General features: G+C 40.5%; 4 protein-coding genes across 5 annotated transcripts; 3 read left to right on the top strand and 1 right to left on the bottom strand.

Moving 5' to 3' along the window:
• Positions 1-3,127: 3,127 nt before the first annotated feature.
• Positions 3,128-9,434, top strand: si:dkey-91i10.3 (cytochrome P450; the record flags this gene model as incomplete). The annotated part of the gene is given in 6 exon segments (XM_005940086.3): positions 3,128-3,325; positions 3,842-4,005; positions 5,400-5,566; positions 5,783-5,864; positions 6,005-6,211; positions 7,000-9,434. Coding segments are annotated over 6 exon segments (977 nt in total), but the record flags the coding sequence as incomplete, so codon positions are not given.
• Positions 9,435-12,831: 3,397 nt separating this feature from the next.
• Positions 12,832-38,020, top strand: slc15a2 (solute carrier family 15 member 2). Of its 2 annotated transcripts, XM_005940084.3 has the most exons (23): positions 12,836-12,957; positions 13,048-13,134; positions 14,677-14,764; positions 15,943-16,084; positions 16,481-16,573; positions 16,941-17,040; positions 17,468-17,558; positions 17,640-17,717; positions 18,671-18,753; positions 18,930-19,013; positions 19,119-19,208; positions 22,951-22,995; positions 23,282-23,317; positions 25,897-25,985; positions 29,441-29,522; positions 29,865-29,990; positions 30,456-30,617; positions 33,283-33,329; positions 33,481-33,588; positions 33,868-33,967; positions 34,046-34,189; positions 35,441-35,545; positions 36,278-38,020. In XM_005940084.3, the coding sequence occupies exons 2-23, from the start codon at positions 13,126-13,128 to the stop codon at positions 36,482-36,484; spliced, it is 2,109 nt and encodes a 702-aa protein (XP_005940146.1). In that variant the 5' UTR covers positions 12,836-12,957; positions 13,048-13,125; the 3' UTR covers positions 36,485-38,020. The 2 variants fall into 2 exon arrangements, with proteins under 2 accessions (XP_005940145.1, XP_005940146.1); XM_005940083.3 differs by having other exon boundaries at positions 12,832-13,134.
• Positions 38,021-38,148: 128 nt separating this feature from the next.
• Positions 38,149-54,949, bottom strand: hspbap1 (hspb associated protein 1). Its single transcript, XM_005940085.2, has 8 exons — positions 54,801-54,949; positions 52,850-53,063; positions 50,722-50,912; positions 49,068-49,204; positions 46,831-47,002; positions 45,015-45,098; positions 44,501-44,611; positions 38,149-39,533 (listed from the first exon to the last, which is right to left on the bottom strand). Exons 2-8 carry the CDS (start codon positions 53,046-53,048, stop codon positions 38,949-38,951), a joined length of 1,479 nt encoding a protein of 492 aa, XP_005940147.1. The 5' UTR covers positions 53,049-53,063; positions 54,801-54,949; the 3' UTR covers positions 38,149-38,948.
• An 81-nt stretch (positions 54,950-55,030) lies between these two features.
• Positions 55,031-100,218, top strand: slc49a4 (solute carrier family 49 member 4). The gene is made up of 9 exons (XM_042227665.1): positions 55,031-55,439; positions 59,365-59,458; positions 65,996-66,267; positions 66,972-67,101; positions 71,889-71,997; positions 77,124-77,191; positions 84,785-84,912; positions 86,800-86,982; positions 97,357-100,218. Exons 1-9 carry the CDS (start codon positions 55,145-55,147, stop codon positions 97,470-97,472), a joined length of 1,395 nt encoding a protein of 464 aa, XP_042083599.1. The 5' UTR covers positions 55,031-55,144; the 3' UTR covers positions 97,473-100,218.
• The last annotated feature ends 14,997 nt before the right edge of the window (positions 100,219-115,215 follow it).

The raw sequence follows: 115,215 nt of genomic DNA, 5'->3' as shown, positions 1-115,215 counted from the left end.
TGTACAACTTTCAACACATTCCCCCTCTGGGACACCTACTGTACCTGTGTGCCAGGTTTCATCCAGATTTACTGTAGAATTCCTCAGAAATTAAATGGAAACTTTATTCAATCTAATTCCGCCAATACACTACAATTTTGTCAATTTTCAAAAATTCATTAAAAATCATCCTGAGTAGTTGAATGTCCAACTTTCAACAGATTCCTTCTCTGGGACACCTACTGTACCTGTGTGCAGGTTTCATCTCAATCTGCTGCATCAAAATTAAAGGGACATTTATATGCAATTCAATACAGCCAATACACTACAATTATGGAAATTTCAAAAATTCATTAAAAATCATCCATAATAGTTGAGGTCCAACTTTCAACACTTTCTTACTCTGGGCGTCCTACCGTACCTCTGGGCCAAGTTACATCTCAATTCACTGTAATCTTTATCAAAAATTGAAAGAACAATTATATGTCAATGCTGGATGTGTGTCCTTTCAAAGTGACACTAAATAACAGAACTCAGGCACTTAGTGCAGCTGCCGTACCCTACTGTGATGCAACAAGTTAGTAGGCTCTCAATGGGCGAGTGAGCTGTATTGCAAATGTTGCAATACAGCTCAAGAAACTACCTGGTACCAGACCCACCTGGCCTTTTTGACGGCCACGTCTGGCCCATGTACCTGAAACATAAGAAGAGAGCATTCTGGCGTAGCTCTGCCGCTGTTCTAGGTGACTCAGCACCGAGTGGAGGGTGATGGCATCTTCTGTGAATCTGTTTGCACGGTATGCAAACTGGTGGGGGTCGAATTCTGGGGGGAGGTAATCCTTGGTGTGCTGAAGGACTAGTCTCTCAAAGCATTTCATGATTACCGGTGTGAGGGCCACAGGGCAATAATAGTTCAGGCTGGTGATGGGAGACTTCTTTGGTACTGGGATGATTGTGGCTGATTTTAGACAGGATGGGATGGCTGCTTCATCCAGTGAGAGGTTGAAGATTCTGGTGGAGATGAGGGTGAGCTGGTGGGCACATGGTCTTAGCACTTTACCACGTATTCCGTCTGGACCGGCCGCCTTCCTGGGGTTCACTGCTAGGAACACACATCTGACATCGTGCTCCGTTACAGTGAATGGAGCGGTGCAGGAACCAGGTGAGGATGAGGATGGGAGCAGGGCTGAGGCAGATGAATGCTGCTGTTGTGGTGTTTCAAAGCGGGCGAAGAAGCTGTTTATTTCCTCTGCTAGCTGCACACTCAGGTTTTCTGTTTTCACAGTTCTGCCTCTGTGGTTTATGATGTCTTTATTCTGCATCACAAGCTCTTAAGTAGTATCCATACCAAAACAGGATGACTTAAGGATAACATACATAAGGAACAAAGACAACCTGAGGGAATAAATACAACAGAGGTGAAAACGCAATCAGCAAACTAAGAATCAAGTGGCAGGTCCAAGAAATGAGCGCTCACACTCAGTTTTACTGAGTACAGCCGAGTTTAATTATGCTTGCTATCAGAGTCAGAAAGGAGGCTAAAGCAGGGTTTGCTTTGCTGAGTGACTGACAAGTGGCTAATGGTCAATGGGCCTCATTCACAAATATTAGTGTGGAAACATTTTTAATTGGTGCAAAAAATGAGTTTTGCATGCAAATTTACTGTAGCATTTATAAAATACGAGTATCAGTCTATTTTGTTCTCACCACCGTGCATATATAAATCAGAATCATTCGGGACCAGCTCACAATATCCATACACGGAGATGATTTATCTGAATTTCAGCAGTGGGATAACATCTCCACACCCCTTCTGGTTGTCTGTCTATACATGACCACCCCCGGCACTACAAGTTGTTTGTTCTTGTTTTCGTGCCCCTCCCTCCCTTTTAAATCCATTCACCATTCATTAGTACGTGGAGATCTGCCCGGCCCAGGAGCCTCGGCCAGTCCCCTCTGAGACCTTCCCCACACCGCAGCCTCAATTCATACTCAAGCCATCTGCCATTATCTGCTAGAAATGCAGTCAAACCTAAAATGAGGATGTGGTCCAAGCTAGTGAATTGCATTTTATCAGTGCCTCCAGTAATCTATATAAAGAAACACATTTGCTGTCAGGTGAAGTAGAAAACGTGGTTACTGAGATGAGGTGGAAGCCAGATAAGGTGCAGCTTTCTAAAGTGTTTCCACAGGAGTGACCATCTTTCAGTCATTTCAGCTGAGACAAGAAAAATGTGGAATCAAAGTTGATATGAAAAGATTGGCAAACAACAAGAAAGGAAGGAAGAAAACAGGTGGAGGACAAGGATCATGTGACCTGTCAGCCCCAGATGAGAGAACAATAAAAGCCAGATTATCCAGCATTCATGGGATAGTGCCAAAAACCTATTCTATGAGTGACATTCAGCAATGACCGAAGTCATTTGTAATGAAAGATAAGAACATTTAAGATACAATAAGATGAGATAAGGGACAGTGGAATATGTTTAAATGTTTTCTTTATATTTATTTATTTTTATTGCATTTCTGAGCATTTACCATATTGTGAAAACTGTAAATAATGACCAAAATTTGATAGCAGAATAATATTAATAATTAGTAGCAGCAGCAGCAGCAGTAGTAGCAGTAGTAGTGTTAATTGTAAATACTTGTGTTTATATTCCTAAGTAAGCCAGGCTGTCGTTTGTTTGTATGCATGGTCAGAGGGACTGTACAGAAAAATTCAGGTATGAAATATGAACAAATCTGTGTGCGAAACATTTATACACACAATTAATGTGCAGACATGCGCGTATGCAGCAGGAAATGAGGCTCAAATAAGTTTATTAGTCTATCAGGTTTATCAGGTTTTTTCTTTTAACTAAATAAAAAGCTGGTGAAAAGTATGTGTAAGAAAACAAATAGAAAAACCACAAACAAAACAAAATCTTTTCCAAGGAAAGCAAATAATGAATGACAAGATGCCGAGATCAGCAGCTCCAAAGGTCACAGAACAGGGATCAGCGAGAGCGACCCTGGACACATTTCAGTGGTCTGTGCTGTTTGCAGGAAGGTTTTTCTATTGTATGCATGTGCTGTCAAATTGATGTTGTTTTGTCAAGTTGCACTGAGCTCTTTTGACAAACTATCGTTTTGTTTTTAAACACAGGAATATGCTCAGTGCTTTTTGAAACCCGTATGGGCTGCATGAGTGAGGTGATCCCCGAGAAAACCCAAAAGTTCATTGTCTCCGTGGGGGAAATGTTCCATCTCTCCCAAGTCGTCATCCTCTTCCCACAGTTCCTCTGGCCCTACCTGCAGTCCTGGAAAAGGTTTGTCGCAGCCTGGGATCATCTCTTCAAAGTTGGTGAGCAACATTAATTTTTAACCAGTAAATAAAAATGTGGTGTGTTGGTAAATTCACTGCTGAATATTTATCTGCTTTCTGCCATTATGTGATTTCTAAAACCACTTTGAAACATTTTTTCTGTTTTAGTGCAAAAAAACCAAACACCTTTCAGGCTTTTCGTTAAATATTCACGATTTAAAATTGAAAAGACTTTTCTAGTTGTCAGAAATCTGTAGGATTTAATTCATGGAAACATTACCTACTCCCGATTCCATACTGGTTGTGGATCACCAAGGTTAGTTCAGTTCAGGGTTCATGGACATTTTCAAGTAGCACTATCAGCTAATTTCAAGGTCAGCACACACAACACACACAAAGAGACAAAGTCCACCCTACATGTGGCATTTCACACAATCAGTGTGCTAACAAGATCCCTAACTGTGTCTCTCTTTCCCCATCTAGTGGGCAAACATGTCTTCTCACAGTCTTTTTCTTTTAATTTCACATGAGATAAGATGATGTTGTCTCTCGTAGCTGAAGAACTGGTGAATAAGAAAATTGAGGAGATCCAGGAGAATGTCCACCTGGACAAAGACGTGGAGGGAGCGTATCTCACACACCTCCTGCTCAGTGAACAGATGAACAGCACAGAGATCCTGGGCAGCATCACTGAACTCCTCCTGGCAGGAGTAGACACAGTGAGTAATAACTACACCGCTCTGTCATTCCCAATTCCCAAAATAAATTTGTTTGCATTAAAGTGTCTCCCATTATTCGTTTAGGCTTCCAGGTTTCCATCTTCCCAGAGCCACTTAATAAGAAACAAAAGAAAATGTTAGTTTTCCTTTATATAAAAACATCCCACTGCCACTCACCCTAGATAGAGACGCAGTTATTGGGAAACAGTTTTACTTCTTCTATTCTACTTCTAATTTCTGTTTCTACTATTGCTGACAGTGAAGCTGCTAACATGTTGGTTAATTTAAGTTTCTTTTTCTCTCTTTTCAGTTCCACCTTTTTGCTTTTTGCTTTTGTTTGTTCCTCTTTACTAAACACTTCTTTCACATTAACTCTGTTCTACAAGGTGCACGAGTGCACAGGGAAGGTAGGGGAGGGTCCAGCGATGTGACCAGAATTGATTGGGCATTGTATTGTCAGTAATGAAAATGAACAAATAGGCTGCTGTGCACAATGCACGGTGCACAGCAGCCCTTCAAGCCAGCCTGTATAGTTATATTGACAAAGAAAAAGAAAACTATACTGACCTAATTGTGGCGGCCCATCAGGCAGATTACCAGTCCAACTTTGGAGTATAGCTCTCAGCTACAAGTTAAGAGATAATTTTTGAACATATTAAAAGTCTTCTTAAAGTCAAAGAATGCATATAAAAACAAGAAGTTGAAGTTGACTTAGAAAACCAGTTGTGCTTTTCCACACGGAGGCTGATTTTCTCTAAATAGACTCTACTATACAGAATGAAGCCTTAATTCAGCATACAGTTTATAGACTACTCACTGGGCTGATTCCTCTGTAACTACTGGTTTTGAAACACACTGTACAATGCTGTCATGTCAATATGTACCAAAGTCTCCGAGGAATGTTCCTGGTATGTTGTTGAATCTGTGCGACAAATAATTAAGCCAGTCGTGAAGGATAAAACCAGCAAGGTGTACCTAGTGAAGTGGTCAATGAGTGTACGAGTTTTGGCATTCCAGAATAGTAATTTTAAATTTGATTAACTTGAGAAGTGGCCCATGAGAGTATAAGCAATTATTTTTAAAGATCATTGGTCGCATGCTTGTCTACGGATTTACTTAAAGCAGCATTTCATCCACTTAAATATGAAATAGCTTTGTCCTGGATTGGAAATCTTCAGTAATATAAATGAGGTGTTCTTGTCTCAGATGCTGCAGATGAGTAATCGTCATGTAAAAACATGAAAGGTATGCCATTCCTTAATCAATGCGGTGAAGTTTTCTGGAAGATATTTCTCAACCCAAAGATCAACCTCCCTGAAAGTCAAACACAAATGGAACATGTCGAAACATTACATAAAACAGAACATTACACTCTGTGTTTCTCTGATTTGCAGACCTCCAACACTATCTCCTGGTCTCTGTACCATTTGGCGAGGGAGCCAGAGATCCAAGAACAGCTGTACCAGGAAGTTATAAGCATTTGCCCTGGGGACAAGGTGCCAAACAGTGATGACATAGCTCAGATGCCGTACCTGAAGGCCATCATCAGAGAGACACTGCGGTAGGAGGGGAATCTTTTTATTAATAAGATAATAACCAAGGTGAAATGAAACGCTTATCTGCTCCTAAACATGGAAGTTAAAGAAATAAAACCACTTAAAAGAATACTTCACCATTTATAGACTTACATGTTTGTAAGGGGTGAGATAGCAAAGAGTTGCATTTACTGAACAAATGGAAACTGTGTTGATGCCTTTCTGCGTTTTGTGGTCGCCAGCCTGTATCCAGTTGTGCCAGGAAACGCCCGCGTCACTGTTGAAAATGAGATTGTGGTGGGGAATCATCTCTTCCCAAAAAAGGTAAGATGCACGTTAAGCACACCTGGCCTCTTACTAGTAAATAAATGCAGTCTTGTCTATACAGCGCCATCTGAAATCAGTTGGGGTTGTTGGGGTTCAGTCATAGCACAATAGCAAACGTCATGGGTTTCCTCTCTTAGACGCTGTTCCACCTGTGCCACTACGCCGTGTCCTATGATGAGAATATTTTCCCCAACCCTCACACCTTCCTGCCGGAGCGCTGGCTCCGAGGAGGGGAGGATAAGTCCAAGCAGCACCCGTTCGGGTCAGTACCATTTGGTTTTGGGATCCGGGCATGTCTAGGTCGGCGGGTGGCTGAACTTGAGATGTATCTCCTCCTCTCCAGGGTAAGAACATCTGTTCCTAATGCTAATGATGCTCCGTGCTTGCTTATAAAGAAGCAACTTTTGCCAACACAGCAGTGTACTTTGGCTTTGAGTTGAGCATGCAAAGCTACTGTGTCAAGTCTTGCCCAGGCAGCAGAGTGGATAGTGATAAAAGCTACTAGATTAAACATCTAATCCAAAAACAGTTTGCATGTTTTGACAAACTGTAACTTGCACTTTAAGTTCTTAAAATATAACTTTAAGTGCAAAATTGGAAAAGGTAATGGATAAGATTTGGAAGGAGTGCTGTGAATTAATACTTTGCTTTATGTGAGTTGCTGAACAAGTTATTATAAAAACTCAACAGTAGCTTGATGCTTACAACTTTAAAGACTTAGAAGCTAAGGTCAGGTTATTATTCCACTGCATATTATGTTAAAGGATCCATACAACTTTATACCTATAAGACTGCAAGACTGAAATATGCAAACAAACAGGGTCAAAACATTGTGCCGTTGCTTTTTTAAATTTCCTGGAAATCGGTTGTTCTTTAGCTTCATTCAGGGAGCAGTATTAACCTAAAGTAACTTCTCGGCCCATTCAAAGCTGTTTACTCTTTTGTCGGCCTGGGCATGCACATGAATACAAACCACTCATCAGGCTCTTTGACCTGAGTCATCCAAAATACACAGTAGTCAATTGGCAAGCAGCTGGTAATCAGTGAGTTTAAAATTTCTGCTCACATAAATAAATGTCAATTCCATGTTTTTCTTTTTAAAGAGTACTCTTTCTTTTTTGTGTGTTTGAAGTTGATAAAGCACTATGAGGTGAAGCCTGATCCTGCTGGAAAACCAGTGAAGCCAATCACCAGAACTCTGCTTTGCCCTGCTACACCAATCAACCTACAGTTTCTGGGCAGACAAGTTAAGCAGGCAGAGCCAAGAGCAAAGTTAGCAGGTTCTCCGTGAGCTGTTTTTCTATTCAAAGTCTTCATTTCACTAACCACTTGTTTATGTGGAGTTTTATTTCATGAAAACTGGATTTATGTTGTACAGTATATAATGGAGACACACATACATCTTCCTCCACTGCTTACCAATTTAACAAGATAAACTGGATCACATTCAAACATACCTGCCTGGCAACCCTCTACATTGACATCTTCACCCTTCTGCACTCCTTCGTGACTGAAGAATTGTAAAATATTACTATTAGTATTACTATAGTTAGATAAATATCTACTATATTATAAAAAAAACGATATACTATTGGCTGAAAATGACAAGCAGTGGAGGAATTTTTCAAACCATTTAATTGGGAAAAGGAAGCAATAAAACACTATGGAAACACGTTATTAAAGAAAAAACTGTATTAGTGGAAAATTGTGCATAAAGTATAAAAACTGAGATAATTATTCTGAAGAAAATTATTTCTCATCAACGTTAAATTGATTAAAATTACTTCTATATATGTTTAAGGGTGACCTAATTTTAAATACTTTATATTGTGTTTAATGTCCAGCTCCATTCACAAAATATCTTAATTATGAGTTTGTAGTAGCTGTCCAGTGAGGAAGCTGTTCATGACCACAGAAACAAAAGTCTACGTCTTTATTTTGCACATTTAGCATTCAGCAAAAGCAGAATTAAAAGGATTGAGCAATGTGTGACATGGTTAACTGTCAATATCTACAGGGTGATTTCAAATATGAATGAAAAAAGAACGTGGAGTGTTGGCAAAACAGCTGGTTAAACATTTAGACATTCTCATAGATGCTAATCTGAAAGTGCTGGCTGACCTGGTCAACTAGCCTGTTTTTATTAGACTGGACATGTTCAGAGAAATCGTCACAGCTTTCCTTGTTAATGTACTAAAGAAGTTATTAAAAACTTTTTCATGCTCTTCTTTACATCACATATGTTAACCAAGGGTGTTTAGCAAGAGGGAACTTCTCTGTTATGATGCTAAATCACTGAAGCTGGTTTGCTTGGTAATGCAGACCATAACTGATCTCAGAGCAGTAAAAGCTGAGCTAGCGGCAGCTTGCCTGTCATGCTAGTCTGCCATCGGTTTACTGGCAGACCAGTGGTTTGTCCACAATGCACATGTGCAAACCACAAGAAAAAAGGTTTCTGGCCTCTCAGCTTGCCCAGCTTTAGTCATTGGTAACAGGAGATGGACACACCCTCAGGGACTGACAAAGCTGTAGTCTCCTAGGAGACTGAAATAAGCACATCTTTCAGTGACAATGTTACCAGTGGTCACAAGATGGCAGTAACGTAAAGCCACACATCAAGTGAAAGAGAAGGAGCTTTATAGCAGTGCTGTCTGAGGTGAAAGGAGACAAATCACTTTACTTTGGTGTGTTTTACTTTTTGTGTATGTTCAGACTTGACAACACACTCACAAATACACGCACACACAAGCAGTATGTAATCTTGCTTTAATTAAGGAACATGTCTGTCAATGCAAGTGAAGGACTTTGAATGCACATGCAGTACTTGTGTGTGGATGTGGAGGTTTGGTGTGAGTTCATTTATGTAGAAATTGGGGACCTATATCAGCTCACACACCAGTTAATTTGGGACTACTGTCCCCAGTTAGATTTGAGGCACATAAAATATTTGTATTTAGGGTGGGGTTTTTCTGTGTTGCATTGTGTATGTGTGTGTGGTAGTTCTGAATGTTAATGTGCATGGTTATCTGTCTCTCTGTGTTAGCCAGAGTTGCATAAACGGAAGGAAATTAATAGGTGGATATCCCATCAATGATCATGTCTGAAAATAAATCTATACTGCACAGGTTTTTAAAGGCATTTTAACATAAAGTAAACTTTCTTCAGGAAATCTATCATTTTAAGTTTAAATTTTGGTTTTATTGCTGATTGTTGGAAAGTTTTAATGTTTACTAGTATGTACTGTCGTAGACCAATGCTGCCCTCTTGTGGTCTGTTTTGTCCTTGAAAACATTTTTCATTCACGCCTTACTCATTTTCTTTCTTTGCAGAGACAATAGATTTTTTTTTAAGCTTCTTTAATGTGTCACTGTCCAGACATAGCTTTTATAGTCACAATAAAATGATCAGGTGGCCAGTGAGCAAGCAAATGTTTAGCTGTGTTCTGGTGACTTGTTTGAACAGCCATGTGATTGTTATTACCACTTCTATTAGCTGTTCGAAAAATGTTAATCCTACACTTACAAGTCATGACCCTCAAAGTGATTAATAAATCCCTACATGTCAAAAGGTTGTGATTGTTTGGATTCTTTTATAATCTGTTTAATGCTGTATGTTCAACTAGAAAAAAGTCTCTTTTCCCCAGAGAGCTTTGTGGGCCATAACACCTGTAAGGTGCTCAGATCCTGTGGGCTGCAAGCCCAAGAAGAAGAAAAAGAAGAAGACAAATCCTTTTATTGTTAATATGTGCGTAACAAAATTTTGTTCGGTAGCTTTTGGCACAGAAGGAGAACTCCCTTTTACATACATAAATATACTGTTCATACATATGCAGATACACTATAAGACAAGTGAAACCACACTATCCATGTGTGCAGGTGTGCAGAAATAATATGTGCAAAAAGTCACAGAATTGGATTTCACAGCTCTGGGGAATGAAGCTGTCTCTCAGGCTGGTGGTACGTTTTCATGTTCCTATACAACTTTCCTGAAGGAAGCACGTCTGGCCCTGTTTTTGGGATCTGTCTAGCGTACACCGAGTCCAGATGTGGAAGTGGATTTCCCATAATCCCTTGTGGTGTTTTCATCACCCAGGCCAAGGGTCATACTAAGACAGATGATACTTTCTTTTGTGGCTCTGTAGAAGTTCATGAGCAGCAGCTGAGAAGAGAGTTTGTTCCGTTTTAGCTTCCTGAGGAAGAAGAGCCTTTGCTGGGCACATCACACCCAGAAACTTGATGTTGTCCACACGCTCTACTGCCTCTCCGTGTATGAGGAGAGGACCGTGTTTTGTCTTGCCGGACCGCCTGCAATCCACAATGACCTCCTTGGTGTTGCTGCTGTTAAGCACAAGGTTGTTGTCTAAGCACCACTGTGTCAGTTATTGGACACTCCTCCACTTTGGTCTGAATTGTGCAAAGGACATTGTTTGCACAAATCAGAAATCTTTTGGTTCGTTCAGATTCAGCTTTGGAAAAAGAAGCCATGTTGCCATGTCCTTTTTAAAGAGAAAAGGCTTTCTTCTGGCAACCCAACGAAACAACACCATTCTTTTTAAGACGATATTTCAGTTAGAAAAAACACTGTTTTACAACAGTTATTTTTTTGCCCAAATCTTGGCACCGGTAACTTGTTACCCTAGATACTTCTAAACTTCTGGCTACTACACTGGTTGTCATTAATGCCAGCACAGTGTTGGCCAGTGGTGGTTTTGGACTGATGTTCAAACAGCCGGAGATGACATCTACTGTTTCCTTAAGTCTCATCTCTCAAGGTTTGGCATGTTGCATGGGATGTTATACCAGTGGTTCTCAAACCAGAAGAATATTAATAGAAAATATTAATAGAAAATCCAAATAAACATTTGTTTAAAGTAAGTATATAATATATATATGGCATCATAAAGCTCTTATTCATTTATTTCCTCCCTCTCCGAAAAATAATTCTGGTCAACTTTATGTTTTATGTTTTTTCTCCTGGTTATCTGTGCCCCACCTATGATTTCAGGCTAATTTGTCTGTTTTGTTGTTTGCAGTTTTTGACCAGTGTTATAAATGGTGGATCCAGGCAAAGTAATGTAAAAATAATAATTTTTAAAAAAAAGAAGAAAAAAACTTTTGGAATGAGTAAAGCATATCCTACTTGAAAGCAATCGAAATTGGCTTTGTATGTAACGCACTTTCAGTAATTTCAAACAATGGCACTGCAAAGATTTTAAGTTATTTCTGTATCTGTGAGTTTTAAAATCATGTGTGTTTTCTAAAAGTCCAAGCACATTTTTTAAGTATTAATTTGTTTTTGTTTTTTTAACAATCTTTTAATGAAAATGGATAAAGTGAACTCCAACTGTGGCGTCTTTAAACCACTTTTTAATCTTGTGCTGTCTTGCTCATGTTTAAATTTAGCAGACTTAAACAATTGTGAAGATTGGAAAAAAATCTGCGTATAGTGGTGGTGACCATTAGACCACGTTAAAACCACACATGTGCTCACAGGAGCAGCAGCATTTGTGTCACTTCAGAAGACATAACTAACGTAGCCCACATTAATATATTATACAAATATACAAATACAAAAATACACCACTATACAAAGTTCACTAACATCTAATGTTTTACACTATGTGGACATCCTTTTTGCTCCCAAATGGGATACAGGTCCCCACAGTGTGACAGTGTAAAAGTATATATGTGTAAAATGTCTGTGAAGGTTCTCAGTCATCCAGGTCATCGTAGTCAAAGGAGCTTGCAAAGAAAAGCGTCTGGACTTCTTTAAGTTACTTGAAGACGTTTCACCTCTCATCCGAGAAGCTTCTTCAGTTCTAAGGTCAAATGGTGGAGAGTCCCAGATATAAACCTAGTGGGAGTTTCCCCCCACAGAGGGACAAAAGGACCCCCTGATGATCCTCTAATCGCCTGAGCCAAGGTGTGAAACTGGGTGTGGGTCCCAATCAGCCAGAGTTTCGGGTGAGTTCATTGTGAAACCTGGCCCCACCTTATCATGCGAATTCCTGAGGTCAGATGGCCCAGGATGTGAGTGGGCGTTAAGGCGTCTGGGAAGGAATCTTAAAACTGGATTATAGATGGCAGAGAGTTGGTGTCGTAAACCCCCGCCTCTGTTCAAAGATGGTCGCTCACAGTGGACATAGATGCTTCTTTCACTCCTCTTTCAAACCATCTGTCCTCTCTGTCCAAAATGTGAACACTGGCATCCTCGAAAGAGTGTCCTTTATCCTTAAGATGCAGATGGACTGCTGAGTCTTGTCCTGTGGAGGTGGCTCTTCTGTGTTGTGCCATGCGCTTGTGAAGTGGCTGTTTGGTCTCTCCAATGTAGAGGCCCTAATTGGGCGTTCTTAAAGTCAGCAAAGAGGCACAGAAAAGAAGATCAGACACCAGCGAGGGAGGATAAGAAAGACAGACGCAACAACATCGTCATCCCCTATGTAGCCGGTGTATCAGAAAAACTCAGGAGAGTTTTCTCCAAGCATGACATCCCGGTGCATTTCAGACCCAGCAACACGCTCAGACAAAAACTGGTTCACCCGAAAGACAAAACGCCAAAACACAGACTTAACAATGTGGTGTACGCTGTACAGTGCAGCGAGGAATGCCCAGACACTTTGTGGGGACATGATCGTGGATGAAACAACAACTGCAATTCCTTTGACATCATGCATTCTCTAGACTTATAGGTTTACCTTTACTATGATTGAATGTCTAAGCCTAACCCTAAAACCCATCCCTCAAACAGCAACTAACTAACACGTGTACTTGGGACACACGTCCACCACCACCGCTGATATTACTCAGGGTGAATAAAAAAGAAATAAATGATACACTCGAAGTCATCCAACCAGAGATATGCGCTTTGACCCGCACATCCATCCCACAGTCAGGTCTGCGGCTGAGTGCAACAACGACTCTATTGTACCAGTAGATCCCGCTTCACTGCAACTTGCGGACCTCCTCCCCTCCCCCCCAAAAAAGGGAGTGAAAGGCGTTGTAAATATACGCATATATAAACACTCATCTGCTACCTCCTTTTTAATATTTCACAAAATACCGAAGTACGGAGGCTCGCTGCTTTTCCTGAGGTGACAAGTCCAGTGTTCTGTGGTGGAATATTAACTTTGAGTGTGCTTTAAGAGTGTAAGTGTCCGAGGTTTTTGCATCTGTGCCTTCAGAGAGCGGAACGGAGTGGGACGGACTTGGATGACAGTGCTGCCGTAAAGATCCCAAACTCTCTCATCTAAAACGACAACATGGGAAAGGTAAACGTGCTGTTTTGTGATGTTTTGCGGATCATGCGCTGAGTTGCTCAGTTAGTTTTGTTGTGCATCTCTGATTTTTACCACGCAAAGATGCGTAGTAAAAGAAAAGAAAACAAAAAAAGAAAAACAAGAAAAGTTGTACGCGGGTTGGAACGCGTGCAAATTCCACGTCTGTGGAAATAAAACACGCAAAGATGTGTTGTTGACGTGTATGCGAAGCATGCAGAAGTGGGCTAAGGAGACAGAGGGAAGTCTGCTTTGAGACCAAGCTCTCACTGAAGCTCTATGCTAAATTATTATTGGTAAGATGATGCAACAGGCACCCCCTCCCCTCTAAAAGTAAACCCACACTAATTGCTGCTTGGAGAAAGCTGGTGCCACATGTGGCCTGAGCGATTATGTTTTTGGAGGTAGCAAATCCAATAAAGGATCATTTTTAATATGCTTACTGTACAGATTTGTTTAATCTCCAGGGGTATCATGCAGAAAATGGACAATATCTACCACGCTTTGATTTTCCTCAGTTGTAGAAAACTGTTGATACAGCGAGGTAAAATTATATATCAGAGGCAAATTGAATGGACATGTTTTCATGCCTTGATTAATTGAAATTAAATGACACCAAAACTGACATGGGGATGGGAGTAAATGTGTTCGCTGTACATTTGGTAAACAAACCCTTAAATTAAGTCTTGGCAATAAAAAAAAGAAACATTACCAAGTAGGGAGGCACAAGTCTAACTACTCCTAGTCAGTGTTTATCTGCTTGTATACACTGGAGTGACTGTGACTCACTGACTGCCTAAAGCTCACTGAATGAGGCCATGGACCTATGATGATGATGATGTTGATGATGATTAAAGCACTGACCTCATATTAATTACATCCAGCTCCAGATCAGTGAGCACATCATTACCAGTAAAATTCTACAGAAGCCTCCATTTTTAGCAGCCGGTTGTGCAAAGTGTTTTACTGCTTGTAGACAGTTTGTATAGAGCTGTAAGTACATGAATCATATACCTTTACATACCAGGGCTACAGCTGATGTGAATGATACGACCTGACAGATGGCCTAAATTGTCAAAATGCACTAAAGCAGCAGCGTAAAGTTGCAGATCATTGTTAATCAAAACATCCCACACGGTGTTTAGTTGAATACTAAACATCCACTCCACAAAAATCCACTCAGAACTCAAGCGATGGATATTTTTCTTCATTTTAACTGAGCCTGGTCTCATTAAAGCTTTAAACCTATAAAACTTCTATTTCTGCGTAATGATTAACTTCGGTATCTTGTGAGATTGACTAACAGGAAGAATCTATCAGCTACATTCCTCTCTTTTCATGTCAGAGTATTCTCTGTCAGAGAATAAAACTATTCACTGAACCTGCCAGTTATTGTTTATATTTGACGAAGGTGGGGGAAAAAGATTAGATAGTGGATTCTGGATGTGCTTTACTTCAGTGTGATTGTTTGGAGAAAATGTGTACTCTTTAAAAAGTGTTGAACTTTGTTCTGTTAATACATTTTGCTTCTTTTAGAAAATTTTTGGGACCAATTACCCAGTCAGCATCTGCTTCATAGTGGTGAATGAATTCTGCGAACGCTTCTCCTACTATGGCATGAAAGGTATGCAAATAAATGCCTGGGCAATGTTACAGTGCAAATCTATATAAAGCCTAAATAAAAGCAAGGTTTTCTAGATTCACAGAGTACTTTTAGCTTGCTACATTACAGATTATGAGTATTATTGGGGCAATATAATAGAGAGGCAACAAATAAGATCTCTCTTGTTCCCTCACACAACCTCACTTATCTCCACAAGTGACAGATTTACTTCAGCCGGATCACACACAAACACACATGTAAATACACCACGCAATTTCCTGCAGGTTTAAGCTGATGCACTGTGTCCACAGTTTCAGCTACTGAAATTTCTCCTCAATCCAAGTGAATTTAAGACTCGGGGGTTTTATTTAATTATACTGTTTCTAAAATGTGAGAGAATATTAAAAAAAATAGACCCCAAATATCTAATTTATTTCAGTCATTAGTAAAAATACCAACGGTATTAATTTTACTAATGAATAAAAGAAGAGAGATCGCATCAGAGAGGTAAGTGGTTTGAAAATAATGGATTACTGATATTCTGTAACCATCAGAATAACCAAGTTGTTTTGGATTTATTCTGGTGGCCTCTACGGTAATTTAAGAGCTACAAGCTAACACAACTGCAGTCTGCCAGGAAATGCCATCTGCTGACGGAGATCAAGAGATGTAGTTGAGTGCTCGGGAAAAGCTAGGACGTCTGTTTTGAATGAAGATGTTGCTTAGTTAACAGTGTGAGTTTTGCAGCACACAAGGTTCATCTTGAACTTTCCCAAGCGACTCTCGTGTCTGTTATGGCTTATTTATTAAGAAAATGTCCCACAGCTTTTTGGTTTTAGGTTAAAATGCCTTAGCTTACCTGAATGACAAACTCAAACCCAGAATGTTTACTTGTGGATCTTCTAAGCTTAAATGTAAGCACAGTGGGTGTCACCGATTACATTATTTAATGTGATGGTTTAACCAGCTTAAAAAAAAATATCTTATAACGGAATATAATCATGTGGTATTGTTGAATTCATGAACTGCGGAGGATTCGCTGAAAGGATTCTGAGTGCAATAATACTTTTAGAATATGACAGTTCATGTTGAAGGCTTAATTACGATGTATTGTGGTGTTTAGGTGTGGGCTTGGGCTTCTCCATCCTGTGAGCTGATTCACAGCTTATGCTTGCTCGTGTGTGTGTGTGTGATCACAGCATTGCTGACACTCTATTTCCTCACCTACCTGAAATGGGACAAGGACCTCTCCACTGCTGTCTACCATGCTTTCAGCGGCCTCTGCTACTTCACACCCATACTGGGAGCTTTCATTGCTGACTCCTGGCTCGGAAAATACAAGTGAGTCTCTCAGCTGTAAATGCACTAAAGTGTGGATCCAAGCAAATAACAAAAATACATTGTGCAAACTGTGTTCATGTTATGTGGATACTTTCTAAGCTTCTGCCACTGGAAAAAACAAACATTTGTTGCCATCGATAAGTCAAAGATTTGGGTTTTTATCTCAAAACGTCTCACTTCATAGCTCGAAATCTTGACTTATAGCTAGCAAAAAAAGTATTTTTCAGTGGTGGAAACAGGCACATTTTATGCGTGTGCAGTATTTCATCATCTCCTTTTAAGCTGCTAGCTTTGCCTGACGTTGCCTGCTACTGGAGATGAATCATTCTGAGCACACATAGAGATTTTGAAGAAGGCCTGAATGCCCTGTACATAATCACAGCTTGCTCCCCACAGGACCATCATCTACCTGTCCATTGTATATGTGATCGGCCATGTGGTCAAGTCGGTTGGAGCCATTCCCACCGTGGGAAGCACCGAATTGCACATGTGAGTTGTCACGAGCTAATTCTATCACTCTGCACAATCACAGCCCAGCACTGTTAGAAGAGGAAGAGGTGAGGAGGTGTAATAATTAATAATCCTTATTGCACTGAAGGAATTTGAGCATTGGTTTCAAAAGTTTTGAATCAGGATAAAATTATTTTTTTGGTCCATGAACGTCATGTCACTGATAAACTGATGCCCATCACAGTTCCCAATGCCATACAGTTTCCCATAGTTTTCACTCAGTGATTCTTTGAGTGCCATTCATCCAATCTCTTCTTTCTTTTCAGCACTGTACTGTCATTAATATACACTGTGTTGTAGTTTGAATCAGCAGTTTGTTTGTGTTTTGTGTCCGTGTGTCCTACAGTGCTCTGTCCATGTCAGGTCTGATACTCATAGCTTTGGGCACCGGAGGGATCAAACCCTGCGTGGCGGCGTTCGGAGGTGACCAGTTTGACGAGGAACATGTAAGCCTTCTTTAGTTTGTGGACGTATTTGTATTATTTTTATTGGTACACCAAGGAAACAAGGTTATCAGAAACCAATCCCAGCTATCTGATAACTTTTATATAACGCCTTTTTTTGAGGCGCGGCTTAGTGATAACTACCTGCCCATCATCAAACATTAGGTACTGAGCCACACATACTTCTCAGAAGTTATCTGTGGCATGTAGGAATTGGCAGTTGCTCGCTAACTGCTTTGTTACTGTGTAAAAATAATACTTTAAACTGCAGTGCTAGATTTACTCTGTGTTATTGGTGTCCAAACAGTGTTTAGGACATATCTGAAAACTCATCTGAAGGCTTATATACTCTTTAACACAACAGTGGTCATGTGGAGTTGTTGTAGCAATGTTAAACTCAGTAAGTGATTATGTTTTTGATCCCTTCTAGACCACAGAGAGGCAGAAGTTCTTCTCTATTTTCTACATGTCAATCAATGCTGGCAGCTTCCTGTCGACTATTATTACACCCATATTGAGAGGTGAGCACATAGTCGTAGTTTTACATGTTACATTATATCCAGTGAGGTCCACTGTGTTAATAACACACACCACTCCTGCAGGTGACGTGAAGTGTTTTGGTGGAGACTGTTATGCTTTGGCCTTTGGGGTTCCTGCAGCCCTGATGGTTGTGGCTTTAGGTGAGTTTTCACCTCAACATTTACAGAGTTTTCTCCAAGTGCTTTTCAAACAGAGCAAGGGATTTTTCAACATAACATTTCTAACTTGACAGTTTTCTTTGGGAAGCATACATTATTTCTGTTTGTGCACAATAACAGAATTATTTCAGGGGAAAAAAAATACAAAACACGGTCAGCTCCCTGAAAAACTGACCTTTTTATTTGAGCCATAGCACAAACCTCTGCTGTGGCAAGAAAATCTTGTAAAATCAAGTCCCTACATTGTCCACAGTTTTTTTTTTTAGCCCTTTCTGCTGTTTTTGAAATGCTTTAATCAACTTTTTCACAAACTCAGTATTTAGGCATGAAAATAGTGCTACTAATAGGGACTGAACTCACATGTTGTCCTTCTTCGATTAGAATCTTCAGTTCCATGTTTTTAGCAACGTGTTGCTAAATGCAGTAAGTGTGCTTATGATATCCGATGCTGCAAACGTTGACCTATTTTCAAACCTGCCAGTCGCATTTCGAGATCTGAGCTTTATTCCAGGCTGTGATCAGCATGCTGAGCTTGCGTTTTCACGAGCCGGCCTTACACTTGATCAAGACCCATCCACATTTGTCCTGACAGTCAGTTGTCTCTGCCTCTCGGTCCCCGTCACCCCTGATCCTTATGGGATTCATGCTTAACTGAACCCTCGCTTTGAAAACAAACTGTGATTTAATTCTTGAGAGGTCACAGACAGATCGCAGTGAGGGTGAAGCAGAGGAGGAGCTTTAGTGCTAAAAGCCTGAAGCACGTTTACAACATGCTAGGTTTTATTACCCCAAAGCCTTCATTAGCAGCTGTGAGAGGACAAACCATCCTTAAATAGGTACTCAGTATTATTTTGGTTCTTCTGACATTAAGGCAATCACTCGCTGTGATCTTCACTCAAACAAGTCCAGTCTGACTCTTCATTTATCGCACACAGTTGTCTTCATTGCTGGCAGCAGTCTGTATAAGAGAACTCCTCCCCAGGGAAACGTCCTTTGGGAAGTCTGCAATTGCATCGGGGTGAGTAATCCCATACTTCTTCCTCGACTTATCTGAGAGCTGAAGTGCAAGCACATTGATTTACTGCTTTTTACTGCCAAGAATCATTAAGAAAGATATGAATTTCACACTTCGGGGTTTCTGTCTCTGTTGTACACACTCCATTTTCATTCCAATTATTTACCTTTGGCCTACAGTTTGCACTTAAAAATCGTTGGAACAAATCAAAACATGACCCACCGAAAAAGCACTGGTTGGACTGGGCTGAGGAGAAGTACTCGGTAACGTCAGCGAACTCCTTCTATTAATTCATTGACGCGTAGAAGTTTTTTAAAAGTCATCTAACCAGTGTGTGTTTGTTTGCGCGCGTGTGTTTTATTTTACAGATGCGTCTGATTCAGGAGATAAAGATGGTTTTGCGAGTTCTGGTGCTCTACATCCCCCTCCCAATGTTCTGGGCTCTCTTTGATCAGCAGGTGAGACAAAATAATAAATAATAATAAACTTAACTTGTAAAACAGAGTTACTTTTACATAATGCAATAACAAGTCATAATCCAAAATCAAAAAGACAACTACACACAAATAAAATAACCGAAAACAGAAGACATTAAACCTTAACAGTGTGAATATTATGACAGGTAAGATAAATAAATACATTTATAAGAATGAATGAATTTATTTACCGATTTAAAAGTAGTTGCTGGAGAAATCCACAGCTCTAACACAAACTGTCCTTCTGTAATGAGCGTGCAGGAACAGATAAAATGTGTCTGAGGTGCGAGTAAATCTGTGATGTAGGTGTTGTGAACCACTTTTGCGGCCCCGAATGCAAGACTCAGGACACAGGAAATAAAGTCAAAAATCATCTTTTAATGCTGCAAGTTCAATGAAATAAACAGAATCCAAAATATTACAGAATAGGACAATAAAATCTGAATGCCAGATATGTGAACAATGCAATTAAGGACAAGAGGAGTCTGAGACAACATATAAACAAGACAGTAAGGGGAGAGGGAACAGGTGGGGAAATAGCCAAAACTTTCAAAGTGAAGTAAAACCAAATACATGTTTCTGTGCCTGTGAAGGCAACTGTTGGTACCTACAATAATATAGATGAAACCCCAACAACCAGACGAACAAAGCACTTGGCAACAGTGGGAAGGAAAAACTCCCTTTTATATGGAAGAGACCTCCGGCTGAATCAGTTTCAGAGAGGCGCAGGCGTGTGGAGCTGAGGGGAGTGAGACACAAGGCTAGACACAGAGTATTGAAATAAAAAACGGAAGTCACTAAACAAGTAACCACTATCAAGACGGGCTTATCAAGACACAAAAGGATACGTCGAAGGCTAGATTACGCAAGAGATCAGAATATAAAACAGTACTACATACCAACACACCTTCAATGACATTACTAAAAGCTTAAAAACTACAGTCCAAAAATGCAAAACCTTGGGTTTAAAAGCCAGAACCATGACAGTAGGTAGCAGCAAGACCATGGAAGACTTTAAAACAGGGGTGGAGAACTCCAGGTCTCAAGGGCCGGTGTCCTGCAGGTTTTAGATCTCACCCTGGGTCAACACACTGGGTCACATGATTAGTTCATTACCAGGGGCCTGTTCTTCGTACTGCGCTAAGTGAGTTAGCTGGATGAGATTGTTGACGATTTCGCGTGATCCTGGATCGTTCGGTTCCCCGAAGCCCATCCGGGACTTGCTGTCATAGCAACAGAGCCGTAAGCGTAAACCTGCTGGGAGCAGGTTTACTTTATGTAAACAGGATTAGATCGCGGCCACGCAGGTATGTCCGCGTCATTTATACGAAAGCAACAGCGATATTCCACCACTGTTTCACCATAAATAAATAACATCAATGTAACTAAAGACTAATGCAGCACCTGATCCATTTATTGATTTCACACAGATACATACAGGTCATTTCCTAAAAAAGGGAAATGTACTATTAACATTCTATTACATGTATGTGATTATTACAGATGTAATTCATATTTCAGAGTAGCAATTGCAAATTACTTCGTGTAATCAAGATGAGAGACCACGGCTATAAAAGCGAAGGTGGATTTGGGAAGCCTGTCGCAGCCATGTCCTGCGGAAGGTGCAAGATTGATAAGGAGAGTTTTCAGAATTCAGCGTATATTGCGGGACAGACAGGATCCTTTAGCTCAGCGCGACAGTGTGCTCATAGAGAGATATCGATTTTCCCGTGAGGGTATTATTTACTTAACCAACTTGTTGACGAGGGGGTGCAGGACCACCACCTGTCTTTTTTTGCTCTGCCCTTTTCTTGGTTGCTGTTATAAACAAACAGATTATTTCAGGGTCTCTTTCCAAGAGACTAAAAGCAATATAAGTGATAAATATTACCATTCTGTAGAATATTCCTATATTTCACTTTTACCTGTTCCCATGTTCTAGTGGGTCCTGTTGTGGCTCTAATGTGAAAGGGGATATAATATAACATATTATAATATAATGTAATATAATATTGGATAATATAGTGTAATATAATAAATCTACCCTACCGCCTACTGGTGTTGGCCAGAGGGGCCGATGGCGCGATATGGCAGCCTGCTTCTGTCAGTCTGCCCCAGGGCAGCTGTGGCTACAACCGTAGCTGCCTCCACCATGTGTGATGAGAACTGAATAGTGGCATTGTAAAGCGCTTTGGGTGCCTTGAAAGCGCTATATCAATCCACTCCATTATTATTGTTCTTATTAAATTACTTACGAGTTTAATTTGTCAGCAACTTTCTGCCAGCCCTCTCTCCTTGCTTTTGCAGCCTTTGCAGTGTTCCCTTGCGTTTTAATTAAACTCTGAAACTCCTGAAATCCCTCACTCAAGAGTTCTTGCTCTGCTGCCGAAAAATACCGAGCCGAGCGCGCTCCGTCGACATTTTCGCCGACCAATCAGAGGGTTGCCGATCAATGTTTCTACTATCGATGCGTAGCCCCTTTTACGACACCCAGTGATGTCACATTACTGCGTCCAGCTGTACTAATCGTCAACAGCAGGTGTGTTCGGGGAACCGGATTAGCGCGCTCACGGTTAGCGCGATGGTTTGGTCTTGGATGTTTCATTTGATCTTGGATGTAGTGAGCGACGTACGAAGCACAGGGCCCTGGTCTCTGGAGAACATCAAGACATGTTGATGTCATTCAGGCATTTAAATCAGCTGTGATGAATCAGGTAGCCAGTGAATCGTAGTGAGGCTGGCAGTGATGCAGTGTTTTGTTTTTGATTTTGTTAGTCTGAACTCATGTGTTTTGAATGAGATTGAGAGGGGAGAGTGATTTTTGGTTGGGAAAAAGACATATGAACCTTCACAATGAGCTGCTCTCCATTATGTATCCAAACCCCATACTTTATACACCATGTACTAAAGTTAAATGCCCAATGAAAATAAGCTCTAGGAATGTGATTAGCACATCAGTTCAATTCGGTTTTATTTATATATCGACGAATCACAACAACAGTCACCTGCATTGTAAGGTAAAGAGCCTACAATAATAAAAAGAAACCCCCCACCAATAAGACAACTCCCTGTGAAGGAGCACTTGGTGACAGTGGAAAGGAAAACCTCCCTTTTAACAGGAAGAACCCTCTGGCTCAGGGAGACTATCTACCGTGACCGGTTGGGGATGAGGGGAAGAAGACAGGACAAAAAAAACCACACTGTGGAAGAGAGCCAATCATTAATAATAACTTATGATTAAATATTCTTAAGTATTATTTAAATAGTGTTCCACTGTTGTGCTCAGGCCTTTATTTCCAGTTTAAGCAACATTTACAGTCACAGCTTTTACTTACTTTTTAATCAAAAAGAAAAACTTGCCTCAGTTCCCTTCCTACTTGGACAGACTGCATTCTGTGTCAGCACAAGATCAAGGTCTTGTGGCGAAACTTTCTTGCAAAATCCCATAAGTGTCTGTTATGTTCTCCTCTGACCAACAGTCAACACAACCATCTGATTATAGAAAAACCTCAAAGCCACATTCAACATTCCTGTTTCTCCTTCCTCCTGTATCCGTTTCTTCCTGTAATTTGACTGATTTAAAACTGATTCCTTAGAGGACATGTCAGAAATACACTATCCCTTTATTATTATTATTATTGTCCCTTCCAGGGAAAATGAGGAAATCCCATCTGCTGTGCCCTAAACAAATTTGACAGTAACAGATGTCTTTTCTTTATTGCAGGGTTCCCGCTGGACACTTCAAGCCACGAGGATGAACCTGGCTTTTGTAAGACCTTACTTACGTGAAGTAATGGTGTCAAGATGTTAAAAAGCTGATGCTGTATTTTCACATTGTTATCAGTGGGCTGGTTTAGATTAGCATCTGATATCACAAACAGTCTTTAGAAGAGAGCTTTTCTTTGTTAGGGTGTTGCTGCAATTTATCATTTTATTCTAGTAAATAACATTGTTTATGGCTCGTTATCAAGTCAAAAAATCATCAACTCATCAAGTTTAGATTTATAAAGATAAAGTTTAAGTGTCTCTCCTGTCTTTGTCTTCTTTTATTATAGGGAAACTCCTTCGCTATTAAGCCTGACCAAATGCAGGTATGTGCAGCTTATTTGGCTCTTGCTGGGATGCAAATTGTGCGCAGTCTCTGCTAATCTAAAAAAGCAATAAAGAACGGCAGAAAGTCCAGAGAAAAGCAGAAAATGATTGTGATGGATGCAGATTTCTTAGCATATACTTGTAACAGTACTGATATATGTGTATGTATATGACCCAAAGTAGTTTTCCAATGGTTTAGCAAGCGAACACACTGTGGTTCAATGCTAATTTTTACCTTTGGAAATGGGTTAAGTTAAATTTACTGTATATTGCAAGGATTCAGTATTTTATTTATCACTGGGTAAATTGTAAACTGCTGACAACTGTTAAACATGCTTTTCTGGCTGATCAGCATATTTGAATTTCAGTAAGAATGATAGATATTTTAATGTATTGTGGCTTTTTAAAAACATTTCATGGTGCTTTATGCAGTCCCCTGAAAAACTAAGTACACCCTTACAGTTTCTATAGATATTAAGAGGGTAAACAGCAGCCAGGTGCTGCTAATCAAATGCACTTAATTCATCATGAACAAGTGTGAACACTTCTATGGAAGCAGAAGTGTTGGCAGTTTGCTGCTCTGGAGCTCTGTTAACACAATACCACAGCCTTCCCAGGAGTGGAAAATCCAAGAGCTACATTTCCGACTCTGTTTGCATGGAGTCTGTTAGCATGCTAGTTAGCATGCTAGATGCTAAAGTTCATCACAGTGCTGGCTTGTTTGTAAGGGTGGCCAGGAAAATGGCAACATGACTTAGGTTTGCAAAGTTGTATCTGGAGAAAACTCAAGAACAATGGAGCAATGTCCTTTGGATAGTGGAAGTAATGCATAGCTCCATGTTTGGTGAAGATTTAAAAAAGGGACAAACACTTCATTCGAACTATGTTGATGGTGGGGTGATGATTTTGGCTTGTTTTCCAGCCACAGGACTTGGACACCTTGCAGTCACTGAGTCAGCCATGAACTCCTGTGTATACCAAAGTATTCCAGAGTGAAATATGAGGCCATCACCCTAACAGCTAAAGCTTTGCCCAAAATGGCCCATGTAACAGCACAATGACCCCAAGCACAGCAGAATGACTGAAAAAGAAAAGAATCAATGTGTTGAAATGGTCCCGTCAACCCAATTGAAATGACTGTGGTGGAACCTTAAATGAGAGTTGTGCAAAAAATAATGCCCACAAACCTCAATAAATGGAAACAACACTGTAAAGAAGAGTCCTCCAAAATTCACCCACAATGTTGTGTTAATGATGAGAGGCTGATAAAGTACAGAAAACCATTACTAAAGGTGGTTCTGCATACTACTGAATCATGGGGTGGACTTAGCTTTTCTCAGGACTTCATAGAGAGCTGTAAAAACTTTTTTTTCACATGAATGTATGTGATTAGTGTCTCCTCCTCTTTTTTGTTTGTGGCAGTTTATCATGTCATAGTTACAGTCACAGTTTTTTCCTGCTAAGAAAAGCAGTAAAAGATGGTGACATGTTAATCTGCACTTGACCATTGGTCATGGCCTTCATTGCAGCCTTTATGGTCACTGGATAAATGCCAGACTCAATTTTTTTCTATTTATTTATTTAAAAGGGACAACACCGTTTGACATATTTCCAATACAGAGCACGAAATTGATGTGCTGCATTTAGAGTTTATAGCTCGTCCCTTATCCACTGAACTGGAATTTCTATCCATTAGTTTCAGAATTTGGTTGTATAAAGGTGTCAGATGCTTAAATATAGTCGGTGGTGCTTAGGCAATATGAAAAATTAGAAAATATCATCTAATGGATAAATAAACGAGCTGCTGAAATGGGCGTGTGGTGTTGAAGTTCATAGTCAAAATTTATGGTTGAAAGTGATTGTAGTTTTCATTGCTAAAACATTAGTAGTTTAAACTACAAACTAGTTACAAAAACTTGCATAAAGTTAAAAGCCACACTGTCATTACAGTCAAAAATAAACCAAAGCCATCAGGAAAAATTAAAATGTTTCTTTTTATCTCCAGTGTCAGCAGGCACTGTGGATGTCATGAGTGAGGCTTACCATGTGAGCCTTGCATTGCAGCTTCACTTATGCCAGTAAAGAGCATTACACAACTTGACTATAAAGTGTTAATGGTTACCGTGTTTTTAAGCTTTACGATTTAAAGACTAAGCATAAAAAAGAGCTTCATGTTGTTCTGATATAAACAACCCGAGACTCTCTCCCTCGTAGTCTCTGTTAGGTTTCAAAGCCAGTGTGCTTGAATACAGCACCATAATTGATGGAGTGTCCTGCACAGCTGTTATATATTTCTAATGCAGAACCTACCAGCTAATCTAAGGCACAGATTTTAAACATCCAGTGAAAAGAAGCATCTCTCAAGTCCCCTCACTAATGAAGACCAATGTTTGACTAGGCTGTGATGAGGCTATTTTCATGAAAACACTTTTATGGTTCTTCTTCACTGCCATCTCTTTACAAGCAATACCGAATCAGGATCTCTCTCTTTATTGACGCAACATTTATGATTTTATGGACTCTACAGAGCTTTTATAGAGTCGTTAAAAGACTAATTTTCCTCCCCCTTGTTGTCTAGATGTTGAATGCTCTGCTGATTCTTGTCTTTGTGCCTATCTTTGACCTCATCATATATCCGCTCGTTAGACTCTGCGGACTCAAGATCACGTGAGTAGTGGATTTTTTTGGCTTTGTTTTGTACTGCCACCTTTAATTTCATTCAGGATCATCTTGTAATCTCGTAAAATGGAAAAAATGAAGCATGTGATTCCACATATATTTCCCAGGATTATGCCTTAGAAAAGAAAGTTAACGATTGAGGGAAGTGTCTGGTATTCATTTACAAATGAATGTTTAATGAATGTTAAACATTTACTTTTAAACCCGACTCCAAAGTACTTCTCACAGTGTAAATATGAATTTCCATACTTGTTTCTCAGGTAGGGAAATTCACAGGGTCCAGAGAGTGCTAGTCAAAGCCATCTTTATTCATTCGACACGCATCACACCACAACTTCTCGACCCTCTCCAAACCCTGATTCCTCGTGTTTTAACATGGGGAATTGAGGATGCCACGCAGGTGCATCCGCCCTCCCTGCACGGCACCGCACACCACGCCCCACCACATTACGTTTTTGGTCGCATTAGCATTAGAGCTGGGCGATATGAGATTTTTTCATATCACGATATGTTTTTTTCATTTCAGGCGATAACGATATCTATCACGATATAAGCCAAATAACTATATTTGTAAGATTTAAATGTGCCGTTGCTCACAAGTAAAATGTGAAATAATCAGCAGCTTGTTTTTATTTAAATATTTATTTCCCATAATAAGTTCAACAGGGTAGATGTACTTAAGGAACATGAGACTTTTTCAGATAAATAAAGGCAAATATTGCAAACTACACAAAAGGCAGCCGCTAAAGCGTTTAAGTTTCAAAATAGAACAAACGAAACAGACTAAATTGTCAATTCCACTTAGAAACAAAATATTAATTCTAAAAATAAATCTTAGTTTGTTTTACAGAAGAACAGACAAAACTGACTAACTTTTGTCAATATCAAATAAACTGAGAACTAAAAGGAAATTCTCAATCTCTCCTTGTTGTATAGCTAGCTTTTCAAACAGTTTTAACAGTTACTTTAGTCTGACAAAAGCCGAATGACGAATTAGCGCTTCCAGTCAGAGACTGAGGCTACGTCCACACGTACACGGGTATTTTTGAAAACGGAGATTTTCCGTTTTCGTTTTAAAAAATAATCCCGTCCACACATAAAGGCAGAAATGAAGGAAAACGCTGCTATGAACATGCCAAAGCAGCAGGTGGCGCTAGATTCCTAACCGTGCAGAAATGTTGGCCAATCAGAAGTCTAGAAGCCTCGGTGGGAAAAAGTAAACAAAGCTGGGCATAGAAGCAGAACCGAGTCGTATGTGTGGAGGGACAGTAACTGTGTGTATATGTAAGCATTTAAACACTGCAGAGAGTAGAATTAACAGTAACAGTATTGTAGAAATTCATTTCACCGAAACAATAACGTGGCAGCACGGTGGCACGGTGGTTAGCACTGTTGCCGCACAGCAAGAAGGTCCTGAGTTCAATTCCACCATCAGGCCGGGGTCTTTCTGTGTGGAGTTTGCATGTTCTCCCCGTGTTTGCGTGGGTTCTCTCCGGGTACTCCGGCTTCCTCCCACCGTCCAAAGACATGCAGCTTGTGGGGATAGGTTAATTGATTAATCCAAATTGTCACTAGGTGTGAATGTGAGTGTGAATGGTTGTCTGTCCCTGTGTGTTGGCCCTGCGACAGACTGGCGACCTGTCCAGGGTGTACCCTGCCTCTCGCCCTATGACAGCTGGGATAGGCTCCAGCGCCCCCCGCGACCCTGAAAAGGATAAGCGGAAGCGAATGGATGGATGGATGGATGGATGATGGAAACAATAACGTGGCGCACAGTGTGACGCATGCACCAGTTTATTGTATTTCCAGACTTGCTTTCGGCACAATTTACAGTGCACGCTACTCTGTTTTTTGTCAGACTTGAAATAGCCGAAATACCTTCACACTACGGAACTTCTATGGCTCTTCCGTTCGACAATCTCTCCGGCATTGGAACCATCATCTGTTTTCTCTTCGGTCACGCTCGGTTGATTTTTCTAGTCGGCACACGCTGCTTCCCAAACAAACACACGTGCGGCTTGGCACTTGTGCTGTACGTAACAAGTCACGCGACGTGACGCTGCGGCTGTGATTGGTTCGGCTCTGCGCTACTTAATTTGGATTGGCTGACCTTTTTTTTTTTTTTTTTAAGAGGACAAGAGCGGCGAGGTCTATCGCGATAGCTTAATTTCTCTATCGAGTAAAAGTTATATCGCGATACATATCGTTATCGTTCTATCGCCCAGCTCTAATATTGTGTAATATTACTATTGTGTGTGTAGAACTCTATTTTGAATGATTTCTGATAAATCTTTGTAAGCGTATAGAGTGAGGTCATATTAACAATTCATTAAAATTTGACTTATATCGACCAACGTCTTCAAGGTCAACTATTAGTTAAAAACTGACACAAAAACCTTATAACCTGTAAGTATAAAGAGATGGTGGTTCTAGTGAAATGTGTAATGTCGACATATAGAAAGTACTGCAAAAGGATTTAAAATATCAAGTAACATTTGACCTCTGGCCTCTCCTTCAAGATTATTAGGTTGATTTGAAAAAAACATAATAACGCTGTATAGAGCAATTTAAAACTGTGTTTCTTACCGCCATCCAGCCTATCCAAGCTGCCATAGGCCATCGTTTGTACTAACAACATATAGGCATATATATAACTGTTCCCACAAAGTTGGCAGCATTAAACTGTCCAAAATGTCTCAGTATGCTGAGGCATTAAGAGTTCCCTTTACTGGAACTAAGGGGTGAAGCCCAGCTGCTGAACAACAACCCCACACCATAATCCTCCCTCCTTGGAGTCAGACAAGTACTGTTCTCCTGGTAAGAGCCAAACTCAGAGTTGTCCATCGGATTGCCAGATGGAGATGTGTGATTCGTGATTCGAGATCACGTCTCCACTGCTCCAAAGTCCAGTGGCGGCATGCTTTACACCAATGCATCCAATCCGATATTTTTTTGTCGTGCAAAGCTGAGAAAGAAATTCAAGCTCACACATCAGTAAAAGCATTTTGCATGATCCATATACAGACACAAGAAAATAGAAATGCTTGGCAAAAACAGGATAATGTGAACATTTTAGGCTTCCCAAAGTTTCCCAAATCATATTCTTAGTGGACCAATTTTCTTTTTAGGAGATCCTGACTTTCTGGAGTTTGCACCCAAGTGACGTAACGCTTCTGAGAGTATCCCAACAATCAGATGATCCCCAATGAGCAAGGAGTTGGTGACAATAGGAAACAAGAACTCCCTTTTAACATTAGGACCAGACTTAGGGATGCACAGCCATAACAAGGAAATAATGCGACAGAAAGTTTGTCAGGGAGGACACTGGTGTGGAAATAACCCTTCTGATAAAATGATAAAGGCACGCTTTCAGAATATTTTAAAAAGCAGTGAAAAACAGGTAAAGGTATTAACTGTTGGGCACCAACTCTCTCTGTTTTCAGACCTCTGAGGAAAATGGCCATGGGAATGGTGTTTGCAGCCCTGGCCTTCGGAGCAGCCACTCTGGTGGAGGTGAACGTTGTGGTACGTATGAGCAGCAATCATAGTGATTGCATCTTGCTACAGAAAAGCACTCACACTCGGCAAAACCCTTACTGCTCATGTTTCCAGGAAAACCTGAATGTGTACAGTTCAGATGTATAATCATAATGGTAGCTTGCAGTTTTAAAGTTTGGATGCCAAAACTTAACAGTATCTTTTTGCTGATATTAAGTACATTTGCTTTTTCTAGCATACCCACCTGAATCTTATACTTTAACTGTTTTGTTGTTGATTTTATCTCATAGTGATTGTCTGACTGGTCAAAAAGTGTTTTCGCTGATATTTTTCCATCACTGTGCTCTGATTTGCTTTTCTCTCTAATAGAAAACTGTGGTGAATCCTGCACCTGCAGGGAAGTGTCTCTTGCAGGTTGTCAACCTTGCTAAAGATGATGTCAGTCTGAAGGCTCCTGGCACCGATCTGTTTCTACAGTCTATCAAGTACCTTGAGGTAAGAAGAGTGCAGGTGGCTAAACTTTTCATAATTTTCACTGTGGCTCAAGGCGAATAGAATTAAAAACTACATTTCCCTGTCGTTCACATGTACAGTGGATTTTTCTTTGCATAATTGTCAGGAGTGTAGGCTGACCATTTTTCAGAGATCCACGTATGTATGAGTGTATGTGTTCTCCAGGTTTCTTACCCCTTTAACTTTGGCCTGCTGCAATTAGAAGTGTGTGTACCTTTTGAAAAAGCAGACATGTACGAAATAATAAATAAACAGAATTCAACTAGTAATACATGTAAGAAGAGATAAGACAAAACTAAAACTCAGTGTGCCGTTAACAGTGAAAATGCTATTTTAACTTTGATTGAGCTGTTCTACAGAAACAAGAGATTTCATAACTTCATTCTGGCAAATGAGTAAGTTTATAATTCAATTTTCTAAAAACATTAACTCTCTGGCTTCTCTCAGGACCCTCCTGGTTATGAGACTGTTCCACTGTCCAACGGGGAGCTGAATCTTGAAGTCACTGTAGTCAATGGAGGAAACTTTTCGGCTACCCAGAAGGTTGAAGAGAAAAAGGCCTACAGTGTCATCATTTACCCCGACGCTACTGGAATCACCTACACATTAGTGAGTGTTCCTACGAGCTGTTACCACATCTTCACTTTTTTTCCCAACACTGTTGACTATTGAGAATTAAATAAGCAATGAGTACAGTTTGGTTTTAAAAGTATTTTTAAAAATCGACATGAGGTCAGCGCTCTGATCCAGAAAGCAGGTTCAACAAACTCTGAGTCTGATCATAAACTCTGTGTTGGGAAACCGAGTTTCCTGTTCCAGTTAAATCAACTCAACTGTGAGTCAAGCATGTGCGTGTGTAGCGAGAGAAAGGCGTCATCAACGGAACTCTGATTCCATGATTCACCATGGCAACGATACAGAGCAGAGCCTACAATTTAACATAGTTGGTCGAGAAATATGAATGAGCGTCACTGTGGACGAGAGAGGAGAAAAGATCCTGTCATCATTTCCCAACTTGAATTTTCTTAACATTTAAATTTTAAATTGAATTATTCGTGTCAATGGCTGGAAGGGCGGTTTGTTTGAGGAGCGGACAGAAAAGCAGACGACCGAGAGACAGGATGACAGGATTTAACAAAAAGCAAGCGTTTGTTCAGGCTGATAACTAAACACAAAAGCAAAAGGCAGAGGCGAACAGAGGCAAAAACTAAACGTTAAGTTGAACTGGAAAAACTAAAACTACGCATGAAAACCATAACACGAACATAAGGATGAGGATGAAGAAAAACCAACACTTGAGAAACATGAAATCCATAGACATGACGGAAAGAAAGCAAACGACCTGACAATGAACAAAGGCAGACAGAGGACTTAAATACACAGGCGGGTAATGAGGGAAGCAGAAACACAGCTGACACAAATGAACATGACACCACAGGGGAAGCAAAACTAGACACACTGAACATGGAGCACAAGACCTTCAAAATAAAACAGGAAACATGACTTAAACACCTGGACCAGACAACATGGAAACAAACGTAAGTAAACATACAGTCAATGCTATAAATGAATTAATACTAAATAATAGAAAACTAAAACATACCAACACAAAGAATTCACAGAAAATCCATAATCTCAAAAATGCTGGGTCATAGACCGAGCCCCCTGACGATTTAGCTATAACGTAAGTGGGACAAGCTGTCATCTGCAGCAGGCAGTTTAATTAAAAATGAATCATGGACCTTTGATAATAGGACAACCTATTTTGATCATTTGCAGTGGAAAAGATGTCGAGGTTCAAATTCAAATTTTTAGACGTTTTAAAAAGTTGTTCATTATCGTTTAATGACTGTATTTCAGCGTGTGTGCACATTTAACATGTTGTCAGAACACGTTCAAGTTCTCTGAAACTCTGTAAACTACTCTTAGTCCCACTGCACAATCTGAAAGCCATTTACGGCTCATCTTTACAATCTTGACATCATCTCCAACACGATGCCAATGTTGTCATACATTTTTCCATCAGTGTGACAGATTACAACACAACAGCAAATGATTCTTCAGTGACGAGTGTTTTTTGTGACTAAACCATCTTATTTTTTTTTTAAACAGTTATTACCACAGGAATGGACGTGAAATATTTAACTGGACATTTCAGGGAACTGGCGAACACATAGACATTTATGCATTTCCATACGTGCTATAATATCAGCTGTCGGTCAGCTGGTTCAGGTGCAACAGAAGAGGAAGAGTCAGAGAGAAATGATCCATTTAAATGAAATCTCTTTATGGAAGAGAAACCCCAGAGTTGCCATCATCTTGTGGTTGTGGAGTTAGACGTGTCTGCTTGATCACATTAAATAAACACACTAAGCAGACAAGTCCGCTTAGCAGTTTGGTGCACCTGGTTCACACTGAGGTCAGTTAGTAAAGAAAGGCAAAAATACAAATGCAGAAATTCAGATTAAGCTGTTTTATTGTGGGACTCGGTAACAGGAGATTAATACATCGGCACCATAGGTACATCATAACCACAGATCATTCTAAAACCCTACGCAGAACAGAATAAATCTTTATTGTCACTTTTACAAGAACAATGATAGACAGTTAGGCTAGGTAGATTTTTATATTAAAATTCATATTTTATTTATTAAAATTCCATTAGAATAAGTTAAAGAGGTAGTGCAAATTGAGTAAGATGGTTGCAATATAATAAATATGGTTTATAAACACAGTGGAAATGTTAACAGCACAGTTAACCTTCAATTAAGGGCATCTTTGACAGCCTGTGGGTAGAAACTTTTATTGAGTCGGGGGGGGGGGTGAATCTGCATGCCAATAATAATCACATTAACGTCAGAATAAGGAATTATATTATTAATAGCCTAAGTGTAAGGAATCACAGATGTCCGCAATTTCCTGGAGATTGCAAAAACTTGAAATTCTCAAGCGAAAATTTACAAAGAAGTGGAATATGTTTGAATAAAAACAAAAGCAAAAAGAGCGACCCAGGATTTGTTTCCATCATGGCTGCCACAACCACAAGCCAATGAACACATAATGCACCAGCACTCAGTGGTTAGGTCGTTGGCTCTACAAAGATTCACCACAGAAGTCTAAATCAGCTGTAATAAGCTGAAGGATTACACAGACTCTCTATGAACGCTAATCTGCATTAATATTTATACAAGTTTCTAAAGAATTCCCTTGAGTCTAAATTGAAAATATGGCATAAATTACAAATAGCAGATGTTGATGTTTTTTAATCTTTCAGGTAGAAGATCACATAACAAAAAACGAAGAAGGGAATCCATTATTGAGGTAAAACCTTTTTTACCTCGAGGCTGTTGCTAAGCTTTTGTGCTTAAGCTGTAAAGCATCTGAATCTGCTTGTTCCCCTGCTGCTTTAAAATATAGGTCAACCTGGAATAATGAGGTTTGCTCACGAGTTCTCCTGGTTCATATTTAACAGGTTCCTCAACACACAGCCGGAGGCCTTAAACGTAACGGTGGGAGATAATAATTTCTACATGTCCTCCGGGTACAATGTGACTCATAACAAGACCGTGCAGCGGGGCGAGTAAGTTGGATTTTTGGGAAGTGGTGGTCAAAACTGGAAGGAAAAGCCCTAATGCCAAATATCTGCTAAGCTTTTCCCAACCTCACAAAAAAGCAAAAACAAGAGACATCACTTTTTTCATAATTCCATGTCCAAAGAGATCATAATGTTGAAGCTGTGATTTTTTCTGTTTTGTTTAAAGCAACAAACAGTGTTAATATCAACGTATATCTTGTTAGTTAAATCATGCTGTTTGATTTTTTTCCTCTAATTCACGTAACTCTTCTGCCCTCTGGACAGATACACTGATGTCTCCTGCATTTCAAACTCAGGAAAGACCTCTAAACTTAACCTGGGCCTGCTGGACTTTGGCGCGTGTTACACTGTCATTCTCACAGAGGTCAGGATGCTTTCTAACAACTTCATTTAGTCATCACAGATCATAGCAGTTTTACAGCCCTTCTGTGTCCCTTCTCAGGAGGCGGGTAAAATTGTGCCTCACAAGATCGAGGATGTGAAAGCCAACAATGTGCACATTGCCTATCAGATCCCACAGTACATCCTCATCACTGCTGGAGAGGTCATGTTCTCCATCACTGGCCTGGAGTTCTCCTACTCACAGGTGATGTGATACACACTACCTATCAGGATTACCAGTACTCATTCCACTGAAAATCTTTGTTTGGAATATTAAACACTGAAAGCTTTTTGGCTTCAAAGAAAAAGGTTTTCAAGGACAGTAGCTTCCAACCAGGAAAATTCTCCAAACTGGAATACATCTGGTTGGAAAAAAGGGAAAGTTGTCTTACAACACTTTTGTCCATATTAGCAAACACAGGAAGCTTTATACTTATACTTAGCTTTAAACTGTAGCACTTAGATGTATTAGCCCAGTACTGGTCCGTGAGTCGTTTGGTACCAGGCCGTGAGAGTTGAGGTTCGGGTGTGAAATGTATGGTTTTCAGGGTTTTTATCGGTTTTAAGCGTTATTTTGTTATCGTTTTTGTCGTTTGCTTGGTTTTTCTGGGTTGTTTCACATGCGTTATGAATAAATCTTCTTTTTCGGTACCGGTACTAGTTTTATTTTGTTGTATTTATCTGCGACACCTTAAAGGCCGGTCCGTGAAAATATTGTCGGACATAAACCGGTCCGTGGCGCAAAAAAGGTAGGGGACCGCTGTATTAGCCCACTGCCCAGTCTATGCCACAGCTGCCTTAAAAAATTATTTTTGTAACTATCAGCGCGGTTAATTTATGTTTCTGTAAGGGTTAATCCACCAGTATACACAGACTTCAAATTTACTGCTGACTTCTCTGTGTGCCAGCTCAGTTTTAGGGTATAAAAATGTGAATTCAGTTGAAAAAGGTTTTTTAAACCAATGTTTTTGACCGATTTTGGAAATATTTGTGGTTTCATGACAGGCGGGCTAATAAAATTTGTTAAGCAATTTGAATAGAAATTATTACTGAAGCAGAGTATGATGATGTAAAGCATTTAGCTACCTTTTTATTCCAATGTAATGGCCATAAAGCTGACATCCACTAGCTTGCTGTGTGTCAGAGGAATGCTGCGTTTCAGAGCAACCTGTGACATTAAAGACTGATAAACAAGACACAGGTTTTTAGAAGAGCTGTTTATTAAAGATCCCATGAAATTGGAATTTTCTGTAGAAATACTTAGAAAACGGTGCGTTTACTATTAAAATTTTAATCCACTGAATGTTGCCCAAGGAAGTGATTTCCCCTCCAGATCTGTTTCTGTCATATTATTAAGATGTTAAATTCCTACTTCACGAATCAATGAAATATGTGTACAGTCCCAGGGCTGCCAGCTGTCTTTATTTCTTTAACCCTGCATCTGTCTTACCCCCAGGCTCCAGCCAACATGAAGTCAGTGCTGCAGGCTGGCTGGCTGCTCACGGTGGCATTTGGCAATGTGATAGTGCTGATTGTGGCAGAAGGGGCAGGACTGGAACAGGTATGACTCTTGAAGGGCATTGTGGGAAACATTTAAACTCTTACACAAAAAAGAAAGAAAGGTTTTTAATCACCGGCCACTTCATTTGATTCAACTACTCAGCAATCGAGCATCTAATCAGCTAATTGTAGCAACTCAGCTGCAACCGGCAACATGCACCTAATAAAGTGGCCGGAGAGTGTATAAACCCTAACTACTGAAAATTACATCTTAACGTGTTAATAACTGGTAAGGATCGTTATTGTAATTCAGTGAGACACATAGAACAAAATTTGTTGTGTCTGTTGAATGAAAGAAAGCTGCATCGCACACCGGCCTAATAGATGATGTCATAAAGCAATATACTTAAGAGATAAAAACACTGAAACGCTTTAAAGTAACAGAAATATAATAAAAGCCATAAAAACAGACTCTAATGGACAAAAAGAAAGATTAGAAGTGCTATGTACAAAAGTTTCATTATTGCAATGTATCATAAAGTAGAAATAAACCAAAGCTACCTGTGCACTGTAACAAGGTTTAATGGAGAGATAAGGATGAACTTGGGGTATCTTATAATCCACTGGAGCGTGTTTCTCACCTCTTTTATCCCACAATGTGTGTACCAAAAATCGCCAGCTTAAATAAAACGTACTTCAGCAACTAAACGGTTCTGTGTCTTGGTGAGCAACAAATGAACTGAATCGGTCACGAGCGCGTGCAGCGAACACTAAACTCTCTCTGTTATCTCAGTGGATAGAGTTCTTGCTGTTTGCCTGCCTGCTGTTGGGCGTCTGCATCATCTTCTCCGTCATGGCCCACTTCTACACCTACGTTGACCCCGAAGAAATGGAGAAGCTTTACCTGGAAAACTCAGTGAGGGAGGAAGACGACAGTGACTTCAAGAAGAAAAACAACGAGATAGAACTGAACAAAACGGGGAAGAGCACCAAAATGTAATACCACGACATTAGTCACACCTCATTATACGTTTGGCTGCTTTGTGCTTTATAAAGGTATTATTTTAGTGAAAATGAAACTCTAAGATGTGATTGTTGGAGATTTCTTGTGGTTTTAAAGTGTAGGACTCGTGACATCATTTAACATATGTTGTGAAAAACTCCCGTTTCAAACTTTATAACCTTACAAGGAAAGGACTTCCTGAATCAAACTTAAAATATGAAATAATGTTCGAGGAAGACAAAATAGTCATTTCTGCAAAATGATCAATAGTGTTATTAAAGCATGTTAATACTACACTGTATATATTTGTTGCATATTAACCCCATGTCAGAATGCTGTTCATGATAATCACAAGCTGTGCAAATATTGGACAGAAAGCATTCAGTTCGCTTTGTGTGCCTTTATCACAATGTTTGATTTCCAGAAAACAAAGCTCATCATTACTAAACGTCTGATGTGATATGATCTCTAATTACAAGGGTATTTCTGCCTGTTTGTACCTGAACAACTAAACAAAACGGAGTTTCTCAAACAGGTTTCAAGGGTCTGCATGTAGTGCAGCCAGTGTCTGAAACAATCTTTCAGTAGTCGTGGATACAAGTACACAAATTTACAAGTTTGTCCCTCTAGAGCTGTTTTTTTTTCTTTGAAGAAACAAAAAAAGTCACATTAGCCACTTGAATTTTAAAAAAGTTCCAGTCTGGTTGTTTGGATCTTAGAAAGCAGCTGTTTCATTACAGAACCTCAACCACTGGGTAGATTTCAGTCCTGATTTATCAGCTTTTGACTGTAACTCATAACTGCTTCAGAAGTCTATACAAGGGAAAATAGAAGGATTGTATTGACACGTGTCACATGTAGCGCTAATGGTTTTCCCCTTTTACTCACACATAGTTAGGTTTAGACTTTTAACATTGATTAAATGACTTTCACATATTCGATGCTTGAATCCTCTTTTGTTCTTGGATTGGCTCCCTTTGCAACCACAGACACAGTTTTAACGTACACATGCAAACCTAGACGGATTCATCAGGGGTACCTGGGGTTCAGCATCTTGCCCACAGGCACGTCAACAGCTGCAGGAGCTGGGGAGCGAACAAGTAACCTTCTAAATAGGAGACAATCTAAGCAGCTGTGAAAGGAAAGCTTTCTGAGGGCCTGGGTCAGAAAGCAGTGAGGAGCGTAAGGGATCCATACAGGAGCTGAACAAGTAATCTATTGAAAAAGTCCACTTTTATTCATTCAAAAAGTCTTATTTATGCCACCTGGAAAAAAAAGAAGTCTTTTTTGCATTCATTTGTACCACTTGTAGTCCTTGTATCCACCTGTGAATGATTTCCCTGTAAAGGTTTCTGCTTTGCTGACGTTGAAGTTTAAAATTGTGCAGAAACATCCAGCTTTGTTTTTGCATACATAATGATTTCTTTTACTGTTTATAGGCAGAAAAATCACAGATATGAAAAAAAAAGTAAAAATTATGAAAGAATTTCTTGCTACTGTTCATGCTGCTCATTGGGACACGTCATCATCACAGAGCCATCTTTGCAAATCAACAAGTGTGCTGTTAAAAAACAAAAAGAAGTATGATGCAAAGTGCTGTATGTGTGATTTTTTCAAACCTGCAGAAACTGATGTTTTTTGCCTGTGGTTTGTTTTTTGACAATATGTGATGTTTTTTATTCAGGGAAAAGTATAACTTTGATTTTTCCTCTAAAGTTCTGTAAATAAACTTGTTTTGTGATGTTTGAAGTTTTAATGCAGATTAAAACTTGTATTCTTGTCAATCGTTTACTCCCGTTTATCATAACTGCAACAATTTTGACAAAAACTCTTTGACCAAGTTTAGATGTGTAAAATGTCCCCACGTAGGACAAACCAAGTACAGGGAATTCAATTAGGCAAAGTGGGTATATTACATTTATTATCCGCACACATACAGCAGACTATTCAAACATTTCATTTATCACTTCTTACACAGCTTTCATCAATCACAAAACTATTACAAGGAGTCCTTTGTGGCTGCTCAATGATGATTCCCCCCTTACTAACTGACATTGTGAAACATTGTTTTCTGCACAATGTTTGTATCCCTGGAATATTATCTTGAATTATTTGATTGTTTAACATACTAAATTGATTCCAGTGGCCATTTTTCCTAGTTTGGAAGAACCAAAAAGGATCAGCATGTGCAGGAAAACAAAACAAGGATATGTTAGACTGTCACTTGCAGCACTAGAATGACTTTTGGCTGTGATTTCCTGCATCTGTGGTTCACGTCAAGAAGGTCAAGAGTGACAAATGAGAGAAGAAATAAAAGTCGGGCCTCTTACTTAATGATGCCAAAACATGACTCGTAGCTTGGAGGGCCAATTTCTGGGTAAAAAAAACTTAATAAATAATCGTGGCTCACAAACCCCATGTTCATGTTGCATCTGATAAGTGAATATCAAAACTAGGATGATCAGGTGGTCGTGTCACTTCCTGTATGCTTTTCTAGAAGCAGCTCAGTGACACGGGTGATGATGTCTGGATGCACCAGGCAGTCTAACAAGTCGTTAGTGGTTATTGTTGTATGCGTTGATGCCTTATAATCCTCTGACAGGTTCTTTGATGTCCCATCTGCACAGTCACATTCTCTACACCGAGTTGAACCAGCGTTACATCCATGTGTTCTCTGATCGAGTCTGACAGCAGCTGCAAACTTGGTTGTCTGTGCTGGATCGGAGCTGACAGCGCAGTCCTCTTGAGATCTGACTGCACCGTTGCTGGAAGAGTTGACCTCTACATCTTCGGGGGTCGTCCTCCTCAGTTCTTGCTGACAGCGTACAGAGATGAGATGTGGTCCGTAGGGAATACTGAAGGGTGCACAATTCCTAACCCGATCACTATTTTTCTTGATTTGCCCACCCGAGTCCCGCTTGACTCGACAGGTGTCTCGCAACTCTGGGCTCAGTTTGCTGTGGCAGGAACTCCTTTGTTTCTGAGCCCAAGCTCTCGCCGCCAGGTTCAGATACTGCATATTTTCATTATGGGATGTTACTTCTTCCTATAAAAACAAAACAAAAATGGAGAGAAAGCTGGAGACAGCTGCCAAGAGATAAACAGTGTGTACAGCCTTTAAGATTACAAAATGAACAGCCTGAATTTTAATTGAGCGCAATCTGCTAAACAGATTCAGGCAAAGCAATAAAGAAAAAAAAATAAAATCAATGCATGCCTGGAATGACACTTAGATGGTCTAATAAAAGTGCATTATAAATCCCTTTAATGCTTACAAGGTTCTCCAAACAAGAACTGCCATTAGAATCATTTACAAGAAGCTGTACTCAAATTAATATTCAACTCACAGAGGCTTTAGAGTTTGTTTAATATGTTTAATACGTTGTATATTTCCAGAAAAAGCCCATCTTGCAGAGGCGGTTAATTTGCTTATACATTTTGGGGAAACCTTTGTACATAGATTTTTATTAATGTGCTGGGAAGTAATTGTGTTGTTTTTCGGTGTCGTTTGTTTGCAACTCAGCAAGATTATACAAAATCTACCAGGCAGAACCTGGAGAGCAGTCTTCCCACTACATTTCTCAGAGTGCACTTCTACTTCTTTACTTCTGTAGGAACAAACCAGCCACACTGGACATGCAACCAACACAAACAAAGAGGAGACAACTGACTCCAGGATGCCTTTGATCAATCAGGCAGAGTGCCACACATCAGCTCTCCTTCAAGACAAAGGGTCAGGGAAGTGTGAGGCCAAGGAGGCCTGGCAATCGAACCACATGCATTACAGCTCACACCAAAGCCATTTCTGCAAGATTAGACCAACTAAATGGCAGCAACTGACTGGAACCCCATGGCCCACTACATCCACTGTAATCTCCATATCTACAAAGGAATTAGCATTTATCATTTAAAGCCTTATGAAGAAGAATCTGTATAATTTTCACTAAACCTGCCTCCAGGAATTCTACCTGGCCTAAAGCATTAAAAGAACATTAACAGGCAATTAACCCCCTTTCCTGGAAATCAGATGCAACACAAATGTGGTGGGAGCTCCTCAAAGAACCATGACTTTTCCCACACAAGAGGCATTTCTTCACCTAGGTCTTCCTTTTTTTAGTCTAAATTTGTGCACATTAATATATAATACAGTTTTGTTCCACCATTTCTGGAAAATGGAAATATAGGTTTAAACTGGCTCAGTGAAGGCATCTGTGACTCTCCTTGTAGGTGGGCTATATCCTTTCTTGGCTAATCAATATGCAAAAAACGCTTTTTAAAAAAGGTTACCTGAAGCTCTACTTTTGTTGCCACAAGAAAGACTTCAGCTGAACTGCTCTACCTGACTTCAAGCACAAGTACTCAGAATCAATCCATCACAGCATCGTAATTATCCCCGTACAGATCACTGCTACCCCGCTGTTTGTTTTTAATCCTTCAAAGTCAGTTTCAAAGTCCATGAAAGGTCATCAGGGAGAATGTTATCATAGTCTATTTTGATAACGATATGAAACTAACTGGGTGTGCAAACAGTTGAACTAGACTAAAAATACTGTGTAATTGGTCCTGAAGTTATGTAAGCATAACTACCTTATGTGTTTAAAGTAGAGACGTCCTTCACAACTATTATTACAACTTTTATAGCCGTCTCTAAAAGGACAACTGTGAAAAAAAAAGACTTTTAGAATATCACAATAAATCATTTCATAGCAGCTCTGAGAAGCTACTTTAACAGGGGTTTAAGTTCAATGCCTATGAACTTATGCAACTGAGGCTTTCAGCTCTCTCCTTACATTATGACACTGCAGCTCATACTGTATCTGCATAGAAAATGACACACAGTAAGTGACATAAATATAGTCTGTAAGTGGGACAAGCTGCCTGGCTGAACCTACTGATAAGCAGAGAAATAAGAAAGTGTGGGGGGGACAAGTGGTTAGTAATCTAACAAAGTCAAACCAGTGTCTCAGCAAGTTCGTGGAGGCCTGGATACACTCATGCAGAAGTCACTTACACTTCAAATCACTAATGCAATACAAAGAAGGACTTCTCGTACTTCACCAAAGATAAACACACGGTCTCCAGGGTGCTTTCATTACTTAATGAAGGACTAGAAGAACTTCATCTGTAATCATTTGCTATTCAATAAATGTTCTGAGACAAAGTGTAAATGTCCTTTGTTTGAGAAGTCTGGCATCCCTCTCACGTCTGTACCACATAAAGCTATAAGCCAGCAAAAGCTTAGCTTAGCAGAGGATTGAACCCTGGGAAACAGCTAACCTGCCTCCGTCTGAATTCAAAAATGAAAATCTTTGATTTTCCAGGAGGTTTTGTGCGCAGCTATAGCTTCACTATATGCTTGACTCTCTACAGGTTCTGACAACGTCATTATCACAACACTGGCCAGGATACAGTCATGGTAAAAACAAAGTACACCTAATTCTATGGTCTTACATATCAGGGCATAATAAAACATTAACTAGTTATTATCAGATCATAAAATTAGGTAAATACAACCTCAGATGAACAGCAATACACAACAGTGTGTCATTATACAAATTTATGCAAAAACTATGCAAAAGCAGTGCATAAAATACTGAGAACACTCCAGGATGCAGTAGCTTCTACACCCACTTTTAGCAGCAATAGTTTGAAGTAATCATTTTCTGTATGACTTTTTTGGTCTCTCTCTCAAGTCAAAACAGAAAAATGGAGGAATTTGAGGAATCTTGGCCCACTCCTCTTTACAATGTTGCTCCAGTTTATTGAGGACTGTGGGCATTTTTTTCTATGCATAGCTCTCTAAAGGTCCCACCGCAGCATTTCAATTGGGTTGAGGTCTGGACTTTGACTCGATCGTGATTCTTTTCTTTTGCAGATGGAGAGAAGAGTCTTCCTTCTGGCAACACTCTCAAAAAAGCCGTACCGTCAGGAACTTTAACATTTAACTTGCTAACTGAGGCCCGTGTAGTCTGAGATGGAGCTCCTGGGCTTATTGCTGTTTCTGAGAATTGCACAATATGACCTTCGGGTGAATTTGCTGGGACGTCCACTCCTGGACAGACTGGCAGCTGTCTTAAATGTTTTCTACTTGTAGATAATATGTCAGTGCAGAGTGGACTTCACAGTGTGTGGAAATTACCTTATAGTCCTTCCCGGACTGATGGAAAGTCAGTCAACAGTTACGTCTCATCTCACTCTCAGATCCTGTCATTCATCCTCGGCATTGTGTTAATACACACCTAACACCTCAGACCAGCAAACTTCCAAAATGATGATCAGTTAATCCAGTGCATTTGATTAGCAGTACCTGGCTGCTACTTCCAATAGAAGCAGTAATGGTGTCCTTAGTTTTTTGGCTTAGTTTTGGTTAAAAACAGTGTAATATGTCATTTTATTTATCTAAGCCTTGTTAAGAAGCAGATGATTTTTATTATTTTCTCATACATAAAACCTTAAAACTGACAGAGGCTGTACTTTCTATTTGCCACGGCTGATTATCATCAGATCATCTGTGTGAAGCGGTGGGAATGAGAATCAGCACCTCCAAATCTGAGGCCATGGTTCTCAGCCAGAAAAGGGTGGAGTGCCCACTCCGGGTCAGGGACGAGTTCTTGCCCCAAGTGGGGGAGTTAAAGTACTCCGGGGTCTTGTTCACAAGTGACGGGACAAGGGAGTGGGAGATCGACAGACGCATTGGTCCTGCGGCTGCATCAGAGTGTTGGGGTGAAGAGAGGGCTGAGTATAAAAGCTAAACTCTCAATTTATCGGTTTTTCTACGCCCCTACCCTCACCTATGGTCACGAGCTGTGGGTTGTGACCGAAAGAACGACATCGCGAATACAAGCAGCAGAGGTGAGTTTCGAAGGGTGGCTGGCCTCTCCCTTAGAGATGGGGTGAGAAGTTCAGCCACCCGGGAGGGGCTCAGAGTAGAGCCGCTGCTCCTCCACATCGAAAGGAGTCAGTTGAGGTGGTTCAGGTATCTGACAAGGATGCCTCCTGGGTGAGGTGTTCTGGGCATGTCCCACCGGGAGAAGTCCCCGGGGCAGACCCAGGACACACTGGAGAAATTATATCTCTTGGGTGGTCTGGGAACGCCTTGGTGGTCCCCCGGACAAGCTGGAGGAGGTGGTTGTGGAGAGCGAGGTCTGGGCTTTTCTACTTAGGCTGCTGCCCCCGTGACCCGGCCCCAGATAAGCGGAAGAAGATGGACACATATATGGATGAGTGGAAAATTAAATAAAGCCATGAAATGCCTTAATAAGAACTTCAAGGCAAGTATGTGAGACTCTACTCGAAGGCTGTAAGGTAGATATTCTGTCATCTGGTTATTTGATGGAGGGTGCTATTCCAAACAATCTCATTGGCTTTCAACTAGGTTGAGATGTGTTGAATCAGCCTGGTTATCATTTAATTCTAATCAAATTTCATATTCAAACTATTAATCCGGCTTTTGTTCCCTTTAACTGCATGCAGTGTCATCCTGGAAGAAACTAGTGCCCTCAGAATGATAGCATTTTATCACAGGATGAAGATCATTACTGAGAGTGATTCTATATTGATTTGCAGTGACCCTTCCTTCTAAGGGGGCAATTGGAAACAAAGCAGGTCAGCAAACCCCCCACCCCCCAAAGCTAAAGAGAGATAAGAGAACATCTCACTGTGGAAGACAAAGGCTCAGGTTTTATCATCATCTGCCTGTAGTTCAATTGAAGGTCAACAGCTATAAAATCATCGCGGATAAAAGGGACCCACTGAGGCGCACCCAAATTTGGATTCCTATTTTGCCCTTTGACACACAGTATCGCTCTCTAAATAATTCCCTACACAGCAACAAAGAACAGTGAATGAAGCAGTGAAGCGTTTCATTTTCATTTTGTGAAAAAGCAACAAAAACCTGCATTTCTTTGCACTAGATCAGAATATGATCCTGACAGACACAAGCAAGAAGTAGGTGTAAGAAGGCGGCTTTTAAACTGACACAGTAATTGATATCAAAGAGTAATTATTCGTTACCTCAGTGGGGTTGAGCCAGCTGTCAGTGTTGTCATCACTTCGAGCACTTTTAATGGCGCAGACAACCGTCTTAGTCACAGCCTCACCAACTCTGGCGACGTCATCCACTTCCTGTGTAGAAGCAGAGAGCCGAGAAAGAACACACATGATCAAGATGGTTACCATCAAATCAATGATAAGAAGAAATAGTTTGTGGTGTCTGTGACCTTGGCAGAAAACAACTAGAGTGGGGCAAACCTCCGAATAAACATTTGTCTTGCACCAGGGAGCCTTTTTTCATGCCCCTTCATATACATACACTCATCATAATGACAGGAAACACTTTACTGCTGGTCCTGTTCATTACTCAAGAATGAGAGGAGCCTTAATCTCAGAGGACTTAATACAACATGAATCAACATGTTCGGGATAATAACTTGCCATCTACTCTGAAATGTTTGAAATATATATGATATTGTGTCATTTTGGGGCGTTTTTGGTGAGCTCAGGATGAAAGAGACATGATGCTGCTTACCAGCTCAATCCAGGAGTTGACACTGACGGTGATAGGATCCACTGACTCTACATAATGCCACCAGTGCCTGGGGACATAGAGAACCTGTGCAAAGAAGATAAAGTCTTCACAAACGTATCAGTAATGGCAAGGTCAATGACAGCTCCCACTCTTTTTCTTTCATCTTCCTAAATACTAGGAAATACACGGCTGCACATATCCGCTAGATGGCAGCATAAACCTTCCCCCCTCTGCTGTTAATCGTTCATCCATTCATACAATGGGTGTGTTAAAGAAAAAGAAAGAATGCTTATTGATTCCCCGGCCTCCACAGCAGTCTTGATTCGTCTGTGGCCTGCTGCCTGACAGGAGAAGAGAAATGAGCCGTCTTTTAATCTGATTTGCAGAGGTGGGGCCATCTTTGAGGAGACTGTGGTAGATACTCAAAGTATTCATTCTGTCTCAACAGTTGAAGCATTTCTAGGTTTTCTTTGAAGCATAAACATAAACTCAGAGCTGTCAGCTGTATATAAAAGGTCAGGCCAAAGCTTGCTGCAACACTGACTGGAAGAGGTCAAGGTTATTAAAGTTTCCCAGCTGTCATAGGGCGAGAGGCGGGGTACACCCTGGACAGGTCGTCCGTCCATCGCAGGGCTAACACAGTGGGCAATTTAGAATCTATTAAAACTGTCTTTGGACTGTGGGAGGAAGCCAGAGTACCAAGACCACGCAAACATGGGGAGAACATGCAAACTCCACACAGAAACGTGGTGGAGTTGACCTCAGGACTTTCTTGTCACGAAGCAACAGTGTTATCCACCACGCCACCGTGCCGCACGGTTGCAATTTATTTCACTATTAAACAATAAAACACAAGGGTGAGCTCTGACCCTGACCTATAAATCAAATCACAACTAACCGACTGTTGGTTAGCCGACAGCTTGTTTTTTTGTAGGAGGGTATTTAATAAGCTGTGTGAGCTTCAGAACAAACAGATAGTGAAAGCAGACAACTGGATAATTGCTCTGTGTCCATAGTGACCGTTTCTTTTTCTGAAACAAGGTGAAAAAGGATGACCTTCATGCAGGAGCACCTTCACAATTATTTATAATCAAAGGAGGACAAGTGTTAAAATTACCATCATGAAAACCAAATCTGGATTCCACAAAACCTCGGTCGTATCTTTGGCTGAGCACATGGCATAAACCTGACTGATTTATCAGGCCTGAACTTGACCCAGTTAGATCAAGAGCGATAGCGCTGCTTAACCTTCGCTTTCATCACTATAGGAACAACAGTCTGTTGAAGGTGATCCAGTGTAACTGTAGATGCCTGACTTTAATTGGGACACAAGTCACGACTGTCGCCTAGCTTCAAGCTTTTATGAAGGACACCAAGACAAATAAATCTCACTGTTCAGTCTACTTTCACATGTTCACTGCTTAAGGACCAATAAAGTTATATTTTATGGTTACTGCTTCTGTGTCACGAGCACTTCATCATATAAATGTAAAGCCACAGCATTGCATAACTTCAGGCTTTACTAAATCACTGTGGTTTTTCTATAGTCTGAAGAAAATGCAACTGATTTAATCCAAACAAAGAGGTGTCAGCTCACCGTCAGGTATAAATTATAGAGACTAGGGCTAAACAGTACTTTTTTATTCTTCTTATTAATTTCTTATGAATTTTGTTTATAAGCATCTGGAATGTTCTCTCAGGGCTAACACTGATGATTATTGCTCATTTACTTTATTGATTACTTTACAAAAAAAGAAAATATAGAAAAATATTGGTCTGAGATCTCTGTAGACATGATGTCATCAGAATTCCTGACCTGTCCTGGCTGTAGAGTGACGATGTGTTCACTGGCACCGTGGAAGGCAGGGAATCTCCTCAGGTCAGGATGAAGAACAGCCACCTGGCTGAAGACACTTGACTCTTCGTAGGGGATTCTAGTTGGGTAAAGCTTAGCTGTATCCTCCGGGGGAAAGAGGTGCCAGCGCTTCCTGCATATAGGACACATCAACAGAAAAGCTAAATATGACTTTAGATTAAAAGATTAATGCTAGAAATTAACTCTTTTGTCTGGTGACTCATGCGGTGTTAATCGATGACCTTTTAAGCTGTAAATTGAGCTTGCAAATAAAACACTGATAAAAAAGCATCAATATTAAAAAGTGCTAACAGATATTAACATTGATATACTGTAAATTTAGCACAAAAAATGCTAATCATTAAAAGAGGAAGAAATACTTCATATCGTTTACTTTGCGCTACAGTGAACAATAATAAAAAAATAAAACGATATTGCTGTAAAGATCCAGACATCCAATATCTGTTAATTAAAGAGAGCTTTAAAACCCGTCTTATTCTGGGAGACAACAAAAGCTGACACGACCAGCTACAAATCCATCGCTGTGAAACAACTCTATTTTCTCTAACATGAACATTAAACTACATTCATTTTTTTAAAGTACTCCACTCCCATGATTGTTTTCCGGTACTATGACCCACCATTCACACAAATGTCATGAAATCAATCAACACTATTTTATTTTTGAAAGATCAGCGGTGTCAAAGGACCGCTCGAGCTGGATTTCATTCCATTAGAGATCAATACCAAATAAAAGAACTCAAGACTCAATTACAAGTGGTGAGATATAACCGTTGCTCTCTGGAAGAACAGTGCAGCGAGATAAGGAAGACCTGCTCCCTTATATTTCGTGACTCACAGAACCCCATAAAGCGTCTCACCCTCTGTCTTCATTCCCACCCTCTCTAGCAAGCTGTGTGACAAATCAACTCTTTTTCAGAGGGCAGAGGACAACTCGCACTCCGTGTCAGCATTTATAGTACTCTGCACCTCCAGTGTTGCAGAAGACCTAAGTGCTTAACAGGCAGAAAACTTCCACAACCACCAGAGGGGTGAAACACAGACGTGGTTTTATGAAATCCTGAAACTTCTCACCGCTCAGCTGCAGCTTCTCCCCATTAAGTGCACAGGTATGACAGGACAGTGTCACTTTTTATTTCACACCTGACAGTGAGTGCTTCTCACTGCAAACTTTTTCTGTCACCCAATTAGAAAATGAACGTGCTCGTCTCTTTGTAACGAGAAATGTGTCGATAAAATAAATGTTTGACTGGTGTTAAACTCGACTATAGACCCAGACAGTGTGTCCATCTCGCATTGCAACACTTTTTGGGCTAGCATCACAGTACAGAATACCAAACTATTTGCATGACTCACAGTTACTCATACTTACACCCTAGTTTTACCCAACCTGTTCTGTTTTGCAACATAATCAAAACCTTGGATGCAAGTTGAAGCAACGCTGTCAAACGTAAGAGACAATGAAACAATGACAAACAGGAGTTTCATTTCAGACAGGCCCATTAGAAAATAGATCCACATTTTTAAATGTAGGATTTTTAAACACAAAAAAAGGGGACTTTCATCAATTAGACTAAAAAACTGCACTCTTTGCGGAGAACTCGATCAAGTTTCACTGCATCCGTGTAAAATGTGTTATTAAAATTGAAGAATTATTATTAGAATATATCAATCTTGAGAGTTGTAAGCACTGGAACACAAATATGTATGTACATAACCACAGTTATGTAAATATGTAACCTAGCAGCTGAAAAACCCGACGCAAAAACCCAAAAAACCAAAACGCTTGTTTTTTTTTGTCTGTATGGGACGTTGGAGGCACGGCCACTCTGACTGAAAGATTTGTTCACCTCTGCCAATTCCTGTCAATAAACAATTCCTGGGACCACTCAGCCATTTAGTGCTGTTGATGCCTGCTTTACTTAGCAGTAATGAGCAGGTCTCTGTGCACATAACGATCATGGGGTTTATGAACGCAGCTTGATCCTGTTAGCTGATAACAAGGCACTTCAGGCTATCATGACATCAAAAGAAAAGCATTCAAGTACCATTTAAACCACTTCATATAACCCAGTTTTGTTTTTCCAGTCTCATGTCGTATGTATGTTTGCATTTATCTTATCGTCTGGTTTCTGAGGAGCACATGAAGCATCAACACAGGTAGCGATTCATCTTACCGTCCTTGCACCTGCAGTACAAGGTTACAGCCGTACGAGTCCAGGTGGCATGGCGTGTTGGCTCCCTCTGTGCCAATCCATAAGGTGCTCTCTCTCCCATTACGCCCCTCAAAGCCAAACTCGGACCATTTTACATGCTGCAACACACACACACATTAGAATGCCATGTATCAATCCAAAATGCCATGTGTATAAACGACTGTTTACGATTTTCAGATTATGGTTTTGGTGCCTTCTTTAATAACGTGACATGGAAACGAGAACTGTCACCACTCTTCTATAGGCTCACAGATGTAACCCAGCCTCATCAGCTACAATGACAGGGCCTATTACAAGTGACCAACTGAGGTCCCCGAGTAGAGAAACCAAGCAACAGCATTTGTCATCTTTCAAGGAAAACTAGTCTGTCAATCATGTGCCGTCAGGACACAAAGGTGTAGCAATCACACCGGCATCCTGAATAATGAAGTCATTACCACACATGCAGGCAGCTGTAAGCTTTGACAGTCTGGTCAATCGAGCCTTCAGGCAGCCTTTTTGCCAGCACCATTTATCCTGCAAAAAGCCCATGTCTGTCTGTCTCAAAGGCATGAATGTCAGGAGGTAATAATTGGAGGTGGATGCCCAATAAAAATTTATCACAGAGATAAAAATGAAATAAATTTGCAGCAGTGGCTCAAGAAAGGATGGCACTTTTATGTCTTTACCGGCCAGATGATGAGAACAGCTAGTATAAAGCTGCCATCACAAAAGCTTGACATTTTAATTGAAAATGTCAAAACAATATAAGAATAGAATGAAAAAGTTATTTTGACTCGCTTATTTGAATCGCTTGTCAATTTCAGTTTCTTACAAAAGGCATAAGAAGCTTATAGTATGAAACATTTTAAATTAAACCTTTATTATTATTGTAAATAAAACGCATAATGCTTAGACTGTATATGATGTCAAACATTTGGTCGTGCAATCTTCGACATGTGCTTCTCTTGTTCAACACATAACATTTGGTCAGTGTGTCTGTACTGTTTGAGAAGGAATGGAAGGAATGGACCGAAGGTAAGGAAGAAGACTTTTTGTGAATGTGTGTAGTGTGTCCCTACATGCCCACTTCACACTAAGTGGCTTGTCTGAACACACAGCCCATCCACCACCATTGGGATAAATTAGAAAGCAAGCTCTGAGTCAGACTAATAAAAAAATTATGCTGTGACTTCCTGGGAGCAACTCCTGGTTCTCTTAATGTTCTGGTAGCCAGATACATGGGGTCAAATGTTGTGTTTTCAATATTTGAGCAGCCTACATGCTTAGAAAAAATTATTTAACTAAAAAACTCCAACACTTAAAATAAGGAATTTTTTGGAGTGCAATCAATATAGTGAAAAATGGATCCCTGCAATATGTGTTCAAGCACTAAATCCTCAAATTTTAGTTAAGTTTAATTAGCTTTTATCTTGCTTTCTTGGATATTTAACCTGATAAAATAACCTGACCAAAAGTCTTTGTCACTGCCCTTTAGTTTCAATGGCAATTAAATATCTCAGATATCATTAAGATTAGCAGTAAACTTGTAAACTTGTGCAAACACTGATACCAGATTTCAGCTGGACTGTTTAACTTATGTTACATGTCAACATGCATGCAGCAGGATGGTTACCTCAAACATGAAAGGCTGATCTTGAAACATCATGGCAATATATTTGTAGTCAGCATAAGCCCAATACTCTGAGTAGGAGTATTCAGAAAAAGGCCCCACGTCTGTTCCAGACTGACCCTGAGTCCAGCTGAGAAACTGAGCTACACTGGCCTCCACGTAGGAACACTGGGTCTCAAAAAGAGGAGCCGGAGCTGAGAAAATAACAACAAACACAGACAAGACAATACTTAGTTAAAGGTTTTGTACAGTTTTAGTGAAACGGTTCAGCTGATCTAAACTACCAGTGACCAACTTTGGTTTAAGTAGATATGTAGCCACAGAACAGCAGCTTATCTGATGATTATCGAGTGTAATCACCTCCATAAAGTAGGATTTTTGACAGGCTGCTGGTCTGGAACATTCAGGTGTGTGTTAACGCAATGCCGCAATCTTCCCAGGAGTGAATGTCCTGACAAATTTCCCACAAGGTAAGACTGCAAAAACTGCCCAAATACTGACAGCTGTCAGCGGTATCCCCAAGCTCTCGGTAATCCTCCTGCACCTATTGTATCAATTTTTAAATCCTAGGTGACGTTTCCTCGGGTTATCGCAAACAAAAGATTAAAAAAAAATACAGAAAAAAAAAAGAAACTCGACCACCAAGATTCAAAGTTGTCAGAGATTTTTAGTGGGTGGATTTATGGTATCAATTTGAAAATCCTACGTCCCCTCAGTCTCGAGTTATTGTGTTTACAAAGTTGCATGTCACCACCCCAATCAGCCTTTTACGCCTGATGGGTAAAAAAACAAAAACAAAAAAAAACAAACAAGAGTCACATCTCAGACACTCCTCAGTCAGCATGCTAAATGTTAAAGTTCAGTACAATTAGAAACACGTGGAACAAATATGGATTGTTTGGAAGATTTTCTTGAAGAAAGCCTCTTCTCTGCTGATATATCCAGCAGGACAATGATCCCAGGCTGAAAAACAAAACAAGATACTGTAATAGTCCAAAGTCCAGACCTCAACTCAACTGAAATGCTGCGGTGGGACCTTAAGAGAGCTGTGCATAAACAAATGTCAAATGTAAAGAAGAGTGGGATAAAACTGCTCCACAATAATAATCATACAGAAAACAATGACTTTAGGTCGTTGCTGCTGAATGTGGTTATACAAGCTACTAAATTTGGAGTGGACTTAGTTTTTCACAGGACTGCATGAGTCTTAATTAAACTTGTTTTCACAAGACTGTGTGTTAAGAGAACTGTTTCATTTACCAGAACCACAGCACTTTTCAGACATGATTTTTTTAACCCACTTTGAGCTGGTGCTCAAAGGAAAAATTAATCAGTTGTAATGATTTATTATTTCTTTTTTTTTTTTCCATAAACGAGGTGTGTCTGTGGTTGAGTGATGACATTTAGAATGCATGATGAGAAATGCCCAACCTGTAAGCTGTTGCAGCTATTAAAAAAAAGATGATTTAGAAATCTAATTAGCCAGCTTTTATCAGAGGGCATACTCTCTGTCATTTATCAGAGAAAGAATCATTGCGGGAGCCGTTTCAGAGCCACACTGAGGGCAAAATACAGCAGATGCTCAAAAACAAAGACCCTCAGTGTGTTTTTCATCTGTGAGACATTATAAATCACATCGTTAAACAGCCGGCTAACCTTCATTAGATTATGTCAATATATAAATTTTCATTCATTGGAAATTGTTTGAAATGCTATACAAGTTTCCATAAGCTCACACAATACTAGGAACTAAAACAAACCGCAGTTTATTGTGATCAGTTATTGCTCAATAGAAATAGATCATCACTATCTTGTATTTTAACAGGTCTTGTATTTTTATTTTGTCTTCTTTCATTTTGTGTTCAAAAACCGAATTTTAGTTACAGCATCTGAAATCATTAGAAAGGAAAAAAATGACGCAGCAACAGCTGAGTTTTCCTTTAAGATATTACTTTAAAAAATATTTTTATTATAGCTTAATAAATATGCAATATCTAATAAAACAGCTTAAGCCCGATAGGAGTGCTTGTGGGAACTGAATTTATCTTTTTGGTCACATAAATTTCATTGTGAATGTTTAATCCAGGTGAGTAATTACAGATAAATTCATTCAACACATTGAATTACTTACCTTGTGTCTTCTCTTTTCTCCCAAGTCGGAATCGGATGAGTCTGTCACCAAGACAGCTTGACAGATGCTCTGCTGTCCAGTGGAGAACAGGCCAGTCGCAGGTCATGTTCAGGAAAACTGCGGGCTGCTGCAAATGATGCACAATCCTCCGGGTCTCCTCTGGGCTGAAGGGTTTATTAATCTCGGTGGTGTCAGCCATAGTCTTTGGTACACACTGACAGTAGGATGAAACACACGAGGAACATAAAGCTGATTAAAAACGATGATGTTTTATTATTAGTCAGTGCCTACAAGCCATGTTCCTCATCTTCTATGTTAAATTAGTGAATAAAACTACAAAGCTTTTAATGTGTGCTGAAAGAAAACTCAATAGTGTGAATGCATCACAGCATTCAAACAATAATAGAACAGAATAGTCCTTTATTGTCATTGTACACGTACAACGAAATTGTCGATGCTTCAACTGTGCCGGAATAAAACATAATATAATATAATATAATATAATATAATATAATATAATATAATATAATATAATACTAAGCCATTACCATATCAGCAAGTCAGTGTATGTAGAGACAATCAAAACAACCTGCTGATGTTCAAACCAAGCAGCAGAACTATAATGAGGCTATGATGTGCTTGGGCTCACCAAAATTGGACAACAAAACACTGGAAATATGTTGCCTGGTCTAATGTGTTTTGATTTCTGCTGAGACATTCAGATGGTGGGGTCAAGATTTGCCATAAACAGCATGGATCCATTCTGCCTTGTACCAACCATTCAGACTGATGGTGGTATAAAGGTGTAGGAGCTATTTTTATGGCACACTTTGGACCTCTTAATACTAGCAGAGAACTGCTTAAATGCAACAGCCTAACCGATTATTGTTGCTGATCATGTCCATTTCTTTGTGATCACAGTGTGTGAATGTTCTGATGGCTGTTTCCAGGATAACACACTATACCACAAAGTTCAAAGTGGTTTATTTAACATGGCAGTGATTTGAAATAGCTTCCACAGTCACCAGGTTTAAATCCAGCTGAGCACCTTTGGGATCTGATGGAACAGGGAATTCAAATAATGGACGCGCAGCTGGTATATCTGCAGCAAATGTGTGATTTTATGTCAACATGGACCAAAATCTCCAAGAAAGGTTCCCAGGCTATGGTTGAATATATACCTTTAGGAATTAAGGCAATTCTGAGGGGAAAGGGGGGTCAAACCCAGTATTGACAAGGTGTAAATGATGACGTGACCTTGGAGTGCATGTACATTTTATGGCGGAAAAACAGCAATAAAATATTATCTGTTAGCAAATCAAGAAGTTTTATTACCTATCAGATGAGATGGCATTTATCTACCACAGGACAGTGGGGATTTCCTATTTAGAATTTAACTGGTAATCGGATATCAGTGAAACTTTGATTCTCGCTCTTTGTAACCAACTTCTTAAACAACTTGGATCCAGATAGGTTAGGTACCGTTTTCTACTTCCGGATACTCTTAGGTATATTCTTCCACTTATAATTGGTCAAATAATTATAATAAGACTTGGTATCACTGATATTTCCCACTTGACTAAATGTCGCTAACTAGCGTTACACGACAGAAATGAGCAACTTCCTGAAGAACTATCAAACAACTCCGAGGAAAGAAATGACGCCTAGGCTCAAAAGGCGCTTTATAAAGGGACAGACAGCGCTCAGGTGGCGTTTGATTCAACAAGTACAAGTGTGAAATGTATAATTAATTACAGGAGAGCTGGAAAAGACCAAGGCCATTATTAATGTTATTAGGAACACCTGGGATTTCCCCAGACAACTTAAAACGTCTGGTGTGAAGTAATGAGATAGCTAGGTTAGCTATGTTTCGTCTTTGTGAACATATTTTCTCTATTTACACTGTAGAAAGATGCTAAAAAACTAGCTTCGAAGAAATACCAGGACTCACCTTTCACTACACGTGTAGACGAGGTTCGGGCGGAAGTAAACAAAGATCACATGACAGCGTACGCGTTCCAATTACGTCTATAACACATCGCTGTGAATCTGCACCATTTGGGCTCTTGTGATACTACAAAACACCCGCTTACGCTAATTCACCAGACGAGCCGAAATGGCAGCTACATAGGAACAGTTTCCGAAACCCGCAACTATTTCCGGTTTGACATGCGCAGTTAAAGCAAACATTAGACGCTATCGGCTGTTTTTGTTTGTGTGGCCGAGGTAGTTTGTCGTTGCTGTACCGTCGTTAAAACCGGAATTTTTAACTGGCCTGACAAACGGGAGGTTAATATGGGTGCCGGTTCGAGCACCGAGGCCGAGAGGGAGCCGCTTCTTGTTCCTTCTTATGTGGAGACGAACACTAATCCGGTAAACGGCAGAGTGTATGGGAGAAGATGGCTGGTTCTGACCCTGTTTTCCCTGCTGGCACTGATGCAGGGAATGGTGTGGAATTTCTGGGGTCCCATACAGAACTCAGCCGCTCACGCTTACGGCTTTACCAAGTCTGACATCGCGATTTTGGTGCTGTGGGGCCCGGCTGGCTTCCTCCCTTGGTTGCTGTTTATGTGGTTAATGGATAAAAAAGGTGAGTTCTTTTAATATAGCACACTGTGTCATACCTCAACGATGATTGTGCCTGACCTGGTGATTTTTTTTCACCCCACCGAGATCTACAGCGATGTAACTTAATGACGTATTTTGTTTTAGGTTTAGAAAATTTCTCTTATCATTAGTTTGACCTTATGCAATCGCAGAATATATTTACTCTGATAAAATGCGGTATTTAAGAGACCTTATAGTCTTCATTCAGTTTTTAAATGGGTTGTTTGTGCCCAGTAAGACACATAGATGAGTTGGAAACATGGGAGGTGGGGGGAAAGTGCTTATATGGGACAAGCAAGTCTTAATTTACTTTTTTAAAAAATCTTTATTTTCAGGTTCAAAAGCCAATGCAAAAGCAGTATTTCTTGGAAAGAATGAAAGTAGCCCTCTTGCGTGTGCTTTACCAAACCAGTTCTTCTGCATCACCTGACTGTAGAAGTTTGTAATGACCACGCTGGTTGTCAGATGACAAAAACAGTAACAAGGCACTAACAACATGGACCAGACTGCTGGTCCATGCACAATCTTGCCCAGAAGTTGCATAACTCACCTTGTGATCACAATCACATTAACAATTAGGTGTTTTTGTTGCCTAATTTAATTGTAGGCAACTCGATAATGGTATCTGCTTCTTTCAGTAACTTGTTGTAAATTCTTCCTGGTGTAGATTCCACTCAGACCTTACAAAAATCCTTGTGGTCATGTCTGCATCTGAGTTAAGAAGTGTCAACCATGATGTGCCCTTGCAAAAAGACTTATATGACTTGCAAAGGTTGTGATATGCTTAGATCTAATCCAGCTTGACTGTGGGGAAAGTACTTGGTTTCCCTTTGGGAAAACTGGGCACCAGTGGCAGACCTGCCTGTTTTCCTCTCATTTAAAGTGAGCATGGTTTTGTTCTGTGAGCACAGGTCCCACTAAAGCAACCTGGACCCTCATGATACTCATATGGAGTCTCATTTTGAGGGTTTGGTTAGAAACACACACATGAGTAATCCCATCGGTGGTCATGTTGTAGAGCTCTGGGAATGCTCTTCCAGTTCCTTTTTGCACAAACTTGCACATACACTATTGCTGTTGTGTCAAAGCCTTAAATGGGCCTGTCCAACTGCCACTATGTACCAGCCCTCCCCTGGTATCTCCTCACTCATGAGACAGTGCCAAGAGACAGGTAGCTGGTCTACCTGTGTAAATTGAATGGGCTGCACATACCATCTCATGGTGCCAGTTGTGACAAGGACATAAAATGAATATCTAAATATATGGAAGTAACTATAGCTTTTCGGCTGCAGTTGTAGTGATCATTAACTTGCCCTTCATGTCAACAAACTGTCTCTTGAGCACGTAGATGCATACTGTGCATTGAAGTATGCAGCTGTAAACTTGCAGGTCTCATTTACGGTAGATGGCCTCCAGCATTTCTCTAAAATATGTTGCTGGCTTTTTCTTTCATTTACTGGAAATGTGGTCACAGTTGTCCATGCATTCATTTAGAGAGCTGCTCAGTACAGCTAAAGCCTTCTCAAGACAAACATTATGAATGTTTTGTTTTTCACTCATAAGTACTGATGAACAATTGAGGAGCATGAATAATAAATGACAAAAGCATAAAAATTGCATATTGGGTAAAGCTGGAAGTGGCAAAAATTTGCCTTTTTTGTTTGCGCTTTGGTAGAAACAATTTAGCAAATATTTAGATAATAATTTTTGGATTACCTGCTGCAACTAGTTCTAGTTGGCAAACCTTGCAAAGGTGGCTATTTCTATGTAACCTTAATGCAGAACTACAACTGCTTCTCGGCCTCTGTCTATAAAGGTGCCATAGACATAGGAAGTCAATATAGCATCAGCTTATATGATATGAAGTGGGGAAGCTTTCCAGTTTATTGGAATACGTTCAAGCTTCTCTTTTTCTTCCGTTGATACTGCTCAGAATGGTTTTATGAGGTTGTATATTGTAAACTTGTCCAACTCATGGCAGTGAAGCTCTTGTACGTGAGTTGCATACAGTCTTGCTGTTATTTCGCTTTCATGCTCAAAACTTGCACAGTCCTCATTTTTCTAAAAAGAAAGTGGATCAAGGGTCAATAACGGAATTGATAAATAATCTAACTGATGAGCAGAATTCATAACTGCACTGGTATCAATAAAGTCTGCATCCATGATTGATATTAAAATACAGTAGAGGGTTGTGATAGAAGCCAGTATCTATCAAAGTGCTTGTTGCTATTGAAGTCTCATGCTGCACACGCCATTACGCATCATTAGTATGTTGTGACCCATATATATATATATATATATATTTTTTTTTCTTCATTATGGGTTGGTTAAGTATTCTAACCAACCCAGCCCTACAGGATGTTGTTAATATGTTGATCCTCTTTCCACAGCGGCCATTTAGTTGAACCTGTCAATCAAACATTCAGAAATGGTAGTTCACATGCAGAAAAGAATGGGGAAGTGCACATAATTCTCTAAATGGCTGTCATGTGGATGAAACTGAGAAATGAGACTTGAGTTAATGGTGAAAGAAACAGTTCTCATACTATTGCTGTTACACAAGTGATATTTAAGAAGGAATTTTCTGTTTTAAGATTTTTGTTGTTGCTTGGTTAGTGATGCTGGCCAATCCCTTTCAGTTATTTGTTAAAACTGTATTTATGTAGACTGTAATCATTAATTTAGATCACTTGTAAATAATTGGGCATGTTTAACTAGAGCTTATTGTATAATAATTGCACTACAGTATATTTCTAACTAACCAGGCAGCTCAGTCTTTCTCTTGGCAATACTTTCGTTAAAGCTGTAACAGATTTTTGGGTCAAGTTGTCAACTCAAAAGGCAGATGAGAAATGTAACGTTGTAATGTTGGCTGCAAATTATAATAATGTGTATTTTTAGAATCCCCATTAGGGCAGGGCAATATGGCCAAAAATATTTATCACGATATATATTTGGAAAATTTGCGATAAGGATATAACTGACGATATAAGTGGCGCGAGACAAAATACTTTACAACTCCACAACTTTATTAGTGCAAAAAAACCCATCAATGTATTTTCATTTAAACAAGCAGCTGTTTTTATGTGCATGCGCTTGCATGCTCTACCAAAAAATGTGCTTTGGTGTGTATCTGAGGGAAGAAAGTCAAACCAGTTCCACACCACTGAAGTTGCAGCATTTTTACAAACCAATTCTGGTTCATCTGTTTTCACCCTTCTCCATCGCCGCCATGCTTTTTCTGCCATGTGTAAACTAAGGCACTGCGCATGCGCATTTTACCCATTTTCTATCGCGATATTTCATTTTCTTATCATTGCCTAACATTATACCGGTACTAACGTGAACGGTATGATATGACCCAGCCCTAATCCCCATAATTCTTAAATGCTCCTCATACAAACAAAGGCAGTAAGAAACATGGTTTTAAGTAGCATTATTATCACTTTGATCTTGAAGGAGAGGTCAGAGGTCAGCAGTGACAGGATGTTTTAATCTTCATGCAGTACTTCCTGACCCCCCTCTACACCCCTTCAGAGTTTTATCAGCATTCATTCATAACTTTTCGTGCTCTCAGACTGACATCAACACTACCAAAAACATAATCTCCTTGGTCAAGGTAATAATGTAAAATATTTGTTCCAGATTTTAAAATGTGTTAATTTGCTGCTTTCCTCTGTTATCATTCTTTGCTTATTATCTATTTATTTATTTTATAGTCTCTTATAGCTCCAGGAAACTGGATTTTGTTTTTACTTTTTTCTTTTTATTGTTAGATAACTAATTCAATAAGAACAGAAATAATCCTTTGTCGTAGCAAAAATTGAGAAATCCCTACCATGTTCACTGCTGTCTCTTTACTTTTTCTTACATGTGTTGATGTTGATGCAGTGTGTTGTGTATTCCAGGTTTGCGAGCATCCCTCCTCCTCTCTACCCTCTTCATGGTGCTAGGAGCAGCTCTAAGAAGTATCCCACTGACAGGCCAGCCTTTGAGACGATGGTAAGAAGCCCGTGTAAATATTAAGGTAGCAGATGGCGGCACGATGCAAGTGTGATGATGATCATTTGAAAGATTTTGGAAAGGCGGTGCAAAGTGACTCATGAGCTGCACTGCAGTTATACAGGTTCTATAGTCTCCATAACTCAGTTTAGGCAAATTTTCTGAGTGAGTGCCATAATCATTTTAGGACCAGCTTTGCACAGCGTTTCATTGAAAATGAAATGAGCTACTGGCCAAAGTTAGGACCATGGAAAAGTTAGCCTTGTGTGATGTTTGCCAATGCGTGCAATGCGTTTGACAAGATTACACAAATTGGGATTTGGCAGTACGTGAAAAACGAAACTTTTTTTCATATAATTGTTTCCATTCAGTTTTTTTAAAAGAAGAAATATGAATCATTTAATCAGTAACAGTTAATCAAGATGGCATGCACAGATGTCAGAGGTCCATAATTTTCTGTTGTCATGTCAATTTTGTGCTTGCTAAATGTTCCAAGATGGTCACCAGCAAAAGTATTGGACAGAATAATAAAGTAATTACATGTCAAATTGCACTGAAGGGACGGAAGGTCACATATCGCAACACTCCAAACAATAATTATCAACCTCTTGATATCACTAGAGGAAAAATCAGAGAGTTACTAAAGTCAATAAATCATGAATGTCTGCACAAAAGTGGCCTCTTAGGGTCTTTTACTGTATGCATTTGTACTGAAGCTGAGGTCGTGCTTCTTTTTCATTCTTGATATGCAGATTTGTAACTGCGTAGAGACAATGAGACTATTTATGTGGCAGAGGATGTGATTGTGAAGGACAGATCAACACTGTGTGGACGCTTTGCTTCTTTTGGTGTCTTTGCTGGCAGTTTTCTCACTAATCAGACAGCATTTTGACAGGCTGTTGCTGGAAAACAGTTTCCCACTTTCATTCTCATTTTCACTTGAGTTCAGTGTTCTCATTTTTAGAAAGGGTAAGAGCTCAGAGAAGGTCATTTCAATTATACAGTGCCTTAAAAAAATCTAATTTCCTTGAATATTTTTGGTGGTAATCTGTGTAATGATTCCTGTTGGGCTTCACAATGAGGCAGTATGTTATAATGAATAAAGAGAATTATATTTCCATGGAATAAGTCACATATCACTTTCACTTTATGCAGTTGGAGCTTTTTAAAATAGGTTTTGGCTTTCAAAGAGCAGATAAATTAATTTGTTTCCCTTTTTCGGTCTCGTGAGGCTGCACTAAGAAAACCTAGCTGCTAATATAGTGATACGGCCTAAAGAAAGAAATAAGGCAGGAAAAGCTCCTGGCAGTGTACAAGGAGAATAACTGATATAATCACGATCTCCAGGCGATAGTCTGTCCCAAAAAAGTATTTACAGTTTGGAGTGAAATATCAAGCTTTGCAACTTTCATTTATGATTATAAAATTGAGTTTTTGTATTTTTGTCAGCCTGTTTGTAATAACCCTAAAGCCTTAAATCAGGAGTAGCCTAAGTCCTCTTAAAAGAAAGATGCAATACATTTGGGCCATGTGCAGATGTGGGCAGATGTCCTATCTGGGAAACTGACCTTTGATAGATTACAGTGTTACCTAAAAGCTTAATATTATTAATGTGTTTTCATTGGCAAATTACTCATGCTGAGACAGGGATGTTCCCATTTGGAACTACCTGTTATGTAAAAGGGACAAATACCAAAGCAAAGGAGTTTCTTGTCAGGAAATCTGTCTTCATGCAGTAAAAGCTGAGCTTCATCAAAGCTACCATATGGCCTTAAAAAAAGTCTCCAATAAAGAGCGACAGTGACCTAAATCTGGCCTGCAAACAGAGCTATGGAATCTTTTTTTCTTGTTGTTGTTGTTCGAGAGACTGAAGTTTTTATTTTAGCACTAAATTTAAAGACATAACTTCAGAATAATGAAGAGCACTCCAGTGTCTTTACACTACTAAAGTGTTGGTGGATTTAAATTATTTAGAAACAGATTCAGAAGAGACTGCATCCTATATCCTGACTTTCAGTTCTTAGAGGGCAGCAATACTGGATTCTGCACTTCCATATTTCCTAACATTTTTATTAGTCTCTGCCTGGTAATGGTTGGTGTCTCTCCTCTTTTTCAGTTTGAAAATGCATTTGCAAATTCATATACCTCCAGCAGTGACATGTAAACTCAGCTTAAAGTGTAAAATTCAATCGTTAAACTTTAACAACAGCATTCGCATCGTTGAGTGTTGGTCTGTGAAGCTGAAGTGGTTTTTAGCCTAATCACATCTTGTAAGCTGAAGGTAAAAATATCATCTCCACAAAGCATGACTTTGACTTGACATAAATTATTTAAAAAAAAAAATCCCAAAGCACGTGCATGCACACATATTTCGACCACGCTAATGTTGCAAAAGGCTTTTACTGTAAAGAGGAAATGGAATAAAATACCAAGCTCTTCCTCTTCTTTTTGGACGCGCTCGAGGGCAGTATTGTTAGAAGTTTTCAACTTGCCTCTCACTGTTGCTCGAGTGTCACTTCAGTCCAAAAGCCAGTCACACGAGCAAGCTTTCAATTTCACCTCTGCTGAATCCAGCCATGACATATCAAGTTTTTATGTCCGCTCAGGTCGAGCTAAGAGTTTTTAAGGGTCAACGCTGCCCGCTGTGCACCCGTACCACGATGAGAGTTATGCTGCTCTGCTGCGACCTTCAGCTCTTTAGATACATTCAAAGTGGAAAACAAGATAGGATGGCGAAAGCAAAGAGGACATGAATCACACGGCAAATGTTAGTGTGTCACAGTTCAGTTTAATTTGCATATTAAATGTTATAGGTCATAGATCTTAAGGCGATGAACGGCATACTGGATTATTATAGAACTGTAGAGACTCAAAGCTTAATGTAGCTGGATCACCAGTAGAGGTCACTCTTTGCTTTGCGGTAGTGATCAAAATGCAAGGGCTTTGTTTACTGACGGGTGTCGCTGATGAATGTGCTGCCTGTCATGCAGAGGATACTTATCAGATGGATGATGATGTAGATTACCTTAGAGAGGGAATCGCGACATAATGGAGCAGTTAAGTTTTTCAGATTCCTGAAGTTTGGATATGGTGTTCAAGGACATTGCAGGCGGGATCAAACAATAGTTTGAGGAGACGTCTATCCAGGTTTAGAAACCGTGACATTCCTTCAGTAACCCCCTGCAGATCTGTTTGCTCCAGATTCCTTTTCATGTTTAAAAAGGCGATTACCTCTTTGTTTTTATGATAACCTCTTGAGGAAGTAAGGCGTCTCTTTGTTTTGAGGTTTTAAGATCCATTTTTGAAAATCAAAGGGAGCTGTGAATGTTTGAACACTGAAAAGTGGAACTTTCTCTCCTTTCTTTTTTTTTTTTTTTTAAACGAGATCTTCTGTGAAGCCACATTTAAAAAAGACCTGATTTTGTTTGTTTTGTGAGGTTCAGTCAAGGAGATAAAAGGTGCTGTTGAATTGGCAGTCACTGATTAGACCTTGCTGTGATTAGTTCTGCTCTCAAATCAAAGGTTATTTTTCTTTTTTCAAACCCTTCTCATTTTCCTGGCTTTTCATGCGTCTACTTGTTTCTGTTGCTATTTCAATCTCCGTCTGTGTTATGAATTCGAATACAGACCAGCTGTGTGATTAGCGTCTATCAGTTAGATCTCAGACTCACTCCGACAATGTCTGATTGGCCATCAGAAAAAAAAAATGTGGATCCCATCGTATTACTCCAACAATTGCGATGGTGCCATTTTCAAGGCGGAATTGGTTTGGCCTTTTTGTGATGGCTGAATTTTGGTCTGTCAGCTCAGGCAGAGCAGAAGCAGTCAAATGACTTCGCTGTAGTGCAGGTTTCTTTGTCTCATTCTCAATCAGATTCAGTCTGACAGGGTTCATAAATAGTGATTAATCATCTCTTCTTGAAAAAGCTGCTCTATTCCCTCTCTTTGCTTCGCCAGCCACAGTGCAGTCTCATGTGACCGCTCATCCTCGTGTTAGTCACCATCCGTCCTCATCACCTGTCATATTAAAGGCACTTTTTTTTAGTCTCATCTGTTCTCTAATCTAATACAGCGAGGCTGGTTACTGACCAAACTTTGTCAAACTTTTTAAAAGGTGTGAAGTGCTAAAAGCCACCATCGACTGTTCAGGTTATTAGTTGATTCCATAAGTTTTAATTTGGTTTGTATTGTGCATGAAATGCAATTAAAAACAAAACAGTTGAGCTGCTTCGATTGTTGGTGAGATTCAAAATGAGATCACTGTAGGTCACAGTTAGTGTTGTAAATTATGCTGCGTATCTTTGTCTCTTTAAATGTCGGTTTTGTTTTTGTTTTGTTTTTTTGGAGAAAGTAGATTAGAGTGCCGGGTTTGGAATAATCGTCATCTAATGAAAATGTCTAGTACAGCAGGTGGACAGGACCACTCTGTCTGCACCCTTTTGAGTCCTGAATAAGACCGTAATCAGTACGTGCGCCCAAAAACCTGATTGGCACTGGGACTGTTGTGCTAGTTGGCTCCGGGTAGCTCTCGATTTCAATTCAACAGACACAATGACAGACAGCCAGCTGGACTCAAAGGCTCGGTGTGGTAGGTAAAAAAAATGTCATATGTATCAAGAACATATTATAAATCATGTCGTTGTTACCATAAAATACAAAATCAATGTTAGCTTTTGCTCACATCGTGCTGCCTAATTCATAGACCTGCTTGCTTCGTGCTACCTGGATTGCCATCTTTGCACACTGACCCATCCAAATGGAGGACGGCCACAATAAGATGCCAACTATTGCAGCTGTAGATTTTGTTTTTGCCAGTACACACAAGTCTTAATCATACAGAGATTATACCAGTGGGTCCATAGTGTAGTGGTTTACACATTTACACAAGCAGAGGATCCCTGCTTAGATCCCGGGGAGATCGAAAATCAAAAAGTCTGCCAAATCAAAGATGCAGAGCTACCAAAGTAGTCTCTGTTGCTGAAAATCATTTTCTGAATGTTTCAAGAGGTTTGTATGCAGTAGGGTAGATAGAAAAGCACATTTGGTGCTTGAGAGCATGAAGACCACTTATTTTTGGTTCTGGCTGCTCTGTCAACACCTCGTTTGCTGAATCTGGTGTTTATGTTTAGTTAAGAAGTAATGACGGGGAGACTCTTTGATAGAAATCATGTAGTTAAGTCAATGAAAACATAATGACAAGTGATGTAATGATAACCTACATGCTTAAGTGAAAATGACAGTGTGACGCCAATAATGAGGATAAATTTTTACTGCTTGTTGCTCACACTTCCCCTCTCACATAATTAGATGAAGAAAATGACAGCTGTAAATACAGCAGTGTCCTGACACTGGGTTCATCTGCATCCTGTCGAGTTAACTCACTCGGTACAGAAATGACACACGTTGGATGCGGAGGAGTCAAAGACATGTCTGCACCAACGCAAATGACCAGATCAGAGAAGCTCGATGATGTCAGAATCGTGTAAACGGGGACTCGGATAACCAGGTTATTCAGTGTCAGTGTTGAAAACATACCCAGTTAGCGATAAAGACTGAGAAACAAGGAAAGAAGAGGTGGGATGAATAAAAAGTATGAGGCACAGAGTATTTTAGGAGGTGTTGGTGTGTAGGAGGGGATGTTAGCAGGTCTGAGATGTGGGAAGAAGATAGAGGGTGAACAAGTTATTCTCCAATCAGCCTGTCACTGACCACAGCACTTTGTATTCTGCTGTGACACATTTATCTGTGAACCCCAGAGGCAGTGGACTCCAAAGTTAGAACGAGTTAGAGGGCAGAGACATGTCAGCACACTGGAGACTGAACAAACTAGTTTATGCCTGCTTTAGACATAAAGCAGGCATAAACTATATTGTTTAGACAGGGCTCAGTATTAGAATTAAAGCTTTTGTCAAACAAAATGCCATTCAAGGATTTTTTTTATATTAAGTATTAGTGTAAAATCTAATAATTTTGATACTGATAATATTTTTTCAGTCAATATTATAGAAGATTTTTAAATGGCATAAGCTCAGAATAAACCAAACATCTTCACGTGTCCCCCTCTCTCGTTCTCTTCTCTCCCTGCTGAGCCAGGGAGTCTTTACTGAGCGTACAGACAATCAATCAGCCGTGAGCCGTCTCCAGCGGCTGGCTGTCTCGGTCAGACAGTTCTGGAGGGGGCCGTGGGGTGGTGGGGGTGCTGGTGGAATCCGGGGACATCTCAGAATACATCTGTCTCACACAATTCAGTCTGAAGGTGCAGAAGTTATAAAGAAACTTCAGGGGCAGGTGGTTACTTGACTCCTCTGGGATAATTATGCCTTTATTTTTTATTCCCTCGCCTGTCATTCTTCCTTTAGATGCTCAAAAGAAATGCCTCATTACTTTATGTCCTTATTTAGTTTATTTTGAACTTCTGAGGGTGATGCCGTTTTGTGTTTGTTTCAATGGGATATCAGAAAAGTGTTTTCCTGGCACATCTTGATATGAGGCATGTATGTCTTCTAAATAGGAACTTTTTTTTTTTTTCTTTTACAGGTTGATACATGGAGGTCAGTTGCTTAATGGTTTAGCCGGCCCCACCATGATGAGCGCCGGCCCCTATCTGTCCACCACATGGTTTGCCCCTGATCAGAGAGCCACAGCAACAGCCGTGGCCTCACTCTTCTCCTACCTTGGAGGCGCCGCTTCATTCATAGTGGGACCTCTGATAGTTCCAGCTCCCAATGACACTCAGGCACTAACCACGATCTCGGCAGCGGTTTCCGACATCTTCATCCGGGACAGGATCCAGCTAGTAATGTATGCAGGTACTAAGAAAAAGCAAGAGCCTCTGAGGGCAAGTTGGATCGATATCGCATCATTTCAACATCATGTCAGCCCCGTCAAGGGACAGAAATACAATCAGGCGAAAGGATCCAAGAATATTGCACAAACACCAAAAACACCAATTATAATCTTCATAACTGCGTCTCTGAATAATGACTTTTTAGGGCTGATATGCTTAACTGATTCAGAAAATTAAAAGCATGCTGAAAAGAGAAACAGGCATGCTGTAATAGATTGAGGCAGCGGCTTTTGTTTAACCTAAGGTAGTATTGTTATTAATTTCTTAAGGGCAAAGCGGATACATTTTTGTGAATCAAAAGTTTTGCAGGTTTTCAGAAGTAAAAAGGAGTCACATAAGTAAGCTGATATTGTATCACTTATCATATGATGGAATGAAAGCGACCCACTAATGTGGCTACAATGGAGCTTTTTAGTAAATGCATTGCTTTTTTTTTAAGAGACGAGTTGTGATATCAGCTGATGCTATGTCAGATTGCATCGTTTTGTTAGATGCATTTATTCTACAGTCTTGTCTAGTGGGCTGTTATGTTCATCACGGGGATGGCTTCAGAGGACTTCTAGATGTCATGGTGACCTTTTTTTAAAATGTCAAACTGGACTGACTGTCTCATCTTTGAAAATAACATGTATGTCTCTTTTCATCTACGTCGCTGTGCTCCGGCAGAGTTGGCTGCTATTGCTGTGCTTTTTGGAGCAGTCCTGCTCTATTTCCCTGCACGCCCACCAATGCCTCCCAGCGTGGCCGCTGCAAGCCAGAGACTCAGTTACAGGAGCAGCATCTGCAGACTTCTTAGGTAAAATCCAATGCACACATAGATGATGTCTTCTGGTAGTCCAAAATCATGTGAAAGATGATGTTGAGACCATTCTTTCAAAACCTTATTCAAGAGGCCTAATTTAATGTCCTTGATTTTAAATAGATTACAAAAGATGTGTATTTGGACTTGGCTTCGTGCGGTGCTATTTTGTATGAAAGCGGTCTCTAAGAGAGCAGTTGTTAGCCTGTTTGAAGCATTTATTCTGCTCTGTGGATACATTCAGTCTATTTTGGTGATGCAAAGTATGCTTCTTGTCTCAGAAAGTGACAGAATCTTATGTTACAGTTGGCACTCACCATCTGCCTGGCCTGTTATCAAAGAAACTCCAGCCTTCGCTCTATATTTGTCACTAAGCTCTGGCCACTGTTGAAAAAAGACACCACCCTGCATCTACACTGTGAGGGTCAGTTACTTACAATAACTCTCAAGAGACACAGCTGATGCATGTAGCTGGAGAAGAAGAGAGATGTTCTGTTATGTTGAGGATCTGACTCTCTGTGGGCTTTTTCTTCCCCCACCCTGGGAAAGGGTACAGGCGAGGTCTACACGGCAATCTAGAAACGATGATTAAATAACACTTTATTATAAACCTTGCAGCACCATATCCAAACTTTCCACCATGGGGATAGTAATCCTCTGGGCAACGAGGAAACTGCATTGCCCCAGAATCAGTGCCCTGGCTTGTAAAGAAATGAGGCCTGTGGCAGTGGCCATAGTTCGGATTAAGGCTGGGGAAGGGTGAAGAGAAGGGGAAAAAGCTGGATGATGGCAGCCAGGAAGTTGGCCCAGCTTGGTTGGCTACTCTCGGTCCCCTGAAGTAAGAAATGGCTTCACTACAGGGCCAGACTTTCCACAGGCCCCTGACCAGCACAGACTGGTTTAACTCATTAACGAGTTCAGAAACATATGCGATCAGGCTGATATCGATCTAATACGTGTTTTTTGACACATTTTATTCATGCGCACATGCTCATCCGTGCAGAGGTTTCTGGCCAACTTAACTAGGCCATCCAGCTGTGAGGGTTTCTGTTCCACTTGTGATAGGCAGGCTTCCAGTGACCTGTTTGGGCAACATGTTGCATCTCAGTCCAGCAACATCAAGCCGTACAGTTGTCCTGCAGGGACTGGGCATGTAGCAGGAAAAGTGACTTGAGTCTTTGTGGCCTTGTGCACTCATAGAGCAGTTAGACAAAACGATTGCCTTAGTTTGAGAACTTTAAAGCTTTACTTAGTGAAATTTTAACTTCTTATATGACTCTAATTGTAATTTATTAACCACACTGCAGCTTTCCATGAAACATATCCAGATGTTTTAGGTTTCACTGTTTACTATTGTGTTCAGTAGTGTTTCTCACCCTGATTACAGGCGGATCAAAGAATTTGGCTCTTTGAACTTATTTTACCTCACTGTGTAACATAATTTTGCATCACTTTTAGGTATCTTCAAGCCGGGGTTTGCTGTGAGTAGCTGATAATCCACCATGTGGAATAATTTGTAGTTAGACTGATGGAGACATGAAATTGGTCCTGTATGGTATTGGGCCCGATACCAAGATGGCAGATTTGAATAGTGCACCTCGCGCAGCATTTTGTAGCCTTCACAGTGATGGCAGGTACCCGCTAACTTGCCATTAAGCTTGATGCTTATCTATTGATGTATCTGTTCATCCATTTATCTGTCAGGGTCCGAGCACTGGTTAACGATCTTCAGCTTGATGAGTGCTTCCAGCTGTTCACATCTGCTGCCACAGCAGCAGTCTAATTAGAAACCTGGATGTCTCTCCACACATGGTGCAAAGTTATCATTGTATTCTCCTCACCCGGTGTGGTGATACTAAACAGGCCGAAGCTTGACTATTAATGACCCCTTCCTCCCACCCCCAGTCATACTCACTTTGAAAGTTGTCATTTTGATGCATTGCGCTCCAGCCGGTTCTGCCAAGGACACTTAGCTGATGACACCGGCAGCTTTGAGACTTCTTTGGAAATATTTCATCCCCAGCAGGAAGTGGAGAGGAGAAAAAACTTACCAATAGATGGTGTCTGCCTGCTTGCATTTGGTTGTCTAAGTAAGCTCATCTTTAGAGGGGAAAAAAATGCATGGATATGGATTTCCTGTTGTTGTGGCAAGGTTAATGAAAAGGGTGCTAATAGGAAAAGCAGGGGGAGTACTTTGTCACAGGGCTTTTATGACTGTCCCTACGTACTCTGTCCAAGGCCAAACCGCTTCATACTGCTTAAGATGAGACAAGCCGTCTGCAGCTGAGAGACTGGTGGCGTTTGTTTTTTCGTGTATAATCAAAGCATTCTTCCAATAAAGCGATTCATTGTGTGAGGTTCACCGGTGTCAGGAAAGGGAAGGGCTGTGGATTTGTTTACAGCAACACTACTTTGGCCGTACAGGTAGTTTGTCCTGGGAAGTTCTCTCTCTGTAGTTTGTGTGTATTCGTGAACTTTGTCTGCATTTGAAGCATATGGGCGATGCCGGCCTCAAAGTGTTATCCAGATGTCCCTGCTTGATACCGTTCAGGATGCTGGCTGCATTATAATAAAGCAGGGGCAGAATAAATGTAAGAGTTACCGGTGTCCATAAACCAACAGCAGGAGAAGAAAACAATCTGTGAATCTGCTTCCAGCCCTGCCTCATTTGTCAGACACTGAGTGATTCTAATCACATTGTTTGGGTTGAGGATGTGGCTCTGATTTTTAAATCACCATGTCACCTCACTGGGCGAAGGTGATTAGTGTGGGTGTTTGTGCTCCAAGTGATTGTATTTGACTTTCATGTGATTGGAGAGGTGTTATATATTCTAAATGGATCAACTTTGAGTCTATATTGGGCACACATACATAAATGCACATACATGCGACTTTATTAATTTTCTCCCTTTTGCAAACAGTTCACTGTGAGTTAAACTGCTTGTGTCAGCCTCATGTCTGCTGTAGCATTTAGATTCCTGCTGCTGCAGTTTGATTCCAGTGAACTGATGAACGGTTATTATCTACAAATGGATTTACCTCAAATCAAAGATGCATTTATAGCTTTTAATTTTGAGCAATTGTTACAGTTTTTTTTAAACAATTAAACATTGTTTTGCAGCTAATGAAACAATAAATGCACACACTAGTGGCTCACGTGCACTTAACTATAACCTCAAACCCCGTCACATTTGTGATTAATTGCAAACGAGTGGCTGTCTTTGAGGAGTTTACAATTAAAAGCAATCCATTTTTCTTTTTCTTTTAAACCACATTGTTATGCAGTGACAGACATAACAGTATCAAAGATTTGACTTTCATTAGAGAGTGGAGTAATAACAATAGATGGTTTAACAGCAACTATGTAAAAATGTGTTTACACTGTTTTCTCATGAGAGTACCTGAAATGTAAGATGGCAAACGCAGGAAGGCTCTTATAGGTTTGCTATTGAAACAGGTTCATGTGATAGAAAGTGTTCCAGCTATAACAGCAGTCACTGGTTGCAGTCATTATTTTTATTGCCTTATGGACAATTTATAATTGAGTCATTGAACGAGTACATGTCACACACTGTTAAGCTTTACAGTGCAGTGCCAAGAATTCAGAGTATTCTGAGTGATCATTCAAATTCCTAATTCTGAGTTTTTGGTCCTTATTTTAGATCCTTTAGCTTAATGTTGGCAGCTTCCCACCAGTGTTCATGTTGCTTCTTGTCTTTGTGCTCTGAACAGGGATGGATTTTCTGTTGTGACAGGCACAGGGAGATGAGCCAAAGTGGTGTGCCTGTGTGTGCTGTGTATTATCCATGTTGTGAGGACGAAATCTGTTTGTGTAATCACATTGTGGGGGGTGCGGGGCGCGCTCACAACTGTTTAGTGGAATAGGAGCAAGTTGCAGTAATGTTGGTCAGTAAATCTGTGAGTGAAGATTGAGTAAGGTTGGCAAGTAGCTGGAGTAGTTTGTGCGAGTTGTCACTGTCTGGCACAATTTCAATGAACCGCTGGGCGTTTACAGTTGGGGCTAGCATTAAGTTCAGTCTGGGACAAGTGTTGGAGGCAAGTATATAATGTTAGACACAGGATTTACAGAATGCATTAATGTCAGTGAGTACCCTGACAAAGATAGAAGCACTTGAGTGCATGTCAGGTGGGATGACAGCTGATGGCAGACCTCCAGACATCAATGAACAGGACAGGAAAGACACACCACGTTATGCTGCTTTCATTGTTTCATCTCGGGCCACTGCTGCTGGGATGTAGGCTGTAATTGGAGGCGGCATTATGCATTCATGCAATTAGTAACATTTAGTGCTTGGATTATAATTATGAACCCCTCAGTGATTCTGCAGAGGATATCCTTTCAATTAAATCAAGTGACCAAGCTCTCACATTTATATGCAGAAGTCTTTAGAGGTACACGAATAAATATCAGATAATCATCTGTTTTTGCTAAAGTAAGAGCGGAGGTAGGAGTAATACACCAATACGCAATTAATATACTATTTATTTATTTTAGGACTGAAATAAACCCAGATGCTTTCAAGATATGAAAGATCTGGATAACTGCATGTTAAATTGTAGCATTCAGTGAGATACTGTATCTCTCATTAATTAGTACATACTGTAAACACTTTTGGTCTCAAATCTTTTTCTTTTTCCCAAGATTACATTGATAGATTCTACAAATGTGCTGAAATTTCTGTCTGGAGGCTGGATGATGTATAGTATAATATAGTTTTTGTTTTGTTTTTTCTTGTGATTGACATGTTTAATGTCTCTTTTAGCAATCTGCGGTTCCTGATGATAGCACTGGCCTATGCAGTCCCCACAGGAGTGATTGCTGGCTGGTCGGGCGTCCTCGACATGGTTCTTACACCAGCCAAAGTCAGCCAGGTATGGCACAAATGCACACACAGGATAACATACTGCCTTTGCACCAGCTTCAGTAAAGTGAAGTACCTCAAAGCATTCAGTAAGAGGCTGTTTCTTCAGATTTCATTTTTTTTCCAGTGCCCTTTTGAAAGAACAGGTCAGTACTGGTGTTTTGACTGCCTTTTGAGGAAAGTGTGGAGACGAGGTCAACATTTTTCCTGCATAACAGACTAGTTTTCATCTGGGTTACCCTTTAGGTGGGTGAACTGCAAAAAATATGTATGAATATTTGGATTTCTCTTATTTGACTAGGTAAGTAGTCAGTTTTCATCCACCTGTGTCTAGAATTTGAAAAGCTTTTCACACATGTGGCCCACTGAGTGGAACAATGGGGCGAACAGCTGGGGTCCTTTCTCTTGTTCTCATTGTTGCATCTTGAAATATATCTCAGAAGTTCTTCCTGCCAGTAAACTGTAAAGTCTGTTATTATCAAGATGATGCACTGAAATGACATTACACACATAGAACACATGATGATATTCAAGACTGAGAAGTATATTTTGATGTGGAAGGAATTCTGACGTTTGAATTCTAAAGAACCAGTTTGCAAGCGTGTATTAATCCACTCTTATGCAGGAATAAATACACACTGTCACTCCCCATGTGAAACCTAAAAATAACCAAATATGATCACATATTTTGATTTGGTGCGGTCTTTTTCTGTTTTGCACTTATTGAGCCTACACATAGCTGCGTCTTTTGTGAAGGGCACAATCGATTGCAAATCGCTATCCGCATGCCTGCCAGCCATCTTCCATTTGAGACAGAAAAACAGAGTAATTTTGAGTGGTGCAGCTTGGAGGAAGAAAAAAAAGCTCTGGATGGTTTGCATCTTCCAGGTCTCAACACAGCAGCATGTCAAAAGGCAAAGGAAGCATCTTTTCAAGGTTATCGCCAGACAGGTGCTGCTGGAGAGGAGATCACACGCAGCAGAGCGGGGGATGAAACACTTCTTGTCACACCCTCTACATTATACCTCTGTCAAGAGGAAGCAGGGCGCATACCAAATTGTTCTTAGATTTCATTTGTTCTAAAAAGATTTTTTTTTTCTCCTCTCAAATTCTTTTTACCCATGACATTTGAAAACACAAAAAGTATGTTGCAGTGAGATGAGCTATCCCTTGGGTATAAAAGTTGAGCTTAAAAATAAATGAAACGATGTGCGTCGTGCAGTACGAATGCAACTGAAGCTTTGTTCTTTGGGTGTGGAGACATTGAAGGCAAGTTAAACTAAGGAAAAGCAAATACTGCATTTTATTTTGTTTTAGCTTAAGATGCACCCACAGATCCCAATCGCAGCTCTAGCTTATCTTGTTTTTCTGTCTGTTTTAAACTTTGTTGACTGTCACATCCAGAGACGGTGCAGACAGACGCTGTGCTGGGAGTAAAATAGGCATTAAATAAATGCAAGCTCTCATCTAATTAGATCTTTTTCTTCTTTCCCCAAGCACCAATGCATTTGCACTGGAATTTTTGTTTCCGTGCAAACTTTTCCCTTTGCATTTGCCTTCAGCTCTTACTGACATTTTAAAATGAACAAAGCATTAATAGCAAAAGAGAAATTTCCTGTTAATTTCTTCTTGCTTTGCAATGATTTGCTCATGTTGGTGCAGGTTTACTCACGAACACATGTTTACACCTTTGCTTTACTGTGGAATCATTTTCTGAATCCACGTCTGGTTGAAATTGGATGTAATGGCTCATCAAACAAATGTTAATATTAGACAAAGATGACCAGATGAGATGCAAAATGCATCATTCAGTTGATGATTTAATTTGAGTGAAAAAAGGTTATCACAAACCGATGTGGAAGTAATTGCCACCTAAACCAGCCTTGGCTGCAGAACAGCATTCAGTCATTTGCATTGCTGTGGAGGAAATTTTGCTCAGTCTTCTTTGCAGAATTCTTTTTATTCATCCACGCTGGAGGGGTTTCCAGCATAATATTTGTTTTTTTAGCGGTTTCTCTAGATCATGGCTTGATGTGTTGCTTTTTACATTTTTAATCGTTTGGCCTACTTCACTTTGTCAGTTTGACAGATTCTATTTGATGGATGTCTTGATTCAGCAGGTGTGATATTAATCATGCCTGGGTGTGGCTGGTGAAATTTATTCAGTTAAGTCAGATGATTTATCATAGGTTTGGATAGCTCCCCCCATTAATACATGAAATCCTCGTTCAAAACTACATTAAAGAAATTATTTTTGTCTAAAATAAAGTGTATTTGATCTTTAATGTGTGACAAATGTGCGTAAATGAAATCAGGAAGGGGCAAATCCTTTTTTCACTGCACCGTTTTTCAAATTCTATTTTCACTTCTTTTTCTTTTCTAGTGCACACATTTGGTAACTCAGTTCTGCTGCTGATTCATGCAGTCATTTATCCTTGGTGTGTTTCAAGACCTAACCTCATCTCTCCTCCTCCTCCCTCTCTCTGTCAGCATTTTTCTTACACATGCTTCTTCGGGGTCCTTTTCTGGAATAAAGATGCTTCTGTCATCTGTTTCCACAGCTAGCCACCCAGCCTGAGTGAGAGGTGACCATGAGTGCCGTGAGGCAGTAAGAGCAATCAGTTGTCACTGGATTAGACAAATGTTGATGTCTCCTTTTCTTTTTTTTCCCCTCTCCCCCAGAGTCTATTGGAAATACAAACATGTTCTTGTCCCACAGCAGAGTGTCTGAAAAACTAATAAAGAAATAAAACATGAAGGCGAACGAAACATGCTCTGCAAGTGACAAAGACTGTTACAGCACCTAGCCAGCTCTCTGGTCTCAGTCGTCATGCTGTTTTTTTTTATGACTTCATGAAATACGACCTAGAAGTGATGTTTAACGACTTACAAGGATTGATTGAGTAAATGACTGGAAGAGGGGCAGAGGCACACGGGGATCTGTTGGCAGGGAAATGACACAGCATGTGGTGATTTGACTGGAGCCCGACTAGGAAACTCACGTTTTCATGTTTGTTTGGTTTATATGCGAGTCTTAAAAATATGCGTGAAATTAGTGAAGCTCTTAGAACATAGTGTGCACATACAATCACCCAAGCCCCAGGAGGGAAGAAAATGACAAACTCCAGCGAGGCCTTGTATCTTCCATCGAGCAAATACAAGTCAGCAAGTCATGCCTCAATATATTTCCATACTGACATGGTGTGTGCTGTGTGGCCACCCAGAAAAGAGATTGAGACAACAAAATTTGTTGTTTTTTTTTTTGTTTTTTTTTGTAAAAAAACTCATGTCAGTGGTTGAATTGCCATTCTTTTCAATTTTGTACCTGCAAATGGGCGCTCTCTTCAAATGCAATCACGCCGCAGTTTCTGTGCCTCTCCACTGTGATTGTTTGTGGTAGGAAATGGGAGTTGGGGTGATACTAGGACAAGAGCCATCGAAACGCAAAAGGATGAGAAAAGTAAAAATGGTCACCTATTCTATTATAACAAGGGTGTGTATTTCTGGAATTTGGATACTACATGCACAGGGGAAGCGCCAAATGTCCGATGCTAAGGATGCCATTTGAGCTCTAGAGGGGAAATGTGCTAAACCTGCCGATACAAGTATCATCACAATCCGTAGGTCTCGGGAAATGGGTGCTTTAGTGCTTCAGCTCATCAGTTTTTAATGGAGACCCATTTAGAATGCATAGAATTTGAATGCAGATTGTGTCCTGCTTCTTTTAGTAAGATTAGTTTTTCTTTTTTTTTAATACCAATACACAACCACTGGGAGTTTTGAAGCACTTTTTAACATGTTCTGCCTTCACATAAAACACTTCTCAGCATTAAACACTGCCTTGTGGATTTTTAGGATTATACGAAGAGATTCAGCATTAGCACAACATGCCACTTCTTCTCAGAGGATCAGGTTTATGACAAGCGATTAAGAGAGAAAACAGAAACAAACACATTAACATGATATGGCTTTCTCCATCCTAACTGCAGTCGTCGCCAGCTTATTGACACAGTCACAAAATAGCAGACATGATTAAGCTTCAGGCTTGGCCTTTTAAAGGATCCAAGCACTGAGAATGCTGCAGTTAATTAACTCTCCACCCACACATGAAACATAGTAATTTGTATCTTTTGAATTGAAATGGCTTGGCATGCAATTTGTGTTTAGCTCCCTGAACTGGCGCACAAACTGATGTGACATACACCATAGAAAATCCTAGCATCAGTGCTGCACGGCCTACATGGAAGATAAACAGCAATTATAGGTGCTACAGGGTTGTGGGTGTTTTGATTTATAATATATATTTTTAGATCTTTGTTATTTACTTGGGGAGTACAGTTCACCTCTCTGTGCTGCTTCAGGCTATGCAAACATGAGATGAGTGCCTTTCCACTGAGCTTCACTGCTTCACAGAAGGCTGGCCCACACAAAACTCTGATCAAATATAATGGCATTTTGGCATGCATCACTTGTAAGCTAGAATTGGTCTACATTTAATAACTTTGATAGTCCACTTTTCTTCATCGTGAACTTTCTTGACAGATTGGTGCAGAGTGTGATTAAGCAGAAAGCATCAGATCCTGCTTTAGATTCAGCTTCCTCGCTGAATGATCTACCATCTGAATTTGACTTAATGAAAGTTATTGCCAATAGAAGACTTATGAGAACCAAACGCATTTATTGGCACTTTGACTTTTCCTGTGAGTGTGTGAGAGAGAGAAAGGGAGGCGTGCTGTATTTTACCTGTTATTGATTCTGTGGCAGTCCCTTGGTCAAAGTGTCCTTTCTTCTGACTTTGCGTGTGTGTGTGTGTGTGTGTGTGTGTGTGTGTGTTTTGACTTTCATCCTGGAAAATAAAAAAAGGACAGCAAGCTTTGCGCGCACACACACACTCATGCAACATTGCCAACCCTGGCAATTTACCGGACACGGTGATTGGCAGGCCTTCACAGTCTTCAGGCACTTAGAGCCTGCTTTCTGTCTAGCTCTGTCCTCACAGTCATGGACTGCATGTTGAACAGGGTATATGCTTTTCTGTTTCTGTTCTTTTCTCGTGGCTTCTCTCCCAAACCACCACCTCATTTTCCTTTGTTTTCTTTCTTTCTCTCTTTTTTTTTTTTTTTTTTTCAAACACAGGTGGATGCAGGCTGGATTGGTTTCTGGTCGACCGTTGGTGGATGTGTGTTCGGAGTGGCAATGGCCCGGTGAGTTATACCATCCTTTTTGTGTGTGTCTGTGCCACTCTGACTACTGAATGTGGATTAAAAGTGAAGCTGTACTTTAACACTGCATTGACATTATGAGTGAAAATATTACAAGTCTGCTACACTGTCAAAAAGACCTGCCATGAAGTGTTGGTGTAAATGTGCTGTGCATGTGTGTATGCATGCAAGGATGAAAGAATGATGGTGGATGCTTCACTCCATCACTTAAGTGCTGAAAAACTGTTGAGAGCAGTGCAACTTTGACTATTTATTTTTTTTATTGTCAAGCCCATCATGAGAGCGACAGTTGGTAGCTTCATATTACTGGCTTTCATTGGAAATGACTCGTAACCATTGACTGATCACTGCGTAAGACTTCACACGTTCAGACTGTAATGACCTGTCCATGTTTAGACCAATTCAATTTTATTTATATAGCGCCAAATCACAACAAAAGTCGCCTCAAGGCGCTTCATAGATACAGAGAAAAACCCAACAATCATATGACCCCCTATGAGCAAGCACTTTGGCGACAGTGGGAAGGAAAAACTCCCTTTTAACAGGAAGAAACCTCCGGCAGAACCAGGCTCAGGGAGGGGCGGGCCATCTGCTGCGACCGGTTGGGGTGAGAGAAGGAAGACAGGATAAAGACATGCTGTGGAAGAGAGACAGAGGTTAATAACAGATATGATTCAATGCAGAGAGGTCTGTTAATACATAGTGAGTGAGAAAGGTGACTGGAAAGGAAAAACTCAATGCATCATGGGAATCCCCCGGCAGCCTACGTCTATTGCAGCATAACTAAGGGAGGATTCAGGGTCACCTGGTCCAGCCCTAACTATATGCTTTAGCAAAAAGGAAAGTTTTAAGCCTAATCTTGAAAGTAGAGATAGTGTCTGTCTCCTGAATCCAAACTGGAAGCTGGTTCCACAGAAGAGGGGCCTGAAAACTGAAGGCTCTCCCTCCCATTCTACTTTTAAATACTCTAGGAACAACAAGTAGGCCTGCAGAGCGAGAGCGAAGTGCTCTAATAGGGTGATATGGTACTACAAGGTCATTAAGATAAGATGGGGCCTGATTATTTAAGACCTTGTATGTGAGGAGCAGGATTTTGAATTCAATTCTGGATTTAACAGGAAGCCAATAAGGACCAACAGGAGAAATATGCTCTCTCTTTCTAGTCCCTGTCAGGACTCTTGCTGCAGCATTTTGGATTAGCTGAAGGCTTTTCAGGGAGTTTTTTGGACATCCTGACCACTGATGTGTAACACATGTCCCTGCTGCACCTTCTAATAAACCTCTCAAATAACCAAACTACATGGACCAAGCAACAATCTCACCCATGTTATGTCGCTTTTGCATTGTGTAATAACTTAATTAACTTAAAGTGTGAGTCTGCTGATTCCAGAGCTGAACTAGTTTTAGCGTTTCTGATTTTAAATGGCATTCAGTCTGTTTATCAAATTAAAACTCAATAGAATCAGCGAGGCGTCAAATTAGAAAATAAACATTTACTGTGACCCCTCATTTTACATTTGCACGCCTTCTTCACAGCTGAATCTGACACATTCATACATCTGAATACAGAGTTGCAGATAGATGGATAGAGACACTCAGTCATTCCTAATCTGGGCGTCAGGTCCACCAAAGCAGAATAAGTTGTGGCATCAGGAGATGATCAGTGAATTAAAAAAAACCCACACACATTTCTGTCTTGCAAATTTCCTTCCTTAAACATAAAACTGAACATAAAGCTATACACACCTCACAGATTCATGGAGTTTATGATGATTTGATCTCAAGAGAAAAGACAATGCTGTGTTTGCCAAAAGCCAAAGAGTAGGGAACGATTTATATGGTGATGAAGGTTAAGCAGATACACTGAACCCCACTTGAACATTATTTGCATATTTAAAAGAAATGGTAAAATGGCGCCTGGATAAAGTGCACGTGTATTTTTATTTATTTGTTTAATGTAGTTCAGTACTAGCTGGAGAGTTGGCAAATGGAATAACATAATGCAAAAAGATTTTGTGAACAAAGTGTTTCTTTATTCAGGAAGCAATGAAATAATCAAGTGTTCTTCGTGAGAACTTTAGTTGCACCTATTCTATATAAAAGGCATATTTAAAAAGTGTTGCCTGTGAATGTTTTTCATTGTGTTAATCACTCTGTTCACTTGGTCTTTGCGTACATATTATATGTTGATGTGTACACCTGCCACTTGCAAGGCTGTATTGTTTCTAACAATGTTAATAATTAATAAATATAAAGAACAGTGAAGGTTGATTTGAGGTAAAAAATAGGAGCCGGTCTTGCTCCTCTCTCATCTGCTCCCTTTTAATATATGATCTGAGTGCAGCGATGCTGCAATAGAGCGAGGGAAATTGATGCTAATGCAGCTACCACTTCACCTCCAGTGATGGATCGGGAGCCACGCTATGAAGACAAAGTGTGGACTCTGCAAAAGGAAGGGACTCATTCGTGTCTGATAGATGTATATTTGTCGTAGGCTGAGGTGCAATCAGCACTACCAAGCAGATCCAGTGTTTTCTTTAAGTTGTAATCAGGGAAATGAGCCTATAACTCCCGCTGTTAATCAATGAAGCTGTTTGCTGCATTAGGTGAAAGTATATGTAAACAGAACTGTTGAGTTATTGGTGTTGATTGCAATAGTCTTAGAGTCAGTGGATGCATAATTAGTCTTTCTTTGATGCAACAGTTGGTGGGTAAATGAAATTCCTCCAACCGCTCCTGTGTCATTTGGGTTGGGTTGTCTTGGGGCTTGATCATGTGAAAGTGACTGAATATAACTTAAGTTCATCCACTGAACGACGGTCTTGTGGTTGGTTGTGGTGAACACTGGATATCCGTTCATCCATCCAAAGTTTATTCATCTGTAGTTGGTAATGATTAATCTACCTGTTGAACTGCTGCTGTAAATCCAGAAAGATTCACATTGAAAACAGAAGAAACGCAGCAATTCTTTTGTAGCTTTGTTTTGTCTGTGCAAGTGCTGGAGTGAGGTAAGTGGAGAGATAATTTTGTAGTCGCTGACAGATTATTAGAAAAGGTCTCAATTTTTATTGGAAAGGTCTGAAACAATCAAGCCTGGAGAATGAGTGGAGTCTTTTGGTGAGCTCGGCCTTTCTCTGGCACCTGTCTATATTATATCAATGAAAACTGTTAAGCTACTGTACTTTTTATCTGAATGGAAAGATGATATGAATATTTGTCTGCAGCACATAAATGATCCTGGTTGGAGGACAGCTTTAGAACTGGGAAGATAATAGGACCTGTACAAATGTGCAGTTGCCCTTGTTTGAAGTATGAAGTAAAAGCAGGAGACGATTGTTTAACTTGAGTGTCCTAAAGTTTAATTTCTAAAACAAAGAAACTTCATCTAACAAAAAACAGCACAGCAGTGCCCTTCAGTGCTGCGGAAACCCAGAAAATATGTTAGATCTCGCTTTGTTTACCAGATATGAGAAGGAAAAGCAAGTCCTTTTAAAAATGTTATGGCTTCCTGTGTTACCAGTAAAATAATGCCCCATTCTTTTCACTTAAAGTGAGTCAGACGGATGATATTGCACCTTCAAGCTTTGATGATGATGCCAAGAATGGTATGCATGCTGGTATGTTTTATTAAGAGGAATTATTGATGAATCATCCTCATGCGTGAATGATACATTATAGCCATAATTCTACATGTGCGCCATAATGATGAAGAAAAGTGTATTCTTTTTAGACTCCCCTGCAGTGTGCACCATGGTGTTGCATGACAGGAAGCTGGTATTCGCATGCAGTACTTCCAGTCAACAGGCTCACAGGCCTTTGGGATTTTAGCTCCTAGATGGTATCTAGGAGCTAACCTCCATTCTTTGATTGGAAAAATGTTTCTCCAGTAGAAGAAATTACTTTTAAATGTATTAAATTCTTTTTCCATTTCCCCAAAACTCTCTATTTCCCCTTTCTGTTTTTACTTTTTTATTTTTATTTTTTTCATCAACTTGCTGCATCACAGCATCATTAGATAAATTCCCAGGAAAGATTGTGCTAATGAACAGAACAATCTCTGTCCCTTGTCTCACCCGCTAGCAGCCCTTAAGTTGTTAATGTCAAGTTGTAGCTTATTATACGCCACCAGCCGTCCCTCTCCCTTTAGTCAGCACTCTGCGTGCCAGTCGCGAGCACAGTTTGCCACAGGGAGCAGGAAATGTTCTTCTTTAAATGCTGTTTTGCTGCAGGTGTTGCAGTTTCACATTTAAAGTGCTACTGCTGCTTAGCTAAATTTCTTTGGGTGTCAGCACAAGCCCTTTGCCAAAAAATAAATGAATAAATAAAAATCATACACAGGCTCGTGCAAACATTGCGCTCCCTGTGTCTTGGCTCAGTGGATGTTTGAATGGCAGGGACCTCGATCCAGCAGGTTCAATTAGCGGTGGTAGCTGCTCCGAGGTGTGGCCCCGTCATGAAAACATTTGACAAACAATCTGGCATCTGTGTAATTGTCTGGCCCAGACAGATGCTGATTGGACGACAGCGCCACGACACTGCACACTATTTTTATTTATTTATTTTCCTCCAGATTGAGGAGAGTGGAAAGAATAACTAAAAAGCTTCACTCATTATCTCCCCATTACAAGCTCTGGGGAAAAAGGGGGGGCGAGGGGTGAATACGAAGGAGGTGGCAGAAAACAGAACCAGGTTATTCTCCTTCACATCACGGAGGTCTGAGCTGGAAAATACTCCAATAGAGCAAAGGCAAATGAGTATCAGCTGCGGCCTAATTTGTTTTCCCTTCAAACGAGAACAATCTGTGATTGCGTGTTGGTCATCATATTATATCGTTCTTTTCTTTTTTCTTTTGCAGGATGTCTGCTCCTCACTAAAAACGTAGACGGGCCTAAATTATACTAATGATGATATTTCATCATTCCCTGCAGGCACCGGGGAGCAGAAAATGGAATCTGATTCTACATGACTTAAATGATGCTATCTTTATGGCCAATAAATCCTGTTCGGGGAGTGTAAAAGATAGGCTTTTAATTCTGACTTTACCTCATGAGATGACATGACCCTCTTTACTCTGTGAGTAGTGCAACAGTTATATCTTAATCTTATTTAACAAATCCAATGGAAGTGGCTCTTTCATGCGTCATATGTCACAACCTCGTTCCCATCAATGTGACGTATAGTTCCACTTATACAAGAAGTTGTAGTGATATATTTTTTTTTTTGTTAATTTTAATTGAATTAAATTTTTTAAATGCAGTTGTATATTTTTGGTTTTTAACAGCACGCTAAAATATTAGCAAAATGTTTGAAAAGATTTGTGTGCGGGTTCAACTCAAAATATCTTTCAAGTTCTTTTGACTTCAAGAACGCTGTGTAATGTTTACTATTTATAATTGATTTTTGCATAATAATGGAGTTCTGTGACGAAGATGAATAAATTACTGTATATAGGTTTTAAACACAATTTTATCTGCTTGTAATTTTTGAAGAGTAAAGGAAGGAACAGCTCAGTGTTACTGGTCTTACATCTAAGGGAGTACCTCCTTATCTGTCAATACCCCAAAAAATAACAGAAAGAGAGCAGCAAACAAACAACAACAAAAAAAAACAACCCCACAAATATAAAAATGAAATGTATAAGGGACTCAGTGTACAGTTAACTATGATAGAGATCTGGTATCAGGTCTTGATAAGCTGGTCATTTTAAATGTTTCCATGTACATTAGAAATGGCTGCCATGCCTTAAGAGATTTGGTGGTTGAACCTGATAGTATATATTTCATCATTTCATCAAGCCACTGTTCATGTGTGGGAGGAGCTTCCTGCTTCCTTCTTAAGTATAAGGCGCCTTGCAGTGAGTGAAGCAAAGGACATTGAATTCGAATTTTTTATTTTTGAGAGATTGACGTTTCGAGGTGTCTCTCCAAAGATAGCTGTTAGAGCAGAAGGATCAAATTTAACGTTATATATCTCTGAAAGGTATTAAATCTAAGTTTGAATGAATGAATGAATCCCTGTGTGCTAAAACGTCAGACTGCTCTAAATAATAAATCATGCAATGCTACTTTAGTGGAGTCCAAAAAATGAAAATTTGATCGACTTTTAAAAAGAAAAACATGGTTTATGATGGGATATTTTTTTTTATTACTGGTGGCTAACTGTGCACCTCAGTTAGCGACATTTAAACTGACATTCATGAGTTCAAATTTAAAACGTGTCACACGCACCATATTGTGCCAATGAGTAACCAAGCTCTTTATCTAGTGGAGTGGGGATCCAGAGGTGTAGTATAGGAAATAAGCTACTTATGGCATTTTAGTCTGAAGGATCAGATTGGATGTAGTACAGGGGAACAGTCTGTGATCCCCTCTGCAAAGAGATGAGCTCTTGGCTGGTTGCAGACTAAGGATTTCGTCCCTCTCTGGTAGCAGGAGTGGTTGAAGGGTTGTGGACGTGAGCCAGTCAGTGGCAGATGGGTGATGGAGATTTCAGGGGTGTAGCTGTGGGTAGAGAATTGAGATCCCCGTGTAGCACCAAGCGCTTGGCCCTCTCGTCTAGCCTGCCGTTGCTATCAGCTCATTCTTGTAAGCAGAAATATGAACCATTTAGTTGGATTTTTTTTTTTTCTGAAAAGGCCAACAGAAGGAACCAGGTTATGCATCTTAGCCTCACACAGTGATTTAAAAGACCAAAGGTAAAAATCCAGAGTACAGCTGATTTTCTGTGAATATGGAGATGATATGTAGAGACGATGAGTGACAGCTCATAAAATCCAAAGAGACCATAATTTCATCTAAGATGCCACCCCGGAACATTCTGAGTAGAGAGCTTCTCATTATCCTTCCAAAGGATGTTTTCCCGCGTCCCCTGGCCCTCGGCAGACTGACAGAACTTCAAAACCTAGTTGAACTAATCAACCATTTTCCAACATGGGTTTTTTATTCTTGCGTTAAGTTCATTGTCAATTTCCACCCTCCTTCTCTCTCAGCATCTTGTCTGTGAGCAACAAAACAAAAGTAATTAGTGTCTGTCATCGCTAAAGGCTTCTGTAGCGTCATCTAATCTTTCCCATGCATACATATGCATACCCAGAGGAGAAGAGAGGAACCTAATGAACTATGTGGGTTTAGAAAGGGCTACAAAGAGAAACCGCAGAGCTCGAGAGTTTGGGAATGGCCCGATGGCTTGTCTTCCACAATGTAATACAATGTGCATCTCAAGTCTGCCTGCTTAGCTGGTGAGACAAATTGAATCTACTCTTGCAGTAGTGTCTCCTTGTGTAGTGACAAGTGCAACTGATGCACTCAGAAACAAGTGGGAGAAGGAAATGATCTAGCTCTTCTGTGAAACAATGCATGCCTCCAGTAATAGATTATGACACAAGTCGCCGAAGAAACAGACATTGAAAAATTGCATAGATGCTCGTTGTGTTTATGAAGGATGCTTCTTGTTTCTCAAGCAGCTGTCTGTACTCACTTCAGTAGTCTTGAGTGTTTTTTGTCCTTGACATGTTTTACTCTGCTTTTATGTATTTATAGTCCGCCTTTCCCTCCTTTTCCCAATGCATGCGCTCAGATTTGCAGACTCTATCCGCGGGATGCTGAAGCTGATCCTGGTGCTGATGCTGGCAGGAGCCTCACTGGCCTCTACGTGGTTCACACTCACCTGTCTGAGCAGCTATACCCACCTCCCTTCCACTTCAGGTGAGTCCACAGCTGCATAAAATCTATGTATACCTGTGTCACTCGATCTTTATCCAGTGTGGATGGAAACGTCTTCAGTACATGCAGGTCACAATAACAGGTCTCACAGGCTGTACTGTATATCTGCTACATATTCATCAAAACCAGTTCATTCATTGATATCAGTGTTTGGGCTGCCTTTTCCAAAGCCAAATCAAAAGGCAGAGCAGCATGTCACCCGAAGCCACTAATTTTAGTCATCATCATCCATCATCATTCTCCAAGCCCTGGGACTGCCACTTAGCCCAGACACTGGCAGTCTGCAGCTGCCAGGCTCCATCCACCTGGCATCTCATAGAAGAGGGTGGTATGACACTGCAACAAAATCTGCCAAAACCAGTTATTATCCTAGTGTGGGACAGTCACTAGCATTTAAACACCCATAAGCGTAATCTTTGGTTTCGGAGAACAAGCGAATAAGTTTTAGAGGGAAATGAAATCCTCTATCTGATTTATTACCCATGCAACACAAGTCTGTGGGCCAGAAACCCCAAATTCTAGTATAGTCTGTGTCTTTATTCTGTGTTCTTGGGTATTTGTGATCAATCATGTCTCTTTTCTTCAAGGGATCTTCTTAAACCTGTTAGGAGCTGGTGGCATATAGGCTAATCTTATAACGCGAGGCGCGTGTGCAGCGGCTGCAGCATTTGATTTGAGCTCTTTGGTAGCACTGAAGGAAAAGAATCAGGGGGCACAGCTGCCTTTGATGGCTGCGGCGTGGCGGTTAGATTCCCAGTCACAGGCAGGCAAGTGGGTACGCTGGGCCCTCAGAGGCACTGTGATTAAAGGGACGTGCAGGCTAATGGGGAGCTCGTTTGGACCAGTCTGCTGTGATAAGGGAGATTGAGGGTGCCGTGATGCTCCAGAGGTGACTGCTTAATCTCGCCGCACATCCGCTCTAATACACGTGTTTTACTTTAGGGCCAGCTGAGGTCTGCAGCTGGGACGAGAGTACGCAAGTGCCTAACTTACTGAAACATTTCTGATTGGTCTGCAAAGAAGAACACACAAAAACAAACCTGAATTATATTTTCTTTTTCCCCACTTCAGCACATAAATCAGCAGGTGTGTCCAGTGCACACGATTCTCATCATGCACAAAGAGCAAATGAGACGAGCTGTTTATTATATGGACATCTGTGCATTTTGGAAGTAGAAAAAGGAATTTTATTTTTAATGTACTGTTGATTCTGTGAAATGAGTTGCATTTTGATTCAGAATGGGAATGAAGTTTTTTGTTACATACATTTATAGAAATGCAAACAAAGTGCATTAAAAACACCACCCAGGCCTTAGTTTCAAGTACATGTACTATTATATTTGCACCCTCCACTGAGCACCTGCTACCTTTAAAGCGGTCCTTTCTAAAACTGAGTGCATAAAGTGGGAATAGAATAACAACACAGTAAGGCAGAAAAACACATTTCAAATTGCAAAACTGCCACATTCAGCTAATCAGTGTGACACTTCAGACCAGGTATAAGTGATGGTGGGCTTGGGGTAGATGTGACTTGTTGTTTGGGTTACAAACTGGCCATTTCTGTCAATACACCTCCAGTATATTGCTTTTGTTTGTGTTAAATTGCCACCTGAAGGGCTGGCAAATGAAATGTTGTTTTTAGGATGAGGGTTCGTCATAAATCTCAGTGCTGCTGAAAGCAAATGGTAGAGTACGAAGCTGTGGAAGGTGGAATAAATCACCACTGCTGTTCCATAAAGTTGACCAGTATGGCATCTTTTTTTTTTTTTTTTTTTTTTTTTAAATTGCTCATTTGAGATTTGAAACCCTCTTTCATCAAAGCTTCCAATTAAACTGTAGCTTATTCTGCCCCACTCTCTGTTTTCACAGCAATCCTGTACACTTCCTGCATCCTGGTCGGCATTTTTATTAACAGCAGTGTTCCGATATTCTTCGAGCTGTTCATTGAGACGGTGTACCCGGTCCCTGAAGGCATCACCTGTGGAGTCGTCACTTTCCTGGGTAACCTCGTCACGGGCCTGCTCCTCTTCTTCCTCACCTTTTACTGTAAAGGTATGCTCAAAACATAAATGCTCATTCGTTCATTTAATGCGCATTTTCACCCCTATTCTGCCCTCGTTTAGTGTCATGGGGTAAGAACAACACCAGTTAAAGCACTAATTCGTGTACTTTACGAGGCTCTACGAGCAAAAGTGTAATATAGTAGTCATAACAAACAGTTCTCATCTCTGAGAAAACAATACTGTGTTACTGCTCAACAATCCCCTTATGCTTACTTTGAAAGTCCAGTCGTTGCTACACAGCTAGCCCTGCCTCCGTCTTGTTGACTGGGTGAGCATGTTGTTGTTGTTGTTGTGGCAGTCCTTGACATCAGCTGCCTCTTTAGTAAGTTGTTCTGACAGAATGACTTCAACTCCACCATCTTGGACTGCATGTGGCAACACTAGCCTTTGTTCTGTTCTGGAGCTCCACTGTGATCTCAAGGGTCGGCCTTAGGAGGTGGTAAACACTGGTTTCTGAGGAGAACAAGTACTTCTGTCATCAGCTGCAGGCCAATGCCGAGGAGTTGGAGTTCATTCAGCAGCCCGGATGCTCACTGGAGAGGCATCGGATTACACTGATTGCCTATTTGCTTATAATATATATATGTTACAAAATGATTAAGATATTTGCTCGAGACAACTTTATGAACTCCTTAAACTTATTAGGAAATCACAAAGTGTGTGTGTGCGTGTGCCCCAGTGTGCATGCACATGCTCTTGCCCAGCATGAATAGCATGAAAATCTGATAATTATATCTTCATTAGTGTAGTGGCTTTCAAATGGTGGGGCATGAAGCCTCTGCAGGTGGGGTGCAGACAACCAGGTGAGAAAATGTGAAGCGAAATTAGTTTGCATTTTATTTTTAATATGTGGGGGGTATAAAAACAGAGAAGCGCTGCTGCTGCACCGACCTTTATTCTATTTTGATTCAATTAAGATTAAGTTGAATCCTTTTTTTAATCATTATTATTATTATTATTATTATTATTATTATTTATATTTGATGGAAAAACTCTGTAGAGAACCTTTTCAGCTTTTGAAGAGGGGCACGCCAGAAAGTGTGAAAACTACTGCATTGGTGTACCATCACTAAGAGCAGTTGTAATTTCTCATAATTAGATGACAAGTTGGGTTCTTCTTTCTGTTTCTGTTTTTGTTTTTGCTTGCTTTGCCCAGTTTCTACAGTAGCCGAACATTAGCTCCCGAGACGGCGTCATTTTTGACAGCGCGGGGCGAAGGACGGTTTTTTGTTCCTGTAAAGGTTTCTCGCACTTCCCAAAATCTGGAGTTTTCATTTTTTACTAAAATCCATTATAGCCCTATAGACGCAGCAGATAAAAGAGGGGGGGCAGCAGGAAAATTAGGTTTCTGTGGTGCGATTGACATGTTTAGAACAAAGAGAGAAACTTCCTGCTGGAATTTAGCCAGAGCCTCATCTTTTCGTTGCAGCGTGACAGAGTTTGATATAATAACCTGCTTCTCTTCAACCTTTGTGGTTTTCACAGGAGGAAGTGAAAGTAAAACAAACCCAAAAGTGTGTGTGTGTGTGCGCACATGCATGCATAGGTGCGTGCATTTACAACCACGTGAATGTGTGTGTTGGTGTGTACACGGGACCATGTTTTTCCCTGTGATCTTTGCCCACCTGCCTTCAGTTTCTCTGTAAGTTTTGTTGTTCAAAGCTCCAATTATCTGCTGTTACACATCCATTACAGACAGGCACTTCTTTCACCCTGTTTGTTTGAATGAATACGATATTTTCAGAAGCCTATAAATATTTATGAGCTTCATTTTCGAAGTCCTTGTGATTGCTCCAAGGCTACTGACAGCGGCTGCCTGAAAACTGCATCTCAATCCTGCCTTCTGGGTTTTTTTGCCAGTGCAGAGGGAATACCAATGTTTGACCAGAGGCCCTCGGGATCCACTAACAAGTACAACAACCAGATCATGAAACCTGCTTGCCTTGCTGGGAGGGAGGAAAAAGGGCTGTAGCGTGATACAGATGGCATTATGGGACAATTTCAAGACTTCAGCTAACAGTTTTCATCCCGGGTTAATCTGTAGGTCATATTTGAAAATGGTGAAATGTTGCTGAGGTGAAGTTCACAGCATTTTTTTTTGTTTTACTTCTCTTTTCACATTTCCCAAGTGTCAGTAATTTGTTGTGGATTCTTGCTGTGCGGCTGTCATTTTAGGATATTCTTGTTACTTTATGAGCTGAGATGGCCTCCAGCAATTTAAAATGTGTAAGTGAAGCACTGCAGTACACTTTCACTGACGTGCAAGTTCCTAGTCCATGTTTGAGCACCTCCTGTCTTCTGAGAAATGATTTTGTCAGTTTTAGTTTACAGAACTAAACGTACCTGCTGCTGTCACAACTTTCTTACCCAGATAGATTAAAAAAAACTCTGCTGCTGTAATCTTGGAAGTAAAACAATCTGAGCTCAAAGTAGACATTTGGGACTTCAGTCATCTGATAGAGATGGTTGGATTTTAAATAAAACTTTACAATTCCAATTTATTTGCTATTACAAGCAGGTTTTCAGTTGCACCAGTAAGTCAGATGAAGTCTTTTCATAGAAGAAAATATGAATCTGTTAGTTTTTTTGTTGTTGTTGTTTTTTAAATTAGGATAACTGGTGGAGTGTCTCCCTATATAAGCCAGTGATGAAGCGATGACCTGTCCAGTGTGTACTTTAGCCACCCTGTGTCAGCTGTTATAGTCTTCGTCCACTCTGCAACACTGAGTTGGATAACCAGTTTAAAAAAAACAAAGATGGATGGAACCGGAAACGTGTCAGTACAGTAGTAAATCATAGATCACACAGAATTGCTTTGGGTAGAGCAGCCGCACACATGGACACACACACTAATCACAAGAGTAGGACTTATAAAGAATACATGCTGTACCCTCTGCTCCACACCCGTCTGCAGCACCTGCTGATGGACTGCTGTGTGTGTGTGTGTGTGTGTGTGTGTGTGTGTGTGTGGTCCATTCTTTCAATGTTATTGTGCACTTAATATATTGCTGCATGTCTATGTGTATGCACACATGTGTCTTTGAGGGAAGGTGTGTGTGTGTGTGTGTAGGTGGGTGAGTGAGCTAAAGGGTTTCTGTTGTGCTGAGATGAGTCCTGACAGCTTCCTGTGACAGCTGGGGAGAAGATCAAGCTGAGATGATGGAGGCCTTTGCTGCTCTTTTTCTTCACTTCTCACCCCGAAGTTGAGAAGGATGTATCGGAGTTCTCTTGTCAGTTCTCACTGCTGCAGGCATTTTAATTTGAGTTTGCAGAATCTGTGCCGATTGCCACCTACAGTCTGTTTTACCTGCCAAATTCGCATGAAATCAACCATTGTCTGAGGTCAGATATCATTAGTAAGATAAATTAGCGTATTGTGCATATAATGATATAAATGGTGTAATTTGGTTGTCGGAAAGTTGTCTGTATAGACGAAGTGAAATATGAGCCTGTGGCCCAGCAATGAGGGGATCTGATGACTGTTAAGTCTGAGATACTTAGCTGGCATTGTTTGGGGTTGTCTCCTTTGGGTGACATGTTCACTTGAAATCAATGCAGAGTTGTTCTTGGCGATTAGGGTTTATCTACAGAAACATTTCCTGATTGCAGTGGGTCTTCCATATGCAAATTATGTTCTTAAACTAAAAGAACACCTATATGAATTTTAAACCAATGTGAAGCACTATACACCATCCTCACCATGTCAAATGATGGAGTACCCTTTCCTATCCATTTGCTTCCGTACTTCCAGCAGTTTCAGAGACTTATCGGCTCAACTTCAAGGCACAGTGACATCAGTTTCAGCTTACCACAGATAGATGGGTATCTGTCTGTCTCATCTGACCTAATTACCACATCAGTGCAGAACTGTTCTTTAAAAAAAAAAGTAATCCTCGCATACAGTACTGTGTCAAAGTCTTGAGGTACTCCTAATTTCTTTATATTTTATTAGGTATATTTGTGCAGTGAGTTATTGGTAAAACAAAACATGCATGAAGTTACAGCACAGCCTGAACTCTTTGGCAGCTTTCTTGTCATTTCTTTAAGCAGTCTTCAGGAATAGTTCTCCAGGCTTCTTGAAGGACATTCAAAGCTCTTCTTTGGATTTTGACTGCTTTTTGTTGCATTTTCTGTAATGCTTCAGTAATGAGATCCAGGATCCTGGGAGCCCAGTTCAAAGCTGATAATGTCCCTTCGAATGTTTTAAAATTCATATGAGTTTGCTGGCAGCACGCTGAGATATGTTTTTGGCTAATACTTCTTTGGGAATCACCTTGTTGGTGCAAAAAAGCATTTTCATCTTTCCTATTTCACACAACGCGCTCTGTTTAGACCCAGACCAAATAATATTGTTTGACTGATGGCCCTTAATATAAAGACTTCGGACTTTACGTTTCCCAATTTTTGCTTTAAGTTATTTTGTTATTTACATAATAATGTAGATAATCTAATAATGATCCTTATTGCTGTTTTAGAGGAGCGCTGCTTCAAAGGATAGCTGCAGATTTCTGTCAGAATCTGCAGAGACAAATAAAATGTTCATGTTTCTCCAACGTTGTCTTCCCAACAGTTTCACTGACATCTACGCTGGATGTCCAGGAAGCGTTCGCGATGTCTTCTCCGGAGCTGATAATTGGCGTCTGTCTTGTGTCAGTGACGTAAAAGATTTAATGCGACTTGACCATTCAAACAGCAGTCGCCTTCTAAAACATCAGATATGTATCGGATTCAGCACCACATACGAAAGTGACCCAGATCGGATTTGAAAATATTGGATTTGTGCCGTTCACACTGTCAGACCATGAACGGATACGGGTCGCATAGGGTCAAAAAAATCGGATTTGATGCGCTTTCGCCTGCAGTGTGAACGTAGCCTAAGTTCACTATTTGAGTGAAAATGATCAGGTATAAAGCAGCCAAGAAAAGTCCAAAAGAAAACTTTGAAAGTCTTTCATCGGTGTAAATCTACTGTGGGAGAAGTGTCCGATTTGAGTGTGGATATTAAACTGTGACTGTAACCATTGATCTTTAAAAAAAATAAAAGGCAGGTGGGCGTGTCCTTCCTGGTCTATAAATTGGCAGCACTCTGTTCTGTTGAGCAGATCACTCCTGCAAGAATAAATTTAGATTATTATGTAAATTCCCTTTGGAGTGTTTTAGTGGGCTGGCTAATTGCTCCTTTCTTTACTCTCATATTGTATTTAGCAAGTAATGTGCAAACTTCAAACCCCCCTTCACCTTCTGATATTCATGAATATGGCAACTTTCGCCTTTAAAGATGTCCACCTATTCCCAGTTTATTGTTCATTTTAGGGTTTTCCTTTTGGCTGCCCACTGCCTCGTTATGCATTCTGAATTATAGCTCCTTCTCCCTGAGAGCGAGGGGGCGTTTATGAATTTACCCTCTTGTCCGTTTTAATATCTGTGAGGAGCTGGTCTTGGATCAGTGAGCTCTAACTGGCCTCTTGACTGTCATGTTTTAAAAAATTCCCAAGTCTCTAAACCATGTGACTCAGAAACGTGAACGGAGCCTCTGGGCCGTATATCTGTACTTGTCCCTCTTTTCCGATTTCATCTGCTGCGCATTTGTGTCATTTTGTAGCGAGCATGGAGGGGAATGCAAATCAGCAGAGAGGTATTGTGGAGGAAGAAGAGCGCTAGGAGGTGGAGGATGAGTGGAACTTCAGTTGCATAGGAGGAAAACACAAATTATTCACTACTGAGAAATAATTGGCACAGTTCTAAGGTCCCAGGGCTTCTTTTCTTTTTCTTTTGGCTAAACTTTATAGTCTCTGAAGTGAAAACGCCTTCGCTGCCTTTTTCAAGCCCCTATAAAGATGGTGGAGAAGTTAAAAAGAAAGAAAGAAAAGGCAAACAACCTTTCTTTGTGTAGGACTCAGTCATTCCTGAGAGAATAAAAGTTTCATTTGCTGCTTTTCATTTTTGCAACAGTGCCACACACACCTTTGCACTCATTCTCAGTGATCTCCTTAAGTAAGTGTTCTCACCAACCTGTACGCAGACAGTTGTCATTTTGTGATGGATGGTCTTTACACCAAGCTGAGGTCGCTATCTTCATGCGTGACCCCAATCCTCTCAAACAAAGGCGACGGCCGTAAAGGAGAAGCGAGCTTCATTAATTATACCGCTGCATTGACCTCAATTAAGACTGATTAAGGCCATAAGATGCTTGTCGGCACACGCCTCAGTCTTCATCTGTAGCACCTTTCTGCTGACCTGGCAGCCATAGTAATGGGCTGTTATTATGATTAACTGTCCAGTGTTCACAGTGGTGTCCTCTGACTGTGATCATACAGTCACAGTGAACCCAGTGTAGTTCATGACATCAGCCACAAATGGCAATCCGACTGATCGCTGATGTCCTGTTAGAATCAGGAGACTGTGATGATGGTCAAGATGCCATCTTACATCTGTGCTCGAATCAAAACAATCTGAATAGGTAAGTATTAAAACTTTAGCAGAGTTGAATAACAAGAACATGAGTGTGACCTGGTTTTTTATTTTGATCCCTCTCCACTCATACTTCAGTGCTTAATCAACTTCCAATGAAATCAAAGCCATGTGTATCATTTTCCATTCCAACAAGAACTGTTATTCATACGAGCGCTGAGCTCGACTGTAATATTCATAGTGTCTGCGTGTGCCCCTCTGCTGCCCGTGCAGAAATGCTGTCGTTAGGATCATTTATGGAATGGTAATATCTTAATCTGGGTTAGGTCTGGTCAAGAACAAGGTCTTTGGCAGTATTAACACAACTTAGCAAAATAGCAAATGAGCCAGTGGCTTGAAATATAACTTTGCCACCTGTTGCGTGCTGCTTGTATCCTTGTATACAGTGATCGTGATCTTATTGGCATGATTTTATGTAGACACGTTGAGACGTGCACTTTTTTTTTTTCTATATTATTTCTAATATAATTCAGACTTCAGATCAAAGTGGGCTGTACGTGGCCCACGATGCAAAATTAGCTTGTAGTTAAAGTCTTGGGGATGATTGACTCACAGAGCAGACGGGAACATTAGGCAGGAGTGGATTTTGATGTTAGATTGACTTTTTTTGGGTGACTTTCATTGTACTGTGCTATCAAACACTATCAGTCTTTCACTTTTATTTCCCCCGTTTGCGCCGGAAAACACAAGTCTGTTATAGATAAATGACTCATCTTTTTTTTAAGACTTTCAGGGCAGAACATCTAAAGATCCATCTTGGCCACTGACATGGATAAATGTCACGTTTTTTGGCGATGGCCAGCACGGCCATGATAATAAACACCCTCTGGATGTGATCTGAGTTTTTCCTGTTCACAGATCTCTACAAGCCGACACAGTGATGCAGTCGTATGACAGAAAATGTATTTATTTATTTTCAACTGATCACCACAATGATGCAACATGATTATTACTGCAGGTGCTGTGATGCTTCTTATCTATTCGTTGGTTCTGAGACTACAAAGATCCGACCAAACGTTTACTCTGCGATGTCATGTAAACTGTCAGACAATGACACGGTATGTCAGTGTGTCCTAATGAGCAGGCTGCATGCTCTGTGAACAGAGGGGCAGACGATGTCATGCTGCACATTTAGTTTTGCTCTGTCGTTGCAGTTACATTCCACCATAGCAGCTGGAATAAACCAGACAAGGTTTGGAAATTAAAAATAAACCCACTGCATTAAGTTTTACGCGTGTGTTTTTAAACTTAGAGCAGTTCATTCATCCTCATAATGCCATAGCAGCACTGACAGGGACAATTAGTAGGGACTGGTAGAGATACGAGGACAAAGGATGAGAGAGAAAAACTTCTTTACAGAAATGGGTTTTACCAGCTCCTCAGCTTCTATTTCATAAAACATTCCCTGTCATCACCACCTTCCTCTTAGACAACCTGTTTATCAGTAACTTAAAAACCCCACAAAATGCTTCAGTGTTGAGTATAAAAGCCTAATAATCAAATATGTAACAGCATGAGGAAAAGCATAAGAGGGAATTTATAAAAAAAAAATCCAAGATACTGTAGAAAAATGATGAAAATGGGTTTGAAACACTTTTTTTTTTCTCTCTCTCCAAGCTTTTTAAGTGTTTCAAAACCAATAGTCCAGCAAGTGCTCAGCCTTGAGTTTAAGACAGAAATCAGCTGCTCGCTACGTTGAAGGAAAGTTTGCAGGAATGCAACGCATCTCGAGCCAGAGGAAGCGTTAAGATATTATAATGGTCATTAAAGCAAACAGGTGATCGGATGAGCTTCAAAGACTTGGAGCTACTTTCACTTCTTTCTTTGCTGCTTCCTTTTATTCAATTTTAATCTTCTCCCTTCCTCCTCTGCTCCTGAGTTCCCGTTTGCTCACTCAGACTTGAACTCCCTTTCCTCCATACTTGGCTTCACGTGCGTCTTTAGAAATCAGAGAGGAGTAATTGGCCATTTTCACCACATCACTTGGTTGAATTACTCTGATTGCTAAACTCCACATTAGCATTCATTTAGGGCCGTGGGCTCAGACCCACACGCTCGCACACTTTGTCTCTAACTTTAAATGGACACGTCTTTGTTGTGGGAACGTGTAAGATAGGGAGACAGTTAGACAGAGACTGCAGGTCAGATAAACACAACTCCATTAACCTGCCTCCTTGCCAGGTCTCCTGCTGTCCGGCTCGCACGGTTCTGATTAATGAGGCTGATTCAGGAGTCTTGACTTCTCTCTGCAAACACCCTTATCCAATCCCTCACCTCCCTCTCCCCTCAAGCCTCTTCACCACCTTCTTTTTGCCCCAGTTTATCCTTTACTTTCATCTTCGCACTTCTGGCCGCACATTATTCCTCCTCACGAAAGCGGTGATGCATCAATCATGTGGATTTGTGTCGTACGGCCAGGACTCATAATTTACCACAAAGAGGCTGTGCAGTCCGAGCAGCGAGCTCTTCAAGCATCGATCTGGTCAGCTGATTAATGACTTTATGAAAAGGATGCCGACTGGACACGGAGTTGAGCCGGTGTGAGTTGTGACACATTGTCCTGGCATGTATTCATGGATTCTGCTGCCTGTTATAACCTGATTTTCTCTATATTTACTCTGTCAGCTTCCTGCTTCCACTGCAGCCTGTATCCTGGCTGAGATATTGGCCTTCACCAAGCAGGAAAGATTCAGCCTAACATCTTTGTCAGGACAGAGTCTCAAACACCTGCAACTCGCAGCCCTCGCTGCGAGACGAGCAGCTTCCCAGCGAGGGCTGCTTAATGCACGTGAAAGGAAGAGTTTATTGATTTGCGTTTTGTCCAGGCTTTAGACCCATGTTTACGCGTGCGCGCACGTGCAAGCGTGCATGATGACAATCTGTGGCACGCATCACGGAGGCTGAACAAGCAGAGGTTATGTGTCTGAGTGCTGGTGAGTTAAGATGCCGGCGGTTCAGCGCTGGTGTGAGGCTCCCATCTGCCCTCCAGATTCAGCATTATTGCAGACAGCCAGAGCACCTCTCCTGCGGTTAATGGAGCTTGAACAGAGCAGAGAAAATAGAACACCTCATTCTGCACCATGTTTAGGTTCAAGTGTAGGTCAATGATAATAGGGAACACTGCCAATATCATTGAATTATTGAGAGTGATTATGAAAGACGGCACAGGCTGCTTCTGTTTTGTGTGGCATGTCGGAAATTCCTGTTGATTAGCCATTAGGGCTGTTAATGCTAATTAATCATTCAGTGTCATTTCATGTGAACATCTCCTTTAGGTTTCTGTATGTATGTGGAGTCATATTATTATAAAGGAGCACAGTGTCATATGTAGGGGTTTGCTGCTGTGTACCAGGAACTCTGGTCGTGTCCTTTTCAGATTCTTTTTATTTTTTGACGTGACCACCAATACCACAGTCATTTAACCATGATGATAGTGTTAATTGGCCATGATGAGAGCCTAACCAAGTTTTTGCTACAGTTCAGATCAGCTGATCTCAAAGCTGACCCTCAGTTTGATGCTCCTTTTGCACATTTAAAAAACACAAGTACAGCGATGCTTTTTAGGTTGCTTCTTACTCTGGCCAGCTTATGCTTTCCAGATATGTGCACAGAGGTGAATTGTGGGATCTCTTTTAAATATAGTGGTACTGACTGAAAGTTATCAGGAAGCCAAGAGGGAAAAGGTTGAAGAGGCAAATGAGAAATGCACAGTTGTCCATCACAACCAGAGTGTGGCTCTCTCCCAAACCATTTCGATAGGGGTCTGGTTTAATTAGGCCAAAATGACTGTTTGGTACCAAGATGGCTGCCAAGTAGGAAAACTTTCTTAAAGCTCTTTGGTGATTGAACAGAAATCTAACTCGTGCTTGTTCCCTTTCTTGTCTTCATCTAGATGTGTCGTGGCTGAACTGGTGTCTAACTGGCTCCTGTCTCTTCAGCCTCGTCCTCATCCTCTTCTTCAGGGAGTCCTACGATCGCCTCTACCTGGACGTCTTTGTCTCTGTGTGACACTATGAGGATGCAAATGTGCAACCGAATAATAAAGGACTAAATGATAACTCTTGCACAACGAAGATGAGAAAAGGGAGATGAAGGGCAAGTGAACCACCTGCGCTCTTTTAACATGTAATGTTTTAGGAATAAGCGTGATCTCAATGTTTACTCTTTATAGGTGATCGACTCAACGCCATATGACTGTTTAACTCGTTATTACCTCCTTTTGTCTCAGTGTTTGTATGTAAACGAGCTTTTGTGACGGCTTGAGTTTTCTTTACCGGGTACAGCATGACGGACGGTTGTTTATTAACTGATGATGTAACATTTAAAGCTGTAATCAGTGTGCCCCCCCCCCCTCTTCCCGCCTTCCTGCCATGCGGCTGTTTGCATCCCTCCTCCTGATCTGATCATCATCCCTGCAGAAACTGGACACGCTCAAAATTACTGCACATCACGTTTACTACAGATCTGCATCAGAGGTGTGCCCCTAACGAGGGTGGAAAGGAAACGTTTCCTCAGCCAATCAGCAGGCCTGGCTGTACTGGATCTCCTGGTGTTGTTGGCTGTTGCAGATGTGCTCGTGGTGAGTTTGCCTGTAATATTGCCTGTCAGTGAGAGGCAGGGACTCGCTCCCTGTTTTATCAGCCTCTCGAGACGAATCTCATGGAAAAAAAATCTCCCAGATTTCGAGACATGGGCCGGGATCAGACACACCTGGAGTGTTCTACCAATCTGCTGCACATGTGGAAGAAATAAAATGCTCTCTGTGTTCTGCCTGTTTATAGATAACTGTATCAATTTCTGGGAGGTTTGCTTTTTAATTTGACGTTTGTTTGGGGGGTTTTTTTTGTTTTGTTTTTGTTTGTTTTTTTTGATCGTTTTTATTCATTTGTTTCCTCAGAAATCTGCCAGTATTTACTGGAAACATCTCAACACTAACAAAGCTAAAGAGTTAAAAAAGAAAAATCATAACAGGATGAAAATTTCAACCCCTGCTAAGATCCACAAAGATGAGACAGGTTGTTTTATTATACAGACTGGATTACGCAACATTTGAATTGCCAAGCTGCTGGTCTCCAAAGCACCAGCGGGTGTTTTGCACCAAACATCTGTCACTTACGTTTCTAACTTGTTCATGTTTGTGTCTTTGCCTTGCACATCACTTATGACAGAAGTGTTTGTGTTTTCCTTTAGGTCCTCTAAACGGTTTCCTGGTGCTTTTTTGTCTTTTTCTTTCTTTCACACTTTTTTTTTTTTTTTTTTTGTGTGGGGGGGGGGGGAAGGGACGTGTTGCCTTAATTGCCCAGTGCAGTGCGTTCAGCCTCCCTCTCCTCTACACTGTGACTATTTTATGTGTAAATTTTGTAAAAGGTCATGTTGTTCTGTTTTGTGGCACACGCTCTGGTCACACTGTGGTGTCCCGGGTTTTGGTGATAAATGTTCTGTGGAAAAGAACAAACATGACTGTCAGATATTTCCAGCACCTTATTAAAGAGCATTTTACAAATAATACTGCTGCTGTTCTCCTATTGTTATGCTAATAAAGGTTATTGAAAACATACCTCTGGATAACTTGTAGCCACCTGACATCAATTTGTGCTTCCCAGAGTTAATCTTTGATTTTAGTTTCTTTGGCCACTGACCTGTTCATTTGTTGCTTTTTTTTTTTTTTTCTTTCACATCAGTCGTTCTCTGACCTTTCCCCAGAGGACACTTGCCTTTGTTCAGAAGCAGATGTTTCCTGTGCTGTGCGCTCACACAGCTTTTTCAAACACTGTGTCCCTCTCACTTTAACGCACCCTGTTTAGGCTTTACATACATTGCACTGTGATCCTTAGTCAAAATGGAGTCTTCAACATTTTGGATCATCACTTGTGCTCCATGCACATGCTAGTATGTATACAAAACACGAACCATCGCTCATTGAAGTCTGTTTTGAAATCTCGATATATATATATATATTTTTTTAGCATGTTCTTGGGTTGTTTACAACCGTTCTATCAGTTCACAAGAACTGATAGTAGTAGTTATCAACCCACTTTAGCAAGTATATTTGGCAAGGTGCAATTATAAATTGTATAAGCTGAGTCACAAAGATGCAGACCAGCTAGTTATTGTAAGAAACATGCAGGTAAAATGCAAAACTAAAGCTCACACTAGGAAGTTGTTTATAGAAAGTAAGTCATGTTATTTAATATAACTGCATTAAACATCTCTTCTCTGAATGCAGAACTTATTATAGCTTGAAGCAGATTTCAGTTCAATTCGATTTAATTTTATTTATACACCACTAATTCACAACAGCAGTCACCTCAATCGCTTCGGTTGCTTAAAATTTAAAAATAAAGGCCTTACAGTAACAAAAATCTCCAACAATCTAACAGTTCCCTATGACCAAGCATTTGGCAGCAGCAGGAAGGAAAATCTCCCCTTTAACAGTGCATATTACTGCAACATTTGGATGGTAAACAACATGAAAGCATGGATCCTGCTCTGCATCAACAGCCAGTAGTGCTGGTGGTGTGAGGGTATTGGGCATCTTTTCTTGCAACACTTTGGGCCTCTTAGCACTAACCGAGCATCATAAAGAGCCGCAGCCTGCCTGAATATTGTTGCTGCCCATGCTCATTACTTGTGAGTACAGTGTTCCCATCTTCTGGTGGCTGCTTCTGATAGGATAGCGCACAACATCAATTAATGCTTTTTATAGCATCAATCACAAATACTTGGCTTACACAGCTTGTCACACTGGAAAACATAAGATTGTGTTACAAATAAATATTTACTAACATAATAAAACATAAGTTTTCACGTCTTGAGTTGCAGAACTTTATGTGTTCACACTTGTATTGGTGATTGGGCCTTTAAGAAGCAGGTTGCATCACACTCTGGTGGGACCTGGACTTGTTTTCTGTTATTCTGGCAGCACAGCAACCTCCATGCACATCATCCTGAGGCAGGAGGAGAGGAAGCTCCCAGGAGGACACCTGCATTCTAGGAAATCTTTCAGTTTTCCTGCTTTTGTCTCTCTTTGGATAAAAATCAGGAAGAAGATGCTTCACCCATTACCTCACTGTTTTTAGAGCCTTACATTACATCCATCCTGCCTGCACGGTCCCCTCCCTCTGGTGGACCAGCTGGGGATGAGCTCATGCTCTGTTGCTGGCGAGAAAAGGTCTCTGGGGCGAGTGTGTATGCTACAGTCATCAGTCTGGTTCCAATTACTATGAGTGGCTCTTCGTGCGAACTAAAAGATGCTGCGATTTATCGAACCCTCTGTACAATATTATTCTGTTGCGAACTTAAAGCTTTGAGCTATTGCCATTGAGACTGGCAGGAGTTGTGACCTGAGCCAAGACCTTTATCAGGGGTCAGATTCACAAAGTGACATAAAAAATAAGTAAAATCAGATTTGATGGTTTTAGGTTGGGTGTGCCGTAAAAAATTATTGCATGGCATTTGAAGCAAGCCTGCAGGGACATAAAATGAGTCCACTTTACGTCCCTGCTGATCCATGATGATCTGTTTGGTTTTGAAGACACTACCACAGTTAAAATAAATGTGCCTTCTTATGCCTTTTTTTTTTTTTTGCTTTATTGGGAGTTTATTAACAAAGGTTCAGTTTTTTCCTCCTATCTTCCATCCTTTTTGTCCCCTGTGATTGGGCAAAAATTGGACATGACATAACACAGAGATTTATTTATTTTTTTCAAATTAATCAACAATGCAAATTAAGAAAACTCTGAGGTTATTAATTGATACATTTTTTTGCCGTGGGTGTGTTTGTTTGTTTATTTGCAGTATCAAAGTCCAAGAAATGGTTCCAAGGGAAGGTCGATTACTCGTTACAAGTGGTTGTCAAGCCAAACTCCCAGAGCTGTTTATATAAAAGCAGCTGTTGTTCAGTAAAACTTTATCATGAAACTGGAATGGTGTCCAAGCAGCCATTGTTGATGGTGGAGCTGGAGGATTTTAACTTCATAAACACAAGAACACAAAATCGATGTGCACATTGGGGACTTAATGATTCAGTCCCATGCAGAACTTGTGAGTTTGCTCACTTACAAAGATATCAACAGTCTCTGATTTTGTTAGTTTCTTTTTCATGGAGACGGAATATCAACCAGAAATCTCAGAAGCTTGGTGGGAAGATGAAAACTGTTTGGAAAATAACCTTCTAGGACCTGGCGTCCACGTCTGAGGACATCACATTTTGGGTTATTTAGACCAAAATACAGAATTTTGCTCTACAAGGGCCTGATATCCACTTACGAGGACATTATGCTGCCACTGAAATTTAAAACTAATGTCCTCATATGCGGATCTCATTTTTCTCAGAAACAAAAATCAGATTAAAAAAAAAATCAGGTAATTCTTTGTTTTTACATTCATCAGGTCCAAAATCAGTCCAAATATAGCAAAGAGAAATTAAAAATGCATGGCATGAAAGAGTTTGGATCTTAGGAGGTTAACGACATATAATGACCATAAGTCGCCATCAGTCTGCAGCTCCATGCCTAACATCACCTCATAGGGTGAGGACGATCATGAGAAAGGTGCTGGATCAGCCCAAAACTACACATGAGCAGCTGACTAAGGCAGTTGGGACCAGAGCCACCAAGAACTCCATGCTGTGCTCGACTGAAATCTAGCAGTTTCATAAAACCTGAGGTGGAAAAATATCAAATTCTGACTCTTGTGTGAAAACAAAAAAGAATCAGATCTCCAATAAGTTCAAGTTCAAGCAAAATCTTAACTTAGTGAAGTTTAAAATTCAAGTCAGGTTCAAAGAGAAGCTCCTGCAGGCAGAACACCACTGTTGAATACTTTTATTAAATCGGGTTTTAGCTAATGCAGAAATGACTAGCAAAGGGAGCAGATGTTTTATTCACACAGAGGGATGTTATTAAGGAGAAACCACTTTTGTCTTTTACAGTAAGGCCCGGGTTTTAGCTAACTCCTCTAACAAACACCGGGGGGAAAAAGCAGTGGCTGTGTTTTCTTGTCAGGGAGAGATTAGGTAATGACGCGTACATTTCACACTGTTTGCAAATGCAACACTAACTGTTTATTAACAGCCTTTCAGCAGCCGTTCAATTCCAATTTCTCCCCCTGGCTCGCTGTCAGTGTGGGACGTGGTGTCATGGCTCCGGGTCCTCTGGGAGCAGATGGGGGCCACACAAAGTGTAACAATAGTCGTCTTTTACCCACAAGCAATTTGGATATTTTGGCTTTTGTTGCTCAGCCTGTCAAAGGCTATGAAAGCAGCTGGCTGGCTGACAAAAACTGGTGTCACTGTTGCTGCGACTGACATTTTTATACCCTGTCCTTTGTTTTCTCCTCTCAGACACTGCTGCTGGTTACATTTCCCTGTTGTCTCTCCACTGAGACTCTGCTTGTTTTTCTCTCTCTTGTGACTCAAAATCACTGGTGTCTTTTCCTATCGTCGCACCTCAATGTCTCCTTGGGCCTCCCCGAGCTTCAAAAGTCCCTTAATTGACTTCTCCAGTATTATGAAAAATGAGCCACACTTTCAAATGGCTCATTTAGCACAATTGCTATCACAGTGCTACTTTATCTTCAACATATTTAAAAAGGAGCTAGGTGCTCTTGATTAGGAGCGATGGGCTGCAAAAGCCAGCGCTACCAGCGTTTGACAGCTGGCCACTAATTTCCCAATTCATCACAGGTGAATTTGAGGTATTTGGTTGCTCCTGTGGGGAAAACACAGCATACATTAAGTTATAAATATGACACAGGTATTTGTGAAAACCCTGAGACAGACTTGTAGGAGTTATAAAAGGCGCACGTGCCTCCAAGTGCACATGTAGCAGGTTGATTTTTAGAGCTTGCAGGGCGTTTTGTTCGCAGGTTTATGAGCTCCAACAGCTGCTGTGTGACAGCCATGTGTCCTGTGCAACATGTCAGACTCACACAGGCTTATTTAATTTCAGCGTACTGAACGGAAGCATCAGTTAAGTGCAAGCACTCAATACAGCCTCCCATACACGACAACAGGTGTGAGCTCATTTCAGTCCAAAGGATAAAATCTGTCAACGCAGACTTCATTTAATACGAAGCTTTAACAGAGGATATTTTCCTTTTTTGGACAAAATACTCCCTTTTGTGTACTTTTGCATAAACGAGAGCCACTTTCAAACCTGATGGATTTTTTAAAAATGACAACATCCATACAAATTGAATCGAATAATTCACTAAAGATAAAATATATTTTAAAAAAAACTGAATTAAAGGAGCATTTTAATCAGAGTATAGCATTAGTCAGTTAAACTTGTGGGATATTGATGTGGTCAGTTAAGTACCAGAGGGGGTTGTTAATCAGTTTCAGCTGCTTTGGTAGGCGCACTAGAGGGACAACAGTAACACAACCCCCAAAACAGGAATGATTTTACAGGCCTCTCACATTTGATCCCTCCTTAACTTTTCTGACTGTTTCTTTGCTATTTTTGCATTTGGCTAGGGCCAGTGTCACTGCTTACAGCATGAGGTGATACCCTGTCCCTACAGAAGTTGCACTGATAGTCCAACTCCTCCAAGATGGCACATAAAGAGGTTTGCTGTGTCTCCCAGCACACTCTTAGCATGGAGGAGATTCCAGGAGACAGGCAGTTACTGCAGGAGAGTTGGACAGGACCGTAGAAGGTCCTTAATCCATCAGCAGGACTGGTATCTGCTCTGGTCTTGCTGATGGGCAAGGACGAATAGGATGGACACTGTCAGAGCTTCAAAATGACCTCCAGCAGGCGACTGGTGTGAATGTCTCTGACCAAACAGTCAGAAATGGTTTTATGAGGGTGGCCTTTGGACCCCACATCCTTAGTGGGCTCTGTGTTCACTACCTGACACTGTGGAACCCGACTGGGGGGTACCAGAATCGGCTGGTCCACTGCCTTGTGCCCTATGCCTTCCACAGATAAGAGCAGGTTCACTTTGAGCACATGTAACAGACGTGAAAGGTTCTGGAGAAGCTGTGCTGCAACATCGTTCAGCATAACTGGTTTGGGTCTGTGATGGTGTGGTGAGGCATATCGATGGAGAGATACACAGACCTCTACAGGTTCGCCAACATTACCCTGACTGCCATTAGGCATCATGATGAAATCCTTTGGACCCATTATCAGACCCTATGTTGGTGCAGTGGGTCTTGAGTTCCTCCTGGTGCACAGCAACACCCGGCCTCATCTGGCGAGAGTATGCAGGCAGTTCTAGGAGGATGAATGAGCTGACACCATTGCAGCTCCTGAACACAATGTTTCGACCCATCCTGCACCAGCAGGTTGCACCTCAGACTGTCCAGATCTGGGAGGAGACCTCCCAGGATCATAAGTCATCTCATTATGCATACCCTAATGTTGTCAGGCACGCACGTACATTGGGGTCATGCAAACTACCAAGTACCATTTTGAGTTGCTCCAATGAAATTCATCCTGACACATAGTTTTTTTCTCTTTGGTTTTCAGGGTGTCTTTGAACTCAGCCCTCTGTAGGTTGATCGTTTTCATTTCCATTAAAACAGCGTGGCATCGTTTCCTAACACATCAGCCAGTATATTTCAGCATTACATACATTTTATAGGCACATTTTGCTTTGTATTGTAGCTTCCTAACTACCACGAGTCAAGCTGGCCAGAGCCAGGTGTTCTTCTTTTCACAAGTCTTGAACTTTTAAGTCTGCGGAGAGCAACTTGTATATTCAACAGAGTTTCAGAGGTGTTCTGAGAAAAAGGAGAAAAAGTATCTACCTGCACAGCCAGGTTCTGCTTGGCTGAGGCTCCTCAGCTCTAATGCAGGAGGACGTGGCCCTGACGGAAGCAGCATGTCCTCTGAGCAAGAGCAATTATGATAACCATGCAAGCGGAAAGGCTGTAGCCGGAAGAACAGGTAGGCAGGCTTTGATCCGGCAGGCTGTCTATTTAAATCACAGCTCACCTTTGCTACAGATGCAGTCCTCAGCTAATGTAGATGGGGTTGGTGAAAAAAAGAAGCTGTCTGCAGGATCCGTGAGCTCCTGTGTCATGATCCACAGCTGTTTCACCCCACGAATCATCACATGTTTCACTTGCCCTCGCTCCTTGTTAAAGATGAGTGAAGGTGGGAGCGACAGACTTGGAACAGGCTGCTCCTCTGGTAGTGCAGGCAAAGGCTTTGAGGGAAGAAAACACTGTACTGTTACACTGATTGTTGATAAGTTGGTCATTAAAGCTGCTTTAAAGTTACATCCCACATGCAGCTCATGAAATCTGCAATGTTAGACTTTAATTTTGTAGTACCAGCAGTTAGTTTAAAAGCGTTTAAATACCAAAAATATTGTGTGCTTTAAAAATCTTTTTTGGACTCAGCTATTCTTAATGCAGCTGTTCACACCAACTGCATAATTCTGCTGGACGACTTTGCGGCATTTATTTATTTTTAACCAAGCTCAAGTTTTCAGATTTTTTGGACGTGAATAAACGGATCTGACCAATCAGACCGCTGCATTGGCAAGCAAGGCTATTGTAATACGAATACTATTGTACTCAGACACACAGTTAGACACTCAGTCAGCTGTCTGAAATCATCCCTTCTCTGCCTCAGATGTGGTCCCAACTCTGGCAACAAGAGCTCATCCTGCCCCACTGACATCCTGAAATATGTACGAAAGCGGTCGTGATTCAGCTTCAACTCCTGGATCAAACCTTGAAATTCTGCCTGCTGCTGCCTTCTTGTGAGAATTGGACCCAGAATCTCTGCTTCTTGTTTAGAAATCAGGACAAGCTCATCATTACTTGATGATGATGTCATTTTTTTTCACAGTGCATCTTTTTCAGGAGGAATTTTACACAATGTCTCAATTAGTGGAAATCCTTTAAAGACAAATAAGAACTGGTCCTTATGGAAAGAACTTATGGAGCGGCTACGAAGCTTTTAATGCACAGTAGCACAAAAACATGCGTTAGTGTAGGGATGGGCACAGTGGTACAGTGATTAGAGACGTCACCTCAAAGCAATGCGGTTATATGCTCAAACCACAGCTGGGGGCCCTCCATATGGAGCCTCCATGTTGATTATAAGTTGGTTGTAGCTCAGTGAATGGTCATATGTCTCTCTGTGTTGTCCATGTGATAGACTGGTGACCTGTCCAGAGTGTACCCCACCTCCTGCCCCATGACTGCAGGGATGGGCTCATCCCTCCCTTTTATACTTTACAGAAACTGAACACACATACATCTACATGCAAACTGTGTTAAAGAGGCGTATATCACAGCTTTTAAACACTTTCTTAGGAGGGACTTTCTTAATCTGACCTTTTTCTGTGAGCAGAAAATCTAGAAAGACGGTGTTTTAAACGTGCGCGCTGTTAAAAAAGCAGCATACACTATGATGTATCTGTCATTTATGTCACTATTGAACATATTGATTTTTACAAAATTACTTTGGTGGTTAAAAGAAGAAAGTGCTGCATGAGCAGTTCCAGTGTAATAGTGGCTGTTAATGAAGTTGTTGTTGTTGGCGAGCGGGTAAACAGCTATCAGTATAAACAGCTCTCTACTCTCAGTTTAAATGCACAGTATGCTTAAAATGCACATCTGCAAAATGTGCTTTATTAATAAAAAAAAAAGCTATTTTCTTGTACCCATGAAGTTAAGAATGCAGCCACAAACAATAAAAATAAATAAATAAAGCTGAACAGGACCAAAGCTCATTATGTCAGCTGATAAAATAATCGGGACGTCACTGCAACTGTTTTTTGCAAGAAAATATTGGCTTAGTGAGGCACTGTTTACTCTCCGAGGTAATCTGCTGCTGCTGCTGCTGCTGCCAGGAAATGTGCAATGTTTCGTTTTTGTTTAGAAGAAAAGAAGACTGCAGATGAAATACGTTCTGAAGGCTGTTGGAAGCACGCTTAATTTTGAGGTTTGTTTTTTTTTTTTTAAAGCGAGTTGGCGTGTTGACCTTTTCGCCCTGCACTGAAAGCACCCCTGTGGACAGTGTTTTGAAGTGAGCTGATTGGTTAAGTGTTCAGCCGAGTTGTTTTGTCGATCCCCCACTGTGTTCGTTTGCATACAGTCACTCACAGTTATATTTAAAAGTGGCGCTCAGACTTTTGTTTGAGATCTTTTTCCTTTGACCTTATATTTGCTTTTCCCTTCACAATGTTTTAAAAATTAAATTACATGTTAAAATATTATTTGCACTTTGCTGGACATCTGGGTATTTCTACATATTGAATCAAAACAGTGCCAGAAAATAGTGAATGAAGAAAGAATTTTGGAGAAGCTGGTGTTAAATTTTAAACTTAACTGCATTTTATATGTTAACCAAGTAAAGCTTGAACCAGATAATAATTAAATATAATTTTGCATATATGAGTCTGAATTTGTATTATGTTTGCTATATGTTGCATTTTTGAGCAATGAATCGCTTTAATGTTTATTGTGCAATTTATTCAGATCTATTAAGCAAAAAAGAAAAATCACACTGATTATGCAGAGGTTTCAAAAACTCATGTATCAAATATAATAGACTTGGTGTTACATCATTACTTCCAGTAAGAAATGGTTTGAAAATCCTGCACCTATATCAGTACAAGTATTGCTTCTAAGCCCTGACAAAATGTAATTTTCACTCTGTGTACACTACATGGTTGTCATCATGCTCTCATTCTTGTGAGGATCAATACTTGGCCCATGTGTGAGCTCACCGAGAGAATTAATATTCCCTGTCTGTGCCCAAAGGAAAATCACATCACACACAAAAGTCACAACAGTGCACCGTAGGACTCTTTGTGGTTCTCTTAAAAACTTGTGGGCTTTGCCTTTGGGATCCTATTGGGCAGAAAATTAGAGGTGCAACATGTCAGTAAGTGTCTGGGCTGGGTCAGCGGTTTCATTAACCTGTCGCTGTTCCAGCAGTGAGGAGAAAGAGCAGCAGATTTCACAGTTTGACTTAATTTTGAGGTCAAAGAGCTGCAGGAGGGTGCCATGCAGTCACCTGAGACAGAGCCACTGGATGTGTCGGGTGTTGGTGAGAAAAAAACGTGTGAATGCAGGAAATTACGTTTCAATTCAGAGCCAAAGTGATTCACAGAGAAACACTGTGCAGTTGTTCCTTTGGTGTCAACACTGAAAGACGGATTCTACTGCACACCGTATGCTCCGTCAAAATAAAGATGAGTGATCAAAACACTCAGAAAATACCTAAAGCATCATTAGATGTTAGATAACTGGCTTCCCTGTGCCTCTCTGTGGGGTCGTAGAACAACACGGATTTCTCCCATCGAGTCAGCAAAGATCAGTCTACACGACAGTGACATAGGTGCATCTGACCAATCAGCAGTTGCCTTGAGTATTTCAAACTTCAGCATTCTTCCAGAATTTGGGAAATATGTATTGTTGCTCCTACTTCTCTTATTGGATGATGTGAGCATGTATAAGTATATATGTATATATACATATATATATATGATTGTATGATAAAGTTGGCTTGACTTGACTACTATGGTCATAATACTAAAAATAAAAGTGGTAAGTTGATGAAATTCACACATTATGTGCTTGAAAAGTTGCTCTAAATGTTGAGATACGTGTTGATTGCATAGGATTTCTAAATATTATTGTAATTGGACTCAGACTGACATAAGTGATGCCGTTTCATTTTTAGACATAGACCAGATGCATCTAGTAGGCCATAGTCAGGATATTATATTATTATTTTCATTATTATTTATAATGTAGAACATTGACAAACAGTAATAATCTGGATCTTGTGACAGGTTTGAGTAACATTGTTGGTTTCAAGCTGTAAATAGTCAAATATGTCTGATTTTGCTCCTTTTATGAATTTCTAAAAATATATTTTTATTCTACTTAAATTGTATATATTGGTGTTTACGTTTCCTGTGAGTCTACTGTCCTATAAGGGGTTAATGATCCGCTTTAACTTGACGTTGATGTCTCTAATTATGCACGTTGTTTCTTATTATAATTCCTCATGTATATGTTCACTTTAAAAAAGAAGGGTTTAATTAAAACAACATCACAACCAGAGTGGTAGACTTGATACTTGACCTGCACTTGACTTAAGCTTCCAGTGAGCGCCGACTGACTATTTGCCCGAGGACATTCAAAGAAACAATATTTTTCATAGTCTTTCCTTTTGAATCTTTGCCGCTCTGTCTTACATAACACTGAGATGTGTGCAAAGTTCCCATAACCTATGTACTCCTCCATGTTTCCCCCTTTTACAACCCTGATTTTCTGTGTTTATTTAATCTATTTAGAGGTCGTTTTCACTGTGTTGCTGATTGACCAAAACATCGAATACTTGACTTTGTCTAAAAGACTTTATGCTGGTCTGGCTAAAGTGTTTCGGCTGCTAAAATTACATTGCATCGTCCTCTAAGACTAAGAACATTATTATGTGGACAAATTCACTGTTTCCATGCAGTGTCTGCATTATTTAGCACTTCCCTGTAGCAAGCTCCGATTCAATATAATGATCTCATACTCTGTTTACCTTTTCAATGAAGGCATTTAGAGTTAACAACAATTCAATATGTTGAGCTACAGGATCAATTTCACGTTGATGTAAAACACAACCCGCCGCGCACAGACAACTGTACCGAGTCCTCACTTCTATAAAATATTATATAAATTAACCGGACACAAAACAAATATGGAAATATTTCAATGAGTCATTATTCGCGAAAAAAAATGAATGATGCAATATGTTTTGATACATGATCACAACTGTACATCTAGGGAGCAGACAAACTGAAAACTGTCTGGAAGTGTTTTAACGACACTTTATCACTTTGTCAGATTAGTAATATAAACTTGATTAAAAGCATAATCCTCAAATTGAGCCTTAAGCCTCAAAAAGCTTTGCTGAACTAGTTGCAACTGGAAGGAATGTCCTCCTGTTTCAAAACTGCAGCGTAGAAAATACAAGAGGCCATGTTAAAGTGCCAAAATCTGCAGGTGACCACACGGTAACACTGCCGTACGTCTACCTGTGGATTTTTACACTTTTCTGCATCTTTTAATTGGTTCAAACTGAGAAAAGGAGCTGGTCTTTCCACTTATGTTCACATTACAGTGCCATCAAAGTGTGTGAACCATAATTTGGTGCTATGTGTTATTTTGTCTTCGTGCTAGAAGTGGAAATTAAACTCTCCTGATGTCTCTTTTTTCTCATCAGCAGCATGAAAGTAGTGAGTACTGCACCTGTGCTGTTACACCGATCTGTCTCCGCCTCACAGGATGCAGTATAGCAGGTGGATAGTGCTACACCCACCCACTGCTCAGGCACGTCCCAGACCTTCCAGTCCTGTCCCTCTTTATTTTCATCCCCGGTGCAGTGATTTCGCCACAGTGCTCAGTCTGTTCCTGTGAAGTTGCTGATCTTACTTACTGATCTCCTCTCCAACAGGCAATAACAGAGGAACAGAAACACGGCAAGAGACCTTGAACCTGTTTGTCGTGTTTGGGGTAAATACACTAGAGCCCAAGTTTGTCTCTACTGCGAGCACCACAGGCTCAGGGAGGGCTTTACCTGGGATGGAAACTGGGGGTAGGGGAGCAGAGATGAAAGTTGTAGCCAAATCTTCCTGTTCATGCTCAAAGCCCAAAAGCTTGCAGCTATTTTCTGGATTGACTGATTTCACTACTGGGTTGCAGAGCAAAACTGTGCACAGCCAGACTGTAATTCTACACATTCCTGGCTTCGGCGCCCACACACGGCTCTGATCTCACAGGAGCGCTCATGAGCAAAAGGAAAAAGGATTTTTTTCTTTTTACACCTAAAACAGGCCCAATTTGCACTGCTGGAGGTACAGAGATGCGCCATGAATCATTTCTGCTGATTACTCTACAAAACATTTGAGCGATTGGTTTGGAGACGCAGTGGAAGAGTGAAGCTAAATTAGTAAAGCAAGTAATAATGGCCGCAGGGTTGAAAGAAAGGGTTAAGTGGAAGAACGACCTAGTAGTCCATTCATTACACATTGTATTCCTGCAGCTGTGTTTAGCATTGAAACAATCCACGAGGGGTGAAAACAAGTGCGGCTTTTGGTATAAACACATTGCTATGAATGAAATGCTTAATTCCTTTATGCCCTTTCAGTCTAACGTGTGCCTTTAATCTGTTATTGCGCAGTCTGAGTTTTGAGGGCAAGAGAGGGGAGAAAACTTTCCTAACCTTCATGTGGCAGCTTTCATTTGAGATAAATTGTCACTTAATGGAACACAGCGCTTTTGATGCACACGCATGTGGGCTTGTGTTTTAAATGACATTGGAGGAAATGGCATCAAACAAGCACAAGGACAGGGAAATTGCTTAAAAGCCTGTTGCAGCACGTGGTGAATGCCGAGCCCTAAAACTGATTTGCAATTATTTTGTCAACTTTTTTGTTTTTACCCCCCCTAAACTATAATACCTATGTTCCTCTTTTTGTTGTTTAAGCACTTTTAAATTGTCAAGCTTCAGGTGAAAGCTCGTCTGCTGGCATAAACACAAACTACTGAAAAAAACCCCATCAAATTCTGGGCTGTACAAATGATTCATGCTAAACAACCTGTTACTGCCTAAGATCTGCGAAGTAAAGGAGTGTGTGTGTGTGTGTGTGTGTGTGTGTGTGTGTGTGTGTGTGTGTGTGTGTGTGTGTGTGTGTGTGTGTGTGAATGGCTGTGATTCTTTGATGCATTAACGCAGTCAAGGAAAGTGGGGGCTGATGTCCCTGCTGCTAACGCTAATCTGCCATTGTAGTGGGCCCAGTATAAATCATAGAACAGCTACCATACCATAGTTTGTCATGTCAAATGATGTAAAGTGAGTTCTAAGCCTTGTCAGCATATATGACAAGGCTGCAGGCCTCCTTGTTGTTCCTAGAGTATTTAAAAGTAGAATGGGAGGGAGAGCCTTCAGTTGTCAGGCCCCTCTTCTGTGGAACCAGCTTCCACTTTGGATTTGGGAGACAGACACTATCTCTACTTTTAAGATTGGGTTTAAAACTTTACTTTTTGCTAAAGCATATAGTTAGGGCTGGACCAGGTGACCCTGAATCCTCCCTTAGTTATGCTGCAGTAGGTGGAGGCTGCTGGGGGATTCCCATGATGCTTTGGGTATTTCTTCTTCAGTCACCTTTCTCACTCATTATGTGTTAATAGACCTCTCTGAACCGAATCATACTTGTTATTAATCTCTGGCTCTTTTCCACAGCTGGTCTTCCTTCTCTCACCCCAACCGGTCGCAGCAGATGGCCCCGCCCCTCCCTGAGCCTGGTTCTGCCGGAGGTTTCTTCCTGTTTTTTCCTTCCCCCTATGCTTGCTCATAGGGGGTCGTGTGCTTGTTGGGTTTTTCTCTGTATGTATTATTTTAGGGTTTATCTACAACAGGGTTAGGGATAACATTAATATTTATTGAAAAAAAAAATCTTCCTCCAGATATAAGAATGAATCTTTTCTTATGGATCAAATAAGTTTTGCTGGAAAACTGAATATGGAACAAGCAAAGCAATATATATATTAGCTGCATAATACCAGTAGGCCAGCTCTAATAATAATTTGGTATGGCTTCGCGGGCCAAATGTAATTAGGCTGCGGGCCAAATTTGGCCCGCGGGCCAGAGTGTGACACCTATGATCTACAATATAAAGGGCTTTGAGTTATTGTGATTTGGCGCTGTATAAATAAAACTGAAATGAACTGAATATGAGCAAGCACAGTGTAAATTTAATGAACTGGTCTAAAGATAAAGGGAAGGCAGTCTACTTCTTTAGAACAGAATAACTTTGTTGTCCACATTAGTGGAAAATGATCATTAGTTGACCAATTCACAAAGCAATTCAGAAGTTCAGTTCTAAGTTATTCTGTTTTATTCATATAGAACCAAACCATAATAACTGTTGCCTAAATGCACTTGATATTGGCAGGTAAAGACCCTACAATAGTACAGAGAAAACCCCAACAATCAGATGGTCCCCCTATGAACAAGCATGAAATCAACGTTATCAATAAAATTTACCTTGTCATCAATAAATGTTCCGATATACCATTAACAACTTCCACAGACCGACTGGAAAGTAGCAGATCTTTTAAAGACAAGCGCTTTCATTTTGTCAGCATTAAATAACAAATAACGAGATTTGCACCAACCCCTCAAACCTGCGTAGTCCAGCATATCATCTGCATATTTTAACATTTGCACATTCCTGTCCTGTAGCTGTGTGTCATTTAAATAAACAAAAAACGAACAAACAATGGTGATAAAACACCATACTAATCATGATTTAATCATATAAAACATGATTAATGCATACTTTCAGTGGATGATCAGTTAGAATATCCAGCGAATCAGTCCTGGAGTTACTGCCATATTATTAGCTGTTGCAATAAAACGAGTGTCCTGAAGTCAGATCGACAATCCTTGCCTGAGCATGTGTTTGTGCAATTGTCGTGCAACTGTATTAGCTAGAATCAGTGTTGCAGCTTCTGTGCCCCTTTGTGGCTTGTATGCATACTGCTTACCACTGCATACCACTCGGTCCATGCATTTAACCAGTAGAGAGGTCAAAGCCACTGGACGTAAACCCACTAAGAGCTTTGCAGCCTGGCCTTTTGGGAAGTGGTTTCATTACAGAAGTGTTTCATGCATGTGCAACCGTACATGTATTTAATAAAAAGCGAAACAGTCTAGTCAGGACACCCTTCAACTGTGCTCAACACCCTTTCAGAATGCATCCATGCGGAGAGTCCCACCCAGGTGCTTTAGGTGGTTTAATGCTCCACAAACAGTTTCCAAACACTTAGGGTTTATACGATGCCTTCGGTAAGAGTGAAGGAGGAGCAGTGTGAGGTTGCGTTGCCATGCTTCACATTCAGAGGTGCCCGTGTCCCCATAAATATTTCGTGTCATCAGCAGTTTTATTTACAACACTGTCATCAATATTGCTTCCACTCAATGTGGCTGCCAGCCTTTACAACCTCAATCAGCTGGTTAAGTAGATTGAGTAAAACGCAAATGGCTCACTCAAGCTCTGCGCAGCGCAACTACCATAAACCCCAATGTTTGTTAAATGAGCTTCTTGGAAACAGGCCCCCTGCTCCGCTGTGGCCACTTTAACGACCGCATGCGAAGGCTTGGCTCTGAGTGAGAGGCAGGCGTTGGAGGTGATTTAACATCGTTTGGTCTTCCCTCTCTGCTTTATTAGGAGGAGGAGACTACCCTCCATCACTGCCGGCTTCGTCTCTCCCACTCATCTCTCTCTGTCAGCTAACTGCTGCTATCCTTAAACCGTTCTGTCCTTTCACAAGTAAATGCAAGGAGGATTCTAACTTTTCTTACAACTACATGACCCTATACCTGTGAGTGCTGATTTCACAGAGAGCCAGCAAGCTGGTTTTACTCTTAGTTGAATCTAAGAGTGTGTCCATGCTTTATGAAGGCAGATTTGATGTCTTTGGCAGCAAACAGCATCATGAATCCTGGATCACAATGAATGCATTTATTATAATCAAATTAGGTACAACACATTTAAGCATCATACAGTCATCTAAGGAGTTTGGAAAGAAAAGCGTCTGGACTTCTTTAAGTTGCATGAAGATGTTTCACCTCTCATCCGAGAAGCTTCTTCAGTTCGAAGTGCAAATGGTGGCGAGTCCCAATTTTAACCCCTATGGGCGTGTCCCCAAGAGGGTCATGGCTCAGGATGTGAGTGGGCGGTAAGGCGTCTGGGAAGGGATCTCAAAACTGGATTA

The sequence above is a fragment of the Haplochromis burtoni genome, unplaced genomic scaffold (genome assembly GCF_018398535.1).
Source record: "Haplochromis burtoni strain Fernald_Lab_line unplaced genomic scaffold, NCSU_Asbu1 Contig_275, whole genome shotgun sequence".
Lineage (NCBI taxonomy): Eukaryota > Metazoa > Chordata > Actinopteri > Cichliformes > Cichlidae > Haplochromis > Haplochromis burtoni.
This window is presented reverse-complemented; position numbering and strand designations above follow the sequence as displayed.

Coding starts and splice junctions, on each gene's coding strand:
- slc15a2 (XM_005940083.3), top strand. Junction 14,765..15,942: donor CTCCTACTATGGCATGAAAG/GTATGCAAATAA, acceptor GTGTGATCACAG/CATTGCTGACACTCTATTTC. Junction 23,318..25,896: donor TTAAGCCTGACCAAATGCAG/GTATGTGCAGCT, acceptor CTTGTTGTCTAG/ATGTTGAATGCTCTGCTGAT.
- slc49a4 (XM_042227665.1), top strand. CDS start 55,145: ATGGGTGCCGGTTCGAGCACCGAGGCCGAGAGGGAGCCGCTTCTTGTT. Junction 77,192..84,784: donor TTCGGAGTGGCAATGGCCCG/GTGAGTTATACC, acceptor GCATGCGCTCAG/ATTTGCAGACTCTATCCGCG. Junction 86,983..97,356: donor CCTCACCTTTTACTGTAAAG/GTATGCTCAAAA, acceptor GTCTTCATCTAG/ATGTGTCGTGGCTGAACTGG.
- hspbap1 (XM_005940085.2), bottom strand. CDS start 53,048: ATGGCTGACACCACCGAGATTAATAAACCCTTCAGCCCAGAGGAGACC. Junction 47,003..49,067: donor GTACTGCAGGTGCAAGGACG/GTAAGATGAATC, acceptor TCCTATATGCAG/GAAGCGCTGGCACCTCTTTC. Junction 44,612..45,014: donor TCAACTCCTGGATTGAGCTG/GTAAGCAGCATC, acceptor GCTTCTACACAG/GAAGTGGATGACGTCGCCAG.